This window comes from Stegostoma tigrinum, unplaced genomic scaffold (genome assembly GCF_030684315.1).
Source record: "Stegostoma tigrinum isolate sSteTig4 unplaced genomic scaffold, sSteTig4.hap1 scaffold_215, whole genome shotgun sequence".
Taxonomy (NCBI): domain Eukaryota; kingdom Metazoa; phylum Chordata; class Chondrichthyes; order Orectolobiformes; family Stegostomatidae; genus Stegostoma; species Stegostoma tigrinum.
In genome coordinates, this window is record NW_026728152.1 from 256133 (window position 1) to 400311 (window position 144179).

The 144179-nt window shown below is 47.2% G+C and overlaps 1 long non-coding RNA gene across 1 annotated transcript; it reads right to left on the reverse strand.

Annotated features, from left to right (window-relative positions):
* Window positions 1-15657: 15657 nt before the first annotated feature.
* On the reverse strand, window positions 15658-109764 carry LOC132207937 (uncharacterized). Its single transcript, XR_009444025.1, has 4 exons — window positions 109703-109764; window positions 108026-108190; window positions 103497-103609; window positions 15658-15834 (listed from the first exon to the last, which is right to left on the reverse strand). It is a non-coding gene; the product is annotated as an uncharacterized LOC132207937 (long non-coding RNA).
* Window positions 109765-144179: the final 34415 nt, after the last annotated feature.

Sequence of the window (144179 nt, forward strand, 5' to 3'; positions counted from 1 at the left end):
CGATTGCAGTATTCCAAAAGCAGCCGAATCAATGTCCTATATGGCTGCTAAGTGATCTCCCAATTCCTATACTCAATGCACTGACCGATAAAGGCGAGCACACCAAATGTCTCCTTCATATCCTTTCTACCAGTGGCTGTAGTTTGATGGAACTACGAAACTGCACTCCAGCGTCTCTTTATTAATCAACACTCCCCACAACCTTCAGTGTATACGTGCTGCCCTGATTTGCCTTTCCAAAATGTAGCACCTCACATTTATCTAACCTCAACTCGATCTGCCACTCCTCAGTTTATTGGCCCTTGTCAATGTCCCATTGTATTCTGAGGTGACCTTCTTGGCTGGCTACTACACCTTCAATCATTGGGAAACTTACTAACCACACCTTCTATTTTCATATCCAAATCATTGCATCACTTCAACTCCCCCTCCCACTCCCTGAACGACATGTCCATCCTGGGCTTCTTCCAGTGTCACAACCACACCACCCAGAAACTGGAGGAGCAGCACCTCATATTCCACCTCGGGAGCTTCCAACTCAATAGCCTCAATGTGGACTTTGCCACCCTCACAATCTCCCCACCCACCAGCCTCATCCCAAGACTATTTCCTCCACTCATCCCCGCCTCCATGAACTGTCCACCTTCTCTCCCACCTATCCACTCCTCCCACCTCACTGACCAACTCCCACCACTGCTTGAAATTATTATTCTTTTCACACTTCATCAGCTCGACGTTATTTCTAAAATCTATTTTCCGATTGTTGGAAAAAGTGAGAGAAAGAGAAGTAAAAGAAGTTACATTCTTACCACTCGGGAAATCTCTGAATATTCTTCTGTTGAAAGGCTGCCAAGGAACGATGCAATTCTTTTGTCACAAACGCTGTGAGGGAGACATCTTTTTCGGTTACACTAACTCCACCCTAAGGAAGACAAACCCACGTAACATATCTAGTGACTTAAAACATACTCTATTGTTGCCCAAGGTGGAGAGCTGGATGAACACAGCAGGTCAAGCAGCATCAGAGGAGCAAGAAAGCTGATGTTTTGGGACGAGACCCTACTTCAGAAAATTGGCGCTGGAGAATCTGAGATAACAAGGTGTAGAGCCGGATGATACTGCTTGACCTGCTGTGTTCATCCAGCTTTACACCTTCTTATCTCAGATTCTCCAGCATCTGCAGTTCCTACTGCCTCTATTGTTGCCCTTTCACTTTACTGAACTAATATGAGCCAGTAGTTTTGTTTAGGCTCACGTAATCTTACAGTTATTGGCCTGCACAAAATCCTGAATTAATTTTGATTGACTGACGGGAGGAGAGATGAATTTTATAGAAATTTTTGTTTTCTACCAATTTGCAGAGGGCATCGTGGGCGATTGAAGGACAGTGTTATTATCCTCCAGGTCTGTGGACTGCATCGTTACCAACTTGCCCATTTGCATATACATACAATATTCATTATTTAGCAATAAAACATAATAAACCAATACTGTGTACTAAAAACCCTCAAATATCAATGGAAATTTAAATATTTATCATAGAGTTTGAAGGATTGAATTCAATGATACAAAGCAAAAACCAGTGAAGATGAGTGCAGTTGGTCAGCACTTTTGCCACTAAGTGGAGGTTGGCAGTTTGAGGCCACCCAGGAACAAGCAAGCTCTGTCTAACTCCAAGGGCAGCACGGTGGCTCAGTGGTTAGCACTGCTGACTCACAGCGCCAGGGACCCAGGTTCGATCCCACCGTTGGGCGATCTTCTGTGCGGAGTTTGTACATTCTGCCCATGCCTGCATGGGTTCCTGCTGGGTGCTCTGGTTTCCTCCCACAGTCCAAAGATGTGCAGGCTAGGTGTATGGGCCATGCCAAACTTGCCCATTGTGTTTAGGGATGTGTAGATTCAGTGTGTTAGTCATGGGAAATGTAGGGTTACCGAGGAAAGGGTCGAGGGATGGGTCAGGGTGAGATGCTCTTTGGAGGGTGGCTGTGGACTTGTTGGGTCAAAAGGGGGTTGTTTCCACACTGTAGGGATTCTATGATATGAAAGTATCTTTTGAAGTGGACATTCATGGGTATGCTGTAACAGAGACCTTGAAATACTGCACAACAAATATTTGGAACTAGACTGTCAATTCAGACATAGCATCAAAAAGGTCATGGAAGTTGTCACCGATATTAAGCAGGATTGATGAAAATCCAGCAGGAAATGGTGTCAAAAGGCACAGTATCTTTTATTCATCTCCAGTTATTATGTCCAAGGCACTGGATGCTGGCAGGATTGAAACATTGAAGAAATGCTTCACAAATCACATATAAGGACCTGCACATCTTTGAACAATGGGAGGAAACTGCAGCACCTGGCAGAAGCCCCTCGCAGACGTGGGGAGGACATGTCAATTCCACACAGATCGTTACCCAAGACTGGAATCTCAATTGGCTCCCCAGTGCATGAGCAGCTCTAACCACTGAGCAACTACCTTGACCATAAGGGGTTTTATAAGCGCATACTTTATTTGGGGAAAGACAGATCCAATCCTGTATGTCCAACCAAAATAACATATTGGAGATATCATGACAACAATCATAAATGATTTTGAATAAGTAAATCAAAAAAATTAAAATTGTTTCCAAGCCTAAATACTCGATATGGTGCATTTAAGATGAATAGTGCAACAACAAAAAGGCCATATTTTATGTGACCATTGGTAACACTTGAAAACTTGCAACAATATGGTCACCAGTAGAGATCTGAAGTGGCTTGATGGTGCACTCCTTCATACACTGGAATGTAACTCCAAAGATCACAAATTCTCCGTCAATACCGTGTTATAACAGTCACTGCATCAACCTGTGTTTATGGGCCTGACTGGAAACCCACACAACATGCATAAACAAAAAAAAATCGAAGGTGATAGGAGAAAAAAATGCATGAATGCAACGTCTCTGAAAAGCAATTATCTGTAGTGGATGCAAGCCCATAAGGAATCTTGTTTCGCAGATTATATTCATTTGCACTGCAGGTCATGCCAGTCAGAATCAGTTTTCGTTTTATGACAGATAACTAAAATGTCCATTACAATGAACTTTGGTTGATCAGAAGATTTTAAGTAAGGACTATGTCTTGTGTGAGCTGACGGCATTATGGGATGGAGAAGGTACATGCACTGCTAGCATCTTGACACCATTGAATGAGCAAGCGTGGACGCAAAGGTTGTAACAGGTAACAATTGTACACGCAATATCTTTTGAGCTCCTTCCGAGCAAGCCTGTAATACTCTCAAGCTGTGCCAGACCCTCACTTCCTCCACCTTACGTACGCTGCCTTTTTCTTTTTGACAAGAAGCACCTCTGTACCCGTCATCCAAGGCTCCTTAATCTTACCCCTTCTTACCTGTCTCAGAGGAACAAATTTATACATCACTCGCAACAACTGCTCCTTGAACAGCCTCCACATGTCTGCTGTGCCCTTTCTGTGGAACAATTGCTCCCAATCTGTACTTCCCAACTCCTGTCTGATAGCGTCATAGTTTCCTTTACCCCAGTTAAATATCTTCCCCTGGGAACTGCTCCTTTCCCTTTCCACGGCGATAGTAAATGTGAGGCTGTTGTGGTCACTGTCGCCAAAGTGCTCTCCCACCACGAGATCTGACACCTGTCCTGGCTCATCGCCGAGTACCAAATCCAAAATGGCCTCCCGCCTCGTCGGCCTGTCCACATACTGAGTCAGGAAACCCTCCTGAACACACCTGACAAAAACGGCTCCATCCAAACCATCTACACGAAGGAGGTTTCGATCTATATTGGAAAAGTTGAAGTCACCCATAACAACAACCCTGATACGTTTGCACTTTTCAACAATCTGCCGGCCAATGAGTTCTTCGATCTCCCGCCTGATATTTGGGGTCTGTAGAAAACCCCCAGTGAAGTGACTGCTGCCTTGCTGTTCCGAACTTCCACCCACACTGACTCAGTCAACAAACCTTCCTTGGCAACCTCAGCCCATACCACCTCAGTAGACGAGTCCTCAAAGGTTCTTTCAGCCGCCGTTATACTGTCCTTGACCAACAAAGCCACACCTCCCCCTCTTTTACCACCTTCCCAGACCTTAATCAAAGATCTAAACCCTGGAACCTGCAACATCCATTCCTGACCCTGCTCTATCCATGTCTCCGAAATGGCCACAACATCGAAGTCCCAGGTACCTATCCAAGCTGCAACCTCACCTACATTATTCTGGATACTCCTGGCATTAAAGTCGTCACACTTCAATCCAGCTTGCTGTCTGCCAGCACACTTCTGTGACAGTGAGGTCCTGACCATGTCCTCCCTACGCTCATCCTCCTGTGTACTAGGACTACACCTCAGTTTCCCATCCCCCTTCTGAGCTAGTTTAAATCCACCCAAATGGCACTAGCCAATTTCCCACCCAGGATATTCGTGCCCCTCTGGTTCAAGTGGAGACCGTCCTGTTTGTACAGGTCCCACCTTCCCCAGAATGAGCCCCAATTGTCCATGTACCTGAAGCCCTCCCACCTGCACCATCCCTGCAGCCACGTCTTCAGCTGAAATCTCTCCCTGTTCTTTGCCTCGCTATCATGTGGTACGGGTGACAAACCAGAGATGACCACTCTGTTTGTTCTAGCTCTCAACTTCCACCATAGCTCCCTCAAATCCTGCCTGACATCCCTATCACTCTTTCTACCTATGTCGTTGGTGCCTACGTGGACCACGACTTGGGGCTGGTCACCCTCTCCCCTCAGGACCCTAAACACACTGTCCGACACATCACAGACCCTGGCACCTGGTAGGCAACACACCAATCGTGAGTGTCTTTCCTTCCCATCAAATCTTCTATCAGTCCCTCAAACTAGTGAGTCCCCAGTGACTATCACTCTCTTCCTATCCCCGCTTCCCTTCCGTGCAAGAGGGACAGACTCTGTGCCAGAGTCCTGGACCCTACTGCATGCCCCTGGTAAGTCGTCCCCCGGAACAGTATCCAAAACGGTATAGTTGTTTTTCAGGGGAGCGACCGCAGGGGATTTCAGGGGAACGACCACAGGGGAAGGTTAGTCAAGCTACACCGGGTAAATGTGCATTTTTGGCTGAAGAAACATGTGTTTCAATGTGAGCTCATGGAAGAAGCCATGGAGTCAAAGCTAAACATTTCGACAATAAGACAACCATTCTTAAAAGCAGCAGACAGCGTGAAAAAGAAATGAGCTGCTTTCATATCCACTTAAAATTTACGTGGAATATCAGATCGAATTTTATTTTTGACTCCATTGTGCAATCATGTCGAGCTAAAAATGTTAACTGCATTAATTAATACTAACCAGAAACGGACTTTGTAGTAAATGGTTTGACGATTTTCTGTATCTGGAACATCCCTTTTCCTTCTCGAACGAAGATTGTACCAACCTATGGTACCAAACTGTGGGTCAAACGGATGGGACTCGTAATCTTTAAATTCCTCATCAAAACAGTCTCATCGTATGGTTCGGTGCAATAAAAGAGAAAGAATAAACATGTTTCCCACACTTTTGCTGATGTTTACAAACAGAATGCTCAAATTCAAAAAGTCTGAGCTGCCATGTCTGCTTCCTCCAGCCTGTTGAAACTGTTCCATTCAATGTGAAATTTGTGATAAGTTTTCGCACACAGGTCTATTTGATCTGTGCCACCACCTTCTATTAGTCATACATGCTTTCCCCCTCTTCCTGTAATACATTCCTTGAAGTGTTCAATGAGATTTTGATTTTAAATCTTATCGTCATATTTGTTTGATTCTCAAGCATCAATGAATCTGATGTCGCCGCCATTCCATGCAGTGCACAGCGCGTCAAACAGGAGTCTTAGTCTTGCCATGAGCACTGAGGTAGTATGGGGTCACAACTGTCTCATAGTTCAGAACAAAATTCTACATATAGGGCTATGTAGAGTCATGCAGTTAATTTTATTTGACATGCTATTTCTTTTCTTCACAAATATGCTGGATTTAAAGTGATCTTCACCCTCATTTAAAATGAATCCAACGTCCAACCATCTATAAAACCGGCAAATCCAAATTTTAATTTGAGTTCAGTGTTACACAAATATATTACTTTTTTAAAAATTATATTCGAGTCAACATTAACATTTCATTCCCGACAGCGGGTGAACTTACTTTTAAACTCCAATTTTCATTTGGTATTAACGGAGAGGTGAGCCTTTTTGCAAGCACCGAACGGCTGCACCAGTTTATGCTAAAACTTACGGAACTGTAAGTTTCACAAATATGTTCCTATTAAACACTAATTCCTATTGAAGCAGTATGAAGCTAAATTCATTCAAATGGACAGCAAAAACGGTCAAGATTTTAAAAGCAAGCAACTATTTTGAAGTCACTCTTTGAACTAAATTCCATCTTGGTGTGTGAGAGTCCATAGGTTCCTCACTCTCAACGAACCATTCAACTGTCATGCAATTACTGAAACACACAGACAAAAAACATCAATGTTAACAGTCACTAAGATTTTGAGAGTGATTTGGAATTCGTACTCAATACCCCCTGGGGAAAATCTGTTCCAATCTGGATAGTACTCACTTATTACCATCCCACCTACCTTCCCCAGCACCTCCTCCCCCTCCACGCTATTTGTTTCTGAGCTCCCTTCCACCCTCCATTTCTCAGGAAGGGTCCTGACCCAAAACCTCAACTTTCTTGAGCCTCTGATGCTGCCTGCCCTGCTGTGTTCCTCCAGCTCCACAATGTGTTATCTCAGACACCAACATTGGCAGGTCTTACCATCTGGATAACTCATTCTCACCTTGCAACAAGTGATTTCTCGTCATTTTCTTTTCAGATTACGCATGGACATGTATATACATAAATATACATATAACACTTTTATGCCTGAACCACTAACCTAGAGGATATTTTAAAAGAGTCTCTTCATATCTGCATGCAAGAAAAATCATCAAGGTCATGACTTTCATTTTAGGAATAACTCGAACATTCAAAGTACTCACAGTCAGTGTCCCATTTCCTTGACCAGTCAATTTGATGTGAATCTTTCTTCCAAGTGGAAACTATAACAGCAATTATATTTGAGAATCAAACTCTTCATTGCATCACCAATATTTCCTTGTCTGTTTGAAACATAAGATAATGAAATCATCATGGACAGATTGGCCAACAATGTAATCTAATGTGTGTTATGGCAACTCAAAATCACAACCATTGAAGTGATCTTTAAAAAGCTGTTGTCATACAACAGAGCACTTTTTGAGGTGCAGTGATGAACATCCTTCCTGAGATGCAAATAATATATGCCGAATTAATTCCAAAGAATAACTTGACAATTAAAAAGAAGCTAAAAATCTCTTTACATTGTGATGCTTGTCAGATTGCTATTAGTCAATGGAAATCGTTCAGAACAATTATTTATTCCCAGATGAAAAGGAAGTGTATACATTTCATTTTCACATTTCATTCAAGAGAGAAAAAAAACACCCTTATGAATGCATTGTCAAACAAGAAGACTCACTAAAAAAGTTACTTGGCCCATTGAATTTCCTCCATCATTCGGTGAGGTCATTGTTGATCTCATTGCATTTATCATGATACAACATTTCCACCAAACCCTCCTTGTAGCTAATACATTCCAATCCAAGTAACATCCTGGTAAATCTCTGTTTCTCTGTCATGCCTTGTCTTTCGAAATATTTTTGAGTCATCTACAAATTTAGCCACAGCACATGCACCTCTTTCCTCCAAGTCATTAATAAACAAGCACAAGAGCTGTGGTTCCTTCAGCGCGACCTCATTTCTGACTGACAAGCCAACCCTGGCATCTCTGTCCATTTGTATCGGAGATAATGGGAACTGAAGATGCTTCAGAATCCAAGGTAACAAAGTGTGGAGCTGGATGAACACAGCAGGATGAACACACAGAAGTAGAAGGGTCTAGGCCCGAAACGTCAGCTTTTGTGCTCCTGAGATGCTGCTTGGCCTGCTCTGCTCATCCAGTTCCACACTTTCTTATCTCTGTCCATTTGCCTGTTCTTTCTATCGGACATGAATCATTGGATATTTCGTTCCTAACACTTACCCCTAACAACCTTGTCTCTGTGATACCCAGAGTGATGTATCTGTCAATTTCAATGCGCACCACAAACTCATTCACTTAGTTTCATACACTCCTGCAATTAAATACAAGATCTTCAGTCTGGCATTTACAGCCACCCTTCTTATCTGCTGCACCTGAAGTGAGAGTCGTGACCATTTCCAAACTTTTTGTCCTATTACTTGCTCTGGAAACTTTGCTGAGCACTTACCAGCTTCTAACTTTTTCCATAATTTTCCATGCAATTGCGCTCACCCACTCCAGGCATTTTATTTTAGCGCCCTACCCCGAGACCTTGCTCTGTATTTTGCCAGGAGACTTGTCCCAATATGATTCTCGTCGAGCCGATACCACCAGAACAACTCCCTCCTTCCCCGTACCGAAGCCATTGTCCCATGAATTCAAACACATTTCTGCCATGCCACCATTTGAACAATGCATTTACATCTATAAATTATGCTCACACCGTGCCAAATTGCTCAGATAGTAATCCAGAGATTATTACCATTCTGGTTCTGCTTTCTCACCTCAGCAACTTGGCGCTCATAATCCCTCAGCAGAACCTCTTTCCACTTTCTTCCATATCAATGGTACCTGTGTGGACCACGATAGCTGGATTTCTACTCCTCCCACTTCAAGTTCCTTTGTAGCCGAGATGGAATATCCTGAACCTGGGCACCAGGCAGGCAACACTACTTTCGAGACTCTCGATCCTCATCACAACCAACAGTGTTCATTCCCCTAACTATACTACCTCTGATTATAACTACATTTCACTTTTTATCTCCTCTGGAATGTCCCCCTGTACCACAGTGCTACAGTCAGTTTACTCATCTTCCCTATACCCTGCACTCTCATCCACACAGGAAGAAAGAATCTCAAACCTGTTAGATAAGATCAAAGGCCAAGGTTCCTTCTGCACTACATCCTGGATCCTTCCACCTGCCCTGTTCTTTGTCACAGTCTCACGTCTCTGGCCACTGACCGAGTTTCAGCTAGTTAATCTAAGGTGTGTGACTGCCTCCTGAGGCACAGCATTCCCCGGTAACTGTCCCCCACATGATTTGTTGATTGGTAAAAACTGAGATTCCAGTTCATCAACCCTGAGCTGGAGTATGGGGTCTGACCACAACCCCGTCACGTAGGTATAAATCATCGTCTGGCCTGGCATCTCCATTTCAATTACTTCGATCTTAATTTGATTTGAAAACATTCTGGTCTTTTAGTTTGTAGCCTGTAAATATTTCTCCGATTTACTTGCAATCTGAAAGCTACCGATAATAGATTCTTAAACCAGAAGCGATCACCAACCAATGAGCCTGGTTCACCCTCCGGGTCCCTGATTCTGGCTTCAATTTACCCTGTCTCAAAAAAAAATGCTTACAAACTATCAGGCAAAAAAAGCAAGCAAATGGCACCTCTTACACTCTGCACTGACTTACCGCATTGCCACCAAGTTCCCCAAAATATATATTCACTTGGTGCATTTCACTCGAGATGTGATCTCTCCTTCCAGAACGTGCAAAGCATACTGATCCAAAGCAATATACTACCTTCAAAACCTCAGCTCTCAGCTTATTACTTTTGAGTACATTCTCAAATGCTTTCTCCAAGTCCAAACACAACACATTTACTGGTTTTCCTCTATTAATTCTCCTTCCAAAACTTCCTCCAAAAACCCAAACAAATTAGCCAGACATAATTTCTCTTTCAGCAGGCTATGGTGATTCTGTTTGATTAGATTCTGATTTTCCAAATGTTCTGCTATTATTTTCTTCATAGTTGATTGCCACATATTTCCAACAAGAGATGTCAGGCTGTTTCGATTGTAGTTATCTTCTTTTTGCCTCTCTCCTTTTTAAATAGGGACGTCACATCGGCATTTTTCCAGCCCTCAGATGCTTCTCTAGAATCTAAACCTTTTTGGGAAATTACAATCAATGCATATACCGACTCTGAAGCTCATTGTTTAGAATCTTAGAAAGTCAACCATCACGGCAAAGAGTCTAATCTGCTTTTACTCCATTAGATTGTCTATTGCTACTTCTCTAATGGTAGTGATGGTGTGGTAGTGATGTGTTTAATTCCTCCCTGTGTTCTGTAGTAATAAGGGGATCCTTGAAGTATCTTCCACTGTAAAGACTACCCTTCTCTCATTGTGGTTGTTCCTTGATTTAAAAATTAACCTGGCCATCTCAGCCGAGCATATAATTAATGGCATTACCTCTAAAACCTTCTCTGCGAAAGTGTTCAATAAATTGCTACAACCTGAAAGAAGTAATTCTTCCCCTAAATTAATAGGCAACCAATTTGAAAATATGGCCTCTGGTCGTAAAATCTTTCACAAATAGGAGTAATGTGTACGGATATACACAATCAAGTCTCTTAAGCATCTTAAATGTTGAAAAAATGAGATTTTTTTCAATCTTATAAACTCCAATGAATGTAGCCCAACTTTCCTAAGCATAGCAATCCCCTCCGCCATTTCCGAAATCAACCCAGTCAACATGAGGTGTACGGCCTCCGCAGCACTCGCTCTGTGGCCATACATGACTTCTAAGTTACCATCCTGCTGCTACGTCTCTACTTCTATTTACGATGCAGTCCTCCGTCCATCCGAACATACTACCCTTGAACACATGGGCTCTTTTCTTTTGAGACACCTTACGAGCTGTAGCTTATCAAATGCTTTGTTGAAATCTCAATGTCAACTGGTGGTCCTTCGTCAGTAATGTTTGTTTGCTTCTCAAAGCACTGTAGCAAGTTTGTCAAGTATTATTTCCCCGTTATGAAAGGATGTTAACTCTGTAGGATGTTATAGCACACTCAGTACCCTGTTATTTCATCTTTCATTGCCGGCATGAACATCTACCCAGGTTGACCTAAATTGGCAATACTTGCTTACTATTTTGTCCAAGTATCTTTGTAATAATGGTGTTATGTTCACAATCTTTCAATCCTCTGAGAATTTTCCACAATCTTCGGATTCTTGGAAGATTATCATCAGTGCCTCCATTGTATCTGTAGCTGCATTGTTCAACATGAGAGGATACAACTCATCACACCCCTTGGATATTTTCTCGACTGATTGGAGTCATGTTTGGAATTCTGTGCAGTGACATTCACTTTTAATAGTTTGCTAAATACTACCAGGAACAGAAATTGTGATCCAGCTGCAACTAAGCTAAAGCTTTCAGCACAGAAGAAAGTCTTTGAATTCATTATGACCCAAATAACTCCTGAAAAAGGGCAATACAATTTGCCTCAGTCAATAAATGTTCTTTCTCCAACATCCTGAGATGCATTATCTGTATTTCTTCAAATTTACCACAGAATCTGTTTCAATCACCCTTTCAGCAATACGCATGACAAGAATTCGGCATTCTTCGTCCCCCTGTAGCCTCTGTTGCACATGTGCATTGTTGGACGATTATTTGTTTGTGTGCCTGCTTTTTTGCTCAAATGGATAAAGGTAAGTTCGTGTTCTTTTGTCATCAGAACTCTTGCCTCCTCACTCTCATCTTCCTTGTTTTATCCCTCTGCTGGAATATTTAATTTGTCGACATATCTGAAATATGTTGTCGAATGGATTGGGTTTTGTGCCATTGCATTCCCCAAAGCCCATCTACCCATCCTGTTGCTTGTTCTAACAGTTATTATCTTGCAGAGTGGAAAATGCAGTTTGAAAGCAATGGAACATTATTGATGAACAAGTTGATGCATAAATTGCTGCGATCTTCCAAACTACAAACTCAACTTCAATTCTTTCTCGGTCAGAGCATTATGCCGGCGCACATGAATCGTGTTCTCAATGGGACTTCCAAAAACATGGAATTGAATTTGCATGTTGATTTCTTCTTCCCTCTTCAGAAATGCAATGTCGTATCATGATGAAGCTTCCAAGGCAATGATTGTGTCCTTCAATGAAGGGAAAAGTGACTTTTAGATTCATGGAAATATTTCAGTACTTCCACATAGATGAAATGCAAACATTCTCCCTGCATGCTGACCCAAGTCCGCAAGACTAGGGCATGACCCAGTCTCATTTTATCCTATCTTTCTGATTTTACATGCCACGGGATAATCATTGCAGCGTAACAGAAATGTTGATCATGGAAATTTATCAGTGTTTTAATAAATAATGGCAAATTTTCAACATCTTGCAAGTGTATGAAGGCTCAATCTCATGACACCTTGCCTGCTGCACAAAGACATTCTTACACTGCTTTGAGTGTTAGGGCTCAAACAAAACACAATCATTACACAAATGCATCAACACGCTACTTTCAATAGGATCTGGCGCAGGCTTGGAGGGCCAAAGCGCCTGTTCCTGTGCTGTAATTTTCTTTGTTCTTTGACCAGATAAAAAGGAAAAGGGAGGTGTGTAACAGTCATCAAGGGAACAAGAGTCCCTGTAGACGCACTAACGTCAACCAGGCCAACATCCCCAGCACTGAGGCACTGACCATCCTCGATCAGCTACAATGGGCTGGACACTTCATCTGTATGACTGACACGAGACTCTCCGCATGTTCTCATCCCAGCTTCAAAAAAGCAGGCCAGACCCAGATGTGCAGAGGAAGCACTCGGTGATAAACTCAAGTCCTCAATGGTGAAGTGCGACATTCCTGCAGACACCTGGGAATCGCCGGCCTCAGACGGCCCAAAGCCTGAAGAGCACCTGGGAAGGCATCAAACACTTTGAGGCTTGCCTTTGGACGCAGCGGAAGCCATGCAGCCACACCAACACCTCCCTCACCCCTTCCCACGACTGCCTTCTGCCCCGAGTGCAACAGAGCCGACGGTAGCTGCATCGGTCTGTACAGCCGGCGATCAATTCAGCCTGAGAGTGGGAGAGTGTCATCCATATCTGCGAGAAACCACCATGATGATGATGTATAGTGTGCAGGGGCATCTCGTTATAGCAATTCAGAGAAAAAATACAGGGCAACAGAACGCTGGTGACCAAGATTAGGATGAGGGAGAATCTCAAAATCTTCTACAAGTGTCTCAGAGGGAAAGAGAAAACCCAGGGAAAACCAGGTCTCATAAGGGATGAAGAGGCAAATGAACGGTTTGAACTGGAGGGCAATGTCAGGTGTTAAACGAGAATTTCACATCAGCTTTTACATGTGAGAAGGAGCACACAATTCTCGGACAGAATTAACAGATGTTAATTCTGGGGAGATGTTAGGTGTTTTGGTGAATTTAAAATTGGACAAATTGGACAAATCCCAGGTTTGGATGAGGTGTATGCCACGATGCCCAGGGAGATGAGAGAAAGCATTCCACTCGCCCTCATACAGAGATTTCAAAAGTACCAAAGGACTGGAGAACAGGTAACATAGTTCCACTTATCAAAATGCGTGACAAACATAAAGCAGAGTATTACAGACCGGTGAGTATCACATCAGTAGAGAGGAAAATATTGGAGAAAATTCTGAACAGCAGACTTAATTTCCATTTCAAGAAGTGGGGTCTGATCAGCGACCGTCAGCATAGCTTTGTCAGAGGGAGGTCACGCCTCACAAACTTAGATGATTCTTTCAAAGAGGTGACAGAGTGTGCAGATGGGAGTTGATGTAATGAAAATAGATTTCAGCAAAGACTTGGACAGGGTCCCAAATGGGAGCGTGGCAAAGAAGGTAAAGCTCGGGGGGTCCAGGAAAATACAGCAAGTTGAATCCAAAGTTACAGATTGGTCAAATGGGCAGGTCAACGGTAGATGGAATGTTAACCCTGATCAGTAAGGCAATTTGGACAAACTAACAAGGCAAGGAATCATTCAAAGAAATGCCAGGACACTAGGAAGATCAGAGGAATGGTGTGATCTTGGGGTGCTTGTCCACAGATTCCTGAACATGGAATGGCAGCTTAAAAGGACAGTTCAGAAAGCACATGGCTCAAGAGCTGTACAGGACTTTGGTTAGGCCCCAGCTGAAGTGCTCAGTGCAGTTCTGGTCTCTCCATTATAGAAAGGAGGTGTTTGCATTTGAGCATGTGTGGAGGACATTCATCAGGATGTTCTGAGGGGGTGAAGCATTTTAACTCGATGGAGAGTCTGGATAAGTTTGCGTTAGCAATAACTGCTAATGCTGGAGTCTGAGATCACACAGTGTGGAGCTGGAGGAACACTGCAGGCCAGGCAGCATCACTGTTGCCGATCTCTGATTAAAGGTCTAGGCCTGAAACATCAGCTTTTGTGCTCCCGAGATGCTGCTTGGCCTGTTGTGTTCAGCCAGCTCCACACTTTGTTCTCTTGGATTCTCCAGCATCTGCAGTTCCCATTGTATCTAGCATCACTGTTTTATCTGGATAAGGTTGGCTTGTTTTCTTTCGAGTAGAGAAGGTTGAAGGAGGTCCTGAAAAAATTGTTTAGATTAATATGGGTAGGGGCGAGGTAAAAAGAAGGTCCATAATGGGGTCGGTCGGGGGGCGGTGGTGGTAGAGGAAGAGATACATACATTTAAGCTAAAAGCTCAGAAGGAATTTCAGGAAAGAAAAGACACCCAGAAGGTGCTGGGGGGTTGGAATTCATTGTCTGGGACTTCAGTTGAGGTGGATAATCTTTTCACATGAAAGAAAAAGGGTTGGTACAGCACTTAAAATGAAATAACATTCAAGGCAATGGGCCTATTGCTAGAACATGAGCCGAATGTCAACTTTGTGTGGCTTCAGTGGTGACAGACACAATGGAATGAAGTGCTTGTTCAATTCTGTAGAATTCTCTTATTCTATGCTTCTGGAGCAGGGGACAGTGAGTGGACAGCACGGGACAGTTCACCTATCTTCTCTTTTATCCATCTTCTATCTGCCTCCGCACTTCTCCCTATTTTTTACAGAATCCCCTTCTCCTCACCCATTTTTGAAGAAGGGACTCGATCTGAAACGTCAGCTTTCTTGCTTCTCTGATGCTGCTCGGCCCGCTGTGTTCATCCAGTTCTACACCTTGCTCTCTCAGATTCTCCAGCATTGGCAAGTTCCTACTATCTCTTGAGGAAACTTACTTGTTTTTGCACCCAAACTGTGGTGAGAATGTGGAACGCACCGACTGTGTGGGTGGCAGAGGCAGAAAGCATGATAACATTTAACAAGTCTTTGATTGGGCATTTGCGATGCCAAGGCATACAAGGCTCTGGGTCGAGTGCTGGGAAATGTGATGAGAATAGTTCGGGACTTGCATCTTGTGAGGGCACATACAATTTGCTGAAGGGTCTGTTCCATTGCCACAGCACTCTATTATGCTGTCCCTCAATGATCCTGTGACAAGCAAGTGAAGGTTTACAGAAACAGGCACTTTTCAAGGACAATGCCAAAAGGAAAAGTGATGCACAGGCAAAGTGCATGTAAGAATTTAACCAAGGATTAACACCACTGAAGAACTGGAATTTGTGCCAATGCACCAAACCTGCAGATGAAAATGCAGTGTCCAGTTTGATTGCAAACTGCAACAACCACCAGTTAGTAACATGATCAATGGAAATATCTGAATGCCTGTTGTTGTGATCTCAAGCATTTACCTGCGTCGAGTGAAATCCACCACCATAGTTCTGTTGCATCGTTAGCCACCTCGCAATCGGTGTTGCATAGTCAATATCATTCCTTGACAACGCTTGAAGCAAGGCATAAGCAGTGGTTTCCACAGTCATCGCAGAAGCCTGTGCTGCTTCAATTGGATACGGCTTCTCGTCCTCCAACAATGGAGGCTTTCCAGGAACCAACATCAGAATCTGTCATTTGAGAAAGGGATTAGCTGAGAATAAAGTTTACATCATATAGATTTTTGTTTGCATTTCACCAACATAACAATGGTTTTGCTGGTCAAGATCCAGCATTATCTCACCACTGATGTCTATAACATGCTCCATACTTCCCACTCAGTGATGGGTCCTTTTGTTTGTGAAAAATAGGCACCTTCGAATGCAAATGAATCAAGGTGAGCTTTAGTTTCTCATCAGGCTACATGGCAGTTATTACAAGATGTTACGAACAAAAGGTGAAGGAGCAGATGAAACCATTCACCAGTCTGGATGATCTTCTTGCCCTCATCCTGAGGAGGCATCACAGATCTTAACTTACACGCAATTCAAATTATTTCATGCAATGACAAGACTGAATGTTCCGGATACTGCAAATGCCATGGCACCTGGCAGCATCCCACAAACTGTACTGGAACAATGTGCCCCAAGGTCGCCACACCAACAGTAAATGTTTTCCAGTACATTTTTAAACACTTGCAACACTCACATTTCAGAGAAAGATGACCTATCACGCAATCGGCAGACAAATTGTCCTGACCAATTATGACCTCAATGTATTCTCAATCATCAGCAAAGTAATCCAACATCTGGATGACAGTGCTGTCAAACAGCTGCACACTAAGGTTCAGTTTACTTTTCGTCATGCCACACTTCTCGTAACCTCGTTCAGGATTTACCACAAATATGATCAGAGATCCTGAGCTTGAAAAGGAAGGAAAGTGTAATCTGTCATTTCCACCAAGCCAACTTCTGATTGAATGAGGTGTTAAGCAGAGGAATTGAAAATTGAGTCAGTGGCATTCACTGGATACCTGCACTGGCTTTCACTGGATACCTGCACTGGCTGAAGTCATGTCTTCATTTGAACCAAAGTGGAGACATGAACGTTCATTGAATATTGTCCAGGTGTCCAGTAGAATTCATGACTTTTCCAACAGTGAAGTCAACGATGAGAAAATACAGTGAGACTTGGACAACGATCAGGCTTGGCCTGATAAACGATAAGTAACATTTGCACCATACAAGTGCGAAGCAGCAATCAGCTCCAACAAGAGCAAATATGACCATATCACAAAATTCCATGTCCTTACCCTCACATCATCCTTACATTTTTTTAAATGTGCAAGTGTTATCCAAGCCATGCAGGGTAATGGGCCAGGTGTTGGAAATGAGGTTAGAACAATTCAGTGCTTGTCTTTGACTCTCACAGAATCCGTGAGCTTAAGAATTTAATTCTCCTGTACTGTCGCCCACTGAGGTGCTTGGCTATCCACTTCATCAAGGTTAACACTGATCTAAAACTAAACTGGAACGGTTATATAGTCAGCAGCTGCCAGGTCCGTGGTACAAACCGCCCTGCTGTGGGACAGGGTCAGGCAAATCCAAGTGAGTGATCGTGGTTGGAGACTCATTCGTTGGGGGCATAGTTTCTGTAGCCACATTTGAGATACCAGGGCTGTGTGCTGCTTCCCTGGTACCAAGGTCAAGGACATCTCTGAGTGGTTGCAAGAAATTCTTAAGGGGGAGGGTGAGCAGCCAGAGGCCATTGTGCGCATTGGTACCAATGACGCAGGTAGAAAGAGGGATGAGATCCTGTGGACTGTGTACAAGGAGTTAGCAAAGAGGCTGAAAGGCAGGACCTAGAGGGTAATAATTTATGGGTTGCCACGAGTGCCACATGTCAGTGAGTTAAGTCAGAGAAAGATAGGTGAGATGAATGCATTGGTTAAGGAGCTGGTACTGGGGGCAGGCTTTCAGGTTCATGGATAATTGCGACCGCTTCTTTGGCAAGGGGTGACCTGTGTAAGAGGGATGGGTTGCACCTAAACTGAACGGGAACAAATACCCTCACAGGGAGGTTTGCTAGTGCTACTTGGGAGGATTTAAAGACTGGCAGGCAGCTGGGAACCAGAGCAGCAGGTCAGCAAGTAGATGAATTGATGGCAGGTACATGCTGGGACCAATAAATCAGAAAAGAATGGCAGTCAGAGACAGGTACATGAACATGATGGCACGAACAAGCTGAAATATGTTTATTTCACTGCCAGGAGTATTACAGGTAAGGCAGATGAGCTTAGAGCCTGGGTCAGTACATGGGACTCTGATGTTGAGGCCATTACAGAGGCTTGGTTGAGACAGAGACCGGACTGGGTGCTCAATGTTCCAGTTTCATTGCTTTAGACAAGATAGAGGGGAAGATAAAAGAAGGAGGTGCACTCCTAACCTGTGGGAAATGTTGCATCTGTACCTACAAAGGACATTCTGGAGGGCTTGCCCACTGAGGCAACTGAGGTAGCGTTCAAAAATAAGATAGACACAATCACTCTGATCAGATTAAACTAATAGCCTGCTCCCCTTTTGCCACTGACACACTGAGGAACAAATATGTAGGCAGCTTTTGAAACAATGCAATAAGTCAGAGTTGTCACAGTCAGTGAATTTAACCTCCCCAGTATTGACTGGGACTCCCTTACAACAAGAGTTTAAATGAGGCTGAATTTGTTAAGTCTATCCAAGAGAGTTTCTTGACACAGTATGTGGATAGAAGATGGGCCATACTGGACTTTGTCCTGGTCAGGTAACTGGTGAGAAGGGTGGGAAAGCATTTAGGAAATAGTGATCACAACTCCTTAAATTTTAAGATTGCTATGAAGAAGTATAAGTCAGGACCTTGGGGGAGAGTAAATTATATCAATTTTAGGTAGGAGCTGGGGAGTGTTAATTGGGAGGAGCTGTCACATTTGCCATATGGGAATTGTTTAAAGGCCTGCTTATGAGTTTAGGATCAGGAAGGAGGAAGGACAACGATGGCAAGGTAAAAGACCCTTGGATAATTGGGGAGGTTGTGAAGTTAGTCAAAAGGGAAAAACAAAAATATGTCAGGTTTACGAAGCTAAAATCGAACAGGGCTGACATAAAGAAAGCAGAAAAAGAAAGGCGATCAAATGACCTTGGCAAGGAGGGTTGAAGGAAATCCCAAGGCATTCTGTGCATACATCTAAAACAAGGGGATAAATAGCAAGAAGGTACGACCATTCAGGATAAAGGAGGGAACTTGTGTTTGGAAGTAGAGGATGTGGGCAAGATCCTAAATTAAGTCCGTGCATCACTATTCACTCAGGCGAAGGGTGTGGAGGATAGTGGGATTTGTGTGGAGCATGCTCATGTGATAACAGCATTTTGAAATCAAGAAAGAGCATTAAGGTGGATAAGTCCTCAGGACCCAATGGTATCTCCTCAAGGTTTTTGAGCGAGGTGAGAGAAGAGATTGTCGGGGCATTCAGCAATATCTTTGTATCCTTGGCAGCCACTGGAGGGGTACTGGAGGATTAGCAAGTTGCTAAATGTTCTTCTTCTGTTCAAGAAGGGAAATAGGGTCAATCCAGGAAACACTCGACTAGCGAGTTTCTCATCGTTCATTGGAAGCTATTGGAGAGAATTCTTAGGGATTGTATTTATCTGTATTTGGAACAGCATGGCCTCATTCGGGTCAGTCAGCATGGCTTTGTGCAGGGCAGGTCATGTCTTCCTAACTTGACTGAATTTTTTGAGGAGGTGACGAATGTGATCAATGAAGGTAGAGCAGTGGATATTGTTGACATGGATTTTAGCAATACTTTCAACAAGGTGCCTCATGATGGGATCATCCAGAAAATTAAGATGCACCGAGTCAATGGTGGCTTGGATGCTTGGATTCACAACTGGCTTGCCCAGAGAAGACAGAGGCAAGAGGTGGAATGGTGCTTTTCAGGCTGTAGATCCAGGACGATTGGTGTTCCGCAGGGATCTGTGCTGGGACCTCTGCTGTTTGTGGTCTATACAAAATGACTGAGGTGAAAATATAGATGTATGGGTTAGCAAGTTTGCAGACAATAGAATGATTGGGAGAATCAGGATGAGTGTAGACGTCATAAAAGGATACAGATCAGTTGCAGAAACGGCAAGTGGATTTTAATCCATTAAATGTTAGATGCTCCACTTTGGGAAATCAACTATTACAGAAAAATATACAGTTAATGGCACCCCTCAGTGCAGAATTGTTAAGGTGGGGATGCAGGTGCACTCAATCTGTTCATTGAGAACTGTCGACGTGCTATCACCTCAATTTCTCTGTTCCCTGCACCAAACCCAACCTACGTCCTGCTCAACTGACTGCCCTCCACGCACTCATATCTCACCCTGACTTTGTTATTAAGCCTGCCGATAAGGTGGTGCTGTTGTGGTCTGGTGAGCTGAAGTCTACCTTGCAGAGGCTGAGCGCCAGCTCTCAGACTTCTCCTGGACCATGACCGCACCGGGCCATTGTATCTACTACAGTAACTGATCTTGGTCTATCTGGTGATCTTCCCCCTCTGTTTCCAAGCTGAAAGGCCACAGCTCCCCACAGGTTGCTCCTACGTCCCCCTAAAAATCCACAAATGAGACTGTCCTGGCAGACCCATTGTTTCAGCCTGTTCCTGCCCCACAGAACTCATCTCTTCCGACCTTGACTCAATCTTCTGTCCCCTGGTCCAAGCACTGCCCACGTACATCCAGAAATACTCTGATATTTTACGCAGTTTTAAAAACATCAGTTTGCCGGTTCCAGCTGCGTCCTCTTTACCATGAACGTGTAATTCCTTTACACATCCATTCCCCACCAGGAGGTTCTTAGGGCTGTCCCCTTCTTCTTGGAGCAAAGACCTGAACATGCCCGTCCCACCACCACCCTCCTCCACTTGGTCGACCTCATCCTCACCCTCAACAACTTGTTGTTTCACTCCTCTCATTTCCTTCGGGTAAGAGGAGCAGCTCCAGGCACCTGCGTGGGCCCGAGTTAAACCTGTCTCTTCACGGGGTTCGTGGAACATTCCCACCCACAACACTTTCTCCGATACATCAATGATATCATCCGGCTGCTTCTCTCTCTTGTCTGAAATTGGAAAACTTCATCAACTTCGCCTCCAACTTCCATCCTGCCCTCACTTTCACCTGCTCTACCTCTGACTCCACCCTTCCCTTCCTCAACATTTCTGCTTCCATTCCTGGGGGTCGGCTTCGCACTAATTCCATTACAAACTCTCTGACTCTCACAGCTACCTGGTCTATATATCCTCACACCCCACTTTCTGTAAAGACTCCAACCTCTTCTCTCACTTCCTCCATCTCCATCGAACATGTTCTCATGAGGCCAACATCAACAAGGGAGCCTCCAAAATGTCCATCTTCTTCCTCAACTGAGGATTCTCCGGCTCCGTGGTCGACAGGGTCCTCAACTGTGTCCAACCCAGCACTTTTGCCCTCACCTTTTCTCTTCCCTCCCAAGATAGCAATAAGGTTCCACTTGACCTTACCTATCAACCCACATACCCACATCCATACCAACCTCAGGCACCATTTCCACCACCACCAGCAGAAGGCCGCCACCAGACACATATTCCCCTCCCCTCCCTTATCCGCCTTAACCGGATCACCAGGAGGAAATGCAAGCAGACACGGGGAGAACGTGCAAACTTCGCACAGACAATTGCCCGAGGCTGCAGTGCGAACCACTGAGCCACCGTGCTGCCCAGAATCTTGGTGGTGTGGATGAGCAGAGAGATCTCGGTGTCCATGTGCGTAGATCCCTGAAAGTTGCCACGCAGATTGATAGGCTTGTTCAGTAGGCGTACGGCGTGTTAGGTTTTATTGGTACAGAGATTGAGTTTCGGAGCCATGAGGTCATGTTGCAGCTGTACAAAACACTGGTGCGGCCGCGCTTGGACTATTGCGTACAGTTCTGATCGCCACATTATCGGAAGGATTTGGAGGGGGTTTATTAGGATCTTGTCTAGTGTGGAAGGAAGGTCTTATGAGGAAAAGCTTCGGGACTTGAGGCTGTTTTTGTCAGAAGAAGGTGAAGAGGCAACTTAATAGAGACATACAAGATAATCAGAGGATTAGATAGGTGGACAGCGATAGTCTTTTTCCTCGATGGTGATGGTGAGCACGAGTGGAGATAGGTTTAAATTGAGGGGAGATAGATATGGGACACATGTCAGAGGGAGGTTCTTTATTCAGAGAGTAGTATGGGTGCGGAATGCCCTGCCTGCAACAGGAGTAGATTGCCAAGTTTAAGGGCATTTAAATGAACATTGCTAAATATATGGATGGTAATGGAATAGTGTCGGTTAGATGGGCTTCAGGTTGGATTCACAGGTTGGCGCAACATCGAGGGCTGAAGGGCCTGTACTGCGCTGTAATGTTCTATGTTCTATGTCATAATACTTCAGTGAATTCTGGTTACCCTGCCGTAGGAAGAATGCTGTTAAACTATACAGAGTGCAAAAATAATTACAAAAGGTCATTGCCGGGACTGGAGGGTTTACGAGGAGTGGTGGTTAGACTCGGACTTTTTCCGTGGAGTATCGGAGATGAAGGGGTGACTTCCAGAGGTGTAAAAAATCATGATGGGCATTGATAAGGGGAATAACCAAGGTAGGGGAGTCCAAAGCTAGAAGGGAGTAGGTTCAAATGTGAAAGGGGAAAGATTTAAAAGTGACCCGACTGGCAACTTTTCCCACACAGAGGGTGGTGCGTGAATGCAATGAGCTGCCAACAGACGTGGTAGAGGCAGATAAAATTTCTGTATTTAAAAGACATTTGGACAGGTACACAATGAGGCAAGGTTTAGACGGATACCAAACGGAGGCAAATGGGACCGGTTAAGTTTGGGACACCTGATCAGTACAGATGATTAGGAGTGAGGGTCCTGATTCTGTGCTGTTTGACTCTATGAATCTATGACTGAAGAGCTAACTAGGTGTGTGGATGAGGGCAATGCATTTGACACAGTCTACTTGGGCTTCAGCAGAGCTTTTGACAAGATTCCCCATTTGAAGACTGTTAGAACAGGAAACAGTCCATGGGATCCGAGGACACATGTGCACAGGAAATCATAACTCATGTAATTTGAATGAGTTTTTTAAAGTAGTAATGAAGAGCATTGATGAGGCAGAAACATGGACGTATATGGGTTTCAGGAAGGCGTTCAAGAAGGTTCCTCACAGTAGTCCAGGAGGGAAGTTAAATCACACGGAGCACAGGGAGAGCTAGCCATAGAAGATAGAACATAGAACATTACAGCACAGTACAGGCCCTTCGGCCCTCGATCTTGTGCTGACCTGTCATGCCGATCTCAAGCCCATCTAACCTGCACTATTCCATGTACGTCCATATGCTTGTCCAATGACCACTTAAATGTACCTCAAGTTGGCGAATCTACTACCGTTGCAGGCAAAGCGTTCCATTCCCTTACTACTGTCTGAGTAAAGAAACTACCTCTGACATCTGTCCTGTATCTTTCACCCCTCAATTTGAAGCTCTGCCCCCTCGTGCTCACCATCACCATCCTAGGAAAAAGGCTCTCCCTATCCACCCTATCTCACCCTCTGATTATTTTATATGTTTCAATTAAGTCACCCCTCAACCTTCTTCTCTCTAATGAAGACAGCCTCAAGTCCCTCAGCCATTCCTCGTAAGACCTTCCCTCCATACCAGGCAACATCCTAGTAAATCTCCTCTGCACCCTTTCCAAAGCTTCCACATCCTTCTTATAATGCGGTGACCAGAACTGTATACAATACTCCAATGCGGCCGCTTCAGAGTTTTGTACAGCTTCACCATAACCTCTTGGTTCCGGAACTCGATCCCTCTATTAATCAAAGCTAAAACACTGTAGGCCTTCTTAACAGCCCTGTCAACCTGGGTGGCAACTTTCAAGGATCTGTGTTCATGGACACCGAGATCTCTCCGCTCATCTATACTACTAAGAATCTTACCATTAGCCCTGTACTTTGCCTTCTGGTTACTCCTGCCGAAGTGCATCACCTCACGCTTGTCTGCATTAAACTCCATTTGCCACCTCTGAGCCCAGCTCTGCAGCTTATCTGTGTCTCTCTGCAACCAATCCTTTGTCACTATCCACAACTCCACCTATCTTAGTGTTGTCTGCAAATTTACTAACTCATCCTTCACTGCCCTCATCCAGGTCATTTATAAAAATGACAAACAGCAGTGGACCCAACACCGACCCTTGCGGTACCACCAGAAACTGGTCTCCAGGATGAACGTTTCCCATCAACTACCACCCTCTGTCTTCTTTCAGCAGGCCAATTTCCGATCCAAACTGCTATATCTCCCACAATTCCATTCCTCTGCATTTTGTACAATAGTCTGTTATGGGGAACCTTATCGAACGCCTTGCTGAAATCCATATACACCACATCAACCGGTTTACTCTCATCTATCTGTTTGGTCACCTTCTCAAAGAACTCAATAAGGTTTGTGAGGCACGACATACCCTTCACAAAACTGTGCTGACTATCCCTAATCAATTTATTCTTTTCTGGATGATTATAAATCCTGTCCCTTAGAACCTTTTCCAACACTTTACCGACAACTGAGGTAAGGCTCACTGGCTGATAATTACCAGGGTTGTCTCTACTCCCCTTCTTGAACAGGAGAACCACAATTGCTATCCTACAGTCATCTGGCACTATTCCTGCAGACAATGATGAGTTAAAGATCAATGCCAAAGGCTCGGCAATCTCCTCCCTGGATTCCCCGAGGATCCGAGGATAAATCCCATCCAGCCCAGGGGTCATAGCTGTCTTCACCCTCTGTAGGATTTCAAATACCTCTTCCTTGTGAACCTCAATCCCACCTAGTCCAGTAGCCTGTATCTCTGTATTCTCCTCGACAACATTGTCGTTTTCTAGAGTGAATACTGTTGAAAAATATTCATTTCACGCTTCCCCTATCTCATCTGACTCCACACACAACTTCCCACTACTATCCTTGATTGGGCCTAATCTTACTTTTCTCATTCTTTTATTTCTTAAATACCGAGAGAAAACCTTACGGTTTACCCTGATCCTATCCGCCAACAACTTCTCAAATCTCCTCCTGGCTCTTCTGAGCTGTCTCTTTCGGTCTTTCCTGGCTACCTTGTAACCCTCAAGCACCCTGACTGAGCATTCACATCTTATAGTAACAGAAGCCTTCTACTTCCTCTTGACCAGAGATTCCACTTCCTTCGTAAACCACGGCTCCCGTGCTCTACAGCTTCCTCCCGGCCTGACAGGTACATACTTATCTAGGATACACAGGAACTTTTCCTTGAATAAGCTCTACATTTCTATTGTGCCCATCCCTTGCAGTTTCCTTCCCCATCCTATGCTCCCAAAATCTTGCCAAATCTCATTGGAATTGCCTTTCCCCCAGATAACTCTTGCCCAGTGGTGTACACCTCTACCTTTCCATCACTAAAGCAAACATAACAGAATTGTGATCGCTGAGGTTGGCAGTTTATTATCTTAGAATTGTGATCGCTATCACCAAGGTGATCACCTACTTCCAAATCTAACACCTGGCCAGGCTCATGAACCAGTTCCAAATCTGATGCGGTCACTGCACTCCAATTCCATTCGTCACTACATCCCACTTCCCTCAGTCACTGCATCCCACTTCACTCAGTCACTGCACCCCAAGGCCCGTCAGGCACTGCATCCCAATTACCTCATTCACTCCTTCCCATTACGTCAGTCACTGCATCCCATTTCACTCAGTCACTACATCCCACTTCACTCAGTCACTGCCTCCCATTACCCTCAGTCACTGCATCCCATTTCCCACGGTCACATCATCCCATTTCACTCAGTGACTGCATCCCATTTCACTCAGTGACTGCATCCCATTACCCTCAGTCACTGCAACCCATTTCCCACAGTCACTGCATCGCATTTCACTCAGTCACTGCATCCCATTTAACTGAGACAGTGAATCTCATTGAACTGAGACAGTGCATCCCATTTCCCTCAGTCACAGCATCTCCTTTAACTCAGTCACAAAATCCCCTTTCACTCAATCACTGTATCCCATTTCACACAGTCACTGCACCCCATTTCACAGAGTCACTGCACCCCATTTCACAGAGTCACTGCAGCCCATTTCACTCAGTCACTGCAGCCCATTTCACTCATTCACAGCTTCCCATTTCACTCATTCACAGCTTCCCATTTCACTCATTCACAGCTTCCCATTTCACTCAGTCACTGCCTGCCTTTTCCCACAGTCACTGCAATCTTTTCCCACAGAGACTGCAACCCATTTCCCTCAGTCACTGCATCCCATTTCCCTCAGTCACTGCATCCCATTTCCTTCAGTCACTGCATCCCATTTCCCTCAGTCACTGCATCCCATTTCTCTCAGCCAGTGCATCCCATTTCACTCAGTGACTGCATCCCATTTCACTCAGTCACTGCATCCCATTTGCATCAGACACTGCATTCAATTTCCATCAGTCACTGCATCTCACTTCACTCATTCACTGCATCCCATTTCCCACAGTCACTGCATCCCATTTCCCACATTCACTGCATCCCATTTCACACAGTCACTTCATCTCGTTTCCCACAGTCACTGCATCCCATTTCCCACAGTCACTGCATCCCATTTCACGCAGTCACTGCATCCCATTTCACGCAGTCACTGCATCCCATTTCTCGCAGTCACTGCATTCAATTTTCATCAGTCACTGCATTCAATTTCCATCAGTCACTGCAATGCATTCCACTCTGTTACTGCATCCTATTTCACTCAGTCACGGTGTCCCATTTCACTCAGTCACTGCATCCCAATTCACTCAGTCACTACACCCGATTTCCCACAGTAATTGCAGCCAATTTCACTCTCTCACTGCATTCAATTTCCATCCGTCAGTGCATTCAATTTGCGTCAGTCACTGCATCGCATTTCACTCAGTCAGGGCATCCTATTTCACTCAGTCGGGGCATCCTATTTCACTCAGTCGGGGCATCCCATTTCCCTCAATCACTGCATCCCATTTCATGCAGTCACTGCATCCCATTTCACGCAGACACTGCATCCCATTTCACGCAGACACTGCATCCCATTTCAAGCAGTCACTGCATCACATTTCAGGCAGTCACTGCATCAGATTTCACTCAGTCACTGCATCACATTTCACTCAGTCACTGCATCTCCTTTCCATCAGTCACTGCATCTCCTTTCCATCAGTCACTGCAGCTCACTTCACGCAGTCACTGCATCCCAGTTCACACAGTCACTGCATCCCGTTTATCATCTGACGCTGCATTCAAGTTCCATCAGGTACTGCATCCCATTTCCTCAGTCACTGCATCCCATTTCCCACAGTCACTGCATCGCATTTCACTCAGTCACTGCATCCCATTTCACTCAGTCACTTCATCTCATTTACCACAGTCACTGCATCCCATTTTCCTCAGTCACTGCATCCCATTTCACGCACTCACTGCATCGCATTTCACTCAGTCAGGGCATCCTATTTCACTCAGTCATGGCATCCTATTTCACTCAGTCAGGGCATCCTATTTCACTGAGTCACTGCATCCCATTTCCCTCAGTCACTGCATCCCATTTCATGCAGTCACTGCATCCCATTTCACGCAGACACTGCATCCCATTTCACGCAGACACTGCATCCCATTTCATGCAGTCTCTGCATCACATTTCAGGCAGTCACTGCATCACATTTCACGCAGTCACTGCATCACATTTCACGCAGTCACTGCATCCCATTTCACGCAGACACTGCATCCCATTTCACGCAGACACTGCATCCCATTTCACACAGACACTGCATCCCATTTCAAGCAGTCACTGCATCACATTTCAGGCAGTCACTGCATCACATTTCACTCAGTCACTGCATCACATTTCACTCAGTCACTGCATCACATTTCACTCAGTCACTGCATCTCCTTTCCATCAGTCACTGCATCTCCTTTCCATCAGTCACTGCATCTCACTTCACTCATTCACTGCATCCCATTTCACGCAGTCACTGCATCCCAGTTCACACAGTCACTGCATCCCGTTTATCATCTGACGCTGCATTCAAGTTCCATCAGGTACTGCATCCCATTTCCTCAGTCACTGCATCCCATTTCCCACAGTCACTGCATCGCATTTCACTCAGTCACTGCATCCCATTTCACTCAGTCACTGCATCTCCTTTCCATCAGTCACTGCATCTCACTTCACTCATTCACTGCATCCTATTTCACGCAGTCACTGCATCCCGTTTCTCATCTGACGCTGCATTCAAGTTCCGTCAGGTACTGCATCCCATTTCCTCAGTCACTGCATCCCATTTGCATCAGACACTGCATTCAATCTCCATCAATCACTGCATCTCACTTCACTCATTCACTGCATCCCATTTCCCACAGTCACTGCATCCCACTTCACACAGTCATTGCAGCTCATTTCACTCAGTCACCGCATCCCATTTCACTCAGTCACTGCATCCCATTTCATTCAGTCACTGCATCCCATTTGCATCACACACTGCATTCAATTTCCATCAGTCACTGCATCTCACTTCACTCATTCACTGCGTCCCATTTCCCACAGTCACTGCATCCCATTTCACTCAGTCACTGCATCCAATTTCCCACAGTCACTGCATCCCATTTCACACAGTCACTGCATCCCAGTTCACACAGTCACTGCATCCCATTTCACACAGTCACTGCATCCCGTTTATCATCTGACGCTGCATTCAAGTTCCATCAGGTACTGCATCCCATTTCCTCAGTCACTGCATCCCATTTCCCACAGTCACTGCATCCCATTTCACTCATTCACTGCATCCCATTTCACGCAGTCACTGCATCCCAGTTCACACAGTCACTGCATCCCGTTTATCATCTGACGCTGCATTCAAGTTCCATCAGGTACTGCATCCCATTTCCTCAGTCACTGCATCCCATTTCCCACAGTCACTGCATCGCATTTCACTCAGTCACTGCATCCCATTTCACTCAGTCACTGCATCCCATTTACCACAGTCACTGCATCCCATTTTCCTCAGTCACTGCATCCCATTTCACGCACTCACTGCATCGCATTTCACTCAGTCAGGGCATCCTATTTTACACAGTCATGGCATCCTATTTCACTCAGTCAGGGCATCCTATTTCACTGAGTCACTGCATCCCATTTCCCTCAGTCACTGCATCCCATTTCATGCAGTCACTGCATCCCATTTCACGCAGACACTGCATCCCATTTCACGCAGACACTGCATCCCATTTCACGCAGTCTCTGCATCACATTTCAGGCAGTCACTGCATCACATTTCACGCAGTCACTGCATCACATTTCACGCAGTCACGGCATCACATTTCACTCCATCACTGCATCACATTTCACTCAGTCACTGCATCTCCTTTCCATCAGTCACTGCATCTCACTTCACTCATTCACTGCATCCTATTTCACGCAGTCACTGCATCCCGTTTCTCATCTGACGCTGCATTCAAGTTCCGTCAGGTACTGCATCCCATTTCCTCAGTCACTGCATCCCATTTGCATCAGACACTGCATTCAATCTCCATCAGTCACTGCATCTCACTTCACTCATTCACTGCATCCCATTTTCCTCAGTCACTGCATCCCATTTCACGCAGTCACTGCATCGCATTTCACTCAGTCAGGGCATCCTATTTGACTCAGTCATGGCATCCTATTTCACTCAGTCAGGGCATCCTATTTCACTGAGTCACTGCATCCCATTTCCCTCAGTCACTGCATCCCATTTCATGCAGTCACTGCATCCCATTTCCCGCAGACACTGCATCCCATTTCACGCAGACACTGCATCCCATTTCACGCAGACACTGCATCCCATTTCACGCAGACACTGCATCCCATTTCACGCAGACACTGCATTCCATTTCACGCAGTCACTGCATCTCACTTCACTCATTCACTGCATCCCATTTCCCACAGTCACTGCATCCCACTTCACACAGTCATTGCAGCTCATTTCACTCAGTCACCGCATCCCATTTCACTCAGTCACTGCATCCCATTTCATTCAGTCACTGCATCCCATTTGCATCACACACTGCATTCAATTTCCATCAGTCACTGCATCTCACTTCACTCATTCACTGCGTCCCATTTCCCACAGTCACTGCATCCCATTTCACTCAGTCACTGCATCCAATTTCCCACAGTCACTGCATCACATTTCAGGCAGTCACTGCATCACATTTCACGCAGTCACTGCATCACATTTCACGCAGTCACGGCATCACATTTCACTCCATCACTGCATCACATTTCACTCAGTCACTGCATCTCCTTTCCATCAGTCACTGCATCTCACTTCACTCATTCACTGCATCCTATTTCACGCAGTCACTGCATCCCGTTTCTCATCTGACGCTGCATTCAAGTTCCGTCAGGTACTGCATCCCATTTCCTCAGTCACTGCATCCCATTTGCATCAGACACTGCATTCAATCTCCATCAGTCACTGCATCTCACTTCACTCATTCACTGCATCCCATTTTCCTCAGTCACTGCATCCCATTTCACGCAGTCACTGCATCGCATTTCACTCAGTCAGGGCATCCTATTTGACTCAGTCATGGCATCCTATTTCACTCAGTCAGGGCATCCTATTTCACTGAGTCACTGCATCCCATTTCCCTCAGTCACTGCATCCCATTTCATGCAGTCACTGCATCCCATTTCCCGCAGACACTGCATCCCATTTCACGCAGACACTGCATCCCATTTCACGCAGACACTGCATCCCATTTCACGCAGACACTGCATCCCATTTCACGCAGACACTGCATTCCATTTCACGCAGTCACTGCATCTCACTTCACTCATTCACTGCATCCCATTTCCCACAGTCACTGCATCCCACTTCACACAGTCATTGCAGCTCATTTCACTCAGTCACCGCATCCCATTTCACTCAGTCACTGCATCCCATTTCATTCAGTCACTGCATCCCATTTGCATCACACACTGCATTCAATTTCCATCAGTCACTGCATCTCACTTCACTCATTCACTGCGTCCCATTTCCCACAGTCACTGCATCCCATTTCACTCAGTCACTGCATCCAATTTCCCACAGTCACTGCATCCCATTTCACACAGTCACTGCATCGCATTTCACACAGTACTGCATCCCATTTCACACAGTCACTGCATCCCATTTCACACAGTCACTGCATCCCATTTCACACAGTCACTGCATCACATTTCACACAGTCACTGCATCACATTTCACACAGTCACTGCATCACATTTCACACAGTCACTTCATCTGGTTTCCCGCAGTCACTGCATCCCATTTCACGCAGTCACTGCATCCCATTTCACGCAGTCACTGCATCCCATTTCACGCAGTCACTGCATCCCATTTCACGCAGTCACTGCATCCCATTTCACGCAGTCACTGCATCCCATTTCACGCAGTCACTGCATTCAATTTCCATCAGTCACTGCATTCAATTTCCTTCAGTCACTGCAATGCATTCCACTCTGTTACTGCATCCCATTTCACTCAGTCATGGTGTCCCATTTCCCTAAGTCACTGCATCCCATTTCACGCAGAAACTGCATCCCATTTCAGGCAGTCACTGCATCCCATTTCAGGCAGTCACTGCATCCCGTTTCGCGCAGTCACTGCATCCCGTTTCACGCAGTCACTGCATCCCATTTCACGCAGTCACTGCATCCCATTTCACGCAGTCACTGCATCCCATTTCTCGCAGTCACTGCATTCAATTTTCATCAGTCACTGCATTCAATTTCCATCAGTCACTGCAATGCATTCCACTCTGTTACTGCATCCTATTTCACTCAGTCACGGTGTCCCATTTCACTCAGTCACTGCATCCCAATTCACTCTGTCACTACACCCGATTTCCCACAGTAATTGCAGCCAATTTCACTCTCTCACTGCATTCAATTTCCATCCGTCAGTGCATTCAATTTCCGTCAGTCACTGCATCGCATTTCACTCAGTCAGGGCATCCTATTTCACTCAGTCAGGGCATCCTATTTCACTCAGTCGGGGCATCCCATTTCCCTCAATCACTGCATCCCATTTCATGCAGTCACTGCATCCCATTTCACGCAGACACTGCATACCATTTCACGCAGACACTGCATACCATTTCACGCAGACACTGCATCCCATTTCAAGCAGTCACTGCATCACATTTCAGGCAGTCACTGCATCAGAATTCACTCAGTCACTGCATCACATTTCACTCAGTCACTGCATCTCCTTTCCATCAGTCACTGCATCTCCTTTCCATCAGTCACTGCATCTCACTTCACTCATTCACTGCATCCCATTTCACGCAGTCACTGCATCCCAGTTCACACAGTCACTGCATCCCGTTTATCATCTGACGCTGCATTCATGTTCCATCAGGTACTGCATCCCATTTCCTCAGTCACTGCATCCCATTTCCCACAGTCACTGCATCGCATTTCACTCAGTCACTGCATCCCATTTCACTCAGTCACTGCATCCCATTTCACTCAGTCACTGCATCCCATTTCACTCAGTCACTGCATCCCATTTCACTCAGTCACTGCATCCCGTTTATCATCTGACGCTGCATTCAAGTTCCATCAGTCACTGCATCCCATTTCACTCAGTCAGGGCATCCTATTTGACTCAGTCATGGCATCCTATTTCACTCAGTCAGGGCATCCTATTTCACTGAGTCACTGCATCCCATTTCCCTCAGTCACTGCATCCCATTTCATGCAGTCACTGCATCCCATTTCACGCAGACACTGCCTCCCATTTCACGCAGACACTGCATTCCATTTCAGGCAGTCACTGCATCACATTTCACGCAGTCACTGCATCACATTTCACGCAGTCACGGCATCACATTTCACGCAGTCACGGCATCACATTTCACTCAGTCACTGCATCTCCTTTCCATCAGTCACTGCATCTCACTTCACTCATTCACTGCATCCTATTTCACGCAGTCACTGCACCCCATTTCACACAGTCACTGCATCCCGTTTCTCATCTGACGCTGCATTCAAGTTCCGTCAGGTACTGCATCCCATTTCCTCAGTCACTGCATCCCATTTCCCTCAGTCACTGCATCCCATTTCGCTCAGTCACTGTAACCCATTTCACTCAGACACTGCATCCCATTTCTCTCAGTCACTCCATCCCATTTCCCACAGTCATTGCATCCAATTTCACTCTCTCGCTGCATTCAATTTCCATCTGTCACCTCATCCCATTTCACTCAGTCACGGCATTCCATTTCACTCAGTCACGGCATCCCATTTCCATCAGTCACTGCATCCCATTTCACTCAGTCACGGCATCCCATTTCACTCAGGCACGGCATCCCATTTAACGGAGACAGTGAATCCTGTTCAACTGAGACAGTGAATGTATTTCCATCAATCACCACACCCAATGCCACACAGTCACAGCATCCCATTTCTCTCAGTCACAGCATCCCATTTCCCACAGTCATTGCATCCAATTTCACTCGCACACTGCATTCAATTTCCATCTGTCTCTGCATCCCACTTCACTCAGTCACTGCATCCCATTTCATTCAGTCACTGCATCCCATTTGCATCACACACTGCATTCAATTTCCATCAGTCACTGCATCTCACTTCACTCATTCACTGCATCCCATTTCCCACAGTCACTGCATCCCATTTCACTCAGTCACTGCATCCAATTTCACACAGTCACTGCATCCCATTTCACACAGTCACTGCATCCAATTTCACACAGTCACTGCATCACATTTCACACAGTCACTGCATCCCATTTCACACAGTCACTGCATCACATTTCACACAGTCACTTCATCTGGTTTCCCACAGTCACTGCATCCCATTTCCCGCAGTCACTGCATCCCATTTCCCGCAGTCACTGCATCACATTTCACGCAATCACTGCATCCCATTTCACGCAGTCACTGCCTCCCATTTCACGCAGTCACTGCCTCCCATTTCACGCAGTCACTGCCTCCCATTTCACGCAGTCACTGCATTCAATTTCCTTCAGTCACTGCAATGCATTCCACTCTGTTACTGCATCCCATTTCACTCAGTCACGGTGTCCCATTTCCCTAAGTCACTGCATCCCATTTCACGCAGAAACTGCATCCCATTTCGCGCAGTCACTGCATCACATTTCACGCAGTCACTGCATCACATTTCACTCAGTCACTGCATCACATTTCACTCAGTCACTGCATCACATTTCACTCAGTCACTGCATCTCACTTCACTCATTCACTGCATCCCATTTCACGCAGTCACTGCATCCCATTTCACTGAGTCACTGCATCCTGTTTCTCATCTGATGCTGCATTCAAGTTCCGTCAGGTACTGCATCCCATTTCCTCAGTCACTGCATCCCATTTCCCTCAGTCACTGCGTCCCATTTCACTCAGTCACTGCATCCCATTTCCCTCAGTCACTGCATCCCATTTCTCTCAGTCACTGCATCCCGTTTATCATCTGACGCTGCATTCAAGTTCCATCAGTCACTGCATCCCATTTCACGCAGTCACTGCATCGCATTTCACTCAGTCAGGGCATCCTATTTGACTCAGTCATGGCATCCTATTTCACTCAGTCAGGGCATCCTATTTCACTGAGTCACTGCATCCCATTTCCCTCAGTCACTGCATCCCATTTCATGCAGTCACTGCATCCCATTTCACGCAGACACTGCATCCCATTTCACGCAGACACTGCATTCCATTTCAGGCAGTCACTGCATCACATTTCACGCAGTCACTGCATTCCATTTCAGGCAGTCACTGCATCACATTTCACGCAGTCACTGCATCACATTTCACGCAGTCACGGCATCACATTTCACGCAGTCACGGCATCACATTTCACTCAGTCACTGCATCTCCTTTCCATCAGTCACTGCATCTCACTTCACTCATTCACTGCATCCTATTTCACGCAGTCACTGCACCCCATTTCACACAGTCACTGCATCCCGTTTCTCATCTGACGCTGCATTCAAGTTCCGTCAGGTCCTGCATCCCATTTCCTCAGTCACTGCATCCCATTTCCCTCAGTCACTGCATCCCATTTCGCTCAGTCACTGTAACCCATTTCACTCAGACACTGCATCCCATTTCTCTCAGTCACTACATCCCATTTCCCACAGTCATTGCATCCAATTTCACTCTCTCACTGCATTCAATTTCCATCTGTCACCTCATCCCATTTCACTCAGTCACGGCATTCCATTTCACTCAGTCACGGCATCCCATTTCCATCAGTCACTGCATCCCATTTCACTCAGTCACGGCATCCCATTTCACTCAGGCACGGCATCCCATTTAACGGAGACAGTGAATCCTGTTCAACTGAGACAGTGAATGTATTTCCATCAATCACCACACCCAATGCCACACAGTCACTGCATCCCATTTCTCTCAGTCACAGCATCCCATTTCCCACAGTCATTGCATCCAATTTCACTCTCACACTGCATTCAATTTCCATCTGTCTCTGCATCCCACTTCACTCAGTCACTGCATCCCATTTCACTCAGCCACTGCATCCCATTTCACTCAGTCAACGCATCACATTGCACTCAGTCACTGCATCCCATTTCATTCAGTCACAGAATCCATTTCCCCACAGTCTCCGCTTCAGATTTCACAGAGACACGGAGTCCCATTTCACTTAGCCACTGCAACCCGTTACCCTCAGTCACAGCATCCCGTTTCCACAGTCACTGCATCTCCTTTCCCCAGGTCACTGCATTCCATCTCCATGGTCACTCGTACCCGTTTCATTCAATCACTGCCTCTCATTTCCATCACTCACTTCATCCCATTTCCAAAAGTCACTGCATCCTACTTCCCTCAGTAACTGCATCCCATTTCCCTCAGTCACTGCATCCCATTTCACTCATTCACAGCTTCCCATTTCACTCAGTGAGCGTATCCCATTTCCCTCAGTCACTGCATCCCATTTCACTCAGCCACTGCATCCCATTTCAATCAGCCACTGCATCCCATTTCACTCAGTCAACGCATCACATTTCACTCAGTCACTGCATCACATTTCACTCAATCACTGCCTCCCATTTCCACAGTCACTGCAACCCATTTCCCACAGTCACTGCGTCTCCTTTCCCTCAGTCACAGCATCCCATTTCCTTCAGTCAGCGCATCCCATTTCCCTCAGTCACTGCATCCCATTTCACTGAGCCACTGCATCCCATTTCAATTAGCCACTGCATCCCATTTCACTCAGCCACTGCATCCCATTTCACTCAGTCACAGCATTCCATTTCACTCAGTCACTACATGCTATTTAACGGAGACAGTGAATCCTATTCAACTGAGACAGTGCATCCTATTTCACTCAGTCACTGCGTCCCATTACCCTCAGTCACTGCATCCCATTTCACTCAGGCACTCCCTCCCAAATTCAGTCAGTCACTACCTCCCATTTCACTCAGTCACAGCAGCCCCTTTCACTCAGTCACTGCATCCCATTTCACTCAGTGACTGCATCCCATTTCCCTCCGTCACTGCCTCCCTTTTCCCAGTTTCACTGCAATCCTTTCCTGCAGTCACTGCAACCCATTTCCCACAGTCACTGCATCGCATTTCACTCAGTCACTGCATCCCATTTAACTGAGACAGTGAATCTCATTGAACTGAGACAGTGCATCCCATTTCCGTCAGTCACAGCATCTCCTTTAACTCAGTCACAAAATCCCCTTTCACTCATTCACAGCTTCCCATTTCACGCAGTCACTGCACCCCATGTCACTCAGTCACTGCAGCCCATTTCACTCATTCACAGCTTCCCATTTCACTCATTCACAGCTTCCCATTTCACTCATTCACAACTTCCCATTTCACTCATTCACAGCTTCCCATTTCACTCATTCACAGCTTCCCATTTCACTCAGTCACTGCATCCCATTTCTCTCAGTCACTGCATCCCATTTCCTTCAGTGACTGCATCCCATTTCCCTCAGTCACTGCATCACATTTCACTCACCCAGTGCATCCAATTTCCCTACATCAGTGCATCTCATTTCCCTCAGTCACTGCATCTCATTTCATTCAGTCACTGCATCCCATTTCCATCAGTAACGGCATCCCATTTCACTCATTCACAGCTTCCCATTTCACTCAGTCACTGCATGCCACTTCCCACAGTGACGGCATCTCCTTTCCATCAGTCAACGCATCACATTTCACTCAGTCACAGCATCACATTTCACACAGTCACTGCATCACATTTCACACAGTCACAGCATCACATTTCACACAGTCACAGCATCACATTTCACACAGTCACAGCATCACATTTCACACAGTCACAGCATCACATTTCACACAGTCACTTCATCTGGTTTCCCACAGTCACTGCATCCCATTTCCCACAGTCACTGCATCCCATTTCCCGCAGTCACTGCATCCCATTTCACGCAGTCACTGCATCCCATTTCACGCAGTCACTGCATCCCATTTCACGCAGTCACTGCATCTCATTTCACGCAGTCACTGCATCTCATTTCACGCAGTCACTGCATTCAATTTCCATCAGTCACTGCATTCAATTTCCATCAGTCACTGCAATGCATTCCACTCTGTTACTGCATCCCATTTCACTCAGTCACGGTGTCCCATTTCCCTAAGTCACTGCATCCCATTTCACGCAGACACTGCATCCCATTTCACGCAGTCACTTTATCCCATTTCAGGCAATCACTGCATCACATTTCACGCAGTCACTGCATCACATGTCACGCAGTCACTGCATCACAGTTCACGCAGTCACTGCATCACATTTCACTGAGTCACTGCATCTCCATTCCATCAGTCACTGCATCTCCTTTCCATCAGTCACTGCATCTCACTTCACTCAGTCACTGCATCCCATTTCACTCAGTCACTGCATCCCATTTCCCTCAGTCACTGCATCCCATTTCTCTCAGTCACTACATCCCATTTCCAAACAGTCATTGCATCCAATTTCACTCTCTCAATGCATTCAATTTCCATCTGTCACTGCATCCCATTTCCCTCAGTCATGGCATCCCATTTCACTCAGTCACTGCATCCCATTTCCCACAGTCACTGCATCCCATTTCACACAGTCACAGCATCACATTTCACACAGTCACTTCATCTCGTTTCACACAGTCACTGCATCCCTTTTCCCACAGTCACTGCATCCCATTTCACGCAGACACTGCATCCCATTTCACGCAGACACTGCATCACATTTCACGCAGTCACTGCATCACATTTCACGCAGTCACGGCATCACATTTCACTCTGTCACTGCATCCCATTTTACGCAGACGCTGCGTCACATTTCACGCAGTCGCTGCATCACATTTCACGCAGTCACTGCATCCCATTTCACGCAGTCACTGCATCCCATTTCCCACAGTCACTGCATCCCATTTCACGCAGGCACTGAATCCCATTTCACGCAGACGCTGCATCACATTTCACGCAGTCGCTGCATCACATTTCACGCAGTCACTGCATCACACTTCACGCAGTCACGGCATCACATTTCACGCAGTCACGGCATCACATTTCACTCTGTCACTGCATCCCATTTTACGCAGACACTGCATCACATTTCACGCAGTCACTGCATCACATTTCACGCAGTCACTGCATCACATTTCACACAGTCACTGCATCACACTTCACGCAGTCACGGCATCACATTTCACGCAGTCACTGCATCCCATTTCACACAGTCACAGCATCACATTTCACACAGTCACTTCATCTCGTTTCCCACAGTCACTGCATCCCATTTCCCGCAGTCACTGCATCCCATTTCACGCAGACACTGCATCCCATTTCACGCAGACACTGCATCCCATTTCACGCAGACACTGCATCCCATTTCACGCAGACACTGCATCCCATTTCACGCAGACACTGCATCACATTTCACGCAGACACTGCATCACATTTCACGCAGACACTGCATCACATTTCACGCAGACACTGCATCACATTTCACGCAGTCACGGCATCACACTTCACGCAGTCACTGCATCACACTGCACGCAGTCACTGCATCACACTTCACGCAGTCACTGCATCACACTTCACGCAGTCAGGGCATCACATTTCACGCAGTCACGGCTTCACATTTCACGCAGGCACTGCATCCCATTTCACGCAGACACTGCATCCCATTTCACGCAGACACTGCATCCCATTTCACGCAGACACTGCATCCCATTTCACGCAGACACTGCATCACATTTCACGCAGTCACTGCATCACATTTCACGCAGTCACTGCATCACACTTCACGCAGTCACGGCATCACATTTCACGCAGTCACGGCATCACATTTCACTCTGTCACTGCATCACATTTCACTCTGTCACTGCATCCCATTTCACACAGTCACTGCATCCCGTTTCTCATCTGACGCTTCATTCAAGTTCCGTCAGGTATTGCATCCCATTTCACTCAGCCACTGCATCCCATTTCACTCAGCCACTGCATCCCATTTCACTCAGCCACTGCATCCCACATCACTCAGCCACTGCATCCCACATCACTCAGCCACTGCATCCCATTTCACTCAATAACTGCATCCCATTTTCCTCAGTCACTGCATCCCATTTCCCACAGTCACTGCGTCTCCTTTCCCTCAGTCACCGCATCCCATTTCACTCAGTCAGCGCATACCATTTCCCTCAGTCACTGAATCCCATTTAACTGAGACAGTGAATCTCATTGAACTGAGACGGTGCATCCCATTACCCTCAGTCACAGCATTCCATTTCCCACAGTCACTTCATCTCCTTTCCCTCAGTCACTGCATGTCATTTCCCTCAGTCAATGCATCTCATTTCCCTCAGTCAATGCATCTCATTTCCCTCAGTCACTGCATTCCATTTCACTTAGCCACTGCATCCCATTTCCCTCAGCCACTGCATCCCATATCACTCAGTCACTGCATCCCATTTCCCTCAGTCACTGCATCCCATTCACTCAGTCACTGCATCCCATTTCACTCAGTCACTGCATCCCATGACCGTCAGTCCCTGAATCCCATTTCACTCAGTCACTGCATCCGATTTCACTCAGTCACTGCATCACATTTCACTCAATCACTGCCTCCCATTTTCCTCAGTCACTGCAACCCATTTCCCACAGTCACTGCGTCTCCTTTCCCTCAGTCACAGCATCCCATTTCCCTCAGTCAGCGCATCCCATTTCCCTCAGTCACTGCATCCCATTTCACTGAGCCACTGCATCCCATTTCAATCAGCCACTGCATCCCATTTCACTCAGCCACTGCATCCCATTTCACTCAGCCACTGCATCCCATTTCACTCAGTCACAGCATTCCATTTGACTCAGTCACTCCATGCTATTTAACGGAGACAGTGAATCCTATTCAACTGAGACAGTGCATCCTATTTCACTCAGTCACTGCGTCCCATTACCCTCAGTCACTGCATCCCATTTCACTCAGGCACTCCCTCCCAAATTCAGTCAGTCACTACCTCCCATTTCACTCAGTCACTGCATCACATTTCACTCAATCACTGCATCCCATTTCCCTCAGTCATTGCATCCCATTTCACTCAGTCACAGCAGCCCCTTTCACTCAGTCACAGCATCCCATTTCCCTCAGTCACTGCCTCCCTTTTCCCAGTGTCACTGCAATCCTTTCCTGCAGTCACTGCAACCCATTTCCCACAGTCACTGCATCGCATTTCACTCAGTCACTGCATCCCATTTAACTGAGACAGTGAATCTCATTGAACTGAGACAGTGCATCCCATTTCCCTCAGTCACAGCATCTCCTTTAACTCAGTCACAAAATCCCCTTTCACTCATTCACAGCTTCCCATTTCACTCATACACAACTTCATATTTCACTCATTCACAGCTTCCCATTTCACTCAGTCACTGCATCCCATTTCTCTCAGTCACTGCATCCCATTTCCTTCAGTGACTGCATCCCATTTCCCTCAGTCACTGCATCACATTTCACTCACCCAGTGCATCCAATTTCCCTACATGAGTGCATCTCATTTCCCTCAGACACTGCATCTCATTTCATTCAGTCACAGCATCCCATTTCCATCAGTAACGGCATCCCATTTCACTCATTCACAGCTTCCCATTTCACTCAGTCACTGCATGCCACTTCCCACAGTGACGGCATCTCCTTTCCATCAGTCAACGCATCACATTTCACTCAGTCACAGCATCACATTTCACACAGTCACAGCATCACATTTCACACAGTCACAGCATCACATTTCAAACAGTCACTTCATCTGGTTTCCCACAGTCACTGCATCCCATTTCCCACAGTCACTGCATCCCATTTCCCGCAGTCACTGCATCCCATTTCACGCAGTCACTGCATCCCATTTCACGCAGTCACTGCATCCCATTTCACGCAGTCACTGCATCTCATTTCACGCAGTCACTGCATCTCATTTCACGCAGTCACTGCATTCAATTTCCATCAGTCACTGCATTCAATTTCCATCAGTCACTGCAATGCATTCCACTCTGTTACTGCATCCCTTTTCACTCAGTCACGGTGTCCCATTTCCCTAAGTCACTGCATCCCATTTCACGCAGACACTGCATCCCATTTCACGCAGTCACTGCATCCCATTTCACGCAGTCACTGCATCCCATTTCAGGCAGTCACTGCATCACATTTCACGCAGTCACTGCATCACATTTCAGGCAGTCACTGCATCACATTTCACGCAGTCACTGCATCACATTTCACTGAGTCACTGCATCTCCATTCCATCAGTCACTGCATCTCCTTTCCATCAGTCACTGCATCTCACGTCACTCAGTCACTGCATCCCATTTCACTCTGTCACTGCATCCCATTTCACTCTGTCACTGCATCCCATTTCACTCTGTCACTGCATCCCATTTCACTCTGTCACTGCATCCCATTTCACTCAGTCACTGCATCTCACTTCACTCAGTCACTGCATCCCATTTCCCACAGTTACTGCATCACATTTCACACATTCACAGCATCACATTTCACACAGTCACTTCATCTCGTTTCCCACAGTCACTGCATCCCTTTTCCCACAGTCACTGCATCCCATTTCACGCAGACACTGCATCCCATTTCACGCAGACACTGCATCCCATTTCACGCAGACACTGCATCCCATTTCACGCAGACACTGCATCACATTTCACGCAGTCACTGCATCACATTTCACGCAGTCACTGCATCACATTTCACTCTGTCACTGCATCCAGTTTCACACAGTCACTGCATCCCGTTTCTCATCTGACGCTTCATTCAAGTTCCGTTAGGTATTGCATCCCATTTCACTCAGCCACTGCATCCCATTTCACTCAGCCACTGCATCCCATTTCACTCAGCCACTGCATCCAAATTCCCTACATCAGTGCATCTCATTTCACTCAGTCACAGCATCACATTTCACACAGTCACTGCATCCCATTTCACTCAGTCAGTGCATCCCATCTGCATCAGTCACGGCATCTCCTTTCCCTCAATCACTGCATCCCATTTCACTCAGTCACTGCATCCCATTTCACTCAGTCACTGCATCCCATTTCCCTCAGTCACTGCATCACATTCCCCTCAGTCACTGCATCGCATTAACCACAGTCACAGCATGCCATTTCCCACAGTGACTGCATCCCATTTCATTTAGGCACTGCATCCCAGATCAATCATTCACTGCATCCCAGTTCACTCAGTCGCTGCATCCCAGTTCACTCAGTCGCTGCATCCCATTCCCCTCAGTCACTGCATCCCATTCCCCTAAGTCACTGCATCCCATTCACATCCGTCAGTGCATCCCATTTCCAACAGTCCCAGCAGCCCATTTAACGGTCACTGCATCCCATTTCACTCAGTCACTGCATCCCAGGACACTCAGTCACTGCATCCCCGTTCACTCAGTCACTGCATCCCATTTCACTCAGTCACTGCGTCCCAGTTCACTCAGTCGCTGCATCCCATTCCCCTCAGTCACTGCATCTCCTTTCCCTCAGTCACTGCATCCCATTTCACAGAGTCACAGCACCCCATTTCACTCAGTCACTGCAGCCCATTTCACTCATTCACAGCTTCCCATTTCACTCAGTCACAGCTTCCCATTTCCAACAGTGTCGGCATCTCCTTTCCATCAGTCAACGCATCACATTTCACTCAGTCACTGCATCCCATTTCATTCAGTCACTGCATCCATTTCCCCACAGTCTCCGCATCACATTTCACAGAGAAACGGCGTCCCATTTCACTTCGCCACTGCAACTCGTTACCCTCAGTCACAGCATCCCGTTTCCACAGTCACTGCATCTCCTTTCCCCAAGTCACTGCATCTCATCTCCACGGTCACTTGCACCCATTTCATTCAATCACTGCCTCCCATTTCCAAAAGTCACTGCATCCTATTTCCCTCAGTAACTGCATCCCATTTCCCTCAGTCACTGCATCCCATTTCCCTCAGTCACTGCATCCCATTTCCCTCAGTCACTGCATCCCATTTCCCTCAGTCACTGCATCCCATTTCCCTCAGTCACTGCATCCCATTTCCCTCAGTCACTGCATCCCATTTCCCTCAGTCACTGCATCCCATTTGCATCAGACACTGCATTCAATCTCCATCAGTCACTGCACCTCACTTCACTCATTCACTGCATCCCATTTCCCACAGTGACTGCATCCCATTTCACTCAGTCACTGCATCCCATTTCACTCAGTCACAGCATCTCACTTCACTCATTCACAGCATCCCATTTCCCACAGTCACTGCATCCCATTTCACTCAGTCACTGCATCCCATTTCACTCAGTCACTGCATCCCATTTCACACAGTCACAGCATCACATTTCACACAGTCACTTCATCTCATTTCCCACAGTCACTGCATCCCATTTCCCACAGTCACTGCATCCCATTTCACGCAGACACTGCATCCCATTTCACGCAGACACTGCATCACATTTCACGCAGACACTGCATCACATTTCACGCAGACACTGCATCACATTTCACGCAGTCACGGCATCACACTTCACGCAGTCACTGCATCACACTTCACGCAGTCACTGCATCACACTTCACGCAGTCACTGCATCACACTTCACGCAGTCACTGCATCACACTTCACGCAGTCAGGGCATCACATTTCACGCAGTCACGGCTTCACATTTCACGCAGGCACTGCATCCCATTTCACGCAGACACTGCATCCCATTTCACGCAGACACTGCATCCCATTTCACGCAGACACTGCATCACATTTCACGCAGTCACTGCATCACATTTCACGCAGTCACTGCATCACACTTCACGCAGTCACGGCATCACATTTCACGCAGTCACGGCATCACATTTCACTCTGTCACTGCATCACATTTCACTCTGTCACTGCATCACATTTCACTCTGTCACTGCATCCCATTTCACTCTGTCACTGCATCCCATTTCACACAGTCACTGCATCCCGTTTCTCATCTGACGCTTCATTCAAGTTCCGTCAGGTATTGCGTCCCATTTCACTCAGCCACTGCATCCCATTTCACTCAGCCACTGCATCCCATTTCACTCAGCCACTGCATCCCACATCACTCAGCCACTGCATCCCACATCACTCAGCCACTGCATCCCATTTCACTCAATAACTGCATCCCATTTTCCTCAGTCACTGCATCCCATTTCCCACAGTCACTGCGTCTCCTTTCCCTCAGTCACCGCATCCCATTTCACTCAGTCAGCGCATACCATTTCCCTCAGTCACTGAATCCCATTTAACTGAGACAGTGAATCTCATTGAACTGAGACGGTGCATCCCATTACCCTCAGTCACAGCATTCCATTTCCCACAGTCACTTCATCTCCTTTCCCTCAGTCACTGCATGTCATTTCCCTCAGTCAATGCATCTCATTTCCCTCAGTCAATGCATCTCATTTCCCTCAGTCACTGCATTCCATTTCACTTAGCCACTGCATCCCATTTCCCTCAGCCACTGCATCCCATATCACTCAGTCACTGCATCCCATTTCCCTCAGTCACTGCATCCCATTCACTCAGTCACTGCATCCCATTTCACTCAGTCACTGCATCCCATGACCGTCAGTCCCTGAATCCCATTTCACTCAGTCACTGCATCCGATTTCACTCAGTCACTGCATCACATTTCACTCAATCACTGCCTCCCATTTTCCTCAGTCACTGCAACCCATTTCCCACAGTCACTGCGTCTCCTTTCCCTCAGTCACAGCATCCCATTTCCCTCAGTCAGCGCATCCCATTTCCCTCAGTCACTGCATCCCATTTCACTGAGCCACTGCATCCCATTTCAATCAGCCACTGCATCCCATTTCACTCAGCCACTGCATCCCATTTCACTCAGCCACTGCATCCCATTTCACTCAGTCACAGCATTCCATTTGACTCAGTCACTCCATGCTATTTAACGGAGACAGTGAATCCTATTCAACTGAGACAGTGCATCCTATTTCACTCAGTCACTGCGTCCCATTACCCTCAGTCACTGCATCCCATTTCACTCAGGCACTCCCTCCCAAATTCAGTCAGTCACTACCTCCCATTTCACTCAGTCACTGCATCACATTTCACTCAATCACTGCATCCCATTTCCCTCAGTCATTGCATCCCATTTCACTCAGTCACAGCAGCCCCTTTCACTCAGTCACAGCATCCCATTTCCCTCAGTCACTGCCTCCCTTTTCCCAGTGTCACTGCAATCCTTTCCTGCAGTCACTGCAACCCATTTCCCACAGTCACTGCATCGCATTTCACTCAGTCACTGCATCCCATTTAACTGAGACAGTGAATCTCATTGAACTGAGACAGTGCATCCCATTTCCCTCAGTCACAGCATCTCCTTTAACTCAGTCACAAAATCCCCTTTCACTCATTCACAGCTTCCCATTTCACTCATACACAACTTCATATTTCACTCATTCACAGCTTCCCATTTCACTCAGTCACTGCATCCCATTTCTCTCAGTCACTGCATCCCATTTCCTTCAGTGACTGCATCCCATTTCCCTCAGTCACTGCATCACATTTCACTCACCCAGTGCATCCAATTTCCCTACATGAGTGCATCTCATTTCCCTCAGACACTGCATCTCATTTCATTCAGTCACAGCATCCCATTTCCATCAGTAACGGCATCCCATTTCACTCATTCACAGCTTCCCATTTCACTCAGTCACTGCATGCCACTTCCCACAGTGACGGCATCTCCTTTCCATCAGTCAACGCATCACATTTCACTCAGTCACAGCATCACATTTCACACAGTCACAGCATCACATTTCACACAGTCACAGCATCACATTTCAAACAGTCACTTCATCTGGTTTCCCACAGTCACTGCATCCCATTTCCCACAGTCACTGCATCCCATTTCCCGCAGTCACTGCATCCCATTTCACGCAGTCACTGCATCCCATTTCACGCAGTCACTGCATCTCATTTCACGCAGTCACTGCATCTCATTTCACGCAGTCACTGCATTCAATTTCCATCAGTCACTGCATTCAATTTCCATCAGTCACTGCAATGCATTCCACTCTGTTACTGCATCCCTTTTCACTCAGTCACGGTGTCCCATTTCCCTAAGTCACTGCATCCCATTTCACGCAGACACTGCATCCCATTTCACGCAGTCACTGCATCCCATTTCACGCAGTCACTGCATCCCATTTCAGGCAGTCACTGCATCACATTTCACGCAGTCACTGCATCACATTTCAGGCAGTCACTGCATCACATTTCACGCAGTCACTGCATCACATTTCACTGAGTCACTGCATCTCCATTCCATCAGTCACTGCATCTCCTTTCCATCAGTCACTGCATCTCACGTCACTCAGTCACTGCATCCCATTTCACTCTGTCACTGCATCCCATTTCACTCTGTCACTGCATCCCATTTCACTCTGTCACTGCATCCCATTTCACTCTGTCACTGCATCCCATTTCACTCTGTCACTGCATCCCATTTCACTCAGTCACTGCATCTCACTTCACTCAGTCACTGCATCCCATTTCCCACAGTTACTGCATCACATTTCACACATTCACAGCATCACATTTCACACAGTCACTTCATCTCGTTTCCCACAGTCACTGCATCCCTTTTCCCACAGTCACTGCATCCCATTTCACGCAGACACTGCATCCCATTTCACGCAGACACTGCATCCCATTTCACGCAGACACTGCATCCCATTTCACGCAGACACTGCATCCCATTTCACGCAGACACTGCATCACATTTCACGCAGTCACTGCATCACATTTCACGCAGTCACGGCATCACATTTCACTCTGTCACTGCATCACATTTCACTCTGTCACTGCATCCAGTTTCACACAGTCACTGCATCCCGTTTCTCATCTGACGCTTCATTCAAGTTCCGTTAGGTATTGCATCCCATTTCACTCAGCCACTGCATCCCGTTTCACTCAGCCACTGCATCCCATTTCACTCAGCCACTGCATCCAAATTCCCTACATCAGTGCATCTCATTTCACTCAGTCACAGCATCACATTTCACACAGTCACTGCATCCCATTTCACTCAGTCAGTGCATCCCATCTGCATCAGTCACGGCATCTCCTTTCCCTCAATCACTGCATCCCATTTCACTCAGTCACTGCATCCTATTTCACTCAGTCACTGCATCCCATTTCACTCAGTCACTGCATCCCATTTCACTCAGTCACTGCATCCCATTTCCCTCAGTCACTGCATCACATTCCCCTCAGTCACTGCATCGCATTAACCACAGTCACAGCATGCCATTTCCCACAGTGACTGCATCCCATTTCATTTAGGCACTGCATCCCAGATCAATCATTCACTGCATCCCAGTTCACTCAGTCGCTGCATCCCAGTTCACTCAGTCGCTGCATCCCATTCCCCTCAGTCACTGCATCCCATTCCCCTAAGTCACTGCATCCCATTCACATCCGTCAGTGCATCCCATTTCCAACAGTCCCAGCAGCCCATTTAACGGTCACTGCATCCCATTTCACTCAGTCACTGCATCCCAGGACACTCAGTCACTGCATCCCCGTTCACTCAGTCACTGCATCCCATTTCACTCAGTCACTGCGTCCCAGTTCACTCAGTCGCTGCATCCCATTCCCCTCAGTCACTGCATCTCCTTTCCCTCAGTCACTGCATCCCATTTCACAGAGTCACAGCACCCCATTTCACTCAGTCACTGCAGCCCATTTCACTCATTCACAGCTTCCCATTTCACTCAGTCACAGCTTCCCATTTCCAACAGTGTCGGCATCTCCTTTCCATCAGTCAACGCATCACATTTCACTCAGTCACTGCATCCCATTTCATTCAGTCACTGCATCCATTTCCCCACAGTCTCCGCATCACATTTCACAGAGAAACGGCGTCCCATTTCACTTCGCCACTGCAACTCGTTACCCTCAGTCACAGCATCCCGTTTCCACAGTCACTGCATCTCCTTTCCCCAAGTCACTGCATCTCATCTCCACGGTCACTTGCACCCATTTCATTCAATCACTGCCTCCCATTTCCAAAAGTCACTGCATCCTATTTCCCTCAGTAACTGCATCCCATTTCCCTCAGTCACTGCATCCAATTTCCCTCAGTCACTGCATCCCATTTCCCTCAGTCACTGCATCCCATTTCCCTCAGTCACTGCATCCCATTTCCCTCAGTCACTGCATCCCATTTCCCTCAGTCACTGCATCCCATTTCCCTCAGTCACTGCATCCCATTTCCCTCAGTCACTGCATCCCATTTCCCTCAGTCACTGCATCCCATTTGCATCAGACACTGCATTCAATCTCCATCAGTCACTGCACCTCACTTCACTCATTCACTGCATCCCATTTCCCACAGTGACTGCATCCCATTTCACTCAGTCACTGCATCCCATTTCACTCAGTCACAGCATCTCACTTCACTCATTCACAGCATCCCATTTCCCACAGTCACTGCATCCCATTTCACTCAGTCACTGCATCCCATTTCACTCAGTCACTGCATCCCATTTCACACAGTCACAGCATCACATTTCACACAGTCACTTCATCTCATTTCCCACAGTCACTGCATCCCATTTCCCACAGTCACTGCATCCCATTTCACGCAGACACTGCATCCCATTTCACGCAGACACTGCATCACATTTCACGCAGTCACTGCATCACATTTCACGCAGTCACTGCATCACACTTCACGCAGTCACGGCATCACATTTCACGCAGTCACGGCATCACATTTCACTCTGTCACTGCATCACATTTCACTCTGTCACTGCATCCTATTTCACGCAGTCACTGCATCCCATTTCACACAGTCACTGCATCCCATTTCACTCAGCCACTGCATCCCATTTCACTCAGCCACTGCATCCCATTTCACTCAGCCACTGCATCCCACATCACTCAGCCACTGCATCCCACATCACTCAGTCACTGCATCCCACATCACTCAGTCACTGCATCCCATTTCACTCAGTCACTGCATCCCATTTTCCTCAGTCACTGCATCCCATTTCCCACAGTCACTGCGTCTCCTTTCCCTCAGTCACCGCATCCCATTTCACTCAGTCAGCGCATCCCATTTCCCTCAGTCACTGAATCCCATTTAACTGAGACAGTGAATCTCATTGAACTGAGACGGTGCATCCCATTACCCTCAGTCACTGCATCCTATTTCCCTCAGTAACTGCATCCCATTTCCCACAGTCACTGCATCCCACTTCACACAGTCATTGCAGCTCATTTCACTCAGTCACTGCATCCCATTTCACTCAGTCACTGCATCCCATTTGCATCACACACTGCATTCAATTTCCATCAGTCACTGCATCTCACTTCACTCATTCACTGCATCCCATTTCCCACAGTCACTGCATCCCATTTCACTCAGTCACTGCATCCAATTTCCCACAGTCACTGCATCCCATTTCACACAGTCACTGCATCCCATTTCACACAGTCACTGCATCCCATTTCACACAGTCACTGCATCCCATTTCACACAGTCACTGCATCCCATTTCACACAGTCACTGCATCACATTTCACACAGTCACTGCATCACATTTCACAAAAGTCACTGCATCACATTTCACACAGTCACTTCATCTGGTTTCCCACAGTCACTGCATCCCATTTCCCGCAGTCACTGCATCCCATTCCCCTAAGTCACTGCATCCCATTCACATCCGTCAGTGCATCCCATTTCCAACAGTCCCAGCAGCCCATTTAACGGTCACTGCATCCCATTTCACTCAGTCACTGCATCCCAGGACACTCAGTCACTGCTTCCCAGTTCACTCAGTCGCTGCATCCCATTCCCCTCAGTCACTGCATCTCCTTTCCCTCAGTCACTGCATCCCATTTCACAGAGTCACAGCACCCCATTTCACTCAGTCACTGCAGCCCATTTCACTCATTCACAGCTTCCCATTTCACTCATTCACAGCTTCCCATTTCACTCAGTCACAGCTTCCCATTTCCAACAGTGTCGGCATCTCCTTTCCATCAGTCAACGCATCACATTTCACTCAGTCACTGCATCCCATTTCATTCAGTCACTGCATCCATTTCCCCACAGTCTCCGCATCACATTTCACAGAGAAACGGCGTCCCATTTCACTTCGCCACTGCAACCCGTTACCCTCAGTCACAGCATCCCGTTTCCACAGTCACTGCATCTCCTTTCCCCAAGTCACTGCATCTTATCTCCACGGTCACTTGCACCCATTTCATTCAATCACTGACTCCCATTTCCAAAAGTCACTGCATCCTATTTCCCTCAGTAACTGCATCCCATTTCCCTCAGTCACTGCATCCAATTTCCCTCAGTCACTGCATCCCATTTCCCTCAGTCACTGCATCCCATTTCCCTGAGTCACTGCATCCCATTTCCCTCAGTCACTGCATCCCATTTCCCTCAGTCACTGCATCCCATTTCCCTCAGTCACTGCATCCCATTTCACTCAGTCACTGCATCCCATTTGCATCAGACACTGCATTCAATCTCCATCAGTCACTGCACCTCACTTCACTCATTCACTGCATCCCATTTCCCACAGTGACTGCATCCCATTTCACTCAGTCACTGCATCCCATTTCACTCAGTCACAGCATCTCACTTCACTCATTCACAGCATCCCATTTCCCACAGTCACTGCATCCCATTTCACTCAGTCACTGCATCCCATTTCACTCAGTCACTGCATCCCATTTCACACAGTCACAGCATCACATTTCACACAGTCACTTCATCTCATTTCCCACAGTCACTGCATCCCATTTACCACAGTCACTGCATCCCATTTCACGCAGACACTGCATCCCATTTCACGCAAACACTGCATCACACTTCACGCAGTCACGGCATCACATTTCACGCAGTCACGGCATCCCATTTCACTCTGTCACTGCATCCCATTTCACTCTGTCACTGCATCCCATTTCACTCAGTCACTGCATCCCATTTCACTCAGTCACTGCATCTCACTTCACTCAGTCACTGCATCCCATTTCCCACAGTTACTGCATCACATTTCACACATTCACAGCATCACATTTCACACAGTCACTTCATCTCGTTTCCCACAGTCACTGCATCCCTTTTCCCACAGTCACTGCATCCCATTTCACGCAGTCACTGCATCCCATTTCACGCAGACACTGCATCCCATTTCACGCAGACACTGCATCCCATTTCACGCAGACACTGCATCCCATTTCACACAGTCACTGCATCCCATTTCACTCAGTCACTGCATCCCATTTCACTCAGTCACAGCATCTCACTTCACTCATTCACAGCATCCCATTTCCGACAGTCACTGCATCCCATTTCACTCAGTCACTGCATCCCATTTCACACAGTCACAGCATCACATTTCACACAGTCACTTCATCTCATTTCCCACAGTCACTGCATCCCATTTCCCACAGTCACTGCATCCCATTTCACGCAGACACTGCATCCCATTTCACGCAAACACTGCATCATATTTCACGCAGTCACTGCATCACATTTCACGCAGTCACTGCATCACATTTCACGCAGTCACTGCATCACACTTCACGCAGTCACGGCATCACATTTCACGCAGTCACGGCATCACATTTCACTCTGTCACTGCATCACATTTCACTCTGTCACTGCATCCTATTTCACGCAGTCACTGCATCCCATTTCACACAGTCACTGCATCCCATTTCACTCAGCCACTGCATCCCATTTCACTCAGCCACTGCATCCCACATCACTCAGCCACTGCATCCCACATCACTCAGTCACTGCATCCCACATCACTCAGTCACTGCATCCCATTTCACTCAGTCACTGCATCCCATTTTCCTCAGTCACTGCATCCCATTTCCCACAGTCACTGCGTCTCCTTTCCCTCAGTCACCGCATCCCATTTCCCTCAGTCACTGAATCCCATTTAACTGAGACAGTGAATCTCATTGAACTGAGACGGTGCATCCCATTACCCTCAGTCACTGCATCCTATTTCCCTCAGTAACTGCATCCCATTTCCCACAGTCACTGCATCCCACTTCACACAGTCATTGCAGCTCATTTCACTCAGTCACTGCATCCCATTTCACTCAGTCACTGCATCCCATTTCACTCAGTCACTGCATCCCATTTGCATCACACACTGCATTCAATTTCCATCAGTCACTGCATCTCACTTCACTCATTCACTGCATCCCAATTCCCACAGTCACTGCATCCCATTTCACTCAGTCACTGCATCCAATTTCCCACAGTCACTGCATCCCATTTCCCACAGTCACGGCATCCCATTTCACACAGTCACGGCATCCCATTTCACACAGTCACAGCATCACATTTCACACAGTCACTTCATCTAGTTTCCAACAGTCACGGCATCCCATTTCCCACAGTCACTGCATCCCATTTCCCTCAGTCACTGCATCACATTCCCCTCAGTCACTGCATCGCATTAACCACAGACACAGCATGCCATTTCCCACAGTGACTGCATCCCATTTCATTTAGGCACTGCATCCCAGTTCAATCATTCACTGCATCCCAGTTCACTCAGTCGCTGCATCCCAGTTCACTAAGTCGCTGCATCCCATTCCCCTCAGTCACTGCATCCCATTCCCCTCAGTCACTGCATCCCTTTCCCATCAGTCACTGCATCCCATTTCCAACAGTCCCTGCAGCCCATTTAACGGTCACTGCATCCCATTTCACTCAGTCACTGCATCCCATTTCACTCAGTCACTGCGTTCCAGTTCACTCAGTCACTGCATCCCATTTCACAGAGTCACAGCACCCCATTTCACTCAGTCACTGCAGCCCATTTCACTCATTCACAGCTTCCCATTTCACTCATTCACAGCTTCCCATTTCCAACAGTGTCGGCATCTCCTTTCCATCAGTCAACGCATCACATTTCACTCAGTCACTGCATCACATTTCACTCAGTCACTGCATCCCATTTCATTCAGTCACTGCATCCATTTCCCCACAGTCTCCGCATCACATTTCACAGAGACACGGCGTCCCATTTCACTTCGCCACTGCAACCCGTTACCCTCAGTCACAGCATCCCGTTTCCACAGTCACTGCATCTCCTTTCCCCAAGTCACTGCATCTCATCTCCACGGTCACTTGCACCCATTTCATTCAATCACTGCCTCCCATTTCCAAAAGTCACTGCATCCCATTTCCCTCAGTCACTGCATCCCATTTCCCTCAGTCACTGCATCCCATTTCCCTCAGTCACTGCATCCCATTTCCCTCAGTCACTGCATCCCATTTCACTCAGTCACTGCATCCCATTTCACTCAGTCACTGCATTCCATTTGCATCAGACACTGCATTCAATCTCCATCAGTCACTGCACCTCACTTCACTCATTCACTGCATCCCATTTCCCACAGTCACAGCATCCCATTTCCCACAGTCACTGCATCCCATTTCCCACAGTCACTGCATCCCATTTCACGCAGACACTGCATCCCATTTCACGCAGACACTGCATCATATTTCACGCAGTCACTGCATCACATTTCACGCAGTCACTGCATCACACTTCACGCAGTCACGGCATCACATTTCACTCTGTCAGTGCATCACATTTCACTCTGTCACTGCATCACATTTCACTCTGTCACTGCATCACATTTCACTCTGTCACTGCATCACATTTCACTCTGTCACTGCATCACATTTCACTCTGTCACTGCATCACATTTCACACAGTCACTGCATCCCGTTTCTCATCTGACGCTTCATTCAAGTTCCGTCAGGTACTGCATCCCATTTCACTCAGCCACTGCATCCCATTTCACTCAGCCACTGCATCCCATTTCACTCAGCCACTGCATCCCACATCACTCAGTCACTGCATCCCATTTCACTCAGTCACTGCATCCCATTTTCCTCAGTCACTGCATCCCATTTCCCACAGTCACTGCGTCTCCTTTCCCTCAGTCACCGCATCCCATTTCACTCAGTCAGAGCATCCCATTACCCTCAGTCACAGAATTCCATTTCCCACAGTCACATCATCTCCTTTCCCTCAGTCACTGCATGTCATTTCCCTCAGTCAATGCATCTCATTTCCCTCAGTCAATGCATCCCATTTCCATCAGTCACTGCATCCCATGACCGTCGGTCCCTGAATTCCATTTCACTCAGCCACTGCATCCCATTTCACTCAGCCACTGCATCCCATTTCCCTCAGTCACTGCATCCCATTTCCCTCAGTCACTGCATCCCATTTCACTCAGTCACTGCATCCCATTTCACTCAGTCACTGCATCCCATTTCCATCAGTCACTGCATCCCATGACCGTCGGTCCCTGAATTCCATTTCACTCAGTCACTGCATCCCATTTCACTCAGTCACTGCATCACATTTCACTCAGTGACTGCATCCCATTTCACTCAATCACTGCCTCCCATTTTCCTCAGTCACTGCAACCCATTTCCCTCAGTCACTGCATCCCATTTCACTCAGCCACTGCATCCCATTTCAATCAGCCACTGCATCCCATTTCACTCAGCCACTGCATCCCATTTCACTCAGCCACTGCATCCCATTTCACTCAGTCACAGCATTCCATTTGACTCAGTCACTACATGCTATTTAACGGAGACAGTGAATCCTATTCAACTGAGACAGTGCATCCTATTTCACTCAGTCACTGCGTCCCATTACCCTCAGTCACTACCTCCCATTTCACTCAGTCACTGCATCCCATTTCCCTCAGTCACTGCATCACATTCCCCTCAGTCACTGCATCGCATTAACCACAGTCACAGCATGCCATTTCCCACAGTGACTGCATCCCATTTCATTTAGGCACTGCATCCCAGATCAATCATTCACTGCATCCCATTCCCCTCAGTCACTGCATCCCATTCCCCTAAGTCACTGCATCCCATTCACATCCGTCAGTGCATCCCATTTCCAACAGTCCCAGCAGCCCATTTAACGGTCACTCCATCCCCGTTCACTCAGTCACTGCATCCCATTTCACTCAGTCACTGCGTCCCAGTTCACTCAGTCGCTGCGTCCCAGTTCACTCAGTCGCTGCATCCCATTCCCCTCAGTCACTGCATCTCCTTTCCCTCAGTCACAGCACCCCATTTCACTCAGTCACTGCAGCCCATTTCACTCATTCACAGCTTCCCATTTCACTCATTCACAGCTTCCCATTTCACTCAGTCACAGCTTCCCATTTCCAACAGTGTCGGCATCTCCTTTCCATCAGTCAACGCATCACATTTCACTCAGTCACTGCATCCCATTTCATTCAGTCACTGCATCCATTTCCCCACAGTCTCCGCATCACATTTCACAGAGAAACGGCGTCCCATTTCACTTCGCCACTGCAACCCGTTACCCTCAGTCACAGCATCCCGTTTCCACAGTCACTGCATCTCCTTTCCCCAAGTCACTGCATCTCATCTCCACGGTCACTTGCACCCATTTCATTCAATCACTGACTCCCATTTCCAAAAGTCACTGCATCCTATTTCCCTCAGTAACTGCATCCCATTTCCCTCAGTAACTGCATCCCATTTCCCTCAGTCACTGCATCCAATTTCCCTCAGTCACTGCATCCCATTTCCCTCAGTCACTGCATCCCATTTCCCTCAGTCACTGCATCCCATTTCCCTCAGTCACTGCATCCCATTTCCCTCAGTCACTGCATCCCATTTCCCTCAGTCACTGCATCCCATTTCCCTCAGTCACTGCATCCCATTTCCCTCGGTCTCTGCATCCCATTTCCCTCAGTCACTGCATCCCATTTGCATCAGACACTGCATTCAATCTCCATCAGTCACTGCACCTCACTTCACTCATTCACTGCATCCCATTTCCCACAGTGACTGCATCCCATTTCACTCAGTCACTGCATCCCATTTCACTCAGTCACAGCATCTCACTTCACTCATTCACAGCATCCCATTTCCCACAGTCACTGCATCCCATTTCACTCAGTCACTGCATCCCATTTCACTCAGTCACTGCATCCCATTTCACTCAGTCACTGCATCCCATTTCACTCAGTCACTGCATCCCATTTCACACAGTCACAGCATCACATTTCACACAGTCACTTCATCTCATTTCCCACAGTCACTGCATCCCATTTCCCACAGTCACAGCATCCCATTTCACGCAGACACTGCATCCCATTTCACGCAGACACTGCATCATATTTCACGCAGTCACTGCATCACATTTCACGCAGTCACTGCATCACACTTCACGCAGTCACGGCATCACATTTCACGCAGTCACTGCATCACATTTCACGCAGTCACTGCATCCTATTTCACGCAGTCACTGCATCCCATTTCACACAGTCACTGCATCCCATTTCACTCAGCCACTGCATCCCATTTCACTCAGCCACTGCATCCCACATCACTCAGCCACTGCATCCCACATCACTCAGCCACTGCATCCCACATCACTCAGTCACTGCATCCCATTTCACTCAGTCACTGCATCCCATTTTCCTCAGTCACTGCATCCCATTTCCCACAGTCACTGCGTCTCCTTTCCCTCAGTCACCGCATCCCATTTCACTCAGTCAGCGCATCCCATTTCCCTCAGTCACTGAATCCCATTTAACTGAGACAGTGAATCTCATTGAACTGAGACGGTGCATCCCATTACCCTCAGTCACTGCATCCCATTTCCCACAGTCACTGCATCCCACTTCACACAGTCATTGCAGCTCATTTCACTCAGTCACTGCATCCCATTTCACTCAGTCACTGCATCCCATTTCCCACAGTCACTGCATCCCATTTCACTCAGTCACTGCATCCCATTTCACTCAGTCACTGCATCCCATTTCACTCAGTCACTGCATCCCATTTCACTCAGTCACTGCATCCCATTTCACTCAGTCACTGCATCCCATTACCCTCAGTCACTGCATCCCATTTCCCACAGTCACTGCATCCCACTTCACACAGTCATTGCAGCTCATTTCACTCAGTCACTGCATCCCATTTCACTCAGTCACTGCATCCCATTTCCCACAGTCACTGCATCCCATTTCACTCAGTCACTGCATCCAATTTCCCACAGTCACTGCATCCCATTTCCCACAGTCACGGCATCCCATTTCACACAGTCACAGCATCACATTTCACACAGTCACAGCATCACATTTCACACAGTCACTTCATCTAGTTTCCAACAGTCACGGCTTCCCATTTCCCACAGTCACTGCATCCCATTTCCCTCAGTCACTGCATCACATTCCCCTCAGTCACTGCATCACATTCCCCTCAGTCACTGCATCACATTCCCCTCAGTCACTGCATCGCATTAACCACAGACACAGCATGCCATTTCCCACAGTGACTGCATCCCATTTCATTTAGGCACTGCATCCCAGTTCAATCATTCACTGCATCCCAGTTCACTCAGTCGCTGCATCCCATTTCACTCAGTCACTGCGTCCCAGTTCACTCAGTCACTGCGTCCCATTCCCCTCAGTCACTGCATCTCCTTTCCCTCAGTCACTGCATCCCATTTCCAACAGTCCCTGCAGCCCATTTAACGGTCACTGCATCCCATTTCACTCAGTCACTGCATCCCATTTCACTCAGTCACTGCGTCCCAGTTCACTCAGTCGCTGCATCCCATTCCCCTCAGTCACTGCATCTCCTTTCCCTCAGTCACTGCATCCCATTTCACAGAGTCACAGCACCCCATTTCACTCAGTCACTGCAGCCCATTTCACTCATTCACAGCTTCCCATTTCACTCATTCACAGCTTCCCATTTCACTCAGTCACAGCTTCCCATTTCCAACAGTGTCGGCATCTCCTTTCCATCAGTCAACGCATCACATTTCACTCAGTCACTGCATCACATTTCACTCAGTCACTGCATCCCATTTCATTCAGTCACTGCATCCATTTCCCCACAGTCTCCGCATCACATTTCACAGAGACACGGCGTCCCATTTCACTTCGCCACTGCAACCCGTTACCCTCAGTCACAGCATCCCGTTTCCACAGTCACTGCATCTCCTTTCCCCAAGTCACTGCATCTCATCTCCACGGTCACTTGCACCCATTTCATTCAATCACTGCCTCCCATTTCCAAAAGTCACTGCATCCTATTTCCCTCAGTCACTGCATCCCATTTCCCTCAGTCACTGCATCCCATTTCCCTCAGTCACTGCATCCCATTTCCCTCAGTCACTGCATCCCATTTCCCTCAGTCACTGCATCCCATTTCCCTCAGTCACTGCATTCCATTTGCATCAGACACTGCATTCAATCTCCATCAGTCACTGCACCTCACTTCACTCATTCACTGCATCCCATTTCCCACAGTCACAGCATCCCATTTCCCACAGTCACTGCATCCCATTTCCCACAGTCACTGCATCCCATTTCACGCAGACACTGCATCCCATTTCACGCAGACACTGCATCCCATTTCACGCAGTCACTGCATCACATTTCACGCAGTCACTGCATCACACTTCACGCAGTCACGGCATCACATTTCACTCTGTCACTGCATCACATTTCACTCTGTCACTGCATCACATTTCACGCAGTCACTGCATCCCATTTCACACAGTCACTGCATCCCGTTTCTCATCTGACGCTTCATTCAAGTTCCGTCAGGTACTGCATCCCATTTCACTCAGCCACTGCATCCCATTTCACTCAGCCACTGCATCCCATTTCACTCAGCCACTGCATCCCATTTCACTCAGCCACTGCATCCCACATCACTCAGTCACTGCATCCCATTTCACTCAGTCACTGCATCCCATTTTCCTCAGTCACTGCATCCCATTTCCCACAGTCACTGCGTCTCCTTTCCCTCAGTCACCGCATCCCATTTCACTCAGTCAGAGCATCCCATTTCCCTCAGTCACTGAATCCCATTTAACTGAGACAGTGAATCTCATTGAACTGAGACGGTGCATCCCATTACCCTCAGTCACAGAATTCCATTTCCCACAGTCACTTCATCTCCTTTCCCTCAGTCACTTCATCTCCTTTCCCTCAGTCACTGCATGTCATTTCCCACAGTCAATGCATCTCATTTCCCTCAGTCAATGCATCTCATTTCCCTCAGTCAATGCATCTCATTTCCCTCAGTCACAGCATTCCATTTCACTCAGCCACTGCATCCCATTTCACTCAGCCACTGCATCCCAAATCACTCAGTCACTGCATCCCATTTCCCTCAGTCACTGCATCCCATTTCACTCAGCCACTGCATCCCATTTCACTCAGTCACTGCATCCCATTTCCATCAGTCACTGCATCCCATGACCGTCGGTCCCTGAATTCCATTTCACTCAGTCACTGCATCCCATTTCACTCAGTCACTGCATCACATTTCACTCAGTGACTGCATCCCATTTCACTCAATCACTGCCTCCCATTTTCCTCAGTCACTGCAACCCATTTCCCTCAGTCACTGCATCCCATTTCACTCAGCCACTGCATCCCATTTCAATCAGCCACTGCATCCCATTTCACTCAGCCACTGCATCCCATTTCACTCAGCCACTGCATCCCATTTCACTCAGTCACAGCATTCCATTTGACTCAGTCACTCCATGCTATTTAACGGAGACAGTGAATCCTATTCAACTGAGACAGTGCATCCTATTTCACTCAGTCACTGCGTCCCATTACCCTCAGTCACTGCATCCCATTTCACTCAGGCACTCCCTCCCAAATTCAGTCAGTCACTACCTCCCATTTCACTCAGTCACTGCATCACATTTCACTCAATCACTGCATCCCATTTCCCTCAGTCATTGCATCCCATTTCACTCAGTCACAGCAGCCCCTTTCACTCAGTCACAGCATCCCATTTCCCTCAGTCACTGCCTCCCTTTTCCCAGTGTCACTGCAATCCTTTCCTGCAGTCACTGCAACCCATTTCCCACAGTCACTGCATCGCATTTCACTCAGTCACTGCATCCCATTTAACTGAGACAGTGAATCTCATTGAACTGAGACAGTGCATCCCATTTCCCTCAGTCACAGCATCTCCATTAACTCAGTCACAAAATCCCATTTCACTCATTCACAGCTTCCCATTTCACTCATTCACAGCTTCCCATTTCACTCAGTCACTGCAACCCATTTCCCACAGTCACTGCAACCCATTTCACAGAGTCACTGCACCCCATGTCACTCAGTCACTGCACCCCATGTCACTCAGTCACTGCAGCCCATTTCACTCAGTCACTGCAGCCCATTTCACTCATTCACAGCTTCCCATTTCACTCAGTCACAGCTTCCCATTTCCCACAGTGACGGCATCTCCTTTCCATCAGTCAACGCATCACATTTCACTCAGTCACTGCATCCCATTTCATTCAGTCACTGCATCCATTTCCCCACAGTCTCCGCATCACATTTCACAGAGACACGGCGTCCCATTTCACTTAGCCGCCTCAACCCGTTACCCTCAGTCACAGCATCCCGTTTCCACAGTCACTGCATCTCCTTTCCCCAAGTCACTGCATCTCATCTCCACGGTCACTTGCACCCATTTCATTCAATCACTGACTCCCATTTCCATCACTCACTGCATCCCATTTCCAAAAGTCACTGCATCCCATTTCCCTCAGTAACTGCATCCCATTTCCCTCAGTCACTGCATCCCATTTCCCTCAGTCACTGCATCCCATTTCCTTCAGTCAGTGCATCCCATTTCCTTCAGTCAGAGCATCCCATTTCCCTCAGTCAGTGCATCCCATTTCCCTCAGTCAGTGCATCCCATTTCACTCAGTCAGTGCATCCCATTTGCATCAGACACTGCATTCAATCTCCATCAGTCACTGCATCTCACTTCACTCATTCACTGCATCCCATTTCCCACAGTCACTGCATCCCACTTCACACAGTCATTGCAGCTCATTTCACTCAGTCACTGCATCCCATTTCACTCAGTCACTGCATCCCATTTGCATCACACACTGCATTCAATTTCCATCAGTCACTGCATCTCACTTCACTCATTCACTGCATCCCATTTCCCACAGTCACTGCATCCCATTTCACTCAGTCACTGCATCCCATTTCCCACAGTCACTGCATCCCATTTCCCACAGTCACGGCATCCCATTTCACACAGTCACAGCATCACATTTCACACAGTCACAGCATCACATTTCACACAGTCACAGCATCACATTTCACACAGTCACTTCATCTGGTTTCCCACAGTCACGGCATCCCATTTCCCACAGTCACTGCATCCCATTTCCCTCAGTCACTGCATCCCATTCCCCTCAGTCACTGCATCGCATTAACCACAGTCACAGCATGCCATTTCCCACAGTGACTGCATCCCATTTCATTTAGGCACTGCATCCCAGTTCACTCAGTCGCTGCATCCCAGTTCACTCAGTCGCTGCATCCCAGTTCACTCAGTCGCTGCATCCCATTCCCCTCAGTCGCTGCATCCCATTCCCCTCAGTCACTGCATCCCATTCCCATCAGTCAGTGCATCCCATTTCCAACAGTCCCTGCAGCCCATTTAACGGTCACTGCATCCCATTCCCCTCAGTCACTGCATCCCATTTGCATCACACACTGCATTCAATTTCCATCAGTCACTGCATCTCACTTCACTCATTCACTGCATCCCATTTCCCACAGTCACTGCATCCCATTTCACTCAGTCACTGCATCCCATTTTCCTCAGTCACTGCATCCCATTTCCCACAGTCACTGCGTCTCCTTTCCCTCAGTCACCGCATCCCATTTCACTCAGTCAGAGCATCCCATTACCCTCAGTCACAGAATTCCATTTCCCACAGTCACATCATCTCCTTTCCCTCAGTCACTGCATGTCATTTCCCTCAGTCAATGCATCTCATTTCCCTCAGTCAATGCATCCCATTTCCATCAGTCACTGCATCCCATGACCGTCGGTCCCTGAATTCCATTTCACTCAGCCACTGCATCCCATTTCACTCAGCCACTGCATCCCAAATCACTCAGTCACTGCATCCCATTTCCCTCAGTCACTGCATCCCATTTCCCTCAGTCACTGCATCCCATTTCCCTCAGTCACTGCATCCCATTTCCCTCAGTCACTGCATCCCATTTCACTCAGTCACTGCATCCCATTTCCATCAGTCACTGCATCCCATGACCGTCGGTCCCTGAATTCCATTTCACTCAGTCACTGCATCCCATTTCACTCAGTCACTGCATCACATTTCACTCAGTGACTGCATCCCATTTCACTCAATCACTGCCTCCCATTTTCCTCAGTCACTGCAACCCATTTCCCTCAGTCACTGCATCCCATTTCACTCAGCCACTGCATCCCATTTCAATCAGCCACTGCATCCCATTTCACTCAGCCACTGCATCCCATTTCACTCAGCCACTGCATCCCATTTCACTCAGTCACAGCATTCCATTTGACTCAGTCACTACATGCTATTTAACGGAGACAGTGAATCCTATTCAACTGAGACAGTGCATCCTATTTCACTCAGTCACTGCGTCCCATTACCCTCAGTCACTACCTCCCATTTCACTCAGTCACTGCATCCCATTTCCCTCAGTCACTGCATCACATTCCCCTCAGTCACTGCATCGCATTAACCACAGTCACAGCATGCCATTTCCCACAGTGACTGCATCCCATTTCATTTAGGCACTGCATCCCAGATCAATCATTCACTGCATCCCATTCCCCTCAGTCACTGCATCCCATTCCCCTAAGTCACTGCATCCCATTCACATCCGTCAGTGCATCCCATTTCCAACAGTCCCAGCAGCCCATTTAACGGTCACTCCATCCCCGTTCACTCAGTCACTGCATCCCATTTCACTCAGTCACTGCGTCCCAGTTCACTCAGTCGCTGCATCCCATTCCCCTCAGTCACTGCATCTCCTTTCCCTCAGTCACAGCACCCCATTTCACTCAGTCACTGCAGCCCATTTCACTCATTCACAGCTTCCCATTTCACTCATTCACAGCTTCCCATTTCACTCAGTCACAGCTTCCCATTTCCAACAGTGTCGGCATCTCCTTTCCATCAGTCAACGCATCACATTTCACTCAGTCACTGCATCCCATTTCATTCAGTCACTGCATCCATTTCCCCACAGTCTCCGCATCACATTTCACAGAGAAACGGCGTCCCATTTCACTTCGCCACTGCAACCCGTTACCCTCAGTCACAGCATCCCGTTTCCACAGTCACTGCATCTCCTTTCCCCAAGTCACTGCATCTCATCTCCACGGTCACTTGCACCCATTTCATTCAATCACTGACTCCCATTTCCAAAAGTCACTGCATCCTATTTCCCTCAGTAACTGCATCCCATTTCCCTCAGTAACTGCATCCCATTTCCCTCAGTCACTGCATCCAATTTCCCTCAGTCACTGCATCCCATTTCCCTCAGTCACTGCATCCCATTTCCCTCAGTCACTGCATCCCATTTCCCTCAGTCACTGCATCCCATTTCCCTCAGTCACTGCATCCCATTTCCCTCAGTCACTGCATCCCATTTCCCTCAGTCACTGCATCCCATTTCCCTCAGTCACTGCATCCCATTTCCCTCAGTCACTGCATCCCATTTCCCTCAGTCACTGCATCCCATTTCCCTCAGTCTCTGCATCCCATTTCCCTCAGTCACTGCATCCCATTTGCATCAGACACTGCATTCAATCTCCATCAGTCACTGCACCTCACTTCACTCATTCACTGCATCCCATTTCCCACAGTGACTGCATCCCATTTCACTCAGTCACTGCATCCCATTTCACTCAGTCACAGCATCTCACTTCACTCATTCACAGCATCCCATTTCCCACAGTCACTGCATCCCATTTCACTCAGTCACTGCATCCCATTTCACTCAGTCACTGCATCCCATTTCACTCAGTCACTGCATCCCATTTCACACAGTCACAGCATCACATTTCACACAGTCACTTCATCTCATTTCCCACAGTCACTGCATCCCATTTCCCACAGTCACAGCATCCCATTTCACGCAGACACTGCATCCCATTTCACGCAGACACTGCATCATATTTCACGCAGTCACTGCATCACATTTCACGCAGTCACTGCATCACACTTCACGCAGTCACGGCATCACATTTCACGCAGTCACTGCATCACATTTCACGCAGTCACTGCATCCTATTTCACGCAGTCACTGCATCCCATTTCACACAGTCACTGCATCCCATTTCACTCAGCCACTGCATCCCATTTCACTCAGCCACTGCATCCCACATCACTCAGCCACTGCATCCCACATCACTCAGCCACTGCATCCCACATCACTCAGTCACTGCATCCCATTTCACTCAGTCACTGCATCCCATTTTCCTCAGTCACTGCATCCCATTTCCCACAGTCACTGCGTCTCCTTTCCCTCAGTCACCGCATCCCATTTCACTCAGTCAGCGCATCCCATTTCCCTCAGTCACTGAATCCCATTTAACTGAGACAGTGAATCTCATTGAACTGAGACGGTGCATCCCATTACCCTCAGTCACTGCATCCCATTTCCCACAGTCACTGCATCCCACTTCACACAGTCATTGCAGCTCATTTCACTCAGTCACTGCATCCCATTTCACTCAGTCACTGCATCCCATTTCCCACAGTCACTGCATCCCATTTCACTCAGTCACTGCATCCCATTTCACTCAGTCACTGCATCCCATTTCACTCAGTCACTGCATCCCATTTCACTCAGTCACTGCATCCCATTACCCTCAGTCACTGCATCCCATTTCCCACAGTCACTGCATCCCACTTCACACAGTCATTGCAGCTCATTTCACTCAGTCACTGCATCCCATTTCACTCAGTCACTGCATCCCATTTCCCACAGTCACTGCATCCCATTTCACTCAGTCACTGCATCCAATTTCCCACAGTCACTGCATCCCATTTCCCACAGTCACGGCATCCCATTTCACACAGTCACAGCATCACATTTCACACAGTCACAGCATCACATTTCACACAGTCACTTCATCTAGTTTCCAACAGTCACGGCTTCCCATTTCCCACAGTCACTGCATCCCATTTCCCTCAGTCACTGCATCACATTCCCCTCAGTCACTGCATCACATTCCCCTCAGTCACTGCATCACATTCCCCTCAGTCACTGCATCGCATTAACCACAGACACAGCATGCCATTTCCCACAGTGACTGCATCCCATTTCATTTAGGCACTGCATCCCAGTTCAATCATTCACTGCATCCCAGTTCACTCAGTCGCTGCATCCCATTTCACTCAGTCACTGCGTCCCAGTTCACTCAGTCACTGCGTCCCATTCCCCTCAGTCACTGCATCTCCTTTCCCTCAGTCACTGCATCCCATTTCCAACAGTCCCTGCAGCCCATTTAACGGTCACTGCATCCCATTTCACTCAGTCACTGCATCCCATTTCACTCAGTCACTGCGTCCCAGTTCACTCAGTCGCTGCATCCCATTCCCCTCAGTCACTGCATCTCCTTTCCCTCAGTCACTGCATCCCATTTCACAGAGTCACAGCACCCCATTTCACTCAGTCACTGCAGCCCATTTCACTCATTCACAGCTTCCCATTTCACTCATTCACAGCTTCCCATTTCACTCAGTCACAGCTTCCCATTTCCAACAGTGTCGGCATCTCCTTTCCATCAGTCAACGCATCACATTTCACTCAGTCACTGCATCACATTTCACTCAGTCACTGCATCCCATTTCATTCAGTCACTGCATCCATTTCCCCACAGTCTCCGCATCACATTTCACAGAGACACGGCGTCCCATTTCACTTCGCCACTGCAACCCGTTACCCTCAGTCACAGCATCCCGTTTCCACAGTCACTGCATCTCCTTTCCCCAAGTCACTGCATCTCATCTCCACGGTCACTTGCACCCATTTCATTCAATCACTGCCTCCCATTTCCAAAAGTCACTGCATCCTATTTCCCTCAGTCACTGCATCCCATTTCCCTCAGTCACTGCATCCCATTTCCCTCAGTCACTGCATCCCATTTCCCTCAGTCACTGCATCCCATTTCCCTCAGTCACTGCATCCCATTTCCCTCAGTCACTGCATTCCATTTGCATCAGACACTGCATTCAATCTCCATCAGTCACTGCACCTCACTTCACTCATTCACTGCATCCCATTTCCCACAGTCACAGCATCCCATTTCCCACAGTCACTGCATCCCATTTCCCACAGTCACTGCATCCCATTTCACGCAGACACTGCATCCCATTTCACGCAGACACTGCATCCCATTTCACGCAGACACTGCATCCCATTTCACGCAGTCACTGCATCACATTTCACGCAGTCACTGCATCACACTTCACGCAGTCACGGCATCACATTTCACTCTGTCACTGCATCACATTTCACTCTGTCACTGCATCACATTTCACGCAGTCACTGCATCCCATTTCACACAGTCACTGCATCCCGTTTCTCATCTGACGCTTCATTCAAGTTCCGTCAGGTACTGCATCCCATTTCACTCAGCCACTGCATCCCATTTCACTCAGCCACTGCATCCCATTTCACTCAGCCACTGCATCCCATTTCACTCAGCCACTGCATCCCACATCACTCAGTCACTGCATCCCATTTCACTCAGTCACTGCATCCCATTTTCCTCAGTCACTGCATCCCATTTCCCACAGTCACTGCGTCTCCTTTCCCTCAGTCACCGCATCCCATTTCACTCAGTCAGAGCATCCCATTTCCCTCAGTCACTGAATCCCATTTAACTGAGACAGTGAATCTCATTGAACTGAGACGGTGCATCCCATTACCCTCAGTCACAGAATTCCATTTCCCACAGTCACTTCATCTCCTTTCCCTCAGTCACTTCATCTCCTTTCCCTCAGTCACTGCATGTCATTTCCCACAGTCAATGCATCTCATTTCCCTCAGTCAATGCATCTCATTTCCCTCAGTCAATGCATCTCATTTCCCTCAGTCACAGCATTCCATTTCACTCAGCCACTGCATCCCATTTCACTCAGCCACTGCATCCCAAATCACTCAGTCACTGCATCCCATTTCCCTCAGTCACTGCATCCCATTTCACTCAGCCACTGCATCCCATTTCACTCAGTCACTGCATCCCATTTCCATCAGTCACTGCATCCCATGACCGTCGGTCCCTGAATTCCATTTCACTCAGTCACTGCATCCCATTTCACTCAGTCACTGCATCACATTTCACTCAGTGACTGCATCCCATTTCACTCAATCACTGCCTCCCATTTTCCTCAGTCACTGCAACCCATTTCCCTCAGTCACTGCATCCCATTTCACTCAGCCACTGCATCCCATTTCAATCAGCCACTGCATCCCATTTCACTCAGCCACTGCATCCCATTTCACTCAGCCACTGCATCCCATTTCACTCAGTCACAGCATTCCATTTGACTCAGTCACTCCATGCTATTTAACGGAGACAGTGAATCCTATTCAACTGAGACAGTGCATCCTATTTCACTCAGTCACTGCGTCCCATTACCCTCAGTCACTGCATCCCATTTCACTCAGGCACTCCCTCCCAAATTCAGTCAGTCACTACCTCCCATTTCACTCAGTCACTGCATCACATTTCACTCAATCACTGCATCCCATTTCCCTCAGTCATTGCATCCCATTTCACTCAGTCACAGCAGCCCCTTTCACTCAGTCACAGCATCCCATTTCCCTCAGTCACTGCCTCCCTTTTCCCAGTGTCACTGCAATCCTTTCCTGCAGTCACTGCAACCCATTTCCCACAGTCACTGCATCGCATTTCACTCAGTCACTGCATCCCATTTAACTGAGACAGTGAATCTCATTGAACTGAGACAGTGCATCCCATTTCCCTCAGTCACAGCATCTCCATTAACTCAGTCACAAAATCCCATTTCACTCATTCACAGCTTCCCATTTCACTCATTCACAGCTTCCCATTTCACTCAGTCACTGCAACCCATTTCCCACAGTCACTGCAACCCATTTCACAGAGTCACTGCACCCCATGTCACTCAGTCACTGCACCCCATGTCACTCAGTCACTGCAGCCCATTTCACTCAGTCACTGCAGCCCATTTCACTCATTCACAGCTTCCCATTTCACTCAGTCACAGCTTCCCATTTCCCACAGTGACGGCATCTCCTTTCCATCAGTCAACGCATCACATTTCACTCAGTCACTGCATCCCATTTCATTCAGTCACTGCATCCATTTCCCCACAGTCTCCGCATCACATTTCACAGAGACACGGCGTCCCATTTCACTTAGCCGCCTCAACCCGTTACCGTCAGTCACAGCATCCCGTTTCCACAGTCACTGCATCTCCTTTCCCCAAGTCACTGCATCTCATCTCCACGGTCACTTGCACCCATTTCATTCAATCACTGACTCCCATTTCCATCACTCACTGCATCCCATTTCCAAAAGTCACTGCATCCCATTTCCCTCAGTAACTGCATCCCATTTCCCTCAGTCACTGCATCCCATTTCCTTCAGTCACTGCATCCCATTTCCTTCAGTCAGAGCATCCCATTTCCCTCAGTCAGTGCATCCCATTTCCCTCAGTCAGTGCATCCCATTTCACTCAGTCAGTGCATCCCATTTGCATCAGACACTGCATTCAATCTCCATCAGTCACTGCATCTCACTTCACTCATTCACTGCATCCCATTTCCCACAGTCACTGCATCCCACTTCACACAGTCATTGCAGCTCATTTCACTCAGTCACTGCATCCCATTTCACTCAGTCACTGCATCCCATTTGCATCACACACTGCATTCAATTTCCATCAGTCACTGCATCTCACTTCACTCATTCACTGCATCCCATTTCCCACAGTCACTGCATCCCATTTCACTCAGTCACTGCATCCCATTTCCCACAGTCACTGCATCCCATTTCCCACAGTCACGGCATCCCATTTCACACAGTCACAGCATCACATTTCACACAGTCACAGCATCACATTTCACACAGTCACAGCATCACATTTCACACAGTCACAGCATCACATTTCACACAGTCACGGCATCCCATTTCCCACAGTCACTGCATCCCATTTCCCTCAGTCACTGCATCCCATTCCCCTCAGTCACTGCATCGCATTAACCACAGTCACAGCATGCCATTTCCCACAGTGACTGCATCCCATTTCATTTAGGCACTGCATCCCAGTTCACTCAGTCGCTGCATCCCAGTTCACTCAGTCGCTGCATCCCATTCCCCTCAGTCGCTGCATCCCATTCCCCTCAGTCACTGCATCCCATTCCCATCAGTCAGTGCATCCCATTTCCAACAGTCCCTGCAGCCCATTTAACGGTCACTGCATCCCATTCCCCTCAGTCACTGCATCCCATTCCCATCAGTCAGTGCATCCCATTTCCAACAGTCCCTGCAGCCCATTTAACGGTCACTGCATCACATTCCCCTCAGTCACTGCATCGCATTAACCACAGTCACAGCATGCCATTTCCCACAGTGACTGCATCCCATTTCACTCAGTCACTGCATCCCAGGACACTCAGTCAGTGCATCCCCGTTCACTCAGTCACTGCATCCCATTTCACTCAGTCACTGCGTCCCAGTTCACTCAGTCGCTGCATCCCATTCCCCTCAGTCACTGCATCTCCTTTCCCTCAGTCACTGCATCCCATTTCACAGAGTCACAGCACCCCATTTCACTCAGTCACTGCGTCCCAGTTCACTCAGTCGCTGCATCCCATTCCCCTCAGTCACTGCATCTCCTTTCCCTCAGTCACTGCATCCCATTTCCCACAGTCACTGCATCCCATTTCACTCAGTCACTGCATCCCATTTCACTCAGTCACTGCATCTCACTTCACTCATTCACAGCATCCCATTTCCCACGGTCACTGCTTCCCATTTCCCACAGTCACTGCATCCCATTTCACGCAGACACTGCATCCCATTTCACGCAGACACTGCATCCCATTTCACGCAGACACTGCATCCCATTTCACGCAGACACTGCATCACATTTCAAGCAGTCACTGCATCACATTTCAAGCAGTCACTGCATCACACTTCACGCAGTCACGGCATCACTTTTCACTCTGTCACTGCATCCTATTTCACGCAGTCACTGCATCCCATTTCACACAGTCACTGCATCCCGTTTCTCATCTGACGCTTCATTCAAGTTCCGTCAGGTACTGCATCCCATTTCACTCAGCCACTGCATCCCATTTCACTCAGCCACTGCATCCCATTTCACTCAGCCACTGCATCCCATTTCACTCAGCCACTGCATCCCACATCACTCAGCCACTGCATCCCACATCACTCAGCCACTGCATCCCACATCACTCAGTCACTGCATCCCATTTCACTCAGTCACTGCATCCCATTTTCCTCAGTCACTGCATCCCATTTCCCACAGTCACTGCGTCTCCTTTCCCTCAGTCACCTCATCCCATTTCACACAGTCAGCGCATCCCATTTCCCTCAGTCACTGAATCCCATTTAACTGAGACAGTGAATCTCTTTGAACTGAGACGGTGCATCCCATTACCCTCAGTCACAGCATTCCATTTCCCACAGTCACTTCATCTCCTTTCCCTCAGTCACTGCATGTCATTTCCCTCAGTCAATGCATCTCATTTCCCTCAGTCAATGCATCTCATATCCCTCAGTCAATGCATCTCATATCCCTCAGTCAATGCATCTCATTTCCCTCAGTCAAGGCATCTCATTTCCCTCAGTCACAGCATTCCATTTCACTCAGCCACTGCATCCCATTTCACTCAGCCACTGCATCCCAAATCACTCAGTCACTGCATCCCATTTCCCTCAGCCACTGCATCCCATTTCACTCAGCCACTGCATCCCATTTCACTCAGCCACTGCATCCCATTTCACTCAGCCACTGCATCCCATTTCACTCAGTCACAGCATTTCATTTGACTCAGTCACTGCATGCTATTTAATGGAGACAGTGAATCCTATTCAACTGAGACAGTGCATCCTATTTCACTCAGTCAGTGCGTCCCATTACCCTCAGTCACTGCATCCCAATTCACTCAGGCACTCCCTCCCAAATTCACTCAGTCACTACCTCCCATTTCACTCAGTCACTGCATCACATTTCACTCAATCACTGCATCCCATTTCCCTCAGTCATTGCATCCCATTTCACTCAGTCACAGCAGCCCCTTTCACTCAGTCACAGCATCCCATTTCCCTCAGTCACTGCCTCCCTTTTCCCAGTGTCACTGCAATCCTTTCCTGCAGTCACTGCAACCTATTTCCCACAGTCACTGCATCGCATTTCACTCAGTCACTGCATCCCATTTCACTCAGTCACTGCATTCCATTTCACACAGTCACAGCACCACATTTCACACAGTCACAGCATCACATTTCACACAGTCACTTCATCTCATTTCCCACAGTCACTTCATCTCATTTCCCACAGTCACTGCATCCCATTTCCCACAGTCACTGCAGCCCATTTAACGGTCACTGCATCCCATTTCACTCAGTCACTGCATCCCATTTCACTCAGTCACTGCGTCCCAGTTCACTCAGTCGCTGCATCCCATTCCCCTCAGTCACTGCATCTCCTTTCCCTCAGTCACTGCAGCCCATTTCACTCATTCACAGCTTCCCATTTCACTCATTCACAGCTTCCCATTTCACTCAGTCACAGCTTCCCATTTCCAACAGTGTCGGCATCTCCTTTCCATCAGTCAACGCATCACATTTCACTCAGTCACTGCATCCCATTTCATTCAGTCACTGCATCCATTTCCCCACAGTCTCCGCATCACATTTCACAGAGACACGGCGTCCCATTTCACTTCGCCACTGCAACCCGTTACCCTCAGTCACAGCATCCCGTTTCCACAGTCACTGCATCTCCTTTCCCCAAGTCACTGCATCTCATCTCCACGGTCACTTGCACCCATTTCATTCAATCACTGACTCCCATTTCCAAAAGTCACTGCATCCTATTTCCCTCAGTAACTGCATCCCATTTCCCTCAGTCACTGCATCCCATTTCCCTCAGTCACTGCATCCCATTTCCCTCAGTCACTGTATCCCATTTCCCTCAGTCACTGCATCCCATTTCCCTCAGTCACTGCATCCCATTTCCCTCAGTCACTGCATCCCATTTCACTCAGTCACTGCATCCCATTTGCATCAGACACTGCATTCAATCACCATCAGTCACTGCATCCCATTTCCCTCAGTCACTGCATCCCATTTCCCACAGTCACTGCATCCCATTTCCCACAGTCACTGCATCCCATTTCCCTCAGTCACTGCATCCCATTTCACTCAGTCACTGCATCCCATTTCACTCAGTCACTGCATCCCATTTCACTCAGTCACTGCATCCCATTTCACTCAGTCACTGCATCCCATTTCACTCAGTCACTGCATCCCATTTCACACAGTCACTGCATCCCATTTCACACAGTCACTTCATCTCATTTCCCACAGTCACTGCATCCCATTTCCCACAGTCACTGCGTCTCCTTTCCCTCAGTCACCTCATCCCATTTCACTCAGTCAGCGCATCCCATTTCCCTCAGTCACTGAATCCCATTTAACTGAGACAGTGAATCTCATTGAACTGAGACGGTGCATCCCATTACCCTCAGTCACAGCATTCCATTTCCCACAGTCACTTCATCTCCTTTCCCTCAGTCACTGCATGTCATTTCCCTCAGTCAATGCATCTCATTTCCCTCAGTCAATGCATCTCATATCCCTCAGTCAATGCATCTCATTTCCCTCAGTCAATGCATCTCATTTCCCTCAGTCAAGGCATCTCATTTCCCTCAGTCACAGCATTCCATTTCACTCAGCCACTGCATCCCATTTCACTCAGCCACTGCATCCCAAATCACTCAGTCACTGCATCCCATTTCCCTCAGTCACTGCATCCCATTTCACTCAGCCACTGCATCCCATTTCACTCAGCCACTGCATCCCATTTCCGTCAGTCACTGCATCCCATGACCGTCGGTCCCTGAATCCCATTTCACTCAGTCACTGCATCCCATTTCACTCAGTCACTGCATCACATTTCACTCAGTGACTGCATCCCATTTCACTCAGTGACTGCCTCCCATTTCCCTCAGTCACTGCATCCAATTTCACTCAGCCACTGCATCCCATTTCAATCAGCCACTGCATCCCATTTCACTCAGCCACTGCATCCCATTTCACTCAGTCACAGCATTTCATTTGACTCAGTCACTACATGCTATTTAATGGAGACAGTGAATCCTGTTCAACTGAGACAGTGCATCCTATTTCACTCAGTCACTGCATCACATTTCACTCAATCACTGCATCCCATTTCCCTCAGTCATTGCATCCCATTTCATTCAGTCACAGCAGCCCCTTTCACTCAGTCACAGCATCCCATTTCCCTCAGTCACTGCCTCCCTTTTCCCAGTGTCACTGCAATCCTTTCCTGCAGTCACTGCAACCCATTTCCCACAGTCACTGCATCCCATTTCACTCAGTCACTGCATCCCATTTCCCACAGTCACTGCATCCCATTTCCCACAGTCACGGCATCCCATTTCACACAGTCACAGCATCACATTTCACACAGTCACAGCATCACATTTCACACAGTCACAGCATCACATTTCACACAGTCACTTCATCTGGTTTCCCACAGTCACGGCATCCCATTTCCCACAGTCACTGCATCCCATTTCCCTCAGTCACTGCATCCCATTCCCCTCAGTCACTGCATCGCATTAACCACAGTCACAGCATGCCATTTCCCACAGTGACTGCATCCCATTTCATTTAGGCACTGCATCCCAGTTCACTCAGTCGCTGCATCCCAGTTCACTCAGTCGCTGCATCCCAGTTCACTCAGTCGCTGCATCCCATTCCCCTCAGTCGCTGCATCCCATTCCCCTCAGTCACTGCATCCCATTCCCATCAGTCAGTGCATCCCATTTCCAACAGTCCCTGCAGCCCATTTAACGGTCACTGCATCCCATTCCCCTCAGTCACTGCATCCCATTTGCATCACACACTGCATTCAATTTCCATCAGTCACTGCATCTCACTTCACTCATTCACTGCATCCCATTTCCCACAGTCACTGCATCCCATTTCACTCAGTCACTGCATCCCATTTTCCTCAGTCACTGCATCCCATTTCCCACAGTCACTGCGTCTCCTTTCCCTCAGTCACCGCATCCCATTTCACTCAGTCAGAGCATCCCATTACCCTCAGTCACAGAATTCCATTTCCCACAGTCACATCATCTCCTTTCCCTCAGTCACTGCATGTCATTTCCCTCAGTCAATGCATCTCATTTCCCTCAGTCAATGCATCCCATTTCCATCAGTCACTGCATCCCATGACCGTCGGTCCCTGAATTCCATTTCACTCAGCCACTGCATCCCATTTCACTCAGCCACTGCATCCCAAATCACTCAGTCACTGCATCCCATTTCCCTCAGTCACTGCATCCCATTTCCCTCAGTCACTGCATCCCATTTCCCTCAGTCACTGCATCCCATTTCCCTCAGTCACTGCATCCCATTTCACTCAGTCACTGCATCCCATTTCCATCAGTCACTGCATCCCATGACCGTCGGTCCCTGAATTCCATTTCACTCAGTCACTGCATCCCATTTCACTCAGTCACTGCATCACATTTCACTCAGTGACTGCATCCCATTTCACTCAATCACTGCCTCCCATTTTCCTCAGTCACTGCAACCCATTTCCCTCAGTCACTGCATCCCATTTCACTCAGCCACTGCATCCCATTTCAATCAGCCACTGCATCCCATTTCACTCAGCCACTGCATCCCATTTCACTCAGCCACTGCATCCCATTTCACTCAGTCACAGCATTCCATTTGACTCAGTCACTACATGCTATTTAACGGAGACAGTGAATCCTATTCAACTGAGACAGTGCATCCTATTTCACTCAGTCACTGCGTCCCATTACCCTCAGTCACTACCTCCCATTTCACTCAGTCACTGCATCCCATTTCCCTCAGTCACTGCATCACATTCCCCTCAGTCACTGCATCGCATTAACCACAGTCACAGCATGCCATTTCCCACAGTGACTGCATCCCATTTCATTTAGGCACTGCATCCCAGATCAATCATTCACTGCATCCCATTCCCCTCAGTCACTGCATCCCATTCCCCTAAGTCACTGCATCCCATTCACATCCGTCAGTGCATCCCATTTCCAACAGTCCCAGCAGCCCATTTAACGGTCACTCCATCCCCGTTCACTCAGTCACTGCATCCCATTTCACTCAGTCACTGCGTCCCAGTTCACTCAGTCGCTGCATCCCATTCCCCTCAGTCACTGCATCTCCTTTCCCTCAGTCACAGCACCCCATTTCACTCAGTCACTGCAGCCCATTTCACTCATTCACAGCTTCCCATTTCACTCATTCACAGCTTCCCATTTCACTCAGTCACAGCTTCCCATTTCCAACAGTGTCGGCATCTCCTTTCCATCAGTCAACGCATCACATTTCACTCAGTCACTGCATCCCATTTCATTCAGTCACTGCATCCATTTCCCCACAGTCTCCGCATCACATTTCACAGAGAAACGGCGTCCCATTTCACTTCGCCACTGCAACCCGTTACCCTCAGTCACAGCATCCCGTTTCCACAGTCACTGCATCTCCTTTCCCCAAGTCACTGCATCTCATCTCCACGGTCACTTGCACCCATTTCATTCAATCACTGACTCCCATTTCCAAAAGTCACTGCATCCTATTTCCCTCAGTAACTGCATCCCATTTCCCTCAGTAACTGCATCCCATTTCCCTCAGTCACTGCATCCAATTTCCCTCAGTCACTGCATCCCATTTCCCTCAGTCACTGCATCCCATTTCCCTCAGTCACTGCATCCCATTTCCCTCAGTCACTGCATCCCATTTCCCTCAGTCACTGCATCCCATTTCCCTCAGTCACTGCATCCCATTTCCCTCAGTCACTGCATCCCATTTCCCTCAGTCACTGCATCCCATTTCCCTCAGTCACTGCATCCCATTTCCCTCAGTCACTGCATCCCATTTCCCTCAGTCTCTGCATCCCATTTCCCTCAGTCACTGCATCCCATTTGCATCAGACACTGCATTCAATCTCCATCAGTCACTGCACCTCACTTCACTCATTCACTGCATCCCATTTCCCACAGTGACTGCATCCCATTTCACTCAGTCACTGCATCCCATTTCACTCAGTCACAGCATCTCACTTCACTCATTCACAGCATCCCATTTCCCACAGTCACTGCATCCCATTTCACTCAGTCACTGCATCCCATTTCACTCAGTCACTGCATCCCATTTCACTCAGTCACTGCATCCCATTTCACACAGTCACAGCATCACATTTCACACAGTCACTTCATCTCATTTCCCACAGTCACTGCATCCCATTTCCCACAGTCACAGCATCCCATTTCACGCAGACACTGCATCCCATTTCACGCAGACACTGCATCATATTTCACGCAGTCACTGCATCACATTTCACGCAGTCACTGCATCACACTTCACGCAGTCACGGCATCACATTTCACGCAGTCACTGCATCACATTTCACGCAGTCACTGCATCCTATTTCACGCAGTCACTGCATCCCATTTCACACAGTCACTGCATCCCATTTCACTCAGCCACTGCATCCCATTTCACTCAGCCACTGCATCCCACATCACTCAGCCACTGCATCCCACATCACTCAGCCACTGCATCCCACATCACTCAGTCACTGCATCCCATTTCACTCAGTCACTGCATCCCATTTTCCTCAGTCACTGCATCCCATTTCCCACAGTCACTGCGTCTCCTTTCCCTCAGTCACCGCATCCCATTTCACTCAGTCAGCGCATCCCATTTCCCTCAGTCACTGAATCCCATTTAACTGAGACAGTGAATCTCATTGAACTGAGACGGTGCATCCCATTACCCTCAGTCACTGCATCCCATTTCCCACAGTCACTGCATCCCACTTCACACAGTCATTGCAGCTCATTTCACTCAGTCACTGCATCCCATTTCACTCAGTCACTGCATCCCATTTCCCACAGTCACTGCATCCCATTTCACTCAGTCACTGCATCCCATTTCACTCAGTCACTGCATCCCATTTCACTCAGTCACTGCATCCCATTTCACTCAGTCACTGCATCCCATTACCCTCAGTCACTGCATCCCATTTCCCACAGTCACTGCATCCCACTTCACACAGTCATTGCAGCTCATTTCACTCAGTCACTGCATCCCATTTCACTCAGTCACTGCATCCCATTTCCCACAGTCACTGCATCCCATTTCACTCAGTCACTGCATCCAATTTCCCACAGTCACTGCATCCCATTTCCCACAGTCACGGCATCCCATTTCACACAGTCACAGCATCACATTTCACACAGTCACAGCATCACATTTCACACAGTCACTTCATCTAGTTTCCAACAGTCACGGCTTCCCATTTCCCACAGTCACTGCATCCCATTTCCCTCAGTCACTGCATCACATTCCCCTCAGTCACTGCATCACATTCCCCTCAGTCACTGCATCACATTCCCCTCAGTCACTGCATCGCATTAACCACAGACACAGCATGCCATTTCCCACAGTGACTGCATCCCATTTCATTTAGGCACTGCATCCCAGTTCAATCATTCACTGCATCCCAGTTCACTCAGTCGCTGCATCCCATTTCACTCAGTCACTGCGTCCCAGTTCACTCAGTCACTGCGTCCCATTCCCCTCAGTCACTGCATCTCCTTTCCCTCAGTCACTGCATCCCATTTCCAACAGTCCCTGCAGCCCATTTAACGGTCACTGCATCCCATTTCACTCAGTCACTGCATCCCATTTCACTCAGTCACTGCGTCCCAGTTCACTCAGTCGCTGCATCCCATTCCCCTCAGTCACTGCATCTCCTTTCCCTCAGTCACTGCATCCCATTTCACAGAGTCACAGCACCCCATTTCACTCAGTCACTGCAGCCCATTTCACTCATTCACAGCTTCCCATTTCACTCATTCACAGCTTCCCATTTCACTCAGTCACAGCTTCCCATTTCCAACAGTGTCGGCATCTCCTTTCCATCAGTCAACGCATCACATTTCACTCAGTCACTGCATCACATTTCACTCAGTCACTGCATCCCATTTCATTCAGTCACTGCATCCATTTCCCCACAGTCTCCGCATCACATTTCACAGAGACACGGCGTCCCATTTCACTTCGCCACTGCAACCCGTTACCCTCAGTCACAGCATCCCGTTTCCACAGTCACTGCATCTCCTTTCCCCAAGTCACTGCATCTCATCTCCACGGTCACTTGCACCCATTTCATTCAATCACTGCCTCCCATTTCCAAAAGTCACTGCATCCTATTTCCCTCAGTCACTGCATCCCATTTCCCTCAGTCACTGCATCCCATTTCCCTCAGTCACTGCATCCCATTTCCCTCAGTCACTGCATCCCATTTCCCTCAGTCACTGCATCCCATTTCCCTCAGTCACTGCATTCCATTTGCATCAGACACTGCATTCAATCTCCATCAGTCACTGCACCTCACTTCACTCATTCACTGCATCCCATTTCCCACAGTCACAGCATCCCATTTCCCACAGTCACTGCATCCCATTTCCCACAGTCACTGCATCCCATTTCACGCAGACACTGCATCCCATTTCACGCAGACACTGCATCCCATTTCACGCAGACACTGCATCCCATTTCACGCAGTCACTGCATCACATTTCACGCAGTCACTGCATCACACTTCACGCAGTCACGGCATCACATTTCACTCTGTCACTGCATCACATTTCACTCTGTCACTGCATCACATTTCACGCAGTCACTGCATCCCATTTCACACAGTCACTGCATCCCGTTTCTCATCTGACGCTTCATTCAAGTTCCGTCAGGTACTGCATCCCATTTCACTCAGCCACTGCATCCCATTTCACTCAGCCACTGCATCCCATTTCACTCAGCCACTGCATCCCATTTCACTCAGCCACTGCATCCCACATCACTCAGTCACTGCATCCCATTTCACTCAGTCACTGCATCCCATTTTCCTCAGTCACTGCATCCCATTTCCCACAGTCACTGCGTCTCCTTTCCCTCAGTCACCGCATCCCATTTCACTCAGTCAGAGCATCCCATTTCCCTCAGTCACTGAATCCCATTTAACTGAGACAGTGAATCTCATTGAACTGAGACGGTGCATCCCATTACCCTCAGTCACAGAATTCCATTTCCCACAGTCACTTCATCTCCTTTCCCTCAGTCACTTCATCTCCTTTCCCTCAGTCACTGCATGTCATTTCCCACAGTCAATGCATCTCATTTCCCTCAGTCAATGCATCTCATTTCCCTCAGTCAATGCATCTCATTTCCCTCAGTCACAGCATTCCATTTCACTCAGCCACTGCATCCCATTTCACTCAGCCACTGCATCCCAAATCACTCAGTCACTGCATCCCATTTCCCTCAGTCACTGCATCCCATTTCACTCAGCCACTGCATCCCATTTCACTCAGTCACTGCATCCCATTTCCATCAGTCACTGCATCCCATGACCGTCGGTCCCTGAATTCCATTTCACTCAGTCACTGCATCCCATTTCACTCAGTCACTGCATCACATTTCACTCAGTGACTGCATCCCATTTCACTCAATCACTGCCTCCCATTTTCCTCAGTCACTGCAACCCATTTCCCTCAGTCACTGCATCCCATTTCACTCAGCCACTGCATCCCATTTCAATCAGCCACTGCATCCCATTTCACTCAGCCACTGCATCCCATTTCACTCAGCCACTGCATCCCATTTCACTCAGTCACAGCATTCCATTTGACTCAGTCACTCCATGCTATTTAACGGAGACAGTGAATCCTATTCAACTGAGACAGTGCATCCTATTTCACTCAGTCACTGCGTCCCATTACCCTCAGTCACTGCATCCCATTTCACTCAGGCACTCCCTCCCAAATTCAGTCAGTCACTACCTCCCATTTCACTCAGTCACTGCATCACATTTCACTCAATCACTGCATCCCATTTCCCTCAGTCATTGCATCCCATTTCACTCAGTCACAGCAGCCCCTTTCACTCAGTCACAGCATCCCATTTCCCTCAGTCACTGCCTCCCTTTTCCCAGTGTCACTGCAATCCTTTCCTGCAGTCACTGCAACCCATTTCCCACAGTCACTGCATCGCATTTCACTCAGTCACTGCATCCCATTTAACTGAGACAGTGAATCTCATTGAACTGAGACAGTGCATCCCATTTCCCTCAGTCACAGCATCTCCATTAACTCAGTCACAAAATCCCATTTCACTCATTCACAGCTTCCCATTTCACTCATTCACAGCTTCCCATTTCACTCAGTCACTGCAACCCATTTCCCACAGTCACTGCAACCCATTTCACAGAGTCACTGCACCCCATGTCACTCAGTCACTGCACCCCATGTCACTCAGTCACTGCAGCCCATTTCACTCAGTCACTGCAGCCCATTTCACTCATTCACAGCTTCCCATTTCACTCAGTCACAGCTTCCCATTTCCCACAGTGACGGCATCTCCTTTCCATCAGTCAACGCATCACATTTCACTCAGTCACTGCATCCCATTTCATTCAGTCACTGCATCCATTTCCCCACAGTCTCCGCATCACATTTCACAGAGACACGGCGTCCCATTTCACTTAGCCGCCTCAACCCGTTACCGTCAGTCACAGCATCCCGTTTCCACAGTCACTGCATCTCCTTTCCCCAAGTCACTGCATCTCATCTCCACGGTCACTTGCACCCATTTCATTCAATCACTGACTCCCATTTCCATCACTCACTGCATCCCATTTCCAAAAGTCACTGCATCCCATTTCCCTCAGTAACTGCATCCCATTTCCCTCAGTCACTGCATCCCATTTCCTTCAGTCACTGCATCCCATTTCCTTCAGTCAGAGCATCCCATTTCCCTCAGTCAGTGCATCCCATTTCCCTCAGTCAGTGCATCCCATTTCACTCAGTCAGTGCATCCCATTTGCATCAGACACTGCATTCAATCTCCATCAGTCACTGCATCTCACTTCACTCATTCACTGCATCCCATTTCCCACAGTCACTGCATCCCACTTCACACAGTCATTGCAGCTCATTTCACTCAGTCACTGCATCCCATTTCACTCAGTCACTGCATCCCATTTGCATCACACACTGCATTCAATTTCCATCAGTCACTGCATCTCACTTCACTCATTCACTGCATCCCATTTCCCACAGTCACTGCATCCCATTTCACTCAGTCACTGCATCCCATTTCCCACAGTCACTGCATCCCATTTCCCACAGTCACGGCATCCCATTTCACACAGTCACAGCATCACATTTCACACAGTCACAGCATCACATTTCACACAGTCACAGCATCACATTTCACACAGTCACAGCATCACATTTCACACAGTCACGGCATCCCATTTCCCACAGTCACTGCATCCCATTTCCCTCAGTCACTGCATCCCATTCCCCTCAGTCACTGCATCGCATTAACCACAGTCACAGCATGCCATTTCCCACAGTGACTGCATCCCATTTCATTTAGGCACTGCATCCCAGTTCACTCAGTCGCTGCATCCCAGTTCACTCAGTCGCTGCATCCCATTCCCCTCAGTCGCTGCATCCCATTCCCCTCAGTCACTGCATCCCATTCCCATCAGTCAGTGCATCCCATTTCCAACAGTCCCTGCAGCCCATTTAACGGTCACTGCATCCCATTCCCCTCAGTCACTGCATCCCATTCCCATCAGTCAGTGCATCCCATTTCCAACAGTCCCTGCAGCCCATTTAACGGTCACTGCATCACATTCCCCTCAGTCACTGCATCGCATTAACCACAGTCACAGCATGCCATTTCCCACAGTGACTGCATCCCATTTCACTCAGTCACTGCATCCCAGGACACTCAGTCAGTGCATCCCCGTTCACTCAGTCACTGCATCCCATTTCACTCAGTCACTGCGTCCCAGTTCACTCAGTCGCTGCATCCCATTCCCCTCAGTCACTGCATCTCCTTTCCCTCAGTCACTGCATCCCATTTCACAGAGTCACAGCACCCCATTTCACTCAGTCACTGCGTCCCAGTTCACTCAGTCGCTGCATCCCATTCCCCTCAGTCACTGCATCTCCTTTCCCTCAGTCACTGCATCCCATTTCCCACAGTCACTGCATCCCATTTCACTCAGTCACTGCATCCCATTTCACTCAGTCACTGCATCTCACTTCACTCATTCACAGCATCCCATTTCCCACGGTCACTGCTTCCCATTTCCCACAGTCACTGCATCCCATTTCACGCAGACACTGCATCCCATTTCACGCAGACACTGCATCCCATTTCACGCAGACACTGCATCCCATTTCACGCAGACACTGCATCACATTTCAAGCAGTCACTGCATCACATTTCAAGCAGTCACTGCATCACACTTCACGCAGTCACGGCATCACTTTTCACTCTGTCACTGCATCCTATTTCACGCAGTCACTGCATCCCATTTCACACAGTCACTGCATCCCGTTTCTCATCTGACGCTTCATTCAAGTTCCGTCAGGTACTGCATCCCATTTCACTCAGCCACTGCATCCCATTTCACTCAGCCACTGCATCCCATTTCACTCAGCCACTGCATCCCATTTCACTCAGCCACTGCATCCCACATCACTCAGCCACTGCATCCCACATCACTCAGCCACTGCATCCCACATCACTCAGTCACTGCATCCCATTTCACTCAGTCACTGCATCCCATTTTCCTCAGTCACTGCATCCCATTTCCCACAGTCACTGCGTCTCCTTTCCCTCAGTCACCTCATCCCATTTCACACAGTCAGCGCATCCCATTTCCCTCAGTCACTGAATCCCATTTAACTGAGACAGTGAATCTCTTTGAACTGAGACGGTGCATCCCATTACCCTCAGTCACAGCATTCCATTTCCCACAGTCACTTCATCTCCTTTCCCTCAGTCACTGCATGTCATTTCCCTCAGTCAATGCATCTCATTTCCCTCAGTCAATGCATCTCATATCCCTCAGTCAATGCATCTCATATCCCTCAGTCAATGCATCTCATTTCCCTCAGTCAAGGCATCTCATTTCCCTCAGTCACAGCATTCCATTTCACTCAGCCACTGCATCCCATTTCACTCAGCCACTGCATCCCAAATCACTCAGTCACTGCATCCCATTTCCCTCAGCCACTGCATCCCATTTCACTCAGCCACTGCATCCCATTTCACTCAGCCACTGCATCCCATTTCACTCAGCCACTGCATCCCATTTCACTCAGTCACAGCATTTCATTTGACTCAGTCACTGCATGCTATTTAATGGAGACAGTGAATCCTATTCAACTGAGACAGTGCATCCTATTTCACTCAGTCAGTGCGTCCCATTACCCTCAGTCACTGCATCCCAATTCACTCAGGCACTCCCTCCCAAATTCACTCAGTCACTACCTCCCATTTCACTCAGTCACTGCATCACATTTCACTCAATCACTGCATCCCATTTCCCTCAGTCATTGCATCCCATTTCACTCAGTCACAGCAGCCCCTTTCACTCAGTCACAGCATCCCATTTCCCTCAGTCACTGCCTCCCTTTTCCCAGTGTCACTGCAATCCTTTCCTGCAGTCACTGCAACCTATTTCCCACAGTCACTGCATCGCATTTCACTCAGTCACTGCATCCCATTTCACTCAGTCACTGCATTCCATTTCACACAGTCACAGCACCACATTTCACACAGTCACAGCATCACATTTCACACAGTCACTTCATCTCATTTCCCACAGTCACTTCATCTCATTTCCCACAGTCACTGCATCCCATTTCCCACAGTCACTGCAGCCCATTTAACGGTCACTGCATCCCATTTCACTCAGTCACTGCATCCCATTTCACTCAGTCACTGCGTCCCAGTTCACTCAGTCGCTGCATCCCATTCCCCTCAGTCACTGCATCTCCTTTCCCTCAGTCACTGCAGCCCATTTCACTCATTCACAGCTTCCCATTTCACTCATTCACAGCTTCCCATTTCACTCAGTCACAGCTTCCCATTTCCAACAGTGTCGGCATCTCCTTTCCATCAGTCAACGCATCACATTTCACTCAGTCACTGCATCCCATTTCATTCAGTCACTGCATCCATTTCCCCACAGTCTCCGCATCACATTTCACAGAGACACGGCGTCCCATTTCACTTCGCCACTGCAACCCGTTACCCTCAGTCACAGCATCCCGTTTCCACAGTCACTGCATCTCCTTTCCCCAAGTCACTGCATCTCATCTCCACGGTCACTTGCACCCATTTCATTCAATCACTGACTCCCATTTCCAAAAGTCACTGCATCCTATTTCCCTCAGTAACTGCATCCCATTTCCCTCAGTCACTGCATCCCATTTCCCTCAGTCACTGCATCCCATTTCCCTCAGTCACTGTATCCCATTTCCCTCAGTCACTGCATCCCATTTCCCTCAGTCACTGCATCCCATTTCCCTCAGTCACTGCATCCCATTTCACTCAGTCACTGCATCCCATTTGCATCAGACACTGCATTCAATCACCATCAGTCACTGCATCCCATTTCCCTCAGTCACTGCATCCCATTTCCCACAGTCACTGCATCCCATTTCCCACAGTCACTGCATCCCATTTCCCTCAGTCACTGCATCCCATTTCACTCAGTCACTGCATCCCATTTCACTCAGTCACTGCATCCCATTTCACTCAGTCACTGCATCCCATTTCACTCAGTCACTGCATCCCATTTCACTCAGTCACTGCATCCCATTTCACACAGTCACTGCATCCCATTTCACACAGTCACTTCATCTCATTTCCCACAGTCACTGCATCCCATTTCCCACAGTCACTGCGTCTCCTTTCCCTCAGTCACCTCATCCCATTTCACTCAGTCAGCGCATCCCATTTCCCTCAGTCACTGAATCCCATTTAACTGAGACAGTGAATCTCATTGAACTGAGACGGTGCATCCCATTACCCTCAGTCACAGCATTCCATTTCCCACAGTCACTTCATCTCCTTTCCCTCAGTCACTGCATGTCATTTCCCTCAGTCAATGCATCTCATTTCCCTCAGTCAATGCATCTCATATCCCTCAGTCAATGCATCTCATTTCCCTCAGTCAATGCATCTCATTTCCCTCAGTCAAGGCATCTCATTTCCCTCAGTCACAGCATTCCATTTCACTCAGCCACTGCATCCCATTTCACTCAGCCACTGCATCCCAAATCACTCAGTCACTGCATCCCATTTCCCTCAGTCACTGCATCCCATTTCACTCAGCCACTGCATCCCATTTCACTCAGCCACTGCATCCCATTTCCGTCAGTCACTGCATCCCATGACCGTCGGTCCCTGAATCCCATTTCACTCAGTCACTGCATCCCATTTCACTCAGTCACTGCATCACATTTCACTCAGTGACTGCATCCCATTTCACTCAGTGACTGCCTCCCATTTCCCTCAGTCACTGCATCCAATTTCACTCAGCCACTGCATCCCATTTCAATCAGCCACTGCATCCCATTTCACTCAGCCACTGCATCCCATTTCACTCAGTCACAGCATTTCATTTGACTCAGTCACTACATGCTATTTAATGGAGACAGTGAATCCTGTTCAACTGAGACAGTGCATCCTATTTCACTCAGTCACTGCATCACATTTCACTCAATCACTGCATCCCATTTCCCTCAGTCATTGCATCCCATTTCATTCAGTCACAGCAGCCCCTTTCACTCAGTCACAGCATCCCATTTCCCTCAGTCACTGCCTCCCTTTTCCCAGTGTCACTGCAATCCTTTCCTGCAGTCACTGCAACCCATTTCCCACAGTCACTGCATCGCATTTCACTCAGTCACTGCATCCCATTTCACTCAGTCACTGCATTCCATTTCACTCAGTCACTGCACCACATTTCACACAGTCACAGCATCACATGTCACACAGTCACTTCATCTCATTTCCCACAGTCACTGCATCCCATTTCCCACAGTCACTGCAGCCCATTTAACGGTCACTGCATCCCATTTCACTCAGTCACTGCATCCCATTTCACTCAGCCACTGCATCCCATTTCACTCAGCCACTGCATCCCATTTCACTCAGTCACTACATGCTATTTAATGGAGACAGTGAATCCTATTCAACTGAGACAGTGCATCCCATTTCACTCAGTCACTGCGTCCCATTACCCTCAGTCACTGCATCCCATTTCACTCAGGCACTCCCTCCCAAATTCAGTCAGTCACGACCTCCCATTTCACTCAGTCACTGCAACCCATTTCCCACAGTCACTGCAACCCATTTCACAGAGTCACTGCACCCCATGTCACTCAGTCACTGTACCCCATGTCACTCAGTCACTGCAGCCCATTTCACTCATTCACAGCTTCCCATTTCACTCATTCACAGCTTCCCATTTCACTCAGTCACAGCTTCCCATTTCCCACAGTGACGGCATCTCCTTTCCATCAGTCAACGCATCACATTTCACTCAGTCACTGCATCCCATTTCATTCAGTCACTGCATCCATTTCCCCACAGTCTCCGCATCACATTTCACAGAGACACGGCGTCCCATTTCATTTAGCCGCCTCAACCCGTTACCCTCAGTCACAGCATCCCGTTTCCACAGTCACTGCATCTCCTTTCCCCAAGTCACTGCATCTCATCTCCACGGTCACTTGCACCCATTTCATTCAATCACTGACTCCCATTTCCATCACTCACTGCATCCCATTTCCAAAAGTCACTGCATCCTATTTCCCTCAGTAACTGCATCCCATTTCCCTCAGTCACTGCATCCCATTTCCTTCAGTCAGTGCATCCCATTTCCCTCAGTCAGTGCATCCCATTTCCCTCAGTCAGTGCATCCCATTTCCCTCAGTCAGTGCATCCCATTTCCCTCAGTCAGTGCATCCCATTTCCCTCAGTCAGTGCATCCCATTTGCATCAGACACTGCATTCAATCTCCATCAGTCACTGCATCTCACTTCACTCATTCACTGCATCCCATTTCCCACAGTCACTGCATCCCACTTCACACAGTCATTGCAGCTCATGTCACTCAGTCACTGCATCCCATTTCACTCAGTCACTGAATCCCATTTCCCACAGTCACTGCATCCCATTTCACACAGTCACAGCATCACATTTCACACAGTCACAGCATCACATTTCACACAGTCACAGCATCACATTTCACACAGTCACTTCATCTGGTTTCCCACAGTCACGGCATCCCATTTCCCACAGTCACTGCATCCCATTTCCCTCAGTCACTGCATCACATTCCCCTCAGTCACTGCTTCGCATTAACCACAGTCACAGCATGCCATTTCCCACAGTGACTGCATCCCATTTCATTTAGGCACTGCATCCCAGTTCAATCATTCACTGCATCCCAGTTCACTGAGTCGCTGCATCGCAGTTCACTCAGTCGCTGCATCCCATTCCCCTCAGTCACTGCATCCCATTCCCCTCAGTCACTGCATCCCATTCCCATCAGTCACTGCATCCCATTCCCATCAGTCAGTGCATCCCATTTCCAACAGTCCCTGCAGCCCATTTAACGGTCACTGCATCCCATTTCACTCAGTCACTGCATCCCAGGACACTCAGTCACTGCATCCCCGTTCACTCAGTCACTGCATCCCATTTCACTCAGTCACTGCGTCCCAGTTCACTCAGTCGCTGCATCCCATTCCCCTCCATCACTGCATCTCCTTTCCCTCAGTCACTGCATCCCATTTCACAGAGTCACAGCACCCCATTTCACTCAGTCACTGCAGCCCATTTCACTCATTCACAGCTTCCCATTTCACTCATTCACAGCTTCCCATTTCACTCAGTCACTGCATCCCATTTGCATCAGACACTGCATTCAATCTCCATCAGACACTGCATTCAATCTCCATCAGTCAGTGCACCTCACTTCACTCATTCACTGCATCCCATTTCCCACGGTCACTGCATCCCATTTCCCACAGTCACTGCATCCCATTTCACGCAGACACTGCATCCCATTTCACGCAGACACTGCATCCCATTTCACGCAGACACTGCATCCCATTTCACGCAGACACTGCATCCCATTTCACGCAGACACTGCATCATATTTCACGCAGACACTGCATCACATTTCAAGCAGTCACTGCATCACATTTCAAGCAGTCACTGCATCACACTTCACGCAGTCACGGCATCACTTTTCACTCTGTCACTGCATCACATTTCACGCAGTCACTGCATCCCATTTCACACAGTCACTGCATCCCGTTTCTCATCTGACGCTTCATTCAAGTTCCGTCAGGTACTGCATCCCATTTCACTCAGCCACTGCATCCCATTTCACTCAGCCACTGCATCCCATTTCACTCAGCCACTGCATCCCACATCACTCAGTCACTGCATCCCACATCACTCAGTCACTGCATCCGATTTCACTCAGTCACTGCATCCCATTTTCCTCAGTCACCGCATCCCATTTCACACAGTCAGCGCATCCCATTTCCCTCAGTCACTGAATCCCATTTAACTGAGACAGTGAATCTCATTGAACTGAGACGGTGCATCCCATTACCCTCAGTCACAGCATTCCATTTCCCACAGTCACTTCATCTCCTTTCCCTCAGTCACTGCATGTCATTTCCCTCAGTCAATGCATCTCATTTCCCTCAGTCAATGCATCTCATTTCCCTCAGTCAAGGCATCTCATTTCCCTCAGTCACAGCATTCCATTTCACTCAGCCACTGCATCCCATTTCACTCAGCCACTGCATCCCAAATCACTCAGTCACTGCATCCCATTTCCCTCAGTCACTGCATCCCATTTCACTCAGCCACTGCATCCCATTTCACTCAGTCACTGCATCCCATTTCCATCAGTCACTGCATCCCACGACCGTCGGTCCCTGAATCCCATTTCACTCAGTCACTGCATCCCATTTCACTCAGTCACTGCATCACATTTCACTCAGTGACTGCATCCCATTTCACTCAGTGACTGCATCCCATTTCACTCAATCACTGCCTCCCATTTCCCTCAGTCACTGCATCCCATTTCACTCAGCCACTGCATCCCATTTCAATCAGCCACTGCATCCCATTTCACTCAGCCACTGCATCCCATTTCACTCAGCCACTGCATCCCATTTCACTCAGTCACAGCATTCCATTTGACTCAGTCACTACATGCTATTTAATGGGGACAGTGAATCCTATTCAACTGAGACAGTGCATCCTATTTCACTCAGTCAGTGCGTCCCATTACCCTCAGTCACTGCATCCCATTTCACTCAGGCACTCCCTCCCAAATTCACTCAGTCACTACCTCCCATTTCACTCAGTCACTGCATCACATTTCACTCAGTCACAGCAGCCCCTTTCACTCAGTCACAGCATCCCATTTCCCTCAGTCACTGCCTCCCTTTTCCCAGTGTCACTGCAATCCTTTCCTGCAGTCACTGCAACCCATTTCCCACAGTCACTGCATCACATTTCACTCAATCACTGCATCCCATTTCCCTCAGTCATTGCATCCCATTTCACTCAGTCACAGCAGCCCCTTTCACTCAGTCACAGCATCCCATTTCCCTCAGTCACTGCCTCCCTTTTCCCAGTGTCACTGCAATCCTTTCCTGCAGTCACTGCAACCCATTTCCCACAGTCACTGCATCGCATTTCACTCAGTCACTGCATCCCATTTCACTCAGTCACTGCATCCCATTTCACTCAGTCACTGCATTCCATTTCACACAGTCACAGCACCACATTTCACACAGTCACAGCACCACATTTCACACAGTCACTTCATCTCATTTCCCACAGTCACTGCATCCCATTTCCCACAGTCACTGCAGCCCATTTAACGGTCACTGCATCCCATTTCACTCAGTCACCGCATCCCATTTCACTCAGTCACTGCGTCCCAGTTCACTCAGTCGCTGCATCCCATTCCCCTCAGTCACTCCATCTCCTTTCCCTCAGTCACTGCAGCCCATTGCACTCATTCACAGCTTCCCATTTCACTCATTCACAGCTTCCCATTTCACTCAGTCACAGCTTCCCATTTCCAACAGTGTCGGCATCTCCTTTCCATCAGTCAACGCATCACATTTCACTCAGTCACTGCATCCCATTTCATTCAGTCACTGCATCCATTTCCCCACAGTCTCCGCATCACATTTCACAGAGACACAGCGTCCCATTTCACTTCGCCACTGCAACCCGTTACCCTCAGTCACAGCATCCCGTTTCCACAGTCACTGCATCTCCTTTCCCCAAGTCACTGCATCTCATCTCCACGGTCACTTGCACCCATTTCATTCAATCACTGCCTCCCATTTCCAAAAGTCACTGCATCCCATTTCCCTCAGTCACTGCATCCCATTTCCCTCAGTCACTGCATCCCATTTCCCTCAGTCACTGCATCCCATTTCACTCATTCACTGCATCCCATTTCACTCATTCACTGCATCCCATTTCCCACAGTCACTGCATCCCATTTCACTCAGTCACTGCATCCCATTTCACTCAGTCACTGCATCCCATTTCACTCAGTCACTGCATCCCATTTCACTCAGTCACTGCATCCCATTTCACTCAGTCACTTCATCTCATTTCCCACAGTCACTGCATCCCATTTCCCACAGTCACTGCATCCCATTTCAAGCAGACACTGCATCCCATTTCACGCAGACACTGCATCATATTTCACGCAGTCACTGCATCACATTTCACGCAGTCACTGCATCACATTTCACGCAGTCACTGCATCACACTTCACGCAGTCACGGCATCACATTTCACGCAGTCACGGCATCCTATTTCACGCAGTCACTGCATCCCATTTCACACAGTCACTGCATCCCATTTCACACAGTCACTGCATCCCGTTTCTCATCTGACGCTTCATTCAAGTTCCGTCAGGTACTGCATCCCATTTCACTCAGCCACTGCATCCCATTTCACACAGCCACTGCATCCCATTTCACACAGCCACTGCATCCCATTTCACTCAGTCACTGCATCCCATTTTCCTCAGTCACTGCATCCCATTTTCCTCAGTCACTGCATCCCCTTTCCCTCAGTCACTGCATGTCATTTCCCTCAGTCAATGCATGTCATTTCCCTCAGTCAATGCATCTCATTTCCCTCAGTCAATGCATCTCATTTCCCTCAGTCAATCCATCTCATTTCCCACAGTCAATGCATCTCATTTCCCTCAGTCAAGGCATCTCATTTCCCTCAGTCAATGCATCTCATTTCCCTCAGTCACAGCATTCCATTTCACTCAGCCACTGCATCCCATTTCACTCAGCCACTGCATCCCATTTAACTCAGTCACTGCATCCCATTTCCCTCAGTCACTGCATCCCATGACCGTCGGTCCCTGAATTCCATTTCACTCAGTCACTGCATCACATTTCACTCAATCACTGCCTCCCATTTTCCTCAGTCACTGCAACCCATTTCCCACAGTCACTGCGTCTCCTTTCCCTCAGTCACAGCAACCCATTACACTCAGTCAGCGCATCCCATTTCCCTCAGTCACTGCATCCCATTTCACTCAGCCACTGCATCCCATTTCAATCAGCCACTGCATCCCATTTCACTCAGCCACTGCATCCCATTTCACTCAGCCACTGCATCCCATTTCACTCAGTCACAGCATTCCATTTGACTCAGTCACTACATGCTATTTAATGGAGACAGTGAATCCTATTCAACTGAGACAGTGCATCCCATTTCACTCAGTCACTGCGTCCCATGACCCTCAGTCACTGCATCCCATTTCACTCAGGCACTCCCTCCCAAATTCAGTCAGTCACTACCTCCCATTTCACTCAGTCACTGCATCACATTTCACTCAATCACTGCATCCCATTTCCCTCAGTCATTGCATCCCATTTCACTCAGTCACAGCAGCCCCTTTCACTCAGTCACAGCATCCCATTTCCCTCAGTCACTGCCTCCCTTTTCCCAGTGTCACTGCAATCCTTTCCTGCAGTCACTGCAACCCATTTCCCACAGTCACTGCATCGCATTTCACTCAGTCACTGCATCCCATTTAACTGAGACAGTGAATCTCATTGAACTGAGACAGTGCATCCCATTTCCCTCAGTCACAGCATCTCCTTTAACTCAGTCACAAAATCCCCTTTCACTCATTCACAGCTTCCCATTTCACTCATTCACAGCTTCCCATTTCCCACAGTCACTGCAACCCATTTCACAGAGTCACTGCAACCCATTTCACAGAGTCACTGCACCCCATGTCACTCAGTCACTGCACCCCATGTCACTCAGTCACTGCACCCCATGTCACTCAGTCACTGCAGCCCATTTCACTCATTCACAGCTTCCCATTTCACTCATTCACAGCTTCCCATTTCACTCAGTCACAGCATGCCATTTCCCACAGTGACGGCATCTCCTTTCCATCAGTCAATGCATCCCATTTCATTCAGTCACTGCATCCATTTCCCCACAGTCTCCGCATCACATTTCACAGAGACACGGCGTCCCATTTCACTTAGCCGCCTCAACCCGTTACCCTCAGTCACAGCATCCCGTTTCCACAGTCACTGCATCTCCTTTCCCCAAGTCACTGCATCCCATCTCCACGGTCACTTGCACCCATTTCATTCAATCACTGACTCCCATTTCCATCACTCACTGCATCCCATTTCCAAAAGTCACTGCATCCTATTTCCCTCAGTAACTGCATCCCATTTCCCTCAGTCACTGCATCCCATTTCCCTCAGTCACTGCATCCCATTTCCCTCAGTCACTGCATTCCATTTCCCTCAGTCACTGCATCCCATTTCCCTCAGTCAGTGCATCCCATTTCACTCAGTCAGTGCATCCCATTTCACTCAGTCAGTGCATCCCATTTGCATCAGACACTGCATTCAATCTCCATCAGTCACTGCATCTCACTTCACTCATTCACTGCATCCCATTTCCCACAGTCACTGCATCCCACTTCACACAGTCATTGCAGCTCATTTCACTCAGTCACTGCATCCCATTTCACTCAGTCACTGCATCCCATTTCACTCAGTCACTGCATCCCATTTCACTCAGTCACTGCATCCCATTTCACTCAGTCACTGCATCCCATTTGCATCACACACTGCATTCAATTTCCATCAGTCACTGCATCTCACTTCACTCATTCACTGCATCCCATTTCCCACAGTCACTGCATCCCATTTCACTCAGTCACTGCATCCATTTTCCCACAGTCACTGCAACCCATTTCCCACAGTCACTGCAACCCATTTCACAGAGTCACTGCACCCCATGTCACTCAGTCACTGCACCCCATGTCACTCAGTCACTGCACCCCATGTCACTCATTCACAGCTTCCCATTTCACTCAGTCACAGCATGCCATTTCCCACAGTGACGGCATCTCCTTTCCATCAGTCAACGCATCACATTTCACTCAGTCACTGCATCCCATTTCATTCAGTCACTGCATCCATTTCCCCACAATCTCCGCATCACATTTCACAGAGACACGGCGTCCCATTTCACTTAGCCGCCTCAACCCGTTACCCTCAGTCACAGCATCCCATTTCCACAATCACTGCATCTCCTTTCCCCAAGTCACTGCATCTCATCTCCACGGTCACTTGCACCCATTTCATTCAATCACTGACTCCCATTTCCATCACTCAATGCATCCCATTTCCAAAAGTCACTGCATCCCATTTTCCTCAGTCACTGCATCCCATTTCCCTCAGTCAGTGCATCCCATTTGCATCAGACACTGCATCCCATTTCCCTCAGTCACTGCATCCCATTTCACTCAGTCAGTGCATCCCATTTCACTCAGTCAGTGCATCCCATTTCACTCAGTCACTGCATCCCACTTCACACAGTCATTGCAGCTCATTTCACTCAGTCACTGCATCCCATTTCACTCAGTCACTGCATCCCATTTCACTCAGTCACTGCATCCCATTTCACTCAGTCACTGCATCCCATTTGCATCACACACTGCATTCAATTTCCATCAGTCACTGCATCCCATTTCACTCAGTCACTGCATCCCATTTCCCACAGTCACTGCATCCCATTTCACTCAGTCACTGCATCCAATTTCCCACAGTCACTGCATCCCATTTCCAACAGTCACGGCATCACATTTCACACAGTCACAGCATCACATTTCACACAGTCACAGCATCACATTTCACACAGTCACTTCATCTGGTTTCCCACAGTCACGGCATCCCATTTCCCACAGTCACTGCATCCCATTTCCCTCAGTCACTGCATCACATTCCCCTCAGTCACTGCATCACATTCCCCTCAGTCACTGCATCGCATTAACCACAGTCACAGCATGCCATTTCCCACAGTGACTGCATCCCATTTCATTTAGGCACTGCATCCCAGTTCAAACATTCACTGCATCCCAGTTCACTCAGTCGCTGCATCCCAGTTCACTCAGTCGCTGCATCCCAGTTCACTCAGTCGCTGCATCCCAGTTCACTCAGTCGCTGCATCCCATTCCCCTCGGTCACTGCATCCCATTCCCCTCAGTCACTGCATCCCATTCCCATCAGTCAGTGCATCCCATTTCCAACAGTCCCTGCAGCCCATTTAACGGTCACTGCATCCCATTTCACTCAGTCACTGCGTCCCAGTTCACTCAGTCACTGCGTCCCATTCCCCTCAGTCACTGCATCTCCTTTCCCTCAGTCACTGCAGCCCATTTCACTCATTCACAGCTTCCCATTTCACTCATTCACAGCTTCCCATTTCACTCAGTCACATCTTCCCATTTCCAACAGTGTCGGCATCTCCTTTCCATCAGTCAACGCATCACATTTCACTCAGTCACTGCATCCCATTTCATTCAGTCACTGCATCCATTTCCCCACAGTCTCCGCATCACATTTCACAGAGACACGGCGTCCCATTTCACTTCGCCACTGCAACCCGTTACCCTCAGTCACAGCATCCCGTTTCCACAGTCACTGCATCTCCTTTCCCCAAGTCACTGCATCTCATCTCCACGGTCACTTGCACCCATTTCATTCAATCACTGCCTCCCATTTCCAAAAGTCACTGCATCCTATTTCCCTCAGTGAGTGCATCCCATTTCCCTCAGTGAGTGCATCCCATTTCCCTCAGTGAGTGCATCCCATTTCCCTCAGTCACTGCATCCCATTTCCCTCAGTCACTGCATCCCATTTCCCTCAGTCACTGCATCCCATTTCCCTCAGTCACTGCATCCCATTTCCCTCAGTCACTGCATCCCATTTCCCTCAGTCACTGCATCCCATTTGCATCAGACACTGCATTCAATCTCCATCAGTCACTGCACCTCACTTCACTCATTCACTGCATCCCATTTCCCACAGTCACTGCATCCCATTTCACTCAGTCACTGCATCCCATTTCACTCAGTCACTGCATCTCACTTCACACATTCACAGCATCCCATTTCCCACAGTCACTGCATCCCATTTCACTAGTCACTGCATCCCATTTCACACAGTCACAGCATCACATTTCACACAGTCACTTCATCTCATTTCCCACAGTCACTGCATCCCATTTCCCACAGTCACTGCATCCCATTTCCCACAGTCACTGCATCCCATTTCACGCAGACACTGCATCATATTTCACGCAGTCATTGCATCACATTTCACGCAGTCACTGCATCACACTTCTCGCAGTCACGGCATCACATTTCACGCAGTCACAGCATCCCATTTCACACAGTCACTGCATCCCGTTTCTCATCTGACGCTTCATTCAAGTTCTGTCAGGTACTGCATCCCATTTCACTCAGCCACTGCATCCCATTTCACTCAGTCACTGCATCCCATTTTCCTCAGTCACTGCATCCCATTTCCCACAGTCACTGCGTCTCCTTTCCCTCAGTCACCGCATCCCATTTCACTCAGTCAGCGCATCCCATTTCCCTCAGTCACTGAATCCCATTTAACTGAGACAGTGAATCTCATTGAACTGAGACGGTGCATCCCATTACCCTCAGTCACAGCATTCCATTTCCCACAGTCACTTCATCTCCTTTCCCTCAGTCACTGCATGTCATTTCCCTCAGTCAATGCATCTCATTTCCCTCAGTCAATGCATCTCATTTCCCACAGTCAATGCATCTCATTTCCCTCAGTCAAGGCATCTCATTTCCCTCAGTCAAGGCATCTCATTTCCCTCAGTCACTGCATCCCATTTCCCTCAGTCACTGCATCCCATTTCACTCAGCCACTGCATCCCATTTCACTCAGCCACTGCATCCCATTTCACTCAGTGACTGCATCCCATTTCACTCAATCACTGCCTCCCATTTTCCTCAGTCACTGCAACCCATTTCCCACAGTCACTGCGTCTCCTTTCCCTCAGTCACAGCAACCCATTTCACTCAGTCAGCGCATCCCATTTCCCTCAGTCACTGTGTCCCATTACCCTCAGTCACTGCATCCCATTTCACTCAGGCACTCCCTCCCAAATTCAGTCAGTCACTACCTCCCATTTCACTCAGTCACTGCATCACATTTCACTCAATCACTGCATCCCATTTCCCTCAGTCATTGCATCCCATTTCAATCAGTCACAGCAGCCCCTTTCCCTCAGTCACTGCCTCCCTTTTCCCAGTGTCACTGCAATCCTTTCCTGCAGTCACTGCAACCCATTTCCCACAGTCACTGCATCGCATTTCACTCAGTCACTGCATCCCATTTAACTGAGACAGTGAATCTCATTGAACTGAGACAGTGCATCCCATTTCCCTCAGTCACAGCATCTCCTTTAACTCAGTCACAAAATCCCCTTTCACTCATTCACAGCTTCCCATTTCACTCATTCACAGCTTCCCATTTCACTCAGTCACTACAACCCATTTCCCACAGTCACTGCAACCCATTTCACAGAGTCACTGCACCCCATGTCACTCAGTCACTGCACCCCATGTAACTCAGTCACTGCAGCCCATTTCACTCATTCACAGCTTCCCATTTCACTCATTCACAGCTTCCCATTTCACTCAGTCAGAGCATGCCATTTCCAACAGTGTCGGCATCTCCTTTCCATCAGTCAACGCATCACATTTCACTCAGCCACTGCATCCCATTTCACTCAGCCACTGCATCCCATTTCACTCAGCCACTGCATCCCATTTCACTCAGCCACTGCATCCCACATCACTCAGTCACTGCATCCCATTTCACTCAATCACTGCCTCCCATTTTCCTCAGTCACTGCAACCCATTTCCCACAGTCACTGCGTCTCCTTTCCCTCAGTCACCGCATCCCTTTTCACTCAGTCAGCGCATCCCATTTCCCTCAGTCACTGAATCCCATTTAACTGAGACAGTGAATCTCATTGAACTGAGACGGTGCATCCCATTACCCTCAGTCACAGCATTCCATTCCCACAGTCACTTCATCTCCTTTGCCTCAGTCACTGCATGTCATTTCCCTCAGTCACTGCATGTCATTTCCCTCAGTCAATGCATCTCATTTCCCTCAGTCAATGCATCTCATTTCCCTCAGTCAATGCATCTCATTTCCCTCAGTCAATGCATCTCATTTCCCTCAGTCAATGCATCTCATTTCCCTCAGTCAATGCATCTCATTTCCCTCAGTCAATGCATCTCATTTCCCTCAGTCAATGCATCTCATTTCCCTCAGTCAATGCATCTCATTTCCCTCAGTCACTGCATTCCATTTCACTCAGCCACTGCATCCCATTTCACTCAGCCACTGCATCCCATATCACTCAGCCACTGCATCCCATATCACTCAGTCACTGCATCCCATTTCCCTCAGTCACTTCATCCCATTTCACTCAGCCACTGCATCCCATTTCCATCAGTCACTGCATCCCATGACCGTCGGTCCCTGAATCCCATTTCACTCAGTCACTGCCTCCCATTTCCCTCAGTCACTGCATCCCATTTCACTCAGCCACTGCATCACATTTCAATCAGCCACTGCTTCCCATTTCACTCATTCACAGCTTCCCATTTCACTCAGTCACTGCATCCCATTTCCCTCAGTCACTGCATCCCATTTCCTTCAGTGACTGCATCCCATTTCCCTCAGTCTCCGCATCCCATTTCATTCAGTCACTGCATCCCATTTAGCTCAGTCACTGCATCCCATTTCCATCAGTCACTGCATCCCATTTCCATCAGTCACTGCATCCCATTTCCATCAGTCACTGCATCCCATTTCCCACAGTGACTGCATCTCCTTTCCATCAGTCAACGCATCACATTTCACTCAGTCACTGCATCCCATTTCATTCAGTCACAGAATCCATTTCCCCACAGTCTCCGCATCAGATTTCACAGAGACACGGTGTCCCATTTCACTTAGCCACTGCAACCCGTTACCCTCAGTCACAGCATCCCGTTTCCACAGTCGCTGCATCTCCTTTCCCCAGGTCACTGCATCCCATCTCCATGGTCACTCGTACCCGTTTCATTCAATCACTGCCTCTCATTTCCATCACTCACTTCATCCCATTTCCAAAAGTCACTGCATCCTACTTCCCAAAGCAACTGCATCCCATTTCCCTCAGTCACTGCATCCCATTTCAATCATTCACAGCTTCCCATTTCACTCAGTCACAGCATGCCATTTCCAACAGTGTCGGCATCTCCTTTCCATCAGTCAACGCATCACATTTCACTCAGTCACTGCATCCCATTTCATTCAGTCACTGCATCCATTTCCCCACAGTCTCCGCATCACATTTCACAGAGACACGGCGTCCCATTTCACTTCGCCACTGCAACCCATGACGCTCAGTCACAGCATCCCGTTTCCACAGTCACTGCATCTCCTTTCCCCAAGTCACTGCATCCCATCTCCACGGTCACTTGCACCCATTTCATTCAATCACTGCCTCCCATTTCCATCACTCACTGCATCCCATTTCCAAAAGTCACTGCATCCCATTTCCCTCAGTCACTGCATCCCATTTCCCTCAGTCACTGCATCCCATTTCCCTCAGTCACTGCATCCCATTTCCCTCAGTCAGTGCATCCCATTTCACTCAGTCAGTGCATCCCATTTCACGCAGTCAGTGCATCCCATTTGCTTCAGACACTGCATTCAATCTCCATCAGTCACTGCATCCCATTTCACTCAGTCACTGCATCCCATTTCACTCAGTCACAGCATCTCACTTCACTCAGTCACTGCATCCCATTTCCCACAGTCACTGCATCCCATTTCACTCAGTCACTGCATCCCATTTCACTCAGTCACTGCATCCCATTTCACTCAGTCACTGCATCCCATTTCACTCAGTCACTGCATCCCATTTCACTCAGTCACTGCATCCCATTTTCATCAGTCAATGCATCCCATTTCACTCAGACACTGCATCCCATTTCCCTCAGTCACTGCATCACATTCCCCTCAGTCACTGCATCGCATTAACCACAGTCACAGCATGCCATTTCCCACAGTGACTGCATCCCATTTCATTTCGGCACTGCATCCCAGTTCAATCATTCACTGCATTCCATTTCACTCAGTCACTGCATCCCATTTCACTCAGTCACTGCATCCCATTTCCCTCAGTCACTGCATCCCATTTCCCTCAGTCACTGCATCCCATTTCTCTCAGTCACTACATCCCATTTCCAAACAGTCATTGCATCCAATTTCACTCTCTCACTGCATTCAATTTCCATCTATCACTGCATCCCATTTCACTCAGTCACGGCATCCCATTTCCCTCAGTCACGGCATCCCATTTCCCTCAGTCACGGCATCCCATTTCCCTCAGTCACGGCATCCCATTTCACTCAGTCACTGCATCCCATTTAACGGAGACAGTGAATCCTATTCAACTGTGACAGTGAATGTATTTCCATCAATCACCACACCCAATGCCACACAGTCACTGCATCCCATTTCACTCAGTCACTGCATCCCATCACCATCAGTCACGGCATCCCATTTCCATCAGTCATGGCATCCCATTTCCATCAGTCACTGCATCCGATTTCCATCCGTCACTGCATCTCCTTTCCCTCAGTCACTGCATCCCATTTCACTCAGTCACTGCATCCCATTTCACTCAGTCACTGCATCCCATTTTAGTCAGTCACTGCATCCCATTTTCATCAGTCAATGCATCCCATTTCACTCAGACACTGCATCCCATTTCCCTCAGTCACTGCATCACATTCCCCTCAGTCACTGCATCGCATTAACCACAGTCACAGCATGCCATTTCCCACAGTGACTGCATCCCATTTCATTTCGGCACTGCATCCCAGTTCAATCATTCACTGCATTCCATTTCACTCAGTCACTGCATCCCATTTCACTCAGTCACTGCATCCCATTTCACTCAGTCACTGAATCCCATTTCAGTCAGTCACTGCATCCCATTTCACTCAGTCACTACATCCCATTTCCATCAGTCACTGCATCCCATTACGCTCATTCACAGCATGCCATTTCCCACAGTGACTGCATCCCATTTCCTTTAGTCACTGCATCCCAGTTCAATCAGTCACTGCATCCCAGTTCAATCAGTCACTGCATCCCAGTCCACTCAGTCACTGCATCCCATTACCCTCAGTCACTGCATCCCATTACCCTCAGTCACTGCATCCCATTACCCTCAGTCACTGCATCCCATTACCCTCAGTCACTGCATCCCATTACCCTCAGTCACTGCATCCCATTTCCAGCAGTCAGTGAATCCCTTTTCCCTCAGTCACTGCATCCCATTCCTGTCAGTCACTGCATCCCATTTCACTCAGTCACTGCATCCCATTTCCATCAGTCACTGCATCCCATTCCCCAGAGTCACTGCATCCCATTCCCCTCAGTCAGTGCATCCCATTCCCCTCAGTCCCTGCAGCCCATTTAACAGTCACTGCATCCCATTTCCCTCAGTCTCTGCATCCCATTTCCTCAGTCACTGCATCCCATTTCCCTCAGTCAGTGCGTTCCATTTCCCTCAGTCACTGCGTCCCATTTCCCTCAGTCACTGCATCCCATTTCTCTCAGTCACTGCATCCCATTTCCATCTGTCAGTGCATCCAATTTCACTCTCTCACTGCATTCAATTTCCATCTGTCACTGCATCCCATTACCCTCAGCCACTGCATCCCATTTACCTCAGTCACTGCATCCCATTTACCTCAGTCACTGCGTCCCATTTACCTCAGTCACTGCGTCCCATTTACCTCAGTCACTGCGTCCCATTTACCTCAGTCACTGCGTCCCATTTACCTCAGTCACTGCGTCCCATTTATCTCAGTCACTGCGTCCCATTTATCTCAGTCACTGCGTCCCATTTATCTCAGTCACTGCGTCCCATTTATCTCAGTTACTGCATCCCATTTATCTCAGTCACTGAATCGCATTTGTTGTTCTCACTTGAATGCAATGGTCATGAATCTCCTCCAATGGCTGGTCATGTATTTCCAATGCAAAATTTTACCAAGTTTTGATTTTCAATTTTGATTACATGTGTTTCCTCTATTCTATAAGATGCTGCAATAAACTCAAATTTGATAAATCATAATTCAACCACCATTACCTACAGAGTTAATTTCATCAAACAGATCCAATTAGAATTGTCACATTCCCAAATCCTGATTCAAGTTTTTCTAATTATGGGCCACGTGGTTCAGAAAAAAGACACTTAGAGTCAGAGAGATGTACAGTAGGGAAACAGATCCTTTGGCCCAATTTGTCTATGTTGACCGGATATCCTAAATTAATTTAGTCCCATTTGCCAGCATTTGGCCCATATTCCTCTCAACCCATCCTATTCATATACCCATCCACATGCCTTTTAAACGTACAAGCCTCCACCACTTCCTCTGGCAGCTCATACCATACATGCACCACTATGAAAAAAATCCGGTCCATTTTAAATCTTCCCTCTCTCATTTTCAACCTATTCTCTCCAGTTTTGGATTCCAGCAACCCGGGGAAAAGATCTTGGCTGTTCGCTCTATCCACGTCCCTCGTAATTGTGTAAACTTCTATATGGTCAGCCCTGAACTCCAAAGTTCCAAGTAATCGCTGCCTGTTCAAGCCCACGGTATACCTCCAACCTCCGATGCTGGTAACATCCTTGTAGATCTTCTCTGAACTCTTTCAAGTTTACAACATACAACAATACAGCGCACAACAGGCCCTTCGGCCCTCAATGTTGCGCCGACATCCTTCCTCTCGCAAGGAGACCAAAATCGATTGCAGTATTCCAAAAGCAGCCGAACCAACATCCTATATGGCTGCTAAGTGATCTCCTAACTCCGATTCTAAATTCACTGGCCGATAAAGGCGAGCACACCAAATGTCTCCTTCATATCCTTTCTACCGGTGGCTGTACTTTGATGGAACTACGAAACTGCACTCCAGTGTCTCTTTATTTAGCAACACTCCCCACAACCTTCAGTGTATACGTGCTGCCCTGATTTGCCTTTCCAAAATGTAGCACCTCACATTTGTCTAACTTCAACTCCATCTGCCACTCCTCAGTTTATTGGCCCTTGTCAATGTCCCATTGCATTCTGAGGTGACCTTCTTGGCTGGCTACTACACCTTCAATCATTGGGAAACTTACTAACCACACCTTCTATTTACATATCCAAATCATTGCATCACTTCAACTCCCCCTCCCACTCCCTGGACGACATGTCCATCCTGGGCCTCTTCCAGTGTCACAATCACACCACCCAGAAACTAGAGGAGCAGCACCTCATATTCCGCCTCGGGAGCTTCCAACTCAATGGCCTCAATATGGACTTTGCCACCCTCAAAATCTCCCCACCCGTCAGCCTCATCCCAAGACTAGTTCCTCCACTCATCCCCGCCTCCATGACCTGTCCGCCTTCTCTCCCACCTATCCACTCCTCCCACCTCACTGACCAACTCCCACCACTGCTTGGAATTATTCTTCTTTTCACACTTCATCAGCTCGATGTTATTTCTAAAATCTATTTTCCAATTTTGGAAAAAGTGAGATAAAGAGAAGTAAAAGAAGTTACATTCTTACCACTCGTGAAATCTCTGAATATTCTTCTGTTGAAAGGCCGCCAAGGAACAATGCAATTCTTTTGTCACAAACGCTGTGAGGGAGACATCTTTTTCGGTTCCACTAACTCCACCCTAAGGAAGACAAACCCACGTAACATATCTAGTGACTTAAAGCATACTCTATTGTTGCCCAAGGTGGAGAGCTGGATGAACACAGCAGGCCAAGCAGCATCAGAGGAGCAAGAAAGCTGATGTTTCGGGACGAGACCCTACTTCAGAAAATTGGCGCTGGAGAATCTGAGATAACAAGGTGCAGAGCTGGATGATACTGCTTGACCTGCTGTGTTCATCCAGCTTTACACCTTCTTATCTCAGATTCTCCAGCATCTGCAGTTCCTCCTGCCTCTATTGTTGCCCTTTCACTTTACTGAACTAATCTGAGCCAGTCGTTTTGTTTAGGCCCCTGTAATCTTACAGTTATTGGCCTGTACAAAATCCTGAATTAATTTTGATCGACTGACGGGAGGAGAGATTAATTTTATCGAAATTTTTGTTTTCTACCAATTTGCAGAGGGCATCGTGGGCGATTGAAGGACAGTGTTATTATCCTCCAGGTCTGTGGACTGCATCGTTACCAACTTGCCCATTTGCATATACATACAGTATTCATGATGTACCAATGAAACATAATAAACCAATACTGTGTACTAAAAACAACGTTCACATATCAATGGAAAGTTAAATATTTATCATAGAGTTTGAAGGATTGAATTCAATGATACAAAGCAAAAACCAGTGAAGATGAGTGCAGTTGGTCAGCACTTTTGCCACTAAGTGGAGGTTGGCAGTTTGAGGCCACCCAGGAACAAGCAAGCTCTGTCTAACTCCAAGGGCAGCACGGTGGCTCAGTGGTTAGCACTGCTGACTCACAGCGCCAGGGACGCAGGTTCGATCCCACCGTTGGACGATTTTCTGTGCGGAGTTTGTACATTCTGCCCATGCCTGCATGGGTTCCTGCTGGGTGCTCTGGTTTCCTCCCACTGTCCAAAGATGTGCAGGCTAGTTGTATGGGCCATGCCAAACTTGCCCATTGTGTTTCAGGATGTGTAGATTAGGTGTGTTAGTCATGGGAAATGTAGGGTTACTGAGGAAAGGGTCGGGGAATGAGTCAGGGTGAGATGCTCTTTGGAGGGTGGCTGTGGACTTGTTGGGTCAAAAGGGGCTTGTTTCCACACTGTAGGGATTCTATGATATGGAAGTATCTTTTGAAGTGGGCATTCATGGGTATGCTGTAACAGAGACCTTGTAATACTACACAACAAATATTTGGAACTAGACTGTCAATTCAGACACAGCATCAAAAAAGGTCATGGAAGTTGTCACCAATATAAAGCAGGATTGATGAAAATCCAGCAGGAAATGGTGTCAAAAGGCACAGTATCTTTTATTCACCTCCAGTTATTCTGTCCAAGGCACTGGATGCTGGCAGGATTGAAACATTTAAGAAATGCTTCACAAATCACATATAAGGACCTGCACATCTTTGAACAATGGGAGGAAACTGCAGCACCTGGCAGAAGCCCCTCGCAGACGCGGGGAGGACATGTCAATTCCACACAGATCGTTACCCAAGACTGGAATCTCAATTGGCTCCCCAGTGCATGAGCAGTTCTAACCACTGAGCAACTACCTTGCCCAGAAGGGGTTTGAAAAGTGCATACATTATTTCCATTAATAGTTGGGGGAAGACAGATCCAATCCTCTATGTCCAATCAAAATAACATATCGTAGATATCATGACAACAATCATAAATGATTTTGAATAAGTAAATCCAAAAAATAGAAATTGTTTCCAAGCCTAAATACTAGATATGGTGCAGTTAAGATGAATAGCGCAACAACAAAAAGGCCATATTTTATGTGACAATCGGTAACACTTGAAAACTTGCAACAATATAGTCACCAGGAGAGATCTGGAGTGGTTTGATGATGCACTCCTTCATACACTGGAATGAAACTCCAAAGATCACAAATTCTCCTTCAATACCGTGTTATAACAGTGACTGCATCAACCTGTGTTTATGGGCCTGACTGGAAGCCCACACAACACGCACAAACAAAAATATAATCTAAGGTGATAGGAGAAATAAATGTATGTATGCAACGTCTTTGAAAAGCAATCATTTCTAGCAGATGCAAGCCCATAAGGAATCTCGTTTCGCAGATTATATTCATTTGCACTGCAGTTCACGCCAGTCAGAATCAGTTTTCGTTTCATGACAGGTAACTAAAATGTCCAAAACAATGAACTTTGTTTGATCAGAAGATTTTAAGTAAGGACTATGTCTTGTGTGAGCTGACGGCATTAGGGGATGGAGAAGGTACACTCACTGCTGGCATCTTGACACCATTGAATGAGCAAGCGTGGACGCAAAGCTTGTAACAGGTAACAATTGTACAGGCAATATCTTTTGAGCTCCTTCCGAGCAGGCCTGTAATACTCTAAAGCTGTGCTAGACCCTCACTTACTCCACCTTACGTACGCTGCCTTTTTCTTTTCGACAAGAAGCGCCTCTGCACCCGTCATCCAAGGCTCCTTAATCTTACCCCTTCTTACCTGTCTCAGAGGAACAAATTCATCCATCACTCGCAACAACTGCTCCTTGAAGAGCTCCACATGTCTGCTGTGCCATTTCTGTGGAACAATTGCTCCCAATCTGTACTTCCCAACTCCTGTCTGATAGCATCATAGTTTCCTTTTCCCCAGTTAAATATCTTCCCCTGGTAACTGCTCCTTTCCCTTTCCATGGCTATGGTAAATGGGAGGCTGTTGTAGTCACTGTCGCCAAAGTGCTCTCCCACCACGATATCTGACACCTGTCCTGGCTCATTGCCGAGCACCAAATCCAAAATGGCCTCCCTCCTCGGCCTGTCCACATACTGAGTAAGGAAACCCTCCTGAACACACCTGACAAAAACGGCACCATCCAAACCATCTGCACTCAGGAGGTTTCAATCTATATGGGAAAAGTTGAAGTCACCCTGAACAACAACCCGGCTACGTTTGCACTTTTCAACTATCTGCCGGCCAATGAGTTCTTTGATCTCTCAACTGCTATTAGGGGGCCGTAGAAAACCCCCAGTGAGGTGACTGCTGCCTTGCTGTTCCGAACTTCCACCCACACTGACTCAGTCGACAAACCTTCCTTGGCAACCTCAGCCCATACCACCGCAGTAGACGAGTCCTCAAAGGTTCTTTCAGCCGCCGTTATAGTGTCCTTGACCAACAAAGCCACACCTCCATCTTTTACCACCTTCCCAGACCTTAATCAAAGATCTAAACCCTGGAACCTGCAACATCCATTCCTGACTCTGCTCTATCCATGTCTCCGAAATGGCCACAACATCGAAGTCCCAGGTACCTATCCAAGTTGCAACCTCACCTAACTTATTCCAGATACTCCCGGCATTAAAGTCGTCACACTTCAATCCAGCTTGCTGTCTGCCAGCACACTCCTGTGACAGTGAGGTCCTGACCATGTCCTCCCTACGCTCATCCTCCTGTGTACTAGGACTACACCTCAGTTTCCCATCCCCCTTCTGAGCTCGTTTAAATCCAACCGAATGGCACTAGCCAATTTCCCACCCAGGATATTCGTGCCCCTCTGGTTCAAGTGGAGACCGTCCTGTTTGTACAGGTCCCACCTTCCCCAGAATGAGCCCCAATTGTCCATGTACCTGAAGCCCTCCCACCTGCACCATCCCTGCAGCCACGTCTTCAGCTGAAATCTCTCCCTGTTCTTTGCCTCGCTATCACATGGTACGGGTGACAAACAGAGATGACCACGCTCTTTGTTCCAGCTCTCAGATTCCACCCTAGCTCCCTCAAATCCTGCCTGGCATCCCTATCCCTCTTTCTACCTACGTCGCTGGTGCCTACGTGGACCACGACTTGGGGCTGGTCACCCTCTCCCCTCAGGACCCTAAACACACTATCCGAGACATCACGGACCCTGGCTCCTGGTCGGCAACACACCAATCGTCAGTCTCTTTCGTTCCCGGCAAATCTTCTATCAGTCCCTCTAACTATTGAGTCCCCAATGACTATCACTCTCTTCCTATCCCCGCTTCCCTTCTGTGCAAGAGGGACAGACTCTGTGCCAGAGACCTGCACCCTACTGCATGCCCCTGCTAAGTCGTCCCCCGGAACAGTATCCAAAACGGTATACTTGTTTTTCAGGGGAGCGACCGCAGGGGATTTCAGGGGAACGACCACAGGGGAAGGTTGGTCGAGCTACACCGGGTGAACGTACATTTTTGGCTGAAGAAACGTGTTTCAATGTGAGCTAATGGCAGAAGCAATGGAGTCAAAGCTAAACATTTCGACAGTAAGACAACCATTCTTGAAAGCAGCAGACAGCATGAAAAAGAAATCAGCGGCTTTAATATCCGGTTAAAATTTGTGGAATATCAGATGGAATTTTCTTATTGACTCCATTGTGCAATCATATCGATCTAAAAATGTTAACTGCATTAATTAACACTAACCAGAAACGGACTTTGTAGTAAATGGTTTGACTATTTTCTGTATCTGGAACATCCCTTTTCCTTCTCCAACGAAGATCGTACCAACCTATGGTACCAAACTCTGAGTCAAACGGACGGGACTCGTAATCTTTAAGTTCCTCATCAAAACAGTCTAATTGTATGGTTCTGTGCAATAAAAGAGAAAGAATAAACATGTTTCCCACAATTTTGCTGATGTTTACGAACAGAATGCACAAATTCAACAAGTTTGAGCTGGCATGTCTGCTTCCTCCAGCCTGTTTAAACTGTTCCATTCAATGTGAAATTTGTCATAAGTTTTAGCACACAGGTCTACTTGATCTGTGCCACCACCTTCTATGAGTCATACATGCTTTCCCCACCTTCCTGTAATACATTCCTTCAAGTGTTCAATGAGATTTTGATTTTAAATCTTATCGTCATATTCTTTTGATTCTCAAGCATCAATGAATCTGATGTCGCCGCCATTCCATGCAGTGCATAGCACGTCAAACAGGAGTCTTACTCTTGCCATGAGCACTGAGGGAGTACGGGATCATAACTGTCTCATAGTTCAGAACGAAATTCTACATATAGGGCTATGTAGAGTCATGCAGTTAATTTTATTTGACATGCTATTTCTTTTCTTCACAAATATGCTGGATTTAAAGTGATCTTCACCCTCATTTAAAATGAATCCAATATCCAACCATGTGTAAAACAAGCAGATCCAAATTTTAATTGGAGTTTAGTGTTTCACAAATATATTACTTTCTTAAAAATTATATTTGAGTCAACATTAACATTTCATTCCCTGACAGCGGGTGAACTTACTTTTAAACTCCAATTTTCCTTCGGTATTAACGGAGAGGTGAGCCTTTTTGCAAGCACCGAAAGGCTGCACCAGTTTATGCTAAAACTTACGGAACTGTAAGTTTCACAAATATGTTCCATTTAAACACTAATTCCTATTGAAGCAGTATGAAGCTAAATTCATTCAACTGGACAGCAAAAACGGTCAAGATTTTAAAAGCAAGCAACTATTTTGAAGTCACTCTTGGAACTAAATTCCATCTTGGTGTGTGAGAGTCCATAGGTTCCTCACTCTCAAAGAACCATTCAAACTGTCATGCAATTACTGAAACACACAGACAAAAAACATGAATGTTAACAGTCACTAAGATTTTGAGAGTGATTTGGAATTCATATTCAATACCCGCTGGGGGAAATCTGTTCCAATCTGGATAGTACTCACTTATCACCATCCCACCTACCTTCCCCAGCACCTCCTCCCCCTCCACACTGTTTGTTTCTGAGCTCCCTTCCACCCTCCATTTCTGAGGAAGGGTCCTGACCCAAAACCTCAACTTTCTTGAGCCTCTGATGCTGCCTGCCCTGCTGTGTTCCTCCAGCTCCACAATGTGTTATCTCAGACACCAACATTGGCAGTTCTTACTATCTGGATAACTCATTCTCACCTTGTAACAAGTGATTTATACTCATTATCTTTTCAGATTACGCATGTACATGTATATACTTAAATATACATAAAGCACTTTTATGCCTGAACCACTAACCTAGAGGATATTTTAAAATAGTCTCTTCATATCTGCATGAAAGAGAAATCATCAAGGTCAGAACTTTCATTTTAGGAATAACTCGAACATTCAAAGTACTCACAGTCAGTGTCCCATTTCCTTGACCAGTCAACTTGATGTGAATCTTTCTTCCAAGCGGAAGCTATAACAACAATTATATTTGAGAACCAAACTCTTCATTGCATCACCAATATTTCCTTGTCTGTTTGAAACATAAGAGAATGAAATAATCATGGACAGATTGGCCAACAGTGTAATTTAATGCGTGTTACAACCATTGAAGTGATCTTTAAAAAGCTGTTGTCACACAACACACCACTTTTTGAGATGCAGTGATGAACTTACTTCCTGAGACGTAAATAATATCTGCCGAATTATTTCCAAAGAATACATTTACAATTAAAAAGAAGCTAAAAATCTCTTTACATTGTGATGCTTGTCAGATTGCTATTAGTCAATGGAAATCGTTCAGAACAGTTATTTATTCCCAGATGAAAAGGAAGTGTATACATTTCATTTTCAAATCTTATCCAAGAGGGAAAAAAAAAATGCCTTCATGAATGCATTGTCAAACAAGAAGACTCAGAAAAAAAGTCATTTGGCCCATTGAATTTCCTCCATCATTCGCTGAGATCATGGTTGATCTCATTACATTTATCACGACACAACATTTCCACCAAACCCACCTTACAGCTAATACATTCCGATCCAAGTCACATCCTGGTAAATCTCTGTTTCTGTGCCATGCCTTGTCTTTCTAAATATTTTTTCAGTCATCTACAAATTTAGCCACAGCACATGCACCTCTTTCCTCCAAGTCATTAATAAACAAGCACAAGAGCTGTGGTTCCTTCAGCGCGACCTCATTTCTGACTGACAAGCCAATCCTGGCATCTCTGTCCATTTGTATCAGAGATAATGGGAACTGCAGATGCTTCAGAATCCAAGATAACAAAGTGTGGAGCTGGATGAACACAGCAGGACGAACACACAGAAGTAGAAGGGTCTCGGCACGAAACGTCAGCTTTTACGCTCCTGAGATGCTTCTTGGCCTGTTGTGCTCATCCAGCTCCACGCTTTGTTATCTCTGTCCACTTGCCTGTTCTTTCTATCGGACATGAATCATTGGATATTTTGTTCCCAACACTTATCCCCTAACAACCACCTCTCTGTGATACCCAGAGTGATGTATCTGTCAATTTCAATCTGCTCCACAAACTCATTCACTTTGTTTCATACACTCCCTGCAATTCAATACAAGATCTTCAGTCTGGCATTTACAGCCACCCTTCTTATCTGCTGCAGCTGAAGTGAGATTCCTGACCATTTCGATACTTTTTGTCCTATTACTTACTCTGGAAACTTTGCTGAGCACTTACCAGCTTCTAACTCTTTCCACAATTTTCCATGCAACTGAGCTCACCCGCTCCACACTTTTTATTTTAACGCCCTACCCCAAGACCGAGCTCTGTATTTTGCCAGGATACTTGTCCCAAAATGATTCTCGTCGAGCCTATAACAACAGAACGACTCCCTCCTTCCCCATACCGATGCCAATGTCCCATGAATTCAAACACATTTCTGCCATGCCACCATTTGAACAATGCATTTGCATCTATAATTATGCTTACACCGTGCCAAATTGCTCAGATAATAATCCAGAGATTATTACCATTCTGGTTCTGCTTTCTCATTCAGCACCTCAGTGCTCATAATCCCTCAGCAGAACCTCTTTCCTCTTTCTTCCATATCAATGGTACCTGTGTGGACCACAAAAGCTGGATTTCTACTCCTCCCACTTCAAGTTCCTTTGTAGCCGAGATGGAATATCCTGAACCTGGGCACCAGGCAGGCAACACTACTTTCGAGACTCTCGATCCTAGTCACAACGAACAGTGTTCATTCCCCAAACTACACTACCTCTGATTATAACTACATTTCACTTTTTATCCCCTCCTGAATGTCCCCCCTGTACCACAGTGCTACAGTCAGTTTACTCATCTTCCCTATACCCTGCACTCTCATCCACACACGAAGAAAGAATCTCAAACCTGTTAGATAAGATCAAAGGCCAAGGTTCCTTCTGCACTACATCCTGGATCCTTCCACCTGCCCTGTTCTTTGTCACACTCTCACGTCTCTGGCCACTGACCGAGTTTCAGCTAGTTAATCTAAGGTGTGTGACTGCCTCCTGAAGCACAGCATTCCCTGGTAACTCTGCCCCACATGATTTGTTGATTGGTCGAAACTGAGATTCCAGTTCATCAACCCTGAGCTGGAGTATGGGGTCTGACCACTCCCCCGTCATGTAGGAATAAATCATCATCTGGCCTGGCATCTCCATTTCAATTACTTGGATCTTAATTTGATTTGAAAACATTCTGGTCTTTTAGTTTGTAGCCTGTAAATATTTCTCCGATTTACTTTCAATCTGAAAGCTGCCGATAATAGATTCTTAAACCAGTAGCGATCACCAACCAATGAACCTGGTTCACCCTCTCGGTCCCTGATTCTGGCTTCAATTCACCCTGTCTCAACAAAAACTGCTTACGAACTATCAGGCAAAAAAAAGCAAGCAAATGGCACCTCTTACCCTCTGCGCTGACTTGCCACATTGCCACCAAGTTCCCCAAAATATATAGTCATTTGGTGCATTTCACTCGAGATGTGATCTCTCCTTCCAGAACATGCAAAGCATACTGAACCATCGCAATATACTACCTTCAAAACCTCAGCTCTCAGCTTATTACTTTTGAGTACATTCTCAAATGCTTTCTCCAAGTCCAAACACAACACATTTACTGGTTTTCCTCTATTAATTCTCCTTCCAAAACTTCCTCCAAAAACCAAAACAAATTAGCCAGACATAATTTCTCTTTCAGCAGGCTGTGGTGATTCTGTTTGATTAGATTCTGATTTTCCAAATGTCCTGCTATTATTTTCTTCACAGTTGATCACCACATATTTCCAACAATAGATGTTAGGCTGGTTCGGTTGTAGTTATCTTCTTTTTGCCTCTCTCCTTTTTAAATAGGAATGTCACATCAGCATTTTTCCAGCCCTCAGATGCTTCTCTCGAATCTAAAACTTTTTGGGAAATTACAATCAATGCATACACCGACTCTGAAGCTCATTGTTCAGAATCTTAGAAAGTAAACCATCACGGCAAAGAGTCTAATCTGCTTTTACTCCATTAGATTGTCTACTACAACTTCTCTCATGGTAGTGATGGTGTGGTAGTGATGTGTTTAATTCCTCCCTGTATTCTTTAGTAATAAGGGGATCCTTGAAGTATCTTCCGCTGTAAAGACTACCCTTTTCTCATTGTCGTTGTTCCTTGATTTAAAAATTAACCTGGCCATCTCAGCCGAGCATATAATTAATGGCATTACCTCTAAAACCTTCTCTGCCAAAGTGTTCAATAGATTGCTACAACCTGAAAGAAGTAATTCTTCCCCTAAATTAATAGGCAACCAATTTGAAAATGTGGCCTCTGGTCGTAAAATCTTTCACAATGGGAGTAATCTCTACGGATATACACTATCAAGCCTCTTAAGCATCTTAAATGTTGAAAAAATAAGATTTGTTTCAATCTTATAAACTCCAATGAATGTCGTCCCAGCCCGCCCAACTTTCCTAAGCATGGCAATCCCCTACGCCATTTCCGAAATCAACCCAGTCAACATGAGGTGTATGGCCTCCGCAGCATTCACTCTGTGGCCGTACATGACTTGTCAGTTACCATCTTGCTGCTACGACTCTACTTCTATGTACGATGCAGTCCTCTGTCCATCCTAACATACTACGCTTGAACACGTGGGCTCTTTTCTTTTGAGACACCTTATGAGCTGTACCTTATCAAATGCTTTGTTGAAATCTCAATGTACGACATCAACTGGTGGTCCTTCGTCAGTTATGTTTGTTTCCTTCTCAAAGCACTGTAGCAAGTTTGTCAAGTATTATTTCCCCTTTATGAAAGGATGTTAACTCTGTAGGATGTTATAACACACTGAGTACCCTGTTATTTCATCTTTCATTGCCGGCATGAACATCTTCCCAGGTTGACCTAAATTGGCAATACTTGCTCACTATTTTATTGAAGTATCTTTGTCATAAAGGTGTTATGTTCAAAATCTTTCAATCCTCTGAGAATTTTCCACAATCTAAGGATTCTTGGAAGATTATCATCAGTGCCTCCATTGTATCTGTAGCTGCATTGTTCAACATGAGAGGATACAACTCATCATACCCCTTGGATATTTTCTCTACTGATTGGAGTCATGTTTGGAATTCTGTGCAGTGACATTCACTTTTAACAGTTTGCTAAATACTACCAGGAACAGAAATTGCGATCCAGCTGCAACTAAGCTAAAGCTTTCAGCACAGAAGAAAGTCTTTGAATTCATTATGACCCAAATAACTCCTGAAAAGGGCAATACAATTTGCCTCAGTCCAGAAATGTTCTTTCTCCAACATCCTGAGATGCATTATCTGTATTTCTTCAAATTTACCACAGAATCTGTTTCAATCACCCTTTCAGCAATACGCATGACAACAATTCGGCATTCTTAGTCCGCCTGTAGCCTCCGTTGCACATGTGCATTGTTAGCTGATTATTTGTTTGTGTGCCTGCTTTTTGCTCAAATGGATCAAGTTAAGTTTGTGTTCTTTTGTCATCAGAACTCTTGCCTCCTCACTCTCATCTTCCTTGTTTTATCCCTTTGCTGGAATATTTAATTTGTCGACATATCTGAAATATGTTGTCGAATGGATTGGGTTTTGTGCCATTGCATTCCCCATAGCCCATCTACCCATCCTGTTGCTTGTTCTAACAGTTATTATCTTGCAGAGTGGAAAATGCAGTTTGAAAGCAATGGAACATTATTGATGAAGAAGTTGATGCATAAATTGCTGCGATCTTCCAAACTACAAACTCACCTTCAATTCTTTCTCGGTCAGAGCATTATGCCAGCGCACATGAATCGTGTTCTCAATGGGACTTCCAAAACCATGGAATTGAATTTGCATGTTGATTTCTTCTTCCCTCTTCAGAAATGCAATGTCGTATCATGATGAAGCTTCCAAGGCAATGATTGTGTCCTTCAATGAAGGGAAAAGCGACTTTTAGATTCATGGAAATATTTCAGTACTTCCACATGCATGAAATGCAAACATTCTCCCTGCATGCTGACCCAACTCCGCAAGACTAGGGCATGACCCAGTCTCATTTTATCGAATCTTTCTGATTTTACATGCCACGGGATAATCATTGCAGTGTAACAGAAATGTTGATCATGGAAATTTATCAGTGTTTTAATAAATAATGGCAAATTTTCAACATCTTGCAAGTGTATGAAGGCTCAATCTCATGACACCTTGCCTGCTGCACAAAGACATTCTTACACTGCTTTGAATATTAGGGCTCAAACAAAACACAATCATTACACAAATGCATCAACACGCTACTTTCAATAGGATCTGGCGCAGGCTTGGAGGGCCGAAGCGCCTGTTCCTGTGCTGTAATTTTCTTTGTTCTTTGACCAGATAAAAAGGAATAGGGAGGTGTATAACAGTCATCAAGGGAACAAGAGTCCCTGTGGACGCACTAACGTCAACCAGGCCAACATCCCCAGCACTGAGGCACTGACCATCCTCGATCAGCTACAATGGGCTGGACACTTCATCTGTATGACTGACACGAGACTCTCCGCATGTTCTCATCCCAGCTTCAAAAAAGCAGGCGAGACCCAGATGTGCAGAGGAAGCACTCGGTGATAAACTCAAGTCCTCAATGGTGAAGTGCGACATTCCTGCAGACACCTGGGAATCGCCGGCCTAAGACGGCCCAAAGCCTGAAGAGCACCTGGGAAGGCATCAAACACTTTGCGGCTTGCCTTTGGAAGCAGCGGAAGCCATGCAGCCACACCAACACCTCCCTCACCCCTTCCCACGACTGCCTTCTGCCCCGAGTGCAACAGAGCCGACGGTAGCTGCATCGGTCTGTGCAGCCGGCGATCAATTCAGCCTGAGAGTGGGAGAGTGTCATCCATATCTGCGAGAAACCACCATGATGATGATGATGTATAGTGTGCAGGGGCATCTCGTCACAGCAAATCAGAGAACAAATACAGGGCAACAGAACACTGGTGACCAAGATTAGGATGAGGGAGAATCTCAAAATCTTCTGCAAGTGTCTCAGAGGGAAAGAGAAAACCCAGGGAAAACCAGGTCTCATAAGGGATGAAGAGGCAAATGAACGGTTTGAACTGGAGGGCAATGTCAGGTGTTAAACGAGAATTTCACATCAGCTTTTACATGTGAGAAGGAGCACACAATTTTCGGACAGAATTAACAGAGACTGGGGAGATGTTAGGTGTTTTGGTGAATTTAAAATTGGACAAATCCCAGGTTTGGATGAGGTGTATGCCACGATGCCCAGGGAGATGAGAGAAAACATTCCACTCGCCCTCATACAGAGCTTTCAAAAGTACCAAAGGACTGGAGAACAGGTAACATAGTTCCACTTATCAAAATGCGTGACAAACATAAAGCAGAGTATTACAGACCGGTGAGTATCACATCAGTAGATAGGAAAATATTGGAGAAAATTCTGAACGGCAGACTTAATTTCCATTTCAAGAAGTGGGGTCTGATCAGCGACCGTCAGCATAGCTTTGTCAGAGGGAGGTCATGCCTCACAAACTTAGATGATTCTTTCAAAGAGGTGACAGAGTGTGCAGATGGGAGTTGATGTAGTGAAAATAGATTTCAGCAAAGACTTGGACAGGGTCCCAAATGGGAGCGTGGCAAAGAAGGTAAAGCTCGGGGGGTCCAGGAAAATACAGCAAGTTGAATCCAAAGTTACAGATTGGTCAAATGGGCAGGTCAACGGTAGATGGAATGTTAACCCTGATCAATAAGGCAATTTGGACAAACTAACAAGGCAAGGAATCATTCAAAGAAATGCCAGGACACTAGGAAGATCAGAGGAATGGTGTGATCTTGGGGTGCTTGTCCACAGATTCCTGAACATGGAATGGCAGCTTAAAGGGACAGTTCAGAAAGCATATGGCTCAAGAGCTGTACAGGACTTTGGTTAGGCCCCAGCTGAAGTGCTCAGTGCAGTTCTGGTCTCTCCATTATAGAAAGGAGGTGTTTGCATTTGAGCATGTGTGGAGGACATTCATCAGGATGTTCTGAGGGGGTGAAGCATTTTAACTCTTTGGAGAGTCTGGATAAGTTTGCGTTAGCAATAACTGGCAATGCTGTTGTCTGAGATCACACAGTGTGGAGCTGGAGGAACACTGCAGGCCAGGCAGCATCACTGTTGCCGATCTCTGATTAAAGGTCTAGGCCTGAAACATCAGCTTTTGTGCTCCCGAGATGCTGCTTGGCCTGCTGTGTCCAGCCAGCTCCACACTTTGTTCTCTTGGATTCTCCAGCATCTGCAGTTCCCATTGTCTCTAGCATCACTGTTTTATCTGGATAAGGTTGGATTGTTTTCTTTCGAGTCGAGAAGGTTGAAGGAGGTCCTGAAAAAATTGTTTAGATTAATATGGGGAGGGGCGAGGTAAAAAGAAGGTCCATAATAGGGTCGGTCGGGGGGCGGTGGTGGTAGAGGAAGAGATACATACATTTAAGCTAAAAGCTCAGAAGGAATTTCAGGAAAGAAAAGACACCCAGAAGGTGCTGGGGGTTTGGAATTCATTGTCTGGGACTTCAGTTGAGGTGGATAATCTTTTCACGTTAAAGAAAAAGGGTTGGTACAGCACGTAAAATGAAATAACATTCAAGGCAATAGGCTTATTGCTAGAACATGAGCCGAATGTGAACTTAGTGTGGCTTCAGTGGTCACAGACACAATGGAATGAAGTGCTTGTTCAATTCTGTACAATTCTCTGATTCTATGATTCTGGAGCAGGGGACAGTGAGTGGACAGCACGGGACAGTTCACCTATCTTCTCCTTTCTCCATCTTCTGTCTGCCTCCCCACTTCTCCCTATTTTTTACAGAATCCCCTTCTCCTCCCTGGGTTTTGAAGAAGGGTCTCGATCTGAAACGTCAGCTTTCTTGCTTCTCTGATGCTGCTCGGCCCGCTGTGTTCATCCAGTTCGACACCTTGCTCTCTCAGATTCTCCAGCATTGGCAAGTTCCTACTATCTCTTGAGGAAACTTACTTGTTTTTGCACCCAACCTGTGGTGAGAATGTGGAATGCACCGACTGTGTGGGTGGCAGAGGCAGAAAGCATGATAACATTTAACAAGTCTTTGATTGGGCATTTGCGATGCCAAGGCATACAAGGCTCTGGGTCGAGTGCTGGGAAATGTGATGAGAATAGTTCGGGACTTGCATCTTGTGAGGGCACATACAATTTGCTGAAGGGTCTGTTCCATTGCCATAGCACTCTATTATGCTGTCCCTCAATGATCCTATGACAAGTAAGTGAAGGTTTACAGAAACAGGTAGTTTTCAAGGACAATGCCAAGAGGAAAAGTGATGCACAGGCAAAGTGCATGTAAGAATTTAATAAAGGATTAACACCATTGAAGAACTGGTATTTGTGCCAATGCACCAAACCTGCAGATGAAAATGCAGTGTCCAGTTTGATTGCAAACTGCAACAACCACCAGTTAGTAACATGATCAATGGAAATATCTGAATGCCTGTTGTTGTGATCTCAAGCATTTACCTGCGTCGAGTGAAACCCACCACCATAGTTCTGTTGCATCGTTAGCCACCTCGCAATCGGTGTTGCATCGTCAATATCATTCCTTGACAACACTTGAAGCAAGGCATAAGCAGTGGTTTCCACAGTCATCGCAGAAGCCTGTGCTGCTTCAATTGGATACGGCTTCTCGTCCTCCAACAATGGAGGCTTTCCAGGAACCGACATCACAATCTGTCATTTGACAAAGGGATTAGCTGAGAATAAAGTTTACATCATATAGATTTTTGTTTGCATTTCACCAACACAACAATGGTTTTCTGGTCAAGATCCACCATTGTCTCACCACTGATGTCTATAACATTCTCCATACTTCCCGCTCAGTGATGGGTCCTTTTGTTTAGGAAAAATAGGCACCTTCAAATGCAAATGAATCAAGATGAGCTTTAGTTTCTCATCAGGCTACATGGCAGTTATTACAAGATGTTACGAACAAAAGGTGAAGAGGCAGATGAAACCATTCACCAGTCTGGATGATCTTCTTGCCCTCATCCTGAGGAGGCATCACAGATCTTAACTTACACGCAATTCAAATTATTTCATGCAATGACAAGACTGAATGTTCCGGATACTGCAAATGCCATGGCACCTGGCAGCATCCGACAAACTGTATTGGAACAATGTGCCCCAAGGTCGCCACACCAACAGTAAATGTTTTCCAGTACATTTTTAAACACTTGTGACACTCACATTTCAGAGAAAGATGACCTATCATGTAATAGTCAGACAAATTGTGCTGACCAATTATGGCCTCAATGTATTCTCAATCATCAGCAAAGTCATGCAACATCTGGATGACAGTGCTGTCAAACAGCTGCACACTAAGGTTCAGTTTCCTTTTCGTCATGCCACACTTCTCGTAACCTCATTCAGGATTTACCACAAATATGATCAGAGATCCTGAGCTTGAAAAGGAAGGAAAGTGCAATCTGTCATTTCCACCAAGGCAACTTCTGATTGAATGAGGTGTTAAGCAGACGAATTGAAAATTGAGTCAGTGGCATTCACTGGATACCTGCACTGGTTGAAGTCATGTCTTCATTTGAACCAAAGTGGAGACATGAACGTTCATTGAATATTGTCCAGGTGTCCGGCAGAATTCATGACTTTTCCAACAGTGAAGTCAACGATGAGAAAATACAGTGAGACTTGGACAACGATCAGGCTTGGCCTGATAAATGATAAGTAACATTTGCACCATACAAGTGCTAAGCAGCAATCAGCTCCAACAAGAGAGAATATGACCATATCACAAAATTCCACGTCCTTACCTGAACATCATCCTTACATTTATTTTTAAATGTACAAGTGCTATCCAAGCCATGCAGGGCTATGGGCCAGGTGTTGGAAATGAGGTCAGAAAAATTCACTGCTTCTCTTTGACTGTCACAGAATCCGTGAGCTTAAGAATTTAATTCTCCTGTATTGTAGACTACTGAGGTGCTTGGCTATCCACTTCATCAAGGTTAACACTGATCTAAAACTAAACCGGGTCAGTTATCTAATCAGCAGTAGCCAGGTCCGTGGTACAAACCGCCCTGCTGTGGAACAGGGTCAGGCAAATCCAAGTGAGTGATTGTGGTTGGAGGCTCATTCGTTGGGGGCATAGTGTCTGTAGCCACATTTGAGACACCAAGGCTGTGTGTTGCTTCCCTGGTGCAAAGGTCAAGGACATCTCTGAGTGGTTGCAACAAATTCTTAAGGGGGAGGGTGAGCAGCCAGAGGCCATTGTCCACATTGGTACCAATGACGTAGGAAGAAAGAGGGATGTGATCCTGTGGACTGTGTACAAGGAGTTAGCAAAGGGGCTGGAAGGCAGGACCTAGAGGGTCATAGTTACTGGGTTACGACCAGAGCCACATGTTCGTGAGCTAAATTATAGAAAGATAGGTGAGATGAATGCATGGTTAAGGAGCTGGTACAGGGGCCAGGGTTTCAAGTTCATGGATAACTGTGTCCACTTCTTCGGCAAGGGGTGACCTGTGTAAGAGGGATGGGTTGCACCTGAACTGAACGGGAACAAATATCTTCACACAGAGGTGTGTGTGAGACAAAGAGAGAGAGAGAGTGTGTGTGTGTGTGTGTGTGTGTGTGTGTGTGTGTGTGTGTGTGTGTGTGTGTGAGAGAAAGAGAGAGTGTGTGTGTGTTTGTGTGTGTGAGAAAGAGCGAGACTGTGTGTGTGTGTGTGTGTGTGCGTGTGTGTGTGTGAGAGAGAGAGAGAGTGTGTGTGTGTGAGAAAGAGATAGAGTGTGTGTGTGTGAGAAAGAGAGAGAGTGTGTGTGTGTGTGAGAAAGAGTGTGTGTGTGTGTGTGAGAAAGAGTGTGTGTGTGTGAGAAAGAGAGTGTGTGTGTGTGAGAAAGAGAGAGAGTGTGTGTGTGTGTGAGAAAGAGAGAGTGTGTGTGTGCGCGTTTGTGAGAAAGAGAGTGTGTGTGTGTGTGTGTGTGTGTGTGTGTGTGTGTGTGTGTGTGAGAGAAAGAGAGAGAGTGTGTGTGTATGTGTGTGAGAAAGAGAGAGAGTGTGTGTGTGTGTGTGTGTGAAAAAGAGAGAGAGAGTGTGCGAAAGCGCGTGTGTGCATGTGTGTGAGAAAGAGAGAGAAGGTGAGTGTGTGAGAGAAAGAGGGAGTGTGTATGTGTGTGTGTGAGAAAGAGAGAGAGTGTGTGTGTGTGAGTGTGTGTGAGAAAGAGAGAGAGAGAGAGAGTGTGTGTTTGTGTGCATGTGTGTGAGAAAGAGAGAGTGTGTGTGTGTGTGTGTGTGTGTGTGTGTGAGAGAAAGAGAGAGAGTGTGTGTGTATGTGTGTGTGAGAAAGAGAGAGAGAGTGTGTGTGTGTGTGTGTGCGCGAGTGTGTGTCTGTGCGTGTGTGTGTGTGAGTGTGTGTCTGTGCGTGTCTGGACAGTATGTTTGTGCATGAGGGACAGGATATGCATGTGCAACATAGTGTGACTGTCAACTTCTGTTTGTGCCTGTAAGTGAAGTGATGGGGAGAACAGGGAGAGGAGAGATAAAGACTGAGAGAGAGAGGAAGCATGAGAGAGAGATGAGATGAGGAATTAGAAATGATGAGTGGTCAATACCTGGAGAAAAAAAGAACAGCGTCTGAGCGTTCAGAGAAGCTGCTGGATGTAATATGGAGGTGATTGTTTTATTGATTGTACTAAATGAAAAGCAAGTGTCACCTCTCAGTGTCAGGGGACAGGAGATGTGCATTAGAGAAGGAGATATAGTCAGCCTTGTTATGGACAGCAGACACGTTGCAAATGCATAGAAACTGACATTAAAGCTTTCTTGTCAATGTGTAAAGAGGTGAGACAAATATGACGAGTTAATATTGTACCTTTGCGCTCAGTAAAATCATAGAATCATGAATCAGAGAACCCTTACTGTGTGGAAACACGTCTGTCAGCCCAACATATGCAGACTGCCCCTCAAAGCATCCCACCCAGACCCATCCACCTATAACTCACCTAACCTACACATCACTGAACACCTTGGGAAATTTAGCATGGCCAATCCACCAACCTTGCACATCTTTTGACTGCGGGAGGAAACTCGAGCACCCGGAGAAAATGCATGCGGGCACATGGAGAATGTGCAAACTCCACACAGAAAGTCACCAAAGGGTGGAATTGAGACAGCGGTGTTAACCAGAGCCACTGTGCTCTATATTATGCTCATGAAGCTGCAAGCATTTTTTTAAAGAAAGGAAACTTACCATCGTCACAGGATGTGAGTGCTTTCAATTTTCTATCAGCTTTGAAAACTTTATCCATATCTGCCTTCACAAGGGCAAGGTGATGGCAATGGTGTGAGACTGGTTCGTATTCAGCAGCTTGCCATGCAAAATATGGCACTTTCAATGCTTTTTTCCCTAGGGGCATAACAGAAAGACAGGAACATGAAAAAATCCTGAAATCTTTCTCCAATTTCAATCTCAGGGGGACCATCCATTCATCAAAATCCATAACCATTTGATTCACTTTAAATCAACTATAACACTAATTTCCAAAGCTTTGAAAACTCAATGTCCTGTTTTTCGAAGATGTCTGCATGTTCCATGTAAAATCATGTATTTTCCACTGCCTACCAGGCTAATCATTGGCTCACTATGATCTCTGACTCACTCTCTCGCCCTCTTTGATTTCTGTAATACCCGCCATCCCTACCCTCAGCTACCTGTGCTCACATGCTCGAGGCTTCTCCAATTTTCTGACGTTCATGCTAATGCTTTAAGATCCTTGCACTGAATGTCAGCAATTTTTTCCAGAAGCCTCAATGACTACTGCCCAGCGGCTCTTCCATCCATATTTATGACTATGAAGTGTTTTGAGAGGTTGGTCATGGGTCACATCAACTCCAGCCTCCCACATTCCCTTGATCCACTGCAATTCACCTGCTAATGCAGCAGATCCATGGTAGATGCCCTCTCCTTGGCTTTACACACATCTCTGGAATGTCCAGATAACAAGGGCATCTACGTCAAGCTCCTACTTATTGACCACATCTCCACCTTCAACACCCTAATTCCAAACAAAAATATCTCCAAGATTGAGAGTAGGATTAATTTCTTATATTTTTATGCCAATTATATGGCTGAATTAATTAACACAAGTTAATTTTCAAACAAGTCTAGGTTCCTTTTTATTTTATCAGAGTCCAAATGTAAATTTATTCACATTAAAATTATTTGTATGTTGAAGCCATTCATCTAAGTTCTTATGACACTTACAAAACATGATGTAGCAAAGACACCCAACGTGCTGTCTCTATGATAACACGGGGTCGAGCTGATTGAGCACAGCAGGCCGAGCAGCATCAGAGGAGTCGGAAAGCTGACGTTTTTGGTCTAGATCTTTCGTCAGAAAATGGACGCTAAAGAATCTGAGATAACAGGTGTCGAGCTGGATGATGCTGCTTGGCTTGTTGTGTTCATCCAGCTCTACACTTTGTTATCTCAGATTCCCCAGCATCGGCAGTTCCCGCTATCTATGTGGGCCTCCTCCTATGTGGGTGCTCCAGTTTCCTCCCACAGACCAAAGATGTGCAGGCTAGGTGGATTGGCCATGCTAAATTGCCCGTAGTGTTCAGGGGTGTGTGGGTTCGAGGGGGATGGGTCTGGCTGGGATGCTTCAAAGGGCGGTGTGGACTTACTGGGCTGAAGGGCCTGTTTCCACACTGTAGGTAATCTCATCTCTGATCATGCGCCTCTGTCTCAGTTCTGTCACAATTGCATTGAGACTTACCCTTCGTATTGGCCCTCTAATAATGCGGCACTTCCTCAAGACTGACCATACAGAATTCAGTCGCTGCCTCAGCATTGACCGCTTGACAACGAGCCACTGGTTCTGAATAGAGCTGCAATACCTCAGTCCTGACCCTCCATTCATGGGGCATGCCTTGAATTCTGACACCTGCATAATGAGGCACTGCCTCTGACAGCAATGCACTCCCAAAGTTCTGACCCACTCAGCACTGAAGATCTAACAGTGCTTCAATATATCAGTGTTGATCCTATGAGAACGAAGCAGGCAGTCAGTGCTGAGTCTCTGATAGAGCTGCATAAAGCTCATTCGCAACAAACAACTGCACCTCCCAGTCGCAAACCATTTCCACTCCCCCTCCCATTCTCTAGATGACATGTCCATCATGGGCCTCCTGCACTGCCACAATGATGCCACACGAAGGTTGCAGGAACAGCAACTCATATTCCTCCTGGGAACCCTGCAGCCATATGGTATCAATGTGGACTTCACCAGTTTCAAAATCTCCCCTTCCCCTACTGCATCCCTAAACCAGCCGAGTTCGTCCCCTCCCCCGACTGCATCACACAACCAGCCCAGCTCTTCCCCCCCACCCACTGCATCCCAAAACCAGTCCAACCTGTCTCTGCCTCCCTAACCGGTTCTTCCTCTCACCCATCCCTTCCTCCCACACCAAGCCGCACCCCCAGCTACCTACTAACCTCATCCCACCTCCTTGACCTGTCCGTCTTCCCTGGACTGACCTATCCCCTCCCTACCTCCCCACCTATCCTCTCTCCACCGATCTTCTTTACACTCCATCTTCGGTCCGCCTCCCCCTCTCTCCCGATTTATTCCAGCTCCCTCTCCCCATCCCCCTCTCTGATGAAGGGTCTAGGCCCGAAACGTCAGCTTTTGTGCTCCTGAGATGCTGCTTGGCCTGCTGTGTTCATCCAGCCTCACATTTTATTATCTTGGAATTCTGCAGCATCTGCAGTTCCCATTATCTCTAAAGCTCATTCCTGATGAGTTAAACATGTGCATACCCTCAATTCTGACACTGAGGCACTGCCTCAGAATGGACCATCTGACAATGATGCAATACCTCAGTTCTGACCCTCTGACAGTTCTGCAACACCTCAATCCGCACCCTTCAATCAGGAGGCACTCCCTCAATTATGAGCCCTTTGTGGGTTCGTTCTGTCGCAATACCTCATTGCTGCAGTGTCAGTGCTGAGAGCGGGCCTTTTTATTCACTCATCAGTACCGAAGGCACTGGCTAATTGTCAGCAGCTCAGTTCTGAGGCAACGTCTCTTTGACAGAGTGTCAGCACCAAGGCAGACCCTCACTGTAATGGTGTCAGAATTAAAAGATTGTCATTTAGAGGGTCCAAGAAGTGGTGTTTCAGATCAGTCAGAGGGTCTATACTGAGGCATTTCAGATCAGTCAGAGGGTGCCTCATTTTAATGCACTAAGACTTGACAGAATGCCTCATTGTCAGAGGGTCAGAACCAAGTCAGTGCCTCATTATCAGACACAGTCCAAAGAGAGGGCCTTGATGTCAGTAGCTCTGTTATAAGGTGATACCTCATTGAAGGATCATTCTTGAGTGTGTGCCGCATTGTTCGTGGGTCAGTACGGAAGGAGTGCCTCAAAACTGGGGAGAGCCGCGTAATTAGAGATTTGGTGCTGAGGTCAGTGCCTCATTGTTACTGGGTTAGTTCTGAGGCAGGCTCACATTGCTAGAGGGTTAGTTCTGAGTGAGTATATTAGTTGCACACAGTAAATACTGAGTCAGTACCTCAATGCATTGGGTTCAGAGTTGATGGAGTACAGCATGATCAGAAGTTCAGTCCTGAACGATTGCAGCTCTGTCAGAGGGTCAGAACTGAGGGGGCAGTGCTTTACTGTCAGCGGATCAGTTCTGACACAGTACCTCATTGCTGCAGGGTCAGATCTGAATGAGTACCACATTGTCAGAAGGTCAGTACTCAGTCAGTGTCTCAAACAGAGAGTACCCATGCAAATAAACAGTAAATTAAATCTTAAAACACAGAGGATCCTGCAAACAAACCCTAAAACAGAGAGCCTCCTGGAAATAAACTCAAAAACACAGAATGCTCTGCAAATAAACTCAAAAACGCAGATGGCACTGTAAATAAGACACAGAGCTCATTAGAACATAGAACATAGAACATAGAACAGTACAGCACAGAACAGGCCCTTCAGCCCACAATGTTGTGCCGACCATTGATCCTCATGTATGCACCCTCAAATTTCTGTGACCATATGCATGTCCAGCAGTGTCTTAAATGACCCCAATGACCTTGCTTCCACAACTGCTGCTGGCAACGCATTCCATGCTCTCACAACTCTCTGCGTAAAGAACCTGCCTCTGACATCCCCTCTATACTTTCCACCAACCAGCTTAAAACTATGACCCCTCGTGCTAGCCATTTCTGCCCTGGGAAATAGTCTCTGGCTATCGACTCTATCTATGCCTCTCATTATCTTGTATACCTCAATTAGGTCCCCTCTCCTCCTCCTTTTCTCCAATGAAAAGAGACCGAGCTCAGTCAACCTCTCTTCATAAGATAAGCCCTCCAGTCCAGGCAGCATCCTGGTAAACCTCCTCTGAACCCTCTCCAAAGCATCCACATCTTTCCTATAATAGGGCGCCCAGAACTGGACGCAGTATTCCAAGTGCGGTCTAACCAAAGTTTTATAGAGCTGCAACAAGATCTCACGACTCTTAAACTCAATCCCCCTGTTAATGAAAGCCAAAACACCATATGCTTTCTTAACAACCCTGTCCACTTGGGTGGCCATTTTAAGGGATCTATGTATCTGCACACCAAGATCCTTCTGTTCCTCCACGCTGCCAAGAATCCTATCCTTAATCCTGTACTCAGCTTTCAAATTCGACCTTCCAAAATGCATCACCTCGCATTTATCCAGGTTGAACTCCATCTGCCACCTCTCAGCCCATCTCTGCATCCTGTCAATGTCCCGCTGCAGCCTACAACAGCCCTCTACACTGTCAATGACACCTCCGACCTTTGTGTCGTCTGCAAACTTGCTGACCCATCCTTCAATTCCCTCGTCCAAGTCATTAATAAAAATTACAAACAGTAGAGGCCCAAGGACAGAGCCCTGTGGAACCCCACTCACCACTGACTTCCAGGCAGAATATTTTCCTTCTACTACCACTCGCTGTCTTCTGTTGGCCAGCCAATTCTGTATCCAAGCAGCTAAGTTCCCCTGTATCCCATTCCTCCTGACCTTCTGAATGAGCCTTCCATGGGGAACCTTATCAAATGCCTTACTGAAGTCCATATACACCACATCCACAGCTCGACCCTCATCAACCTTTCTAGTCACATCCTCAAAAAACTCGATAAGGTTTGTAAGGCATGACCTACCCCTCACAAAGCCGTGTTGACTGTATTTGATCAAGCCATGCTCTTCCAGATGGTCATAAATCTTATCCCTCAGAATCCTTTCTAACACCTTGCAGACGACAGACGTGAGACTTACCGGTCTATAATTGCCGGGGATTTCCCTATTTCCTTTCTTGAAGAGAGGAATTACATTTGCCTCTCTCCACTCCTCAGGTACGACTCCAGTGGAGAGCGAGGATGCAAAGATCTTCGCAAGTGGCGAAGCAATTGCATTTCTCGCTTCCCAAAGCAGCCGAGGACAAATCTGATCCGGGCCTGGCGACTTGTCAATCTTAATGTTTGACAAAATTTTCAGCACATCAGCTTCGTCTATCTCTATCCATTCCAGCATGCACACCTGCTCTTCAAAGGTTTCATTCACTACAAAGTTGGTTTCTTTCGTAAAGACAGAAGCAAAAAACTCATTTAGGGCTTCCCCTACCTCCTCAGGCTCCACACACAAGTTCCCTATGCTATCCCTGATCGGCCCTACTCTTTCTTTGACCATTCTCTTATTCCTCACATAAGTGTAAAATGCCTTTGTGTTTTCCCGGATTCCTTCTGCCAAGCCTTTCTCGTGCCCCCTCCTGGCTCTGCTCAGACCATTTTTGAGCTCCTTCCTTGCCTGCATGTAATCCTCTCTAGCTGAACTTGACCCTAGCTTCCTCCACCTTCTGTAAGCTACCTTCTTCCTTTTCACTAGAAGCTCCACCGCTCTCGTCATCCAAGGTTCCTTAATCTTACCCCTTCTTGCCTGTCTCAGAGGGACATATTTACTCATCACTCCCAACAACTGTTCCTTAAACCATCTCCACATGTCTATAGTTCCCTTACCATGGAACAACTGCTCCCAGTCCATGCTTCCTAACTCATGTCTAATCGCATCATAGTTTCCTCTTCCCCAATTAAATATCCTCCCATTCTGCCTAATCCTCTCCTTCTCCATAGCTATGTAAAATGTGAGGCAGTTATGGTCACTATCATTGTTTAAAAAAACCCCTGAAACAAAGATCCAACTGAAACAAAACCATGAAAGGAAGATTTTTCTGTAAATAAATGCTAAAACCCAGAGCTCACTGGAAATAAATCCTAAACTACACTGCTCACTGTAAATAAACCCGAAAGCAGACAGCCTTCTGTAAATATAGTTAGAATACAGCCTTTCTACGTAAACCTTAAATCACAGAACTCTTTGCAAATAACCCTAAAACACAGGCCTCATTGTAAATAAACTCGAAAACAGAGACCCCCCACCCCGCCAGTGTAGAAGCACTGCAACACAGAGCCCCCTGTAAATAAGCCATAAAGCACAGATCTACCCTGTAAATTAAGTCAAAAACATACAGGACACTGAAAAACACAGAGCCCCCTACAATTGTACACTCAAATACTCAGACCCCTTTAAAATGAACTCAAACACACATCCTCCAGGAAGTAGAGAGTCAAAGACAGGGCTGAATAAAGCCGAAAACACAGCGCACCTCTTCATGCACCCGAATACTGAGCCGACCTGTAAACTATCTGTAAGGCAGGGCCCTTCACAAATAAACCCTAAAAGACAGAGCTCGCGATAAATAAAGAGCGCCCTGTAAACAAACCCTAAAACACTGAGTAAAAACCCCAAAAAACTGCGGATGTTGCAAATCAGAAAACAAATACAAAGTTGCTGCAAAAGCTCAGCAGGTCTGGCAGCATTTGTCAGCTGAAAAACAGAGCTAACCGGTTCCGGTTCGGTGACCCTTCCACAGAACCTCCCTCAGTTCTGCTGGGCTTTTCCAGAAACTTTGTTTTTGTTCCTGATTTGCAGCATCCGCAGTTATTTCAGTTTTCAATTCACCAGGCAGTCAGTAACATCAAATGGTTGTGTATCACATATTTACCAGTCAGACTCAAACACGCCAAACTCGTTCGCTCACGTGGTCTGAGAGAACAAGGTGTCGAGCCGGATGAACACAGCAGGCCAAGCAGCAGGAAGGCTGACGGTTCGGGCCTAGACCCTTCTTCAGAAAAGTGGTCACTTGTTAATCTTGTAACCTTTGCCCCTGAATATCCTGTGGTCTGCCCTGTTTACTCATATCGGTTAGCACTTAACAAGGCATCCGGAGGCTGGCTGGTGTGTCTTTCGTGATACAGGGCCAATCGCCTTCAAATATCCTTTTGTGTGGTTTTTGTGTGACATTATATCATAAGCCTCTTTCCTGTTGCACGAAAGGTCCTCTTTACCGAAGGACCCACAGCGCTCCATGTGACCACTATCGCGCTCTCATTCATTCATAACTTTGCTGACCACTCACTAGGGTCCTCTGTTTACTGTTACGCATTTCATTCATTCATTCATAAAATTGCGATCTTGCCATACTTTTCACTAATAAAGGGAGACTATAAATTAAAATGTCCTACCACGCATTACTGCCTTTTCACAGTTTGAACTCGTGTTGCTGACAGTGTCCAAACCTGTGTCTACATCAGAGTCAATCCCTGACTATGTGTTAATTTTCTAATCTATTCAGAACAATATCTTCCCATCCATCGTGTCACCCGAAACTATGAATAATTATAATATTAATCAGCCCTCAACAAACGTCTCCCAGGACTTGAATAGCTGGCGCGACATCAAACAAGTTTCTGTTTTACCTGTTTCTCTGTTAGATACATATTGACTAGGGACCGCGATCACTTTCAGAAAGTTCCTACTCTCTCTCAAAACAGCTCTTCCGTGAAATTGAGCGAGAAGAATGAGAAGGTCGGCAATAGTGAAATCTCAAGTCCCGGCCGCGGTAATCAGGCCACTGACCTTTCTGCTGTCATCAACTGATTGTCAGCCCAATCACATCACATCGGGTTGATAATCTTTCTGGTGTCGTCTAATTTTAAAAAAATAAAAAGGATCCACACCAGTCATTGCCCTATTTCAAATACCTCAGTCCTGTCCCTGTAATAGCCCTCAATCCTGACCCGATTGGCCGTCAGACAACACTGCACGTCTACGGTACTGACCCTCTGACCATGAGGTACTCTCACAATGAGATGTTATTGTATAACATCCCATTGATTTCGATACTTCTACAAATTAAAGTCTTTCATCTGCCTACGCACAGGGATGCAGGCACTGCCCTGAAGCTTCCTGCCCAGCTAGGAATTCAGTGTAAAACTTTTGTAACTCTTTGTCTTCCCACACATCGGTATGCAGACACTGTCTTAAGCTTCCTGACTGAATACAATTAGAATTAAACTGTGCCAAATAGGGTTCGGTGGGGAACATTTGTAAAGGTGTGAAACTTCTAAAGCATGCAATTTCTGTCGCTGACAAAGGGGCCAGGGCACTGAATTTGTGATTTCAAGTTGCCAGTGTGTCTGGCTAGAACAATCTGTCCGGATAACAAATTGAAATCGCCTCATGCCATCAGCAGCCACTTCACGAGCAATCGATACTATATCCTGTGAAAATGGGAACTGCAGATGCTGGAGAATCCAAGATAATGAAATGCGAGGCTGGACGAACACAGCAAGTCCAGCAGCATCCTGAGATGTGCTGTGTTCATCCAGCCTCACATTTTATTATCTTCGGGACGAAATCCTGGTCTTTTATGTTCTTGATATAATAATTGTTCGGTATCCTGTCTTTGTCTGTTGTAGTAATTGTTTTATGTATCATGTCATTGTAAAATGTGTAATTATTTTATGTATCATGTATTTTGTAAAGTATGAAGAGCGGGGACTGTCCGCTGCTCGGGGAGAATTACCTGCGAGACTCTGCGCTCTGTGCCGGGTTAAGTACTGTGATTCTCCACAGCTTGTACTTGCTTGGTAATAAAAGGATTCGTGTTTTCCTAAACAGGTCAGTGTCTTGATATTGCAACAAATCCGTGAGGGTCTCCGAAAACGAACATGACAACAGTACTGATTCGCTGACAGTGAGGTCCTCCATCAGTACTGACCCTCTGACAATGAAGTGCTCCCTCAGTACTGACCCTCTGACAGTGAGGTTCTCCCTCAGTACTGACCCTCTGACAGTGAGGTAGTCCCTCAGTACTGACCCTCTGACAGTGAGGTTCTCCCTCAGTACTGATTCTTTGACAGTGAGGTACTCCCTTAGTACTGACCGTCTGACAGTGAGGTTCTCCCTCAGTAGTGACCCTCTGACAGTGAGGTTCTCCCACAGTACTGACCCTCTGACAGTGAGGTACTCCCTCAGTACTGATTGTCTGACAGTGAGGTACTCCCTCAGTACTGATTGTCTGACAGTGAGGAACTCCCTCAATGCTGACCCTCTGACAGTGAGGTACTCCCACAGTACTGATTCTCTGACAGTGAGGTACTCCCTCAGTAGTGACCCTCTGACAGTGAGGTACTCCCTCGGTACTGATTCTCTGACAGTGAGGTTCTCGCTCAGTACTGACCCTCTGACAGTGAGGTACTCCCTCAGTACTGATTCTCTGACAGTGAGGTTCTCGCTCAGTACTGACCCTCTGACAGTGAGGTACTCCCTCAGTACTGATTCTCTGACAGTGAGGTACCCCCTCAGTACTGACCCTCTGACAGTGAGGTGCTCTCTCACTCCAGTACTCTCACAGTGCTGCAATAACCATCATCCAATGGTACTCCCTCAAATCTGACTCTTTGACAAAGAGGCCCTGCCTCAGAACTGACTTGCTGACTGAGGTACTAACTCAATCCGACTAATTCGCAGTGCTGCAGTGGGAGCTGTGTTTTTTCATGTTGATTTACAATGGGCCTTCTGTTTTAGGCTTTATTAACTGGAGGTCCTGTGTTTTGGGGTTTGTTTGCAGTCGCCTCTGCGAGTTTATTTGCATGAGGCTTAGTTTAAGGGAGGATTTGCAGGGGGCACTGTGTTTCAGGATTTATTTACTTGGAGCTCTATGTTTTACACTTTATTTACAGGGACTCTGGCTTTTATGGTTTCTTTTACATTTTATTTCCTGAATGACCCTTCTTAGGATTTATTTAAAGGGGTGTCTGTGCTTGAGAGCATATTTCCAGGGTTAACAAGGTGTAGAGCTGGATAAACACAGCAGGCCAAGCAGCAGCAAAGGAGCAGGAAGGCTGGCGTTTTGGGCGAGACCCTTCTTCAGAAATGGTAGGGGGAGGGGGATCTGAAATAAATAGGGAGAGGGGGGTGCAGACAGAAAATGGATAGAGGAGAAGATCGGTGGAGAGGAGACAGACAAGCCAAAGAGGCAGGGATGGTGCCAGTAAAGGTGAATGTAGGTGGGAGTTAGGGAGGAGATAGGTCAGTCCAGGGAGGATGGACAGGCCAAGGGGGCAGGATGAGGTTAGTAGGTAGGAGATGGGGCTGGGTTTTGAGGTGGGAGGAATGACAGGTTAGGGACCCTGTACCCCAATGGTGTCAATGTGGACTTGACAAACTTCAAAATCTCCCCTCCCCTGACCGCATTCCAAAACCAGCCCACCTGGTCCCTGCCTCCCTAACCTGTCCTTCCTCCCACCTATCCCGTCCTCCCACTTAATTTCTCCTCTATCTGTCTTCTATCGGCCTCTCCTCTCTCCCTATTTATTTCACAACTCCCTTCCCCTCCCCCATTTCTGAAGAAGGGTCTCGGCCCGAAACGTCAGCTTTCCTGCTCCTCTGGTGCTGCTTTTCCTGCTGCGTTCATCCAGCTCTTCACCTTGTGACCACAGTCACAATGATCTTTAATTGTAAACTAATCTGTCATATAATTTGATCTGTTAAGGTTACAATTGTTCCCGTGCCTCCTATGGAATACACAGATGCTCTCCCTCAGCTCTGTCTCTGGGAATGCAAAGCTGCTTTCTTCCACGCTACCCTCAGAGATAACACCAGCTTTAAACCTAAGCCTAGCCTCAGCCCTAATGTTCACACTTGCATAAACATGAAGCCTAGCCTCAGCCCTAAATCTTCTTGACTGGGGGCTGTGCGTTTATGGTTATGTACTTTTTGTACTTGAGCTCTGTGCTTTAGGTTTTATCTAATGTGGGTTCTGTGTTTAATAAGAACCAAAAGAACTGTGGATGCTGTAATTCAGGAACAAAAACAAAGTTGCTGGAAAAGCTCAGCAGGTCTGGCAGCATCTGTGGAGGAGAAAAACGAGTTAACTTTTCAGGTCCAGCAACCCTTCCTCAGAATGGAAGGGGACCCAGGCTCGAAAAGTTAACTCATTTTTCTCCTCCACAGATGCTGCCAGACCTGCTGAGCTTTTCCAGCAACTTTGTTTCTGTGTTTAATACTTTATTTACAGGAGGTTCTGTGTTTTCGGGCTTTTTACAAGGAACTCTGTGTTTTAGGAAAATTTACGAGCGGCTCTTTGTTCTGAGTTTCTTTTTTACAGTGATCTCCGTGTTTTAGGGAATATTTACGGTGAGCTCTGATTTAGAGCTTGTTTATAGAGGGCACTGTGTTTTAGGGTTTATTTACAGTGAACTCAGCGTTACAGGGTTTATCTTCAGGGCCCTCTCTTTTTTGGGCTGATTAACACGGTACTCTGTGATTTAGGGCATATTTACTGGAAACTCTTGTGTTTTAGGGTGTACGTAGATATTAGAGGGTCAGTACGGAGGGAGTGCCAGGCATCAGCCCTCACCCTAACCTTAGCCCAAACCCTAACCTTCGCCATCGGCCGAACCCTAACCAGAACCGGAAAGAGCCTAAGGGGCCAAATTGTGGGTACGCACCCTTCAATGGAAGGAGAGGGGCACCTTCTTCCCCCTCTCCCCCAACCCGACCTACACCCCCACCCCCACACCCTATCCCATCCCCCATCCCAAAACCCTATTCACACTCCCGCTCTACTTTTTATTCTAAAGAGGATTCCAAAATTAGCGGTGTGCACCCATAATCCCTGTTTCTGGGGGCGCGGGGGTGCTAGATAACCCCCAGATTAGGGTTGCGCCTCTGGCATAAATGCTCTGGCGCCCTCTCGCCCTGCCCCCCAACCCCGCAACCTGACCTTTATGATAAGGGGGTGGGTGCCTTCCGCCTTTAAAGGGTTGGTTTGTCGGGAGGGCGGAGATTGGGAACCGATGCTGCCTTTCGGGGACCGAGCCGGCAGATCGCAGCAAAGATGAGCACCACCACGGGCGGGCCGCCAGGGGGCTGCAGTCACAAGAAACATCGCATGGGCTTTGCCTGCCTTTTTGTGGGTTGCATGGAACAGTCCCTCTTCCGTCGTTCCACTGGCCCGAAACCCACCTCTTCCTCCATAACATTAACGACTGTATCGGCGCCGCCTTGTGCTCCCACCAGGAGCTTGAACAGTTCATCCACTTCACCAACACCTTCCACTCCAACCAGAAGTTCACCTGGACTATTTCTAATACCTGTTCACCTGGACTATTTCTAATACCTGTCTCACCTTCCTGGACCTCTCTGTTTCCAACTCCGGCAACCACCTCGAAACTGATATCTATTTCACCGACTCCCACAGCTACCTAGAATACATCTCCTCCCACCCACCTTCCTGCAAAAATAACATCCCCTGTTCTCAATTCCTTCACCTCCACCACACCTGCTCCCAGGATGAGGGCATTCCACTCCAATACATCTCAGGTTTCCTAATATTTCAAGGACCGCAAATCCTCCCCCCGACCCCCACAGTGGTCGAGAACGCCCTTGACCGCGTCTCCCACATTTCCCGTAATTCGTGCCCCCTCTCCGCAATAACAACCAAAACACAATCCCCCTCATCTTCACGTACCACGCCACCAACCTCTGGATCTAACGTATCATCCTCCAACCATCATCTGCAATCCGACTCCACCAAAGACATTTCTCCCTCCCCACCCTTATCTGCTTTCTGGAGGGACCACTGTCTCTGTGACTGCCTTGTCTGCTCCGCACTCCCCTCCAGCCCCAACACACCTGGCACATTTTTCCCTGCAACTGCAAGAAGTGTTACACCTGCCCCGACACCACTCCCCTCACTCCCCATTCCAGGCCCTAAGAACACTTTCCACCTCAAGCAGATGTTCACTTGCACATCTGCCAATGTGGTATACTGCATCCACTGCTCGCATTGTGGCATCCTCTACATTGGGGAAACCAAGTGGAGGCTTGGGGACCGCTTTGCAGAATACCTACACTTAGTTCGCACTGAACAACTGCGCCTCCCAGTCGCGAACTGTTTCAACACCCCCTCCCATTCCTCAGACGACATGTCCATCTTGAGCCTCCTGCAGTGCCACAATGATGTCACCCGAAGGTTGCAGGAACAGCATCTCATATTCCGCTTGGGAACCCTGCGGCCCAATGGTGTCAATGTGGGATTCATAAGCTTCAAAATCTCTCCTCCCCCACCGCATCCCAAAACCAGCCCAGCTCACCCTTGCCTCCCTACCCTTGTCCTTCCTCCTACCTCAAGCCCCAACCTCCGTCTCCTACCTACTAACCTCATCCCGCTCCCTTGACCTGTCCATCCTCCCTGGACTGACCCAGCTCCTTCCTACATCCCCATCTACACTCACCTTTACTGGCTCCATCCCCACCTCTTTGACCTGTCTGTCTCCTCTCCACCTACCTTCTCCTCTGTGTATCTTCTATCCGTCTCCCCGTCTCTCTCTCGTTATCTCAGAACCTCCTTCCCCTTCCCAATTTCTGAAGAAGCATCTAGGCCTGAAACATCAATCTTCCTGCTCCTCTGATGCTTGATCTGCTGTGTTCATCCACCTCTACACCTTGTCAGCTCAGATTCTCCAGCATCTGCTGTTCCTACTATCTCTGCTAATGCAGAAAACTTGTTTGATTTCCTGCAAGCTATTCAAGTCCTGGGAGACGGTTGCTGAGGGCTGATTAATATTATGCTTCTTCAAACGATGACACGATGGTATTGTTCTGAATAGGTTAGAAAATTAACATGTACTCAGGGATAGACACTGATGTAGACACACGTTTTGCAGCTGTCAGCAAAATAAAGCCGTGAGGATTAAAACTGTGAAAGGGCTGTAAATGGGGTGGAAGGAGCATTTTAATTCAGTCTCCCTTTCATAGTGAAAGGTATGACTAGCTGTCAATTTTTTGAATGAAATGCGGTAATATTAAACAAGCTATGCCAGTAAGAGGTCAGTAAAGTTATGAATGAATGAGAGCGCTAATATGTAGTGCTTGTGGGTACATTGGTAAAGAGGACCTTTAGTACAACAGTATAGTAAAGAGGCTTGCACCAGTAATTATTTACCAAAATTCACTGGAATCTGGGCTGGTTGTAGACTTGTAAACTTCCTTTTTAAACAGTGGTGTCACATTGGCTGTTTTCCAAAAAGCACATAACTATAGGCCAGTTGGCTTAATTTCGGTTGTTGGGAGAATGCGTGAATCCATCATTAAGGAAGATAATAGCAAGACAACTGGATATAAATTGTCTCATTGGGAACAGCCAGCATGGGTTCATGAAGGGGAGGTCATGTTTAATTAATTTGGTGGAATTCTTTGAGGACATACTTGCATGGTGGACAATGGGGAACCTGTGGATATCATGTATCTGGATTTCAAGAAGGCATTTGACTAGATGCCAAGGCTGCAACATGAGATAAAGTTGCATGACATTACAGGTAATGTATTGGCATGGACAGAGGATTGATTGACTAGCAGAAAACAAAGAGTAGGGGTAACTGGGTGTTTATCTGGTTGGCGGTCAGTGGCTAGTAGTGTGTCTCAGGGATCAGTGTTGGGACTGCAATTGTTTACAATTGATACAGATGATTTATAGTCGGGGATGAAGTGTGGTGTGTCAATATTGGCAGATGACACTAAGATAAGCGGTAGAGCAAAGTGTGCAGAAGAACTGAAGGCCTGCAGATGGTTATACAGTCTAAGTGAGTGGGCAATGGTCTGGCAGATGGAGTTCAATGTCAATAAATGTGAGGTCATCCATTTTGATAGGAAGAACAACAAAGTAGGCTATGGTTCAAATGGGAGAAAAATTGCAGCATGTTACTGTGCAAAGTGACTTGGGTGTCGTTGTGCAGGAATCGCTCAAAGTAATATTGTAGCAGGTAATTATAAAGGCAAATAGAATTTTGTCTGTCATTGCGAGAAGGATGGAGTTTAAAAACAGGGAGGCTATGCTGCAGCTGTATAGGGTCCTGATGAAGCTCCACCTGGACTACTGTGTGCAGTTTTGGTCTCCTGAATTGAGAAGGGATATACTCTCACTGGAGGGGGCACAGAGGAGACTGACTTGGTTGATTCTAGACTTGAGAGGGTTGGAATATGAGGAGAGACTGAGTTGGCTGGGATGATACTCATTGGAATTCAGAAGAATGAGGGGAGAGCTTATAGAAACATACAAGATTATGAAGGGAATAGATAAGGTGGAGACAGGGAGGTTGTTTCCACTGGCAGGTGAAACGAGGAGGAGGCGGGTATAGCTCAAAATAAAAGGAAGCAGATGTCAGACTGAGGACAGGAGGAACTTCTTCACCCAAAGGGTTGTGAATCTGTGGAATACCCTGCCCAGTGAAGCAGTTGAAACTACCTCGCTGAATGTTTTTCAGGCAAGACCAGATCACGTTATGAACATGAAAGGAATTTAGGTTTATGGTGAGCGAGTGGGTGAGCGGAGCTGAGTCTCAAAAAGATCAGCCAGGATCTGATTGAACAGCGGGGCAGTCTCGAGGGGCCGGATGACCTACTCCTGCTTAGTTCTGATGTTTTTCTATTATAATGTGATAGAGCCTCACAGAAAAAGGATATTTTAAAGCAATTGACCCTGCATTACTGAAGACGCGCCAGCCAGAGGTTCAGAGGAAGGATCACCTGACCCAAAACGTTAACTCTTTCTTTTCCCTCACAGATGCTGTCAGACTTGCTGAGCTCTTCCAGCAACTTTGGGTATTTTCCCTGATTTGCAGCATCCGCAGTTCTTCCGGTTTTTACTGTGTGTTTTGGTATTTATTTACAAGGGGCTCTTTACTTACAGCCAGCTCTGTCTTTTCGGGTTTATTTGTAAGGGGCCCTGTTTTATGGATAATATACAGGCCGGCTCGATGTTGGGGTGTATTGACAGGTGCTCTGTGCCTTCGGCTTTGTTTAGAAGGAGCCCGGTATTTCACCTTTTACTTCCTGGGGGATATGTGTTCGTGTTCGTTTAAAGGGGTCTCTGTATTTAAGCGTATAATTACAGGGGGTGAAGTTGATATTGTAGAAGTTTGTTGAAACAGGACTCTGTGTTTTAGGGGTTATTTACAGTGAAGCCCGCTTTTTACGGATTATAGACAGGTGTTTGAGGGCCTCTGTGCAGGCGGCTCCGTGTGTGAGGGCGAGGAGTGCGGCTGAAGCTTGGTTTAGTTTGGGCCTGAGGCTATGGTGAGTGTCGGATTGGGCTAGCGTGAGGGCTGAGCTTTTCCAGCAATTTTGTTTTTGTTCCTGATTTTACTGTGTCCACAGTTCCTTTTAGTTTTTACTTTTTTTTAGTGTTTATCTACAGGGGGCTCTGAATGTCAGGGTTTATACACTGGGGTTCCTGTGTTTTGGGCTTTATTTCACGGGTGCTGTTTGTTTTAGGAGGCTCTATTCTTTAGTGTTCATTTACAGGGCCATCTGTGTTTGGGGTTTATTCACAGTGAGCTTCGTGTTTTAGGGGTAATTTCGTGGGTTCTGTGTGTTCGGACTTAGATACGGGGGCTCTGTTTTCGGGTTTAGTTAAAGGGGCCTTTTTTAAAGGAGTTATTTACAGGGCGCTCTATGTTTTAGGGTTGGATATCAGCGACCATCTCACAATGATCACTCCCACAGATCTGACCCGCCGACAGTCCTGCAATCTGTTAGTCCTGAGCATCTCATCATGTAGCACTCCCATCAATTCTGACCCTCTGATAAAGAGGCACTTTCTCAGACCAACACAGTGACAATGCCACAATTCCTCACTACTGACAAAGTACTAACTTCTGACAGAGGTAATTCCTCAGTATTGAGCCTCCAATAGAAATGCAATACTTCCGTACTGACCTTCTGAATGTGTTGCTCACCATTAATTCTGAACCCGTTCCAATGAAGCTCCTCCTCTGTGTTCAGTCTCATAATAATGCACTCTGGCTGTTCTGATCCTCTGACAATGCTGCAATTATGTATGAATTATTATCTTGTATTATCAGTACAGGACTCCCTCAATGCTTCCTCCATTACACTGAGGTCTATCGTTTACATAGGCTCCAACAAATCTGCTCTTATTTCACGGGCCAGGCATTGCTTCACTTGAACAGATTTTGTCAAGTCCTGCTGATGTTTCTGGCAGGACTTCTTCTGACACCTCAGAATTGACCCCTGACAATGTTGCACTCCCCCCTCACTTATGACCGCACCTGAGCTGCAATACCTCGGGGCTAACCTCCTAATTATGTCGCACCCATGAATTCTAAGCCCCTAAAATGAGATACTGCCTCAATATTGACCCTCTGTTGCTCATGCACTAAGTCAGAACAACCCTCCAGCAATGTGACCCTGCCTCAGAACTGACACTGAGAATGAGGCACTCCTTCAGCACTGCATCTCTAATCGTACATTACATTGAGACATTCCTTGTGTACTGACCCTTTGAACAATCAGGCATTCCCTCAGTACTGACAGTCTGACGATTGTGCACTCCCTCGGTACTGGACCTCTGATAATGAGGCACTCCCGTAGTACTGACCTCTCATAGACCTGGAACACCTCAGCCCTTATGCTCTGACAGTGTTTCAATCCCTCAGTGCTGATCTCCTGACAATGAGGAGCTCCATCAGATTTGACCACCTGACAGAACTGCAATACCTCAGTCTTGCCCCTGTAATCAAGTGGCACTCCCTCAATTCTGACCCGATCACAATGAGGCTCTGCCTCTACGGAGTGCCTGAAAATGATGAAATCGCTCAGTGCGGACCCTGTGACAATCAGGCCCTCTCTCATTCTGACCATCTCACAATGCTGCAATACATCATTACTGATTGTGTAATGTGTGGGTCTCTCGCAATTCTAACCCATTTTTCATGAGGCACTGCGTCAGTTTTGACGCTGTGACAATAAAACAGCCCCACAGTTCTGATACGCTGACAGTGATTCAATACCTCCGTACTGACCCTCTGACAACGAGTCAGTGCCTCAGAACTGCCCCCCTGACAAGAAGGGAAACCGTCATACTGACCCACTGCTTCTGAGGCCCTCCCTCCACACTGACCTCCCAGTGCAAAACTATTTCAGTACTGGCCCTTGAAATGTGAGCAACTTCCTTAATTCTGTCCCCCTTAAATGGCAGCACTCCCTCAGCATTGACCCTTTGACAATAACGCACTCCCACATTTCTGACCCTGAGACAATGAGGCACTCCCTCACCCCTGATGCTCAGACAGCGCTTCAATACCTCAGTACTGATACTCTGGCAATGAGGCACTCTGTCAGGACTGACCCCAGGATAGAACTGTAATATGTCACAACTGACTTGATAATTGTTTAGCAGCCTCTCAGTCTGACCCCACTACAATGAGGCACTGGATCAGTATGGATCGCCTCTGACAAATGCGCTCCATCAGAACGAAACCTCTCACAAAGAGGGACTGCCTCAAGACAATGCTGTGATTGAGTCAATCCCTTCGCCCTGAATCTCTGATCATGTGGCTCTGTCTCAGTTCTGTCACCATTACCTTGAGACTTACCCTCCGTAATGTTCCTCTAACAATGAGGCACTTCCTCAACACTGACCATCCAGCATGGAGTCTCTGCCTCAGCACTGACCACTTGACAACGAGACACTGGTTTAGAACTGACCTGCTCACAGAGCTGCAATACCTCAGTACTGACCCTCTCATCAAGGGACACTATCTGAATTCTGACACCTGCATAATGAGGCACTGCCTCAGCGTTCACCCTCTGACAAACTCCTGACGACCCCCTGTAAAGACTGACAGTCTCCCTGGACGTCCTATAAATACTGACAGTCTCTCCTGGACCCACAATGAACACTGACACACTCCCCAGGGACTCTTTGTAAATACCCACAAACACACACACACACACACACACACACACACACACACAGGGACACTCTGTAAATATTGACACACACACACAACCTGTGACACCCTGTAAATATTGACACACGACCTGGTAATCCCCTGTCAAGACCAACAGAGTCCCCGGGGACACACTGTGAATATTGACACATCTGTGTGACCCCCTGGAAATACTGACAAAGCCCCTGAAATCACCTGTAAAACTGACACACTCCGTGGGACCCCCTGTAAATATTGACACAGTCCCAGCAAATCCTGAAAATACTGACAGTCCCTGGGACCCTCTGCAAAGACTGACGCATTTCCCGGGGCCCCCTTTAAATACTGAAAAATTCCCGCGATCTACAGGGGTTCAGGGACTGTGTCAGTATTGACAGGGGCTCTTGGTGAGAGTGTCAGTATTTACAGGGTGTTCCGGGGAATTTGTAATTATTTACAGGTGCTCCCGGGAGTGTGTCAGTAGTTACAGGCGGTCCCATGGAGGGTCAGTATTTACAGGGCGTCTCAGGGATTGTGTCAGGATTGACAGGGAGACTTGGGGAGAGCGTCAGTAGTTACAGGGGGGCCCGTGGACTTTGTTTTTTCAGCGGGTGTTGGGGAGAGCTACAGTATTTCAAGGTGGTCCCAGGGAGTGTGCCAGTATTTACAGGGATTCCAGGGGAGTGTGTCAGTATGCACCGAGCCCCTATAAATTCTGACACGCTCCGCAGGACTCCCTGTAAATACTGACATAGTACCTGAGACTCCCTGAAAATGCCACCACACTCCCAGGGACCCTCTGTAAACGCTGACACATTTCCCAGGGCCCGCTTTATACACTGAAAAATTCCCTCGGCCTCCTCTGTATGCTGACACACATCCCCGGACCCTTGTACGTATAGACACACTCTACACAACTAACCACAAATACTGGGATATCCCGTAAATAGCGACAAACACCTCACGACACACTGTAACTACTGTCACATTCCCTGGAATCCGCTGTAAATACTGAGAAACTCCCTGGGGCTGCATGTAAATACGGACACATTTCCCAGGGACCCCTCTAAACACGAACACATTCCCTGGGACTTCACCTAAACACTGACACATTCCACCGAACCCCCGCAAACACTGATAAACTCCCAGGACCCCCTGGAAATAATTACACATTCCCCATTCCCCCTGTAAATACCGATACACAGCCCGGAACTCCCGTAAACACTGACATACTCCACCCCCTGTAACTACCGATACTCTCCCTGGGACACCCTGCAAATACTGATGCAATCACCGGGACCGCTGTAAATTCTGTCACACTCCTCGGGAAGCCCTCTAAATACTGACACATTCCCTAGACACCCTTTAAATACTGGCAAAGTCCCAGAGAACCCCTGAAAATACTGCCACACTCCCCAGGACCCTTTGTAAATACTGATATATTCCCCGGGACCAGCTGCAAATATTGACACATTCCTTGTCCCCGCTTTTAGTACTGAGAAACTCCCTGGGACTCCCTGTATATAATGACACATTTCCCAGGGTCCCCTCGAAACACTGACACATTCCCCAGGAGCTCCTCGAAATACGGACACACAGCCCCACACCCCTGTACAGACAAACTCCCTGCGACCCACTGTAAATCTTGACATACTCCCTGAGACCCCCTGGAAATACCGACACACCACCCCTCCCGGGACCGCCTGGAAATACCAAAACACTGTAGGGATTCTCTGATTCTATTCTATGATGCCCTTGTCCTGTGAATGAATAAATAAAGAAACTTGGTGAAGCCGCCAAACAGCATAGCCAGCAAGTGATAGACACAGCAAAGTGATCCCACCATCACTGGATCAAATCTGAGCTCTGCAGTCCTGCCACATCTCGTCATTTACTGTGGTGCACAATTAAACAACTGATTGGACGTGAAGACTCCACACATATCCCCATCCTCAATGATGGAAGAGCCCAGCACATCAGTGCAAAAGATAAGGCTGAAGTATTCATAGCAATCTTCAGCCAGAAGGACCAAGTGGATGATTCATCTCGGACTCCGCCAGCATCACAGATACCGGTCTTCAGGAAATTCAATTCACCCCACGTGATGTCAGGAAACACTTGCAGACACTGGATACTGCAAAGGTCACAGGCCCTGACAATATTCTGGCAATAATACTGAAGACTTGTGCTCCAGAACGTGCCGCTCCCCGTGCCAAGCTGTTGCAGTGCAGTTTCAACACTGGTATCTACCCGACAATGTGGAAAATTGCCCACCTATGTGCTGTATTGCAAACATAGGACAAATCCAACCTGGCCATATACTGCCCCATCAGGCTGTACTCAATCATCAGGAAAGTGATAGAAGGTGTCAGTCACATTGTTATCAAGCAGCACCTGCTCAGCGACGGCCAGTTTGGGTTGTCAGGGCAGCTCAGCTCCTGACCTCATTACAGCCTTGGTTCAAACATGAACAATACAGCTGCATTCCAGAGGGGAAGTGAGAGCTCCAGCCCTTTACAACAAGACTACATTTGACCAAGTGTGGCATCAAGAAGCCCGAGCAAAACTGGACTCAATGGGTATTAGGGGACAAATTCTCCACTTGCTGGAGTCATACCTGGCACGCAGGAAAATGAATGATCTTATTGGAGGTCAGATATCTTAGCTCCAGGGGATCCCTGCAGGAGTTTCTCGGGGCAGTGTCCGAGATATAACCATCTTCAGCTGCTTCATCAATGAACTTGCGTTCATCATAACGCCAGAAGTTGGGATGTTCCTGATGATTGCACAATGTTCAGCATCATTCATGATTCCTCAGATCCTAAAGCAGTCCTTGTCCAAATACAACTAGATCTGGGCAATACCCAGGCTTGGTCAGACAAGTGGAAGTTACATTCACACCACAGAAATACCAGGCAATAACCGTCACCAACAAGAGACAACCCCCCGCCCCCGACAAACAATTTGTTACATTCAGTGCATCCCACACTGTCACCGTCGTGGGGGTGAGCTTTGAACAAAAACTGAACCAGACTCACCACATAAACACAGTGACTACAAGAGCAGGTCAGAGGTGAGGAATGCTGCGGCGACTCACCCACCTCCTGATTCCCCAGAACGTGTCCACTGTCGACAAGGCATAAGTCAGGACTGTGATGGAACGCTCCCCATTTACCAGGATGGCTGCATCTGTAACAACATG